The sequence below is a fragment of the Sturnira hondurensis genome, unplaced genomic scaffold (assembly GCF_014824575.4).
Source record: "Sturnira hondurensis isolate 20B ecotype Veracruz unplaced genomic scaffold, ASM1482457v3 Scaffold0001812, whole genome shotgun sequence".
NCBI lineage: Eukaryota > Metazoa > Chordata > Mammalia > Chiroptera > Phyllostomidae > Sturnira > Sturnira hondurensis.
This window is the reverse complement of record NW_028074443.1, coordinates 833,281-977,459: the sequence shown is the minus strand read 5'-3', so window position 1 is coordinate 977,459 and position 144,179 is coordinate 833,281. Positions and strand designations below refer to the sequence as shown.

Genomic DNA, 144,179 nt, shown 5'->3' with positions numbered 1-144,179 from the left:
TATAAGACACTAGAGAAATAAATTAAAGAAGATACAAATAAGTAGGAGCATATACTGTGTTCATGGATAGGAAGAATTAACATAATTAAAATGTCCATACTACCCAAAGCAATCTATAGATTCAATGCAATTCCTATCAAGATACCCATGGCATATTTCTTTTTTAAAAACATTTTATTCATTTATCTTTAGAGGGGAAGGGAAGGAGAGAGGGAGAGAAATATCAATGTATGGTTGCCTCTAGTGTGTCCCCTGCTGGGAACTGGCCTGCAACCCAGGCATGTGCCCTGACTGGGAATCAAACCATGATCCTTTGGTTTGCAGGCTCACGCTCAATCTGCTGAGCTACACCAGCCAGGGCTCAATGGCATATTTCACAAAACTAAAAAAAAAAAAATACAGACATACTTCAGCATTCATCTGCTTAAGATCTTGTCAAACCCAGTACTCATTACATTTTGATGAAGAAAAAAAACTGTTTCAGCACTTGCTCAAGACTCATCACACTTTCTAGAACTTGTATGAGTCATGATGCTGACCCACAAGAGAAAATGCTTCATCACCATCACTCATCACTTGCTCAGCACTCAGTGCTTCTCCCTTACCATAAAGTAGAAGTTGACACATCAGTCTCATGGTAGCTTATGATGAACAGTGCAGAACCTCCACATATTTGTTGTAACTGTCTTGTTCTTTTGTTCATTTTAAGTGCTAATTATGGGTTGCAAAAAGATTAAGAGTGATGCCACTAAGTCTAAAAGGCAATTGATAAGAACCACGATAAAAAAAAAGATATTGTAGTTAAGTGTGAGAGTGGTATAGGTGTGACTGATATCACTTTTAAATTCAAGATGCTGAGATGACAACAGTGAGAAATAAGGAAGTGATTAAGGCAACCAGTGTTGCTAAAGGTGTAAAGTCTGTGAGTAAGCAACATGTGCACGCATTGCATGAAGCTGAAAAATTGTTTTACATCTGAATTACTGAAAAACAGTTAGTGGGTAGTAGCATTTATGAGCAATAATGTGGAAGAAAGCTAGGCAATTGGAGGCTAATTTGTTTAAAAAAAAAGCCTAGAATAAATGGTGAGGTCACTGAAGTGTTTAAAGTCAGTCATGGATGGTTTGATACATTTAAAAAGAGACCTAGCATTCATTGTGTGGTGAGGCATGGAAAGGCAGCCAGTGCCCACAAGGAAGCTGCCAAAAGCTATGTCCCATGTTTAGGGAGTATGTAGAGGCTGAGGTTTTTGTCCCCCAACAAGTGTTTAACTATAATGAGATTGGTGTGTTCTGGAAGAAAATGCCTAACAGAACCTACCTCACTCAAGAGGAGAAGGGGTTGCCAGAGCACAAGCTGATGAAGGACAGTCTCACTCAGTTACTATGTGGGAATGCTAGTGGGGATTGAAAACTTAAGCCCCTACTAGTGTATCACAGTGAAGACCTGTGAGTTTTCAAGAGAGAGAATGTGATATAAAGCAAGTTAGGTGTGATGTGGAGACAGAAAACAGAAGAAACCCCTGAGAAAGCACCTGAAGTTGTCTTGGGAGAGACAATTCACTCTTCCAACAATTAACCCCTATTCTACCTTGTTACCATCCCATTATGCCAGGAACTCCTCTCAGTGAAGGGAAGGTTAAATTTTATTTTATTTTTATGTAATTAATTGATTTTTTATCGATGTCTGTTAGTTTTAATGTTTTGCATTATAAAACAATCTCATTACTTAATATTAGCCCAGTAAAATATGAAAGCTCTTGAGAACTTTCACAAATTATTTCTAATTACATTATTTCTTATGGGAAAAAATGTTTTAGGTACTTGTTGGTTTCAGCGTTCATCACAAGTTCCAGATCAAATTAACAAGTACTGAGGTACAACTGTATTCCAAAAATTTATGGAGAATCACAGAAGACCCCAAATAACCAGAGAAATCTTGAGAAAAAAAGAACAAACTTGGAGGAATCATGCTATCTGATATTAGACTATACTACAGGACCATAGTAAATCAAAACAGCATGGTACTGGCATGAACACAGACATAGATCTATGTAACAGAATAGAGAGCCCAGGAAAAAACCTAAGCCTTTATTGCCAATTAATATTTGACAAAGAAGTCAAGAACAGAACATACAATGCAGAAAAAATCTATTCAATAAATGGTGTTGGGAAAATTGGATAGACATGTACAAAAAAGTGAGATTAGACCACCTTCTTATACTATACATCAGAATAAACTGAAAATGGATTAAAGACTTAAATGTTGGACTCGAAACCATAAAAATCCCAGAAGAAAACATAGGTGATAAAATCTCAGACATTTCTCATAGCAATATTTTTTCTGATATATCTTCTCAGGCAAGGGAAAGAAAAGAAAAATAAACAAATGGGACTACACCAAACTTAAAAGATTTTGCTCAGTAAAGGAAACTATCAACAACAAAATGAAAAGTCAACCTACTGAATGAGAGAACACATTCACCAATGATCCAGCTACATCTGATAATGTGTTAATATAAAAAATGTATAAAGAAATAAAAAAAAACTAAACACAAAAAAGCAATCCAATTAAAAACGGGCAAAGGATATAAATAGTCACTTCTCCAAAGAGGACATACAGATGGCCAATAGACATATGAAAAGCTGCTCAATGTCATTAATTGATAGATAAATGCAAATTAAAACCACAATGAGATATCACCTTACACCTGTCAGAATGGCTATCATCAATAAATCAACAACCACCCTGCTTCTGCACAGCTAATCCTCCATGGAGGGTGGAGGTTGGTGGTCAGTGATCACAGACAGTCCTTGCAGCGGACTGGCCTGGGCAAATCCCTCTCATTGATCTGCTAACAACAACCAAGGCTCAACTAGTAGAGGAAGGCATGCCAACAAGAAGTGGGTGCACCTTGAGTAAGCAGCTTGGATGATAGGGGAGATGTACCACTGGACCCTACAGGACACCTACTACATGAGGCCACACTACCAAGACCTGGAGTAAAAGCAGCTCTACCTAATACATAGAAATAAACACAGGGAGTCTGCCAAAATGAGGAGACAAATGAAAGGAAAGATGACCTGGCCCAAATGAAAGAGACCTGGCCCAAATGAAAGGAAAGATGAAAAAAAGAGCTAAATGAAATGGAGAAAAGCAATCTATCAGATGCAGATTTTAAAACACTGGTTATAAGTATGCTCAAGGAACTTAGTGAGAACCTCAACAGCATAGAAAAACAAAGTTTCCTCTCAATCACATGGCACTGTCCTTGGGAGGAGGAACTATGTGACAAAGTGTCCCAAATTTTCCTACTGGCTTTGATGTGTCTGGTTTTGCACTTGCCTGGGATACAAGAGCTTTTAACTGGTTTCTTGATTTCTCACAAAGAGATGGGTTGAATTGGATCTCCATGGGAGGAAAGTGAGTCTGTGGCTTCTCTTCTGCCATCTTGCTGATGGCACTTGGAGCATGATTCTTTTCAATGACTCCAGGTTCAGAGAAAACCTTGAACTCTGAAATCAGTTTATCTGAATCTGAAGCCTACTTTGCTACTTACCAGTTTATAAACAAGACTTCTCTGTGTCTCGGTGCCCTACTTTGTAAAACAGAGAGATGTCAAGTCACTTCCCAAACAGTTACGCAGAAAGTCCCTGGCAGAGAAATCATCTCTTTTTTTATCCTTCTCCAGAAATGTCTAGAAGGATAAAGGTCAAGACATTAATGACTAGCTAACTCTGAGGTAGTCAAAGTGTGATCTTATGTATGGTTTTATATTTCTTTCTGTATATTTTAATTTTTCTTCAATGACTATAAATTTTTAAGGTCTATGATATTTAGGTTCCTTTTATTTGAAACTTCTGGCCTTACTCAACTCGTGTACTGATTCCCCACAATTACTTTTCCTACATTTTTAAAAATATGGAGACTTGTCCAAACCTGTCTTAATATACTGAAAGAGGCCTTTTCATATTCAATATGTAAGCTAAACAGTAAAGGGCTTGTGGCTTTTTGTTTTGCATAAAAGGTCTCATTCTCATTGATGAGGACAATAGGCAGTTTTATTTTTAGCAGTAAGTAGATTAAGACGACCCATCAATATCTATGTTGTACTGAGTGATGCTATCAAAGGCTATTTGGAAGAGGTCATATTGGAAAGACATTGATTTTAGCCCCAGCACTCAGAGTGTATTGGAACCATGCAACTGGACTGCCTCAAAACGATGAATCCTATTTACTTTTCTGTCCCTGATTCTATCTACTCTATGTTGTACATATTTTTGCATTTATAGAATCCTCATAAGTGAATTGTTCTACAAAGCCAATTTTCTGCTGGGCAGGGTCTTTGTCCAGGTGGGTTTTGCTCTCACATAATTGCTCTTTGTCCCCCCTAATGTGTCTGCTGAACCTTTCTAGTTTACAAAGGTTTCCTTTATCTCATTGCTCCTTGCTGTGAACCAGTGAGGTACTCAGGCCTCATAATGATGCCATTTTAGAAGTGAAGAAAAGTGATTTCACAATAATTCATAATGAAAGTAGTAGGAATGGAATCTAGTTCTTTTATTTCCACAGATTCCAAACTAGTGTTCTTTACTAGTGTCTGTACTGCCTCCCCTACTGTTTACCGTGCCCGTAACTACCGTGTTCATAACTTTCACCCTCACCAAACCAGTCTGGTTGACCAAATCATGAAGGCCCGGTTCATGTTCTACCTGCTCATAACCCTACCCCTGACACTGTGTGGTCTAGTGCAGATTCTGTTTCACCCCTTATGCAAAGCCACCGCCAGCTGGGCAGTGGCGATAGGAAGAAGTAGAGAAAGATTATTTTAACAATAGCTGGAATTTGTATAAAAATAATCACTGTATTAATCCATTGTATCCTTTCTCAAAGGTTATTTTTGAGGTTCAAATCAGACTAGTTTCAGCTGGCTAATTTCCACCTGTCAGGAGAGCTGGCCTTGTAGAGAGAGCGCTGCTATCATTCCTGCCCAGGTGGAGCAAAGGTGGTGACACTCCCAGGCCAGGAAACCTGCCAGTCTGTGAAAGATCTAGAAGTCTCCCAGGTCTCTGTCATGGAGCTATAAAGACAAGGACCTTGTGCAAAATGGTTCAAAGGCAGAGCGTCTTGCTTTCCCTGCTATTGCCCTTGGCCATTTTGATGCCGGATGAAAAATGGAACAATGTGCTCTGAAGTTCTAAGAGTGCTCCCCTTACACATTTTTGTACACTGAACTCAGTTTCAATTAAAATGCTTGGAGTATTGGTGTGATAGTGGTAGCATAACTTTTAATCCCCAATTATGGGAAATGGAAGTTATGAAAACTTTATTTTTCATAAATTAATTTTTTACTTCCCTTGGAAACTGAAGTGATGAGCTTGTTTTTAATATGGAATATAGAGTCATAGTTAAACCTCTGAAAATTATAGTAGTATTGTTATAAAAATACCATTATTTCATATTATATCAAATGATAATAACAATTTACAGCTATTAAACATAAACGTGGCTTTTATTGTTTAGGTCCTTTACATGCAGATTTTAATCCACACAACTATCATCTGTTGTTTATATTATTATTCACCTCTAAAAAATGAGGATTGTTCTCTTGAGAAACGATGTCTCAAATAAGAATGCTCATTATGACAAAGCACTTACATATACAACATGCCACTCACTCTCATAATGTAGACCACATTCCATTGGCCACAGCTTGGTCACATGGCCCCATAAAACTGAGCAAACAGGGAAATGAAGTCTGTGTGTCATGTAGAAAAGGAAACAAGATGTGGATAGCATGATATTGCAACTGCCACAGTGTTGTTCCACAGGCTAAAGAAATAAATAATTTCAATATTTGAGGATGTGGAAAAAGGCAAAAATATTGTGTTCTTATTCATGCTTAAAAATAGTATACCAAAACAAACAAGGAGAGTAAGAGTAAGAAGAAGTTTAAATTAAGCTCATTAATGAACATAAATACAAAATGCTTAAATGAAATATTAACAAACTGAATCCAACAATGTAAAACAAAGGCAATAATACATTATGACAAAGTTGTATTTTTTCTAAGATACAAAGTTTGTTTAAAAGTAGGAAATAAATATGAACAGATTGAATGTAAAATATATAAAATATCATCTTAATATAAGCCCCTCAATGCCTTTCACATACAGTTTAACATCTGTTCATACACAAACATGATAGTTAATAGTAAGTAACCAACCCCCGCCCCTTTTTTCTAGGTTCTGAAAAAGGCTCCCATTATCACTCTTTATTATCAGCATTGTGCTAGAGATCTGAGACAGTTCTATAAGGCAAGCAAAGTAAACAAAAGGTATAAAAATTATGAAAGAAGAAACAAATCTGTCACTAATTACAGATGACACATAGTGAATCTAAAAGAATAAATTGTTAGAAATAAGAGCTTAGCAAATGTGTAGATATGAAATCAATATACAATTATCTGTTGCAGTCTTAGTACAGCAGCACAAAGACTTAAAAGTGAATATTTAAAAATATATTATTTACATTAGTATAAAAACTTAAAGTAACTAGAAATAAATCTAACAATCCATGTCCAAATTCTGTATAGAAAGACTTGCACAATTCTATTCTAATGATTTTATAGAGACAAATAGGTCTATCACATCCGTGGCATGAAAGTCCCAATTTGTGAATGTGTCATTTTCCCTTTAATTGATTGAGAGAGCCAGTGCATTTAATTCTTTTCATGGAATTTGGAAAAATGAATGAAAAATTTTTGACACTAGAGAGGACCCAAACATATTCTTTAAGAGCAAGTTGGGTGAACTGGTCCTACCAGACATGAAGAGTTAGAAGGTTTGGTATGCAACTGTGCAGGGCTATAAAAATTGTCAAATGAACAGAAAATTGACCTCAGTAGAAATTAAATGCCTAAAAGGCACTTGGAATTTCACTGAGACAGTATTATAGATTATTGGAGAAGCCTGGTCTTTTCAATAAATGGAACTGGGAGAGTTGGTTGTGCATAAAAAAATAAAATTTTTTATGGAAAAAATAAAATTGGATCACTGCCATGTAAAAAATTTATACCATGTGACTTTTCATTATACATTTTGAAAAGCAGGTTATAAAAATACAGGGGTGGGCAAAAGTAGGTTAATAATAATAAATAATACAATAATGAGTAAATAAATAATAATACAAGAATAAACTGTGTTTCAAGTGCTCACAACTGTAAACCTACCTTTGCCCACCCATTTACTAGAAAATATAGTAGAATATTTTTATGTCCTTGGGATTTTGTAAAACACAGAGACTGTAAACTATAAAGGTAAGACTAATAAATTTACATTGAAAGTAAGAATTTCTCTTCACCCAAAGATAACATAAAGAAATGGAAAATGCTCCTGGCTGGGTAGCTCTTTTGGTTAGAGCATCATCCGATATGTCAGGTTGCAGGTTTGATCCTCAGTTAGGGCACAAATAAAAATCAACCAATGAATGTATGGACAGGTGGAACAACAAATCAGTCTCACCCCACCACCCCTTTTCCTCTAAAATCGAATAAAATTAAAAATAAGAAACTGAAAATAGAACTTAGTGACATTGTTACAAACACATATAATTGACAGCAAGTTATTAAAACATGAGAAAGAATGAATATAACAGGATTAGAGATAGCCCTTTAGAAAACTAGGCAAAAGGTAGTCAGGCACTTTGCAAAAAAGAAAGTACTAATGACCGATAGACTAAGGGAAAGGTACTCAATTCCATTGGTAATCAGGAAAATGCAAACGAAGACTACTACCATATGCAAATGTCACCTATAGAATTTACAGAATTTAAATGTCTAACAACTTAAATCAAATGAGGCGTAGGATTAGAGTATTCTGAGTAAGGGAATCCACTGAAGAGTTGAAAGCAAGGATGTAATGATACCAAAGTTCTATAAAGCTTCCTCTAAATGCTGCATGGAACCTGGAAAAGAAAATGGTTGACTCTGTCAAATATGGATGAGGATGTGGAGCAAAGAGAATTCTTATTCTTTGCAGTGGTCAGTTGATAGCATCAATTTAGAAAATAGTTTGACATTTGCCAGCATATTGGAAGATATATAGTTCTTATGGCCCTAGAATTCCAATCCTGATCAATATTATAGAGAATTTTTTACTCACTTCTCCCTGAAAACTTACACAAACATTTTTCAGAGCAACTCTGATATACTAGTCTGAAATGCAAACAACCCAAATGTCCATCTACTGTAGATTGGATAAATAAATCATGGTATATAAACATACATTATAATAATGTAGTATGTGGCAAATGAACAAATTACAACGTACACCAACATGGAAGAACATTCTATCAACATAATGTTGAGTGAAAGAAGTAGTTACAGAATATATACAATGTGATTCTATTTTAACAAAGCTCTAAACAGGTAAAGCTATACACTTTCTAGTTTAAATGTGCGTGCATAGAAAGAAAGGAAATAGTTATCACGTAAGTAGGATTATGATTACTTATGTAGGGAAGGAAGGAAATTTCACTGGGAGGGACATACGGAAGTCTTCTAAGATACGAAATGTGTTCTATTACTTAACCAGATCAAAGCTCTAAGGCTGATTATTTTTATACTTGAAATTGTATGTTTTTACATATGCTTCTGTGTATATGATACATATTATAAGAAAAAGGGGGCTTTGTAGATTCAATTTTTTTTGTTGGAATATGCCCAACAATTTTTTTTCATGGTGTGAAATTAAAAAAAATTAATCATGTTACTAAAATCTACTATTATTCTCATTAAAAATTTAAAAGCCATAAAACACATAATGGAAAATATAGAAATGGCCAATATATAAATTGTGAATTATTTTTATTTTATACAAAGTAATTAATATAAGTCCATGTGAATATTTCTGTTACAGTTTTGAAATTATTTGCACCAGAATAAAATACTTTTCTGCTGGTAGTGCTCACAAGAATGCACTTCACAGGGATCTAATAATTAAACATCTGAATGTTACATAGTTAGGGCAGTTAAAACAATGTCTCTCTTCTCCTACCCTGGAAATGCTCAATTTAACTAAACTTTTTTATTTGATATTTGCAATTTATTATTTAAATACCATATAGTGAATGATAGTAAAACAATGCAAACTTTCCTTACATCTGTATAGAATATTATAGTGTACAAATCACTCTCATGAGAGAGTAACAAGTAATATTTCTTTAGAAGCATGCATGATATAAATTCTCACAAGCACCATAGGAGTGATATACTATTATTATTTTGTTTCAGTGTGGAAACATTATGTCTCAATATTATCATTTGGGGGGAAATTAAAATTTAAGTAACTTCTCCACTCAGAGAAGGACAAGTACTGTATGATATCACTTACATTTATTTATACATGAGATCTAAAAGAGACAAACTGGTAGAAACAGTATAGTGGTGGTTACCAGGGCCTGGGGCGGGGGGGCAGGTAAAGGAAATGGAAGATACGGTCAAAGGGAAAAATCCAGCTTTAACATGAACACACTTAGGGATCTGATGTATAGCATGGGGGTTACAGTCAGTAATACTGTTTCACACCCTTCAGTGTTGCTAAGAGAAGAGACCTTCATGTTCTCACTGCCAAAAGGTAATGGTAACTGTGATTGGATGGAGGTGGTAGCTAATGCTGGGACAGTAATCCTTTTGCAATTTATAAAGTATGAAATCAACACAATTTACTTACCCCTGAAACTTACACAATGTCATGTGTCAATTATATCTCAATGAAGCTGGGAGAAAAGAAAATTAAGTAACTTTTTGAAGTTACTTAAGAACCAGGTAGAACATTATTAGAACCTGTATTTGAGGTGATTTCAAACCCTTAGGCTGTTTCAAACCAGACATCCCCCTCCCCCTTTTAAATGACTGCAGGAGTTGAAACCTATTATTTGGGAACTGTCAAAGACTTGTTCACCTCCCATCCCTTTGCACAGTGTTAACTTTTTAAAAAAGAAATAAATGCTTTTGTTTAGTGCACTGGGCTTATCCCAAATCCCACAGAGCCCGTCCCCTCTTGCCTTAGTGATGACATTTCAGTGATGCCCTAAACTCCTGCACATTTTTGGATTGTCCTCTTTTACCAGCTCTTTTTCTCTCAACAGCTATTCTTTATAGTTATTTTCTTAGATAGGTTTTTAAAAAGCCACACTTTATAGGTGGGGAACCTAATTCCCAATGACATTGTGGCTGACCAGAGTATTGAAATTGTTTTATTTCTAAATGCAAAGGTTCTCAAAATATAGGAAAATTCAATCTGAAAATGAAATCTGATCCCCCTGCCCCCACATTAGAATTAATTTATCAGATTCTTTCTCTGCCTGGGAGAAAATAAATAAATGAACTTCACTGCTGTCACAGACATCCTGGTTTTGCTTTCATCTTAATTAGTGGATCTTTTGCCCTCTTTGGAAAAAGAAACTTAACACCATCCTGGAGGAAGGGGTTTTTCCTCCCTAGATTTCCTGATGTGAAACCCATTCCTCTAATGTTTTCCATCATCATAGGGTGTGACCATTCCAAACAACACGTGTTCTCTCACTGCTCCAAGAAACAAAGAAAAAAGAATAACTTTTTCTTAGTTCATTGAAAATGATGACTGTGGTACTGTTAGAGATTTTCTTCAGATAATGGAAACAAAACACTGTTCGATCTGTGAGAGAACTATTACTTTCAGTGTACATGTGAGGTCGGGAATGGGAGGCAAGGCTGGTGAGAAGGGAAAGAGGATTTCGTTGAGAAAAGTAATGGACAAGAGTGAATTCCTGGCATTCTCAAGAATAAAATGGAAAGAGCCTAGCATAATTTTGGCTAAAACATTGAGGTAGTCTTTATTCTTCCAACCTCTAGATCATGATTTCAGCTTTTGTGCTTTATGTAAGACATAAAACTATCGGTGCTGGCACAAAGCTCTTGCCTAGCTGCACAAGTGTAAGGTTTCTCTGTACTCGGGAAACTAAGACGTGCAACCCTCAGTTCGCACGATCAAAGAACTGCTCTCCTATCAGCCTGAGAAAACGCAGGAAAAAATTACTGATAGGTCATTTTCCCAGGGGACTCATTTGAAAACACTTGGCAAACTTACAAAGAAACTGGAAATAGCGCATGAAGGCAAACATGCTAAGCAGGTGCCATTGAGTGTTTTAATATTAACAGTATCTCAGAGAAGATAGCCAAATGACTGTGACTCAAGCTGATTTATCTGCAGTTGATTATTATGAACCAGGTACTGAATTTCAGTTGGAACCAGTGACTTAGTTAGAATAGCTAACACAGATTTACAGGCTGCTGGAACCAAGTATTTCCTTTAAGGGAATGACATTTTCTTGCAATGTGATTAGCACAACTTCCAGAAGTTCATCACAATATGGTAACAATTTTAATCAAGGCAACTTGCCAACTTTATAGGGAAGTGTTTTACTTCATCAAATTTCCCAAAGAAACTTTTAGAGGAAAGAGCTGAGAGCTTTTCAAAAGTTTGTCAGGTCACCATCATCAGTAAAGAAGAAAGGCATTGTTTATTTGAGTCACTGCTGTCTTTAGTAGCCTGCATTCACAGTGAGCTGGCTGATGGGTGCAGATGTTACAAGGCGCACTGTACTGGGAATGCGGACGGATCCTCTGAGTATCCCCTCCCATCTCCCAAATGCACCACTGTTCTAAAGTTGGTGGGTGACCCATTAGCTCTGAGAGTAATATTTTTATTAAATTAAATACATTGTATTAATTTGTTGGCTTTCCAAGCATCCACAAATGTTCTAATTTTGGAATTTGGCCTTTCCCATTTGTATATGTATTAATGTCTGGACTCTCTATTCTGATCCTTTTGTTTATCTGGTTATAGCTGTAGTTCTAACTTATATATTTCCTCTTACTCCTTCAAATTTTCTTAAATTCCTGGTTTCTATATTCTTCCAAATGAATATAAGGTTTACTTGTTACATTCTATGAAAAACTCTGCTGAGGTGTTGATTAATATTGTTTTAAATGTATAGATTAATTGGATTAATTGATTAATAACATCAGTAATATTGTATAGCTTTCCATCACTTTCCTAGGTTCTCTTTTGCTTGCTTTAGTATGTTAAAGAATTTTTATATATATAGACATTACATCTATTAGCTATACTCCTAAGTAGCTCATAAATTTTGATGCAATTTTATATAAAATATATATTTAATTACTTTTTGATGGGTTCTTAGTGCATATAGGAACACTTATACATATACAAACAAGGCCTGTCCAGACAGTACCCAGCCATGTGATATGAAAAATAGAGACATTTATTGAAAAAGATACAAAATATAAGAAACATTGTACATAGGACAATGACTCCTCAGTCCCCTTCAAAGTAGGCACCTTGGGACCTCACACAGTTCTCCCAGTCACCATCAGCTGCCCTGTCATATTTTCCCGAATCTCTTTGATGGACTGAAATCTCTTCCCTTTCAAAGGTGATTTTAGTTTTGGGAAAAGCCAGAAATCACAGGGCCCCAAATGTGGGCTGTAGGGGGCTGAGTCACCTGGGTGATTTGATGTTTCACCAAAAAGCTCTGTATAAGATGTGATGCATGGTCAAGCGTATTGTTGTAATGAAGCTGCTAATCACTAGTTGCCCGTAGCTGTGGCCTTCTGAATCATCCAAATAGCTTCCATGGGGGAATATTCAAGCTAAATGCAAAATCTGACGTAGATTCATTGCTCTACTTGCTCAGTCATTTTGAATGAGAGGGCTCCACAGTACATGTGCTCATTCAATGGCACCTACGGTCCCCACTAACTAGTACAGTGAAGTCATCATTGTTTACCCATTTCAGTCCACTCTTCTTGCCTTCTGGGTTGTATCAATGCCACATGAGCTGTTCTTGTTATATTGACAATGGCTGGACTTTTGCCTGACCACACACACACACTCACATGTATGTGTATACATGTGTATATGTATATGCATACATACACATGGAATGCTAGTATTTACTAAAAGAATGTTTTGGATTGTCTAGGCTGTCTATTATATCACCTGTAAATGAAGGAAATGGGCTTTTTATTTTCAATTTTTGAACCTCTTATTATATTTTACTTTTCTTATTATATTTAGAGTCTATCCATGATTTTTAAAAAAGCGGGAATGCTTATTTTGATCCTGACTTCACAGCAAGTGCTTCTGCCATTTTACAATTAAGAGTAGGAATTAGTATAAAGGACACATGGACAAAAATAAGCAGGGGCTGGAAATGGGAGGGTGGTAGGGAGGACTGGGGGGTGGTGGGCTGGGATGGGAGTAAAAGACAGAAAACTGTACTTGAACAACAATTTTAAAAAAAAGAGTATCAGTTAGAGGTTTTCAGAGTATGGACGGTCTCCTCAATCAGCAAGACTACACCATCTGGGAACCTGTTAGGAATGCAAATTCTTGAGCCCCACACAAAAAGTTCTACTAAGTTAAAAACTGTGAGGGAAAAGAGATCATCCCAGAAACTTGTGTTTTAACACATTCCTTCAGGTGATTCTCATGCAGACTACAGTGTGAGAACCTCTGCTCTGGGTATTTGTCTGTAGTTTCCATCAGGCTAAGATGTCTCATACTGAAATACAACTGAGCTCTTCTCATGAATACATGATACATTTTTGATACATTTTTGAATATTTTGGGGGGACCTAGTATTTTGTTCTCAACCTATCAATATAATGGGTTCTCAAAAAATATCATTGTTGTTATTGGACAATCTCTACTGATTCATGATGTACTGTTGTAGTTGTGAATAGCATTATTTATATTTTAAGAGTTCATATGCACATTGAAAAACTACAAAGACTGTTTTCTGACCTCAAAAGTTGTAACCAGCTTTCTGTTTCAGTGTTGTCTTTGCTTTCATCATAGGATATACCCTAGTTTGGAGTTTTTTATTTGTTTGTTTGTCTTTGGGTCTATTTTGCTCTTTCTCTCTCTCTGTCTCTCTGTCTCTCTCTCTCTCTCTCTCTCTCTTTGCTTCATATGAGCAGCTAGCACTTCTGACATGCCCACCTTTGTCTGGTTGTCCAGTTTCAGCCCGGCACCTCACAGAAAGCCTGCTCGGCAGGTCCCCGTGCTGGAGGAGCGAGCCCGGGTGCCTGTGCTGTGGGGCAGGCCGGCTCTCTTGGTTTTACAGCAGCCTCTGCCCCTCGTGTCCTTATCCTGTTGACTTCACTTCCCCACAGTCCGAACTGGCCTTAGGTTTCTGTGTTTTCAGTGCATCTATTTCTTGATGAGCCACAAAAGTCCTTCTAAGAATGTTCTGGAATCGTGTGTGGCGGAAAGTGGTTGTAGGAAAGGAGGTAAACCTGACTTCAGACACACACTGGCGAAATCACGGTGGGCAGAGCGCTTCACTCTTCACCTGACAGAACATTCTGTCCTCGTCTGTGGCGTGGGATAATGCTACCCACCTTATCCGGTATTATTACATATATGCAAATTAAATGATAAATTAATGGCCAGGCTTTTTTGACTGCTTACTCTGTCCCAGTGTTATGTTTAGAACTTTGCATATATATATAAATATATATATATATATATACTCAACCAATGAGATCATGTGGATGTGGTACCTGGCTCAATGTCTGGCACCCAGTAAATGGTAAATGAAAATGGATTTTAAAAAGTGTTCAGTGAAAAAATAGGCTGTATCTAGGAAATGGATGTGTATTAGTCAATTTAAAAAAGGATTTAAAATAGTTTAAAAATAAATAAGGCGTAGTTCTTGCCTATAGAGCTCCTGGTGTATTTGTTATTGCATGCACTGGGCTTTCTCAAAGCAATGATAAAAGACATTGTAATTCTATACAGATCCTACTGATATTTGCAATTGGTTACCTGTGAAAGGCAAAGCATGCCAATTAACAAAATAAATATTTTGAATTACACTGTGTTCACTTAGAGATAGCATGATTAGATGGTTAAAGCAGGAAATTACCATTTAGGTGATTACAAAGTCTGAGAGAGCAAACAAATTTAGCTGAGTTCCAATTTTCATTTTATTGCAGGGACTGAAGTCACTCTTTCAGAAAAGTGACCTGTGGGCAATCCTTTATAGGAGACAATGGAATCATAGAGAGAAAAGGCGGGCAAGTCCTGAATCACTCACCACAGTGAGCTTGTGGTGAGCCTTAAATTTCTGTCCAAGCCAGACAATCCAGTAAAGTTACTTAAGGATTATGTAACAAAAACTCTGTGTTGATCAGTGGTCAGCCTATCTTTAGCTGAAAGAAGATGAAAGAGCATGTCTGCCAAAGCCTTCACTGTTCCCAAGCAATGCATGGGGTAGTTTACTCAAGGGTATTTGAAAGTACTAGGGTCAGGCTGGTTTCTATAAAAGGTGATCCATTAGGGCTGCATTATGCACATCTAGGAAATAAGGCCTTTTAAACTGAGGACGTCCTAAATGTATGACCTGTGAAAAAATGCTGGGCTCCGAGGACTATGATTCCAAACAGGAGCGATTCAAGCCATTTCAGATGTAAGAGCTTGATTAGTGGTGTTTTCACACTGTTTCTTGAATTTATTTTACATCTGCTTGGTGGCTACAATCTGCTTGCCCTTCGAAGGCTTACTTTTATCATGATCCCTTTGGCTCAGGGCCTTTCAAACTTTAGTTTTACCTTAGAATGTATTATTCAGTCATCCACTCATCCAATCAGTACTTATTGAGCATCCGCTATTGTGCCAGGCACTGTCCTAGGTGGTAAAAGGTACAGCAGGGAATGAAAGAAAAGCAAACCTCTGTGCTCTGGGGCCTCCGGCCTCACCGTTTTCTGCCGTGCTGCAGGGGCCATGCACCTGCGGTCTTCCCTTAATTTCCTCACCTCATTCCTGGTTAACCCCTCTGGAAATCTCAGCTGAAAAGCTGCTTTTTCGGGAAAGCTCTCGATCCCCTCCTTCACACTAGATGAGGCTTCCAGGATATATATTTTCATTACTCATTATATAGTCTTTAAAGCACCTCTTACAATTTCATAATGTATCACTTGTATAAGGAGGCTCCCTAGGCTGTAAGCTCTCTTAGGATTGGCACCCTGGTTTTCCTATTTGCCAACAAATTCCCAAAGTCTAGAACAGTTCCCGGGACAAAGAAAATGCTACAATATAGTCCTATTTTTAAGGAAAATTGGCATCAGGTACACTCATGTCAGGTTGGATTTTGGACATTTTTATGTATCAGCATTTTATTGTATAAAGTCACATCAATTTACTGTCTCGCCCTCCCCTATTCCCTTCAGCCCTTCCAGGTCACTGACTCCAAGGTCCTACAGACGCCTCAGGCCTCATCCTCTGAAGGATGAAGCCCCGAACCCCAACCCTCACACATGCCCATGTTCGTATTCAGCTTCCGTGTTCACATGTATTCCCCATATCACATTTGCACATTGGGTTTGCTTTTTTGCTATGCCATGGGTCCAGAGAAACTAAGAGGATGCCACCGATAAACCTCATGCAGCACTTCGCCAATGACAGTGAAATAACACCGACGATCCGTGCTCCCCAGTGTCTCCCCATCCCACTCAGTACAACATTGAGCCATATTCACCAAGTGTCTGCTCTGTAAAGCCCATTTCACCTCAGTTTCTTTAATCTTAACTAGAACACAATAGTTGTATGTGTCTTTCCATTTCAGCTTTTAACATTCTATTTAATGTGCTACTTTAATACTTGTTTTCAAGACATCAGTTTTACAAAGCTAGAGTCATTCTGATATACAACTTTGCATCCTGTTTTTGTCACATAACTTTGTATCCTTATGGTATTCTCTGTGTCTGAAGCTAGTTTTCCAGAAACCTGAGCCTGGAGCTGTATTCTGGAGTATAATCAAGGGCGCAGGGCAGGGAGGGACAGAGGAAGTAAAGCAGGACAAGGGAGAGCTAATACAAAGATGTGACAGCCAGCTTGCTCCTAATTAGTGCACCGATTACTTCATGTTGGATCCAGCGGATGAGAAACTTCACAAACTGTGTGTGAGGACCTTTCATCCAGGGAGAAAACTTATACAAGGGTTGACAAAAGTAGGTTTACAGTTGCAAGTATGTGAAACAGAGTCTATTCTTATATTGTTAGTTATTTATCAATTATTGTCTTTTTCCATTCAGAACCACCAAAAACCTACTTTTGCCCACCTCCCCATACATTGGCTCCATTCCCTGCCTGCCAATATCTCACAGTATATGAATTCCCCTGAACTTCTGCACTATGTGTACTTAAATAAAAATGGGGTTCAGTGGGGTTTCATTCTGTTTCAAAGCTTGGTGTTAACAGGAAATTTCCAGGCAGAAGAGGAGATGGCACAGTGCAGGTATGAAGATGTGTTTGCATCTATGTAAAGTAGGTCAGAGCACACACACACTTGGTCACCACAGTGGCAGCTGGAACAAGAGACAGTTGTGGCTGAGAGAATCTGAAGCACCTCTTGTGTCTGAGGCAATAAAGCCCTTGCACTACCCAGAATCTCCTAGTACTCTTCCATAGTTTCTTGTCCCTCTATCCCCAGTCATTTTTCCTGTCCAGCCTTTTACCAGCTATGCAAAACTTCTCAGGATTCCTTGTGTATCTGGACCTCAGGCCACTGCTCTCTACAAACAAAGTGGATAATCTAATTTCTGCTCACAGCTCCCCACCACTGTTCCTAAAGGCTCCCTTCTGTGGGGCTTTCCCATGGCAGCAGTCCATTTTTATACTGCATCAACCCATCTGTGAACCAGGCCAAGTTCAGTTCTTCTCTGTGGATTGTAACAAAGAAAAAAAAGCAAAATCTCCATATGACCATATGTGTGAGTTGAAGTCAAGATATCCATGTAACAGAGTTCACTGACATGGAGGTCTGATCATCTGTTGTTCTTCTGGAACTACTGAGGATCACTCCCCAAAATATAATTTGTACGATAAGACAGAACTCAGCTCTGCTATCCTGCATTATCACTCATTGCTGGTAATACTCAGTTCACAATGGGTCATTCCTAAACAACTTTGTCACTTCCGAAGCCACAGGTACTCAGTCGCCACAACAGTCCGGGTACCTGGGAACTGCTTATCGAGCAGAGAGAAGCCTTTGTCCCCAAAGGCATAGTTTCGTTCCATATGTAACTTTAAGCATTTGCAGCTATGTATCTCCCAATGGGACTTGCCGGAAACTCCACACAGCACTCCCATGCACGAAGGAGACCTCCAGCTCCATTGGCCTAGCTGTCTGATGGTCCAAGTGGCAGGGTGGCATGTTCACAGCCTTTATCCATCACAAATTCCTTTTACTCTGAGTGCCATTCAAGGCTAAAGCAGTCTTCCAAGTCTCAGAATACATGGGTTTGAGCACAAGTATAATAGATGCTTCCTTCAAAAGCCAAAGAGTGCCATGTGCTTTGTCTCTTTCCTCTTGGTAAGGTGCAGGGTACAAGCACATACTTTACCTTCGAGGGCCCAGGCTGCCACTAGGTCCAGGAGAAACTCACTAATATGGCAGGCCCTGAGAATTCGTGGATCTTATTTCTAGTCGCTGGACTTCCATATTTTTTATTAGGACATTAGTATATTGGACACTGCCTGCTCACCAAATCAAATCAGTAGGCTATGAGCAAATCAGTGGGTCAGTTGGATGGTCACTTGCGGGGGCAACTTTGCCCACAAAGTACCCCCGTCCACCACAGATGAAAGTGAAGCTACTAAGACATGATCTGCTTGGGGAAGAAAGGTGGCCGATCCCTCAAAGGAGAAGGGCCAAGAGCCCCTTCCTCAAGGGGCTTTTATTGGATTCGTTTACACAAGAATACAGGTAAGGATCAAGCAATAGATAGCATTCAAAGGACTATGAGGGCTTATTCTCAGTCAGGGTCAGATAGCTAAAGAGCCATAAAACTTTGAGAAAGAGACTTCTTTTTTTTAAATTTTTTAAAAGATTTTATTTATTTATCTTTAGAGGGGAAGGGAAGGAGAGGAGAGAAATATCAATGTATGGTTACCTCTTGTGAGTCCCCTGCTGGGAACTGGCCTGCAACCCAGGCATGTGCCCTGACTGGGAATTAAACCAGGATCGTATGGTTCGCAGGCCCGCGCTCAATCCACTGAGCTATGCCAGCCAGGGCGAGGAACAGACTTCTTGCTTGGACCCTTATCATTTAAATGAGCGCATTTTAAACAAAGCAGGTTTCACAGGATTTTACATATTCTTTCTTAGGCCTGATTACCCCAGATCCCGCTCCAGCAGGCAAAGGGGCTGCACCACTTTCCCCATCATTGGTTTTTAGGCTTAAGTGCATTAGAGCCAGGAAGTGCTTCTCCCAGACGAAAATGGGGACTTGAGCTATGTCAGAATAGCGGGGGTGGGGGGGGTGGCAAGGGTCCATCACTCCCTCTTTGTTGCAGGCCTCCCCCCCCCGACCCAAGTTCTTCATGATGGCCTCCCAAGTGATCGTGTCTGGCTTGGGTTGCCCCTCCTATGAGGAGTTGTATCTGCCTCTGACTAACCAACCATGCATTAAGGATAGGGGAGGTTGGTAGCAGAGACAAAGCAGAGCAGTTCCCACAGACACTCACATGTCAACTATGCTCAAAGACCCTGCAGATTATAATATAATAGGAAACAGGACAGTAATACGTCTCTGGGAAGACTCTAAAAGTGTACTGCTATCTCTGTACGAAGCCAAATGATTGCTTCCATCTACAATATCCTGGCCTGAAAGTCTTCTTTCTAGGACCATGTTAGATGTCTCACCTGTTTTCTCTAGAAAGCAGGGCATGGGAGAAAAGCTATGTGCTACTATTTCATTAGGAAGTACAATTCCATAGAGCAGGAACAAGGAAGAAGAGAAGTAAAGCAGGTATAACCAATATAAAATTTTCAGCACAGACGCATGCAAACATTCTTTAAGAATCACAGAATTGTCAATCATGGGGGAGAAAAGGGGACAAATGTATCCACCAACTCCTCTTTTTCCCCAGGTCTATTGCCCTACATGATAATAACTCCCTCATAAGTGTGTGGGTACAAGCAAACTTCATGGGGAACCATGCTTCGGTGTCAACAGGTCTTGGGGTGGAAGGACAGAGGCTGCTTGTTTGATTTGAACCAAACTGTGAACTTGAGCTCATGTGAATCAGTTAGAATTTAGGCAAAGCTGGTCATTGCCACAGAGCCCGAACAGAAAAATGCAAGGTCAGTAGGTGACCAGGATCTGAAGTACCATGTTAAGTAATTTGATGCATTGTGCTACTAAAGACTCTTTAAAACAAACATTTTTCTGACTGTGTAATATTTGCTTTATTGAAATATTCATTTCATTCTTTCATTGATATACCCCAATCTATTGAAACATATTGCAATTGTTAAACAGGTTGTTTCCCTTATACTAATATGTGTCAAGGTAATCAAGCTTGGTGTGAATGCCTTATGAATGAACCCTTTCTTCATACTTCACCCAGGCTTAACTCTCCAGATTTCAGCATCCGGCAGCCTTGTGAGTGTGCTGTTTTCTTGTGATCTTGGTCCACGGCTAAAATGGAAAAACTCGAACTCAATTCAAACTGGATTTTATCTTTCTAAGTGGTATCACTGTCTAATAGGAGAGCAGTGGGGCGTCCCATCTCTCCACAAGGTGCTTGATTTGGAGTTTGTTCTTTCAGTGTCTGTTGAGTTCTTCCTGTGTGGTTGGTGTTGTGTCAGAAGCTGGAGATACAGGAATAAATGAGAGGTGACCATGCACCCCGAAGAGCTCCTACTCCAGAAACCAGTTGCCACAAGTATCAATAGTCTTTGAAAAACCACTCCTCAGCATTTCCATTTGTATAATAATTTGCACATGAGAAAAACAAAGCAGTTTATTTGCAACTGAAGTAGTGGTCTAGACCATAACAAGGATTCTAGTTCTAAAATATTCAGGTCAGGTAGGAAGGTAATACAGTTTTTGTGGCAGAATGTTTTTAAGAATTTAGGAAGCTTGGATTCAATGTGATCTCCCCACAGTAATAATAACCTCATAGAAGGAAGATAAAATGTTATCATCCAAACCTCTCATTTCACCATTTCACTGGGAATTAATGATCCATGCCAGTATAGAGCTCAGTCCGTTTTCATCTATGTTGTCCTGGAATGAGGTTGTTGGCTTTGGGGAAAATTAGCTTCCTTATGTAGGACGTTAACATTTTCAAACATTGCCCTTCATGTGAAGCTAAGAATCCTCTGAGCTGAAAAATCAGTATTGCATCCCTCAGTGGTTACAGTGAAAAAATTTAGGTTAAAAGACATGGGTAAGATGTGACCTGAATAAGGTATCCTAATTGGAGTTTGCATGACTGCCAAATCACGTGTTAAACACTGTTCATTTTATGACTTAGGATCTTGATACGTTCCGGCACAGTGTAAATACTAGTTATAATAATCATAGTAACAAATGAGCTCTCTTTAGTGGATACTGTGCCTAAAATAATCACAATCTCTATTCCAAAACCCTGACAGGGTCTCAGAGGAATTACTGGAGTCTGTGTGTTTAGAAAGTTACACACTTTAATTGTACTTTCTTCCCTGAAGTGAATAAAACCGTAACATTTTGTAAAATGGGACAGAGTAAAGGGAGAAGCAGCTAACCTGACATTGGTGATGGGACTTCTTCAAGTGATAAAGCAAGATTCTCACTTCTTTCTCTTCTCCTCTTCCCTCCCCTCCCCTTCCCTTCCTGTCTCCAATTTCCTTCCTCTCTGCCACTCTCTTCCCCCTCTCCCCCCCTTTATTCTTCCTTCCCTTCCTCCCTCCTTTTTCCCCTCTCCCTTCCCTCCCTCCGTCTCTCCCTTATTCTTTCTTTTTCAAGCATCATAGCACTGTGATTCCCCCCTCATTAGTAGCATTTCAGAGATCTGTGACTTTCAGGTTTTGTTTCACTGGCTTTCATTCCCTATCTTCTAAATGCTGTTAACAAAAAAAGAGAATACTTTGCTGAGAAACGTATTATAATTTTGGAATCATAGCAAAGAAGATGATTTTCTCAAATTTATCTTGTTACTCATATAAGAATTTTAGTCCCATCAAAATACATTTGCTCTGTCAGATATGCTCCAGTATTTTTATAAAAATAAGAAATATATAAAAATCAGAAAAAAAGGGTGAAGAGAACAATCTTCTGAATTTCCACTTTCTGTAGCATGTGCCTTGTCAGGATCTCTTGCCACTAATTAAATTCGTCTGTGACTTTCTTCTCTGTAAGTCTTCGTTTTTCTTTACTGCCCAAATACCTCCTTCTCTTTTCGGTCTCATAAGGAAATCCTCTGAAGCTTCACGTCAGATAATCTGGGACGGACGGGGCTGTATGTTCTCCCTCCAGGTTGCTTTGTGAGAAAGCTCTGCTGAAAAAGCCTTCTGTTTGCTTTTAAAACAGTGGCACCTGTCCAACAACATGTCCGATTTGTCAGGAAGGCCTGACTGAGGCCCTTCACTGTCAAACGCCAGTGAAATCATTGACCTGAAGGGGAAATGGATCGTTATTAAGAGGAATGAATTGCACATTGTTTCTGCCTAATACTCACACAGCTTCTTCCTTGGAACATACATTCCTAGCATTTGCTTCAAACTGCCTACCTGCCTAGTGAGCTTCTGCGTGAGAACTGAAGCGGCAGCCTCCTTGTGGATACTGCGTGACCCGAGGGGACTGAATCCAGAGTAGACTGGAAAGCCTTTTGTGTTTTCTCTTAGAGGGAGTTAGTACTGCCCAGGACGTCTCTTTAGGCTCATAGGCCTCTTCTCAAGTTCTAGGCCTGAATTCGAATTTAGGCTAAAGGTAGGACTAACAGTGCAGATTTGTGTTTGAAGAAACAAAAAGGCTGGTTTTGGACTAGACAGCTTGTCAAGTAGACGTATTTAAACCGTTTTCCACTCCATCTACAGGGTCTGCTTTCCAGCAGTTGGGTTTGCTTTGACACCTTGGAATCACCAGCATTTCATATGCAATGGGATTGGGGGAACTTCTTCCCCTTTCTCCCAAATTGAGAATAGAGACCAAGAAATAGTACAAGTGTTTGTAACTTTAACTTCAAAACTCACATGCACGGGGCATACTTATTCTCCTGTGTGCACTTTGAAGCAGGGAAAGCCCGTTTCTGCAGAGAGGTATACATAAAGAAAAACAAGTTGGGAGAATCCCACTAAGGTCCCGACGTCTTTCCTGTCCTCTTAGGACCTGCTTGAATTCCATTTTTTTTCTTTTTCTCTGCTTCAGCTGGCTTGAGTAACTGCCCGTTATCCACAGTTAAAAAGAGTCTTGACAAATACATAAGCAAAGCCAGGTACTCTTTTATATTCCCATTTAGAAATTGATTTACAATTTTGCACAGAAAACAGCCAGCAGGAAAATGTTATACTTTAATAATACGCAGCACATGAAACAATTATTTAGAGCTGACAAATCTCTTGAAAGGCCACTGGCTCATGCAGCAGTCAGGTAATGAGAGAACAGAGGAATATCAAAAAGCTAAAGTTTCTGAGGAGCACACATCAATAGCAGCATCACAGGGAACCACTCAGGAAGAGTTAGGTCAGAGCAAATATTTACACAGAAGAAAATCCAGTGATGCAGTGTTATTATAATCATTATTTATAAAAGCCTGTATCACTGCAAATCACAGTCTCTGGAGGGATAATTTATAATGAAGGTTATTTTAATTGCTTTGTTCCACCCTTTCTTATGATTGTTTTCTTGGGAAAACATTGTGTAAAACACAGAGTATCTGAAAGCAAAATACTCTTCATTCTTTTTTAAATCAAGAAATTATTTAGCTAAACTATAAATACCCAAGACTTTAAAAAAAAAACCAACAACTCCTCCTATTCCTTCTTCTTCTTTTTCAAAGGCTTTTTATTCTTTAGGGAAATGTGTGTCTATGAGTCCTCACAACTAATGAATAGAACATGATAGGCCGTTAGAAATGACTCACATTTTCCTCATTTCTTGTCAAGGAGTTAAACTGCAGTTGTATATTTCAAAAATAAGTTTAGGCAAGCATGATTTCATTTTCCTAAAAAATGAAAATAGAATTATTTTTTATTTAAAAAAATATACTTGTAATGGCAATGTATATGTATTCAGTTTTTCATCATTTGTAGTAGTGATATGATTATTTCTAGCATAAAAATAACAAAGATACAATAACATTAATTTTCCACGTATGTAGCAGTTAATTTTCATCCTCGTTGTTACATGTTGAAGAACAAAAATCATTTCTATTGTTAAAGTTGGAAATGGAGATGCAAGTAAATTATTGAACTTGTCCACTCTTCTTACAATAAGGCTTCTTTTTGAGGAGGAGGCACTAGGCACAAATTCACCACAGGGCAAACCTAGGTACCCAGGGGTGTCGAACTGATGAGTGCAGACTAACATAAGGCAACCTCTATTGAACACTGAATTCCTAGTGTGATAGGGGTGTTCCCATAGGCCGGGGGCCATGGGGGAAACGTGTAAGCACTCCAAGGTTTTCTCTGGCTTAGGGGCTAGTGAAACAACTGTGTACAGGAACCAAAGCAGAACTTTCATTTTGAAGATTAGGATAAATGAGAGTTGGTGGATTTATAACTCAGTGGTGTTGGAGAGTGGATTATCAAAGTACGTTCAGTCCTGGAAGGAGAAAGTTGCCAACATTGTTCCAGTCCTGCCTGTTCTGCATCCCAGTCGTTCAGGGTGTTGGGATGATACTTATTTTGCAGGTGGGGCATAGGGAGAGCGAAAGAATGATCCAGGTCTGCATTATTATTATTATCATCATCATCACATCATCACCCAGTCAGGTAACATTCCATTGCCTTCCTCCTAATGCTGTACCCAGTTCGCTTAGTGTTCAGGAGCCTCTTTTGCCTATAATGTTCCAGCTTAATTTCTCTTTATTCTCCTTCACATACCTATTGGTGCAACCAAACATCTATTTTGTTTTCCTAAATCTTTCCTTTTGGCCATGTAGTTTCATGTCTTTGGAAATTCCTTCCACTCTCTCTTTTATTAATTCTATTTATTATTCTAGTTGTAGTTCAATTTCTATTTCTGCTAATTCTCCAGAGCTATGAAAAAATAGGTATTCTCACTTACTTTTACAAACACTTATTATTGTAAAGCATATCCTTTTAGATATGAAAGTAAAGAAAACAGTTAATATAAAAATAATCATCTACAGAACTACTGCCCAGGTAAAGAAACAGGACCCTGTCAACATCCTAGAAGCTCTTTGCGTGATTTAGCTCCTTGATTGTAGTCTTTTTATTTTTCATTGGAGAGAGTCACTATCTTGACCTTGTAATAATCATGTTCTTCCTTTTATTATGTTAATTTATTTGGACTTTCACTGCCTATACATACCTCTCTAAGTAACATTGTTGTTTAATTTTATATAATTGCATCTTATTTTATGTTTTGTACCTTTGCTCAACATATTATTGAGTTCCATCTGTTTTATTGCTTGTAGCTATAGTTCATTTACATTTGATGCATTACATTGTCTAAGTATCATACAGTATATTCTCATTGTACTGTTGTGGACATTTGAGCTTTTTCCAGTTTAGGGCTGTTATGAATGTTTCAATGTAGTGTCCTGGGTGAGTTTTTAATGATCAAACTATTAATTAATTTATGAGCTTATATCTGTCTCCTACTTAAAATGTTGTTATTAAAATAATTTCAATTGTAATGTGATATTCTAGCTTATATTTGTAGTAAATATACCTAATTGTTACTTTATTTTAGGGCTTTTGGTTATTCAAATTTCTATTAAAATAACACTATGATTAATACCTCTAGGAATATATTTTTCTTCCTACATTAGGTTATTTCTACAAAAAAATGAGTGGAATTCTTACTTATTGGAATTCTCAAGGAAAAGGTTATGATTGATATTCAAAGATTGTTAACTTAAAGGAGACAAATGACTTGCAAAAGTTATATGCATATCTATTGATTGCTCATCTTCAGAAGAAAATTGTTTTTGGAAGGGCACCCTGATATATTAGTTAACTTTAGGATCAAATGACATTCACGTTATAACCATGTGTTCTCTATTTGTAAGTCAGGAAAGAAATAATCCTTTTTTCTTTTCCTTGGTTGTTAGGGACTGCCTAATTCTCTATCTCTGATCAAAATTTTGGCAGGTTGTACTCAGTATTTTATCACAATCAACTTTTTGATTAAAAGTAAGAACATTAGAGTGATTATAAATGGCAGTCAACAATAATTTAATCACCTGAGAGAGAAAGAAATACATTAGCATAAACATGATGGCAATTGTCCTTCAAACAATGAAATTTGCTTTATTCCACTTATATTTCCAAACCAAAATTTTTGCTAAAGATTGGTGCAACTCACATATTGCACATAAAGAAAGAGAACACATGTTTTTAAATAATGTTAGGGCAGAGTCATTTTTCCCTTTTTACCAGCTGATTGCATTCTCCCCAAATCCGTCTGCCTATTTCCAGCATCACGTCCTGGGCTTCCCAGGCTGACCGTGACTGTACTTCTTACTTGCTTCCCTCAGTGGCTGGTCCTCTGGTTAGAGATATGTGAAAATAAAAGATGACAAATGGCACTGCTTGTTCTCCACATTAAACAGTTGCAAGTGTCATGAGTCTGTGCAATTGTGATAGTTGTGGAAAGGAGCAATGAGACAATGATTATAAAACAAAGTGCCAAGTTGACTCCTAATAAGGCAAACTGGTAAGTTCAACAGTTCTGCTTTTAAGTGTTCTGTAGGACCCTCACAGAAGGAGCCCATTTGTCTCTTTTAGCGCTTCCCAGTTAAAACGTGCCCTGCTTTCTAGATCAGTCTGTAACTTTGTCCCTTGCTTGTTAAAACAAAGAGACAAGAGCATGTGGGTTTGTGTACGTGTATCTCAGTACTTTATAATAAGACTAGTTTAGATTTCATCCTTTTAAAATGTTAAATGGTGCTTTATGTGTACATTGACTATAATATTCTATATACTACCTTTTTAGACTCATAAACTGATGTTAAAGCACAAGTTCCACATTCTTAGCTTTATTCTTCTTGAGAGGTTTTTTTTTCTGATGAATGAGTCATCGAATCTCATGGCTGGCGGTCTTTGCTTCTCAGACAACTGGCCTGGCTCTTTCTCTAATGAATGTAGCTTGCTTGTTTTAGCGGCGCGGGCGGAGGCGGGGGGGGGGGGGGTGGCTGGAGCTCCTGACAAGTAAAGGGCTTGGGGCCACCGTATGGTTTCTAGGCTGTTGTCAAAGCAGGATTTATTATTTTGACATTAATCACATCCCAGTTACAGACTATGAGTGATTTGTTTAATTTTCCATTCTCTTCTCCAGGCAACACCTGATTCTCTTCTGGCTTTTCAGTCTTTTTCATAAAATAAAGCTCACTGGAGAACAAGATTTAAAGGGATTGGGAAGGAAGTAAGGATATTACATACAGGGGTGGGCAAAAGTAGGTCTACAGTTGTGATGAACATGTCAAAGAGCTCATTCTTGTATTATTACTTATTAATTATTGTATTATTTTTTTATTACAACTATACACCTACTTTTGCTTACCCCTGTATATTTAAAGCCACTTAATGGTTGAGAAAACAGACCAGAGTTGCATGTTAAATATAGAATAGCTCTTAGATTACTCAAGTATTGTCTTTAATATTGTCCATAAATTGTTATCAGTGATATTTTTGGCTAAGGCTTGCATAATCCTCTTTTTTCATTACCTAAGCCAATCTTGAATTGTGTGGATGATGAGACTTTAAAATTGTTTTATTATTTTTTAATATATTTTGTTGATTATGCCATTACATTTGCCCTATTTCCCAGGGAGCCTCCTATATCCAGGGAGCCTCTCCTGGCACCTCGACCCCAAAAGTCATTCCAGTTGGTGCTTTCAGGCTCTAATTCCCATCGCTGGGGCCCTAGCCTGAGCGGTCTGTCTCACTGCTCACTCCTTTGCTTGGTTTATCTACACACAAATGTGTGACCATAGTCAGCCAGCCACCTTGCACCCTCACTGGGTCTTCCCATTGCCACCCTGTGCCTGGGATCTGCCAACCTCTGTCTGTGCTCCTGGGTAGGTCCCGCTGATCTTTCCTGCCCGACCCTACTCCACCGCTGACTCCGCCCCTCTTATCGGTCTGGCTAAATGGTTCGTTGTTGTCGGACTTCCATACAGTTCAGTTTTCTGCGTTTTGGCTGCATTTTTGTTGCTAAAACTTTGTTGTCTTTAGACTTGGTTGTGCAAGGAGGCACAGTGTTTCCACCTACGCCTCCATCTTGGCTGGAAGTCTGTTTTACTATTTTATTGTTGTTTCTATATCTCAAGTTCTTTTTTTTTAAATTCCCACTTCTCAGCTTTTTTTTTAAGATTTGTATTTATTTATCTTTAGAGGGGAAGGGAAGGAGAGAAGGAGAGACATATCAATGTATGGTTGCCTCTCGTGGGTCCCCTGCTGGGAACTGGCCTGCAACCCAGGCATGTGCCCTGACTGGGAATCGAACTGTGATTGTGTGGTTCACATGCCCGAGCTCAATCCACTGAGCTACACCAGCCAGGGATCTATATCTCAAGTTCTTAATGGCCATGGACCCTCATTAGGTGATAATGCTTTTCACAATCGTGTCTCAGAAAACCTGTTTCACCTCATTTCCTGTCATTTGTATCTCAGTATGGTACCTAAACATATTGAGTGCCTCCCATATCACTAAAATTGACATTATCCTGCTCAGATTCATTCTGACAAGCCTTGTCACCCATTCCTAATTATGCAAGAATAAATGCTTTATCCCTCTTTTGTAATCACGTTAATTTCTGAGGTCATCTCCCAACTAGATGTTATCTCTAATATTTTTAACTATGTTGTTAATCTCATTCCACAAGTTTCCAGGCTTGCTGATGATGTAGGACATGTGATATAATTAGCACAGCATGTTTAGTCATCTGTCCTTTCTTCTATTGCTGAAATACTATGCTGTGTTAAAGAGTGTCTGGCATTTCAGGGTAGGTGTTGAAAATTATGAAATAAATGAATGGCTGAAAGTCAATAGAAGTGCAGCTCTAACTGCACAGGTAACAGTATTCACAGTATAGGTCTAGACAGTTTAAAAAGAAGTAGCACATTTGTTTGCCTGTTTTCAATTATGTAACTCTTTAAAATCCAATAAGTAAATAGTGTGGATTCGATTTGGACCCTTGGTATAGCTAGCTCTAAACCGCAGCTGATTCCATCAAGTGTTAAAAGGGAATGAAGTGGCCTTGTTTAAGGAGATTAAAATGAATCTTTAGGCATAACCTTCGAAGGAAGCACTAAATCTGTTCCATTCCATTCTGATGAATCAGATTGTACAGAATGCATTCAATGCCAGAAGTCAGCACGCAAAGCTTAGATTTTATTACCACTATGTCAGGATGTACATCAAGGAGGTTCCTACATCTTTTTATGCCAAACCCTCTCCATTTCTTGGGGCACAGGAGGAGCACAGGGATGCTGACTCCAGAAGTCTGTGGTTTTCTCCATATCACACTCGGAACAGAGACAAATAAAAACATAAACATCTGGCATTCAGATCATCAAAAATAAGAAGAGATTGCTACCTCATGAGCAATTGTGCTCCCCCCTTTGTCAATTAAATATAATTTTAAACCCACTTGAATTATCTATAAAGGAATAATTAAGATGAAAGCTACTTTCAGAGCATAATTGTAGTGAAATTTTAAAAGCACACCCAAGTCTTTGTAAGGTGGTGGTTCCCTTTTCTGTGTCACAGACCTCACTGAGACTCCGCAAGAAGCACCTGTCTGTCCCCTGGCCATAATGTATATACACACAATGTTGTGCCAGTTAAAATATTCATGAGTTTACTGCCCTCTGTGCCAATATATGAGCCCTCTGTGAATCTCATATTAGGACTGTGGCCTAGATGGCACCTGGCAATGGGGTTGGAGAGAGATGGTTGCCCCAACCCTCTCGCACACACAGCAATTCTAAATGCAGATTAATATTAATACATCAATGAATATTAAATGCAACCATGTAAAAGCATTACAAGTAGCTTATCATCATACAGAAACTGGAAGGGAGTATACCCTTAACATTTGAAACTGTAAATTATATCTAAAAAATAAGCAGTAGATATTTTTTTCTTTAAAAATAAAAAAATGATCTCAGGTCTGAAGCATCAGTCCCTGTGGTTGGGAAAACAAATTCCCATGACACCCTGCCCTGGAAACCCTGCAGTTAGGCTGCCAGATTACTAAATGTAGGGCACACATCATCGGTGCTGCTGGAGGCAGATTGGGCATGCAATAGAACCAATGTTATTTAAGCCCCAATATCATTCATAATTGGCTTTGGCTCTAAAGATGTCTAGCTTTAGGGAAGGCTGTACCTCCAAAACTCTAATTTACAAAACAATCAGATGAAGAGGTGGTACTTCTCTTTTTAGAACCCTGACAGTACAAAATATACATTTCTCTGCATATAGTTATTTAAACATCCATTTCTTTTTAATGTCTAAACTATGACTCAATTTTATCTGCCTTGCTGCAGTAATCCACTAGTGGGAAGGTGAATCATATATAATTTTAGTTTCTCAGATTTTCATCCAGCCAGCAGTGTGAGCAGGATAGGCTGTTGAAGGTACTGCACTGCTTTGGGGGACAGTGATGAACCGGCACACAGATGCTACATTTGTGTTAGTGATGGTCATGATGAACCGGCACACAGATGCTACATTTGTGTTAGTGATGGTCATGTCTAGCTAGTGGTGCAGGCGATATTGCAGTAGTGTTATATCTTGGATGGCAGCACAATATCATGTCAAGGACAAAGAGGTCTTTCATGCTAAACTGAGCTGATACCATTCACAGCTCTGTGATCTTGGTTGCCCATTGCTATACTACCCCTGCCCCCTGATAATTTCTTTATCTGCATAATGAAGCAATGATACCTTCATGGTAAATGCATGCCAATAGTTAAATTACAAGTATAATATACCTCAGATGGTTTGTAATGCCTAATTAGTATTCAACAATGGTAACTATTAAAATTGTTACTACTATTTTATTTATATAGGATGGAAGTTAAAACTGGTACAGGCATAAGGAGAAAGCTCAGAAAAAAATGTTAGTGGCAGTGTGCTGTAACAAGCCTGCAGTTCCCGCGAGCCAATACTACCCGTCCTCCAGATAATATGTTTTATGTATTCACAACCTATTTCTTAAAAATTGTGTTTCCTTTTGGAGGAAAACCATGTTTATGTATTATTTATTTTCAGAGCTACATGCTAAAATTTATTCTCAGAAAAGGTTAGTAAGGACAATATTAATCTCACTTTTAAAATTTCTACCCATTTGTGGAATGGCTATTTTCTTTTTGAGGGCCTGTTTGGAGCCTACTGTTGATGTCGTAAGTCCAAAACTATCCTGAGAAAGTCATAAGGTCACGTTTAGTTTTATTTTTAAAATGAATAGTTTCTTGCTAATAAATGACAATTTATTCTCAGGCTCACTATTGATAGATAGATTCAGTGTGTTAGGGATATACTTCTTTCTTGCTTACTTAAGAAAACATGGATTATAAAGCAATAACTATTAAGTATAAAAATTACAGATTTACTTAGGATATAGATTTCACTGTTTTTTTTTAATTGAAGTGTAATTGACATACAACATTATACTAGTTTCACGTATACAATATAATGATTTGATATTTGTATACATTGTATGGTGATCACCATAAGTTCTGTTTCAATTTTAGGTCAAATATATTACCTAACTTTGGGGCTTCTGTAAATTTTCTTCCAATGAACTCTAGTTGCTATATGAATAGTTTTTCCCATTTTTCCTTTCTAGTCCCTCTACAAGAAAGGGTTAAAATATCTTAGCTTGTCACATGAAGCTCATTGGAATATGATACTAATCCATTTTACCAAATTTATCGTCAGCTAGTCTACAATATTCCCACCCCATCGATCCATGTATTAGCAACCCTAGAATTTGAGTATATTATTATTTTTAGAATTAATACCACATCTCTAACAAATGAGAACTTTTGCAATATTTTCATTTCTTTACACCCATTCTTTACTACTGCAATGATCTTTTCATGTATTATTTTTTCTCGGAACATCTAATGTTATTCTTATGCCCTTTAATATTCTTACAGCCTCGTTATTTGATTTCAGCCTTAGGTAAGTGTGTGTGTGGTATGCCACTGAAGTTCCAAGCAAGCACAGCCCTTCCACAGATAACAACAATAAGTGGATACAAACTTTTAAAAATAATGTAAAGCACTGGAGAGAAAATAAAAAAAAACAGGCAGATTTTAGAGCTAATGTGGAAGAAGGAAATAGCATATGGAGATTTTTGCCAGTTCATGACTCCTGGACTAAAAGCAGGCTGAAGTAGATTATTTATGATACAGCTTAAAGCCTTAAAAGAACATGAATGCTTTTATTGCCAAACAACTAGGATACAGACTTCAAGAAAACCGAAGTCTCTAAAACGTGAGGGAGGACCCTAGAAAGGTGAGAGTTGGAAATCTAACGCCCTAAGTGCTTTGGGAAACTGTCCAAGTCTTTGCAGCTATTCCTTTGGCGTTCAGAGTTATGAAGGATAATATGTTTACAGTGAATAAAAAGCTAAGATATATTAGCAGAGACAAAGAGTGTATGATAAAGAACCAAATGGAAATTTCAGAATTGTGATTTCAGAGCTCTAGAAAGGAGCAGGAAAACCTTTACTTTGTCATCTGTATTTTTTACTTTTTTTTAAAATTTTATTTATTTATCTTTAGAGATGAAAGGAAGGAGAGAAAGAGAGAAATATCAATGTATGGTTGCCTCCCATGAGTCCCCTGCTGGGAACTGGCCTGCAACCCAGGCGTGTGCCCTGACTGGGAATCGAACTCTGATCATGTAGTTCGCAGGCCCGCACTCAATCCACTGAGCTACACCAGCCAGGGCTTTTTGCTTTTTATTATAGAAAATTTTAAAACTATACAAAAGGTAAAAAGTATTTAATGAGCACCCATATACAAATTTAAAAAAAACATTAAATAATTTTTTGTGTATTCTTTGCCAGAGTATTTTTAAACTGTAATCATTATGTCATTTTCATATAGTCATCCATAAATGCTATAGTATGTATCTCTGATAAGAAATTTTAAAACTATCTATGATATCTGTGTTGACACCTATAAGAGTTACCATTAATTATTTGATATTATCTGATATCAATGACATATTCAAATTTCCTTTTCCAAAGAAAGCTTTTCCAGTTGGTATGTTTCCTTTAGTTTGACTACAAGGTCCATGTTGTATTGGGCTGTTATTTGTCTCATATTTTTTTTGACCATTTTCCCTTCTTCCCTTGTTTGCAGAAACCTGGTTTTTGTCCTATAGAATATACATACTTTGGTTTTGGTTGATTGCATTTTCACGTGTCTTAACTTGCTTTTTTATCCCTCATATATATCCTATAATGTGGCAGTTATATCTACATGTTTGATTAGTGGTTCCTGCTTTTATAGGTGCTAAAATTTAGATAATACTACTCATTTCCAATTGCAAACCTTCATTAGGTTCATAGTGTCTGGTTTCCCCAATTTTGTCCATTTCTTTTAAACTAGACTTTCATTAGCCTTTCTTGACATATGTCTCTTTTATTGACATCAACAACTGCACTTGTGAAGTCTTTCCCTAATCCTCATCTACTTTCAGAAAAAGCACCTCTTTCTACTCTTTTGCCGTATCACTTTCATACCTAACTTCCAACCAAATTTTGCATGCCACCTTGACCTACTCAGCTAACCTTAAATCCAATCTCAAATACAGATGCATCTGGAGAAGCACAGAAATCCTTCTAAAAACAACACTGTAGAGTAACCTTTATTTTCACCAGATGATTTTGACACCCCAGGAGGGGAATTCCACCACCTGGAACCGAAGTACACTTCCTAACAGTCTGACCTAGTTTCTTCTTTTTTAGCAATCAGTGATCCACTCCTTGTACCAGCTTCTTTGTCTCTCGATCTTTCTCCACGACTCTCTGTTGCACTGCAATTTGACTACTTTTTCTAAGGTCTCCCTTCCATCATTGTCACCAATCTTTAACCTTATCAATTCTTAAAGATTTTCCCAGGTGCTTGTATCACAAAGCTAGTAAATGCCTCTTTGGGCTCCCCATTTTTGCAGCTACTGACACTTTTCTTAGAAAAACAGTAACTATATAATCAGGCTTTGCTGACAAATGCTACTTCTTAGAAGGTGAAAAAAGACAAATATCTGTTTTTATTGTGATTTCTCCCACATTCATTGTAGCACTTACACTTCATTATTGTTTTTTTTTCTGTGACTGTGAACTACTTAAAATCAAACTGTGCTTTTTTGCTTTTTAACTTTATCTCCAACACAACAGCCTCCTCATTTAGAGCACATCATAAATGTGTCTGCTGAATAAATGACCACTTGAAAGGTTATATTTGTCTTTGTAAAATTTTCTCATCCTCCTACATTACCTCACTATTTTCAAACATGTAAGTATAGATCTAAAATAGAGTAGTAGAAAAATCTGTGTTTTGTCAGAAATCCATGATAGTGTAATGTTTTAATTCATATAACCACACATAGCTGGCTCCCTACATTTCTTCAATCTCTCTATCAACATATTTTCTCTCCACAAATTCCAGGAATTCTGTTATGGTATGAGATTTTTACTTGTTTTGTGAAAATTTGATTTAGGTTAAGGTAATTCAAGCCTTAACTAGAAGCTAAAATGGCAGTTAACTTGGTAAGTTAAAAGAAAAAAATGCATAAACAGCTGTACCTAGACCCTCTCAGTCGCATGCTGTTTCAGGCAGAGCCATGTTACTCAGGGTTTAATTACGAAACCAAGCAGAGCCGCACACGAATAATGTGCACACCAGAAAGGTTACTGTGTCAGTCCGGGAAATGAAAAGCATTATTACAAAATCAAATTATACAAAATCAAGTTATAAACTTGTTTTGAAACAACACTAAGAGGCTTTATGGAAAATGACTAGTTAGTGGGATATTTTGTGATATTAATCATATAAGGCTAACTTATTGAGTCTAATGTATTTGGCACTAAGTTAACCAGATTCAATCATTCTAAGTGCTGGTAGGAAAATAGTTCTTAGGACTGATAGCTTTTGACAAGTTTTTTTTTTTTTTTAGGTATTTTCATGGCTAGATATCAGGTTTTCTTCTGTGATTATCTCTGAGCATGAAACCAAAACAAATCAACTTCAGGTTTCAATAATAGCTGGTTACCATATCTATTTTTCTGGAACCATGGCATTTTCAAGGTAATTTTACTTTATAGTATATTTCATTGCAAAGTGTTTCAAATGGATCATAAATACATATCACAACCACCAAACAATCAATAACAAATACTTTATGTTAGAGCTTACCTACAGCACTGCTCTCTGTGGGGTACTGCAGAACCACGTCACAAGTAAAGTGGGAAGTATGTTCCCTAACACTTGTAGGGGATTTGGCAGTCAAATAATGCTGTCTGATTGACTCCCCAGACAGCATTCAAAGGTACACTTCAATTTAATGCACAGGGAAACGGTTTTGCAGATGGCCAGATACCTCGCAAGAGGAATCTTAAATTGAAACTTAGAACATTTGACTATGAGAAGTCTAAAGAACTTCTCAGTAACGCATAGGAACCTCACACTTATTGTAAGGTAAAGTTGATACTTCCCATAATAAACAGCATAAAACTTAATTCATGAAATCTAATCTGTAAAAATAATATCAAACAATGCACAGTATGTGAAAATGCTTTATGAACTATAAAACAATAGAGATACATGTCTATGTGTGAACCGGTGGTCACAGTATCAACATGTCAAGTACAATACAAGTCTTCACAGTTAAGTGTCTTTTTAAAAATATAATACATTTATTTTTTCTTTTTAACCTTTAATATAGGAAATAATCTACTTAACCATAAGGAAAATATCAATAAAAATGGGAAAAGACAGTCTAGTCATAGAAGAAAAGTGAATGGACAATAAGTATGAACAGATGCAACCTCACTAAATATTAAGGAAGCAGAATGAAAAATAATTTTTAAACTAAACCCAAAAGTTAAAATGTAATATAACATTTACAGTTGGTAAATGTGCTGGAAAATGGACTCTACCAGGCTGAGTAATTGGTACGACCCAGTAGAAGGGTAACTCGGCAAGTGTTTTAATGCTATCTTTAATTTAGATATGTAACTGCAGTCTTAGAGTATTCATAATACACATGGGAAAGCGCAATGATGCATATGATACGTTTCAATAGGCACATATTTCTGGACCAGGTTGCAGTCATTCATAAACAGTATGAATGTTTGTCATGTTACATATTTTAGAAACATTTTTATTTTACTGTGTAAACTTCATAGTTTTTATTATAGTTAATAGTTTTATTAACAGTATCAGTTTCAGTGTGTGTAGTACAGTTTAGTTAACATTCCGTATTGGTAGATATTTAGGTTATTTCTACCTCACTCATTTAATGTCACTACAGTCACCCTTGTACTTAATGATTTTCTCCTCCCTTGGAATTATTTTCTGTCGTTTTTGCTCTCAAAACTTTTGAATTTAGATAGTTTCAAGTTGTAAAGAATAGTGTACATTTAATTGGACAGCAGCATGAGTCTTGCCTGTGCAGGTCTTGCGAGCTGCCTAACGTTTGGGAGAGTGGACAAGAGTTCCCCTCTCCCTAGTTTGAGTCCAAGCCTCTTCTCCTGGTTTCCTTTGTCAGGTTGCACCCTCTTACCTTTGTATTCTGATTTATTCTCTAATGTGGTCTCTTTCTGACTAGCTCCTTGGCCTCTGGACCTTGGCTGTTGAGCATGATTTGTAGCTTTGCAACTTTTCATCATGGGGTTTACTATTGACTTTTATTGTTTATTGATATTTATTTATTTAAATGAGGGAGGGAGGGAGAGAGAAGGAGAAACATATGTGCCTTGACCGGGGACCGAACCCACAACCTTGGCATTATCAGGACGCTCTAACCAAATGAGCTACCTGACCAGGGCCTGACCTTCATTATTAAAAAAAAAATCTTTAGGAAGGATTTATTATCTTAAATCTTTATGATATTTCTAATCTTTTTGCTTTTCCCATTGGGAAGGAAGTCTGCTTTTACATTGCAAAGCTGATACAGGGCTGATGAGGCTTTTGAATGCTATGGTAAAAAAATTATTCTGCAATAGAAAACTCTTAAATGGAGTATGCTTTAGTACAGAAGTATAGAATAACTATGACTAAGAGGACTTTTACATCAAAAATATGTTTTATACTTATTTATTCAAAATGAATTTTATGAGAAATAGGAAATAGGGTACACTTTCATGATTAGGAACACAAGCCTCTCTGAGAATGTGCATTTATTTGCATTACTAAAAAAAGTAATCATAGGATTTATTTAAAAGTAAATGGTTTAACCTAAAGCTAAGTAATTTCCGGTAATACCTAAGTAATACCAAAGTAAAACTAAGTAATCACAGTGACCCCAACAATTAATTATTCCGATTTCCCTGTAGAACTCTTAAGATACAATCTTGTGGTGAAAACTACGTATTTTCTGTTTTTCACTTCCCAGTTCCTGAGTAAAAAAGCCTTGAAACTGAATTCTTAAGGCCTTCAAAGCCTGTAAGTTCCTACATTCCTCATCAAACATAAGAACCTGAAATGGAAAGAAAAAAAAGAAAGACTTTTTTTACAGTGATTATTTTTGTTTTTCCAAAACAGCATTCAGTGGACCCAACATGCCTTACTTTGCAAGTTCTTTGAGGGACTTGGGGTTTCAAAATTTCTAATTAGTCATTTTAGAGTCCTGAGATTTCAGCCATTTTCATATGTGTGCTAGTCTTCCCGAGTATGAAGTTATTTGCCTTGCGCCTCTCACTAACTCAAGTGGGAGCCCTGTCATCAATTTAATGAGGACTTTCACCCTAACTGCTGGCAAACATTTAAACCTGGAACCATGCCAGTGAAAATCCACAAGAATTTTAATGTTCCAATGTTCTATGGGTGGTAAAAATTTGGAGGAAAGGTAGAGTTGTGGTAGATGTTTAGTAGGTCATTTGGTGATTTTTTACTGAATTAAAATGATCTAGGCCCTGTCTGGTGTAGCTCAGTGGATTGAGCACAGGCCTGCAAACCAGAGGATCGAGGTTCGATTCCCAGTCGGGGCACATGCCTGGGTTGCAGGTCGGTTCCCTGCAGGCCAACTCCCAGCAGGGGACGTATGAAAGGCAACCATACATTAATGTTTCTCTTCCTCTCTCCTTCTCCTCTAAAGATAAATAAATAAATAAAATATTTTAAAAAATAAATAAAATTATCTCTCTGATAAATAGTATGTATATGTGATTGCAAATGATATCACCAACCATTATTTTCTCACCTATTATGTTTTCACTGATTGATTTGATGAACCTAGTAGAAAAAGTAGACCAGGTGTGGTACATTTTAAACTGTATTCTTACTTATCTTGGCTTTGCTTATTATTCTGCAATAAATCTACCAAAGTAAGTCATTATGTACCTGGTATTGTATCTGTAAAAAGAAGGTGATAGATGAATATTTCACTTCCATTTTTTAAACATACTGAAATTCTTCAAGTGAAATTTGAGACAGCAAATTAACAATGTTTTAGAAAGTCTGGGTGTCTAAAGAATTTTCTATGCATCTTGGTTCGTTTCTAGGAATTAAGTCTGAGAAGACAGAATCTGAGTTTAGCATCTTCTCATCATTTTGAAGACTTGACTATTACTGCAAAGCATGTACTGTAAAGGCAAAAACTTGTTTTGCTTAAAAATAATCCCTAGATTTATTAACTGTCTAATGATGACTCTGAGGACAGAAGAAAAACAACTGTATTTAGTTTGTGTAATTCACTGCAGGCACTGTGTGTTAGTCCAAAAACACGAGTTCCACTTTTAATGACTGTTTTTGCTGGAGTTTTACAACTGCCATAGGAAATGTGGATGTCAGAAGCCCAAAGTATTCTGAGTTCAGGAATGGTTTATATAAACAGCTCAGAGTCAGCAAAAAGTTTTCCAGAAACCCTTGTCAGCTTTCTGCATATAGCCTATTGGCCAATATTTTGTCCTATAGCCATGGCTAGCTACAAGGGTGGCTAAAAATGCGACAGCTTAACTTCTGTAGCCTCTGAAGAGAAAGTTGTCAACAGAGAAGTCATTTGGAAATGACGGTTGTACAACAGTATACGTACCTCAGTTATATTCCCTGAGGTACGTATATGATGGGCTGGTCTGAATGTCTTCCTCCTTAGATATAAACGGATCTTTTTACTTAATTATTTATTATAATGACAGTGACACAGTGTATTAAGTGTTTCCATGAGTAAGGTAGTAAGGTAAGGTAGTAAGTAAATACTACCTTCCAGACAGTAAGGTAGTATTTCAAGTACTTTCCAAGTATTCATTAATTTCTCTATCAATTCCACGAGGCAGGTTTCATTATGCCCATTTTACCAATGAGAAAACTGAGACACTTCTCTGTTCATACATCTACTTGTTACAGAACATAAACACTCTGAAACAAGTGCCTTTGACACACTTTATACCCGCCTTTAATGGGGTAAATGACTTTCCCGTATCACTCCTTCAGTGTCTTTCTTTTTCCTTTTCATACTTATATTTTAAATGGAATTTATTATTTTGGCTCGTTGTAACAAATGTTGATCAGATCATTTTCTGAAACATAATTTAAAAAGACAGCCTAGCTGCACTGTCTATCATATGGTACAAGTTGCCTCAAATTCCTCATTTTTTGGTAAAGCGATGGATTATTTTACATGTTCTCTAACAGACCTACAAGAGGACCTAACACCATATAATCTCTGAATTAGAAAAAAAAAAATCAGGCCTTTGTCCTGGCAGGTGTGGATCAGTTCCTAGGAGTGTCCTCCATCCACCAGAAGGTTATGGATTAGATTCCTGGTCAGGGCACATACCCAGGTTGTGAGTTTGATCCCTGGGTGGGGCACATATGGGAGGCAACCGATCCATGTTTCTCACATCAATGTCTCTCTCTCTCTCTCTAAAATCATTAAAGAATTCTTTTAAGAATCACATTTTTGAGGGCCCAGAAGGATGATTACCTCAGTCCACTTTATATGAAAGATAAAATTTTCAGATTGACAGCCATCCCTAATATGTTTGCAAAGAATCTTCAATAGAAAATGTAGAGATAATGCTTGAGAGGAAGGGAAGGCCAGGGGACAAGAGGCTGGAATGTACCAGTGATGAAGGAATCAGAGATCTTGTGACTTCTGACATATATTCCTTTGCATAAGAAGAAAAAATGCAAAGTTGATAGCTAAAACTGTATTTGACGTATAGGTGGTCTTGGCTGATATAAAAATAATTGTAGTAAATTATTCTGAGAATAGTCTAAAAACATCAAGCATGCGGCATTTCCCCTCCTGGTACACCATCCCTCCTTAGTCAGAAACGCAGTGAGCCCTGACGACCCCTCCTCCCACACTGGACAAACGGGCTCTGTGTGGGATGTGGATGACCTGAAAGATGGCAGCTCTGGGGAGTGTTTGGAATTTCACTCTAAATACAGGTGGATGTGAGCTGATCCCAGCATTGGCACTCGTTTGGCTTGACCAAACCTCTGGTTAAACATGCTACACAGTCCAGAATGACAGGTGAGAAGATTTGAAAGAATGTGTATTTAGTGGGAGTGCTCTGCTAAACATTTAAACAGCAATCACTGTGATTACATAGAAATGGTGAGAGACTGGCGCACCAGTCAACAAAATCCAAATAGAAACTATAGATCCTGTTGTGCGAGGAATTAAAACCCTGTAACAATCCAATTCTGTCTATTTCCTTCTCTGTCCTATCATATCATACTTCTATCGTATTTCTGTACTTTTCCTGAGATGTCCTTCTGCTTTGCAAAACTGGATTTAAATCTTCCAGGCTTAAATGACATTTGACCAGACCAAAGAAATGTTGTCTATAAATATAACTAACGGCATGCAAATAAATATTCTTTTGAAACATCTCAAGCTAAGACACTTGGAGTTAAGCATAATGTTTTTGTGCTACAATCTGCATGTTGTGAGAAGTTTTGGAGTCTATAAAGCTCAAGTTAAAATCTTAGATCTGACCACTACTGTCCGAATGAATTTGAGTAACTTATTTAGAGATTTACCTCGGATAGAGAGAGCATGGACTTGCTAACGTGCATGAGGTTATCAGTCTGCCCCAGAAGAATAATGTTCCGTGTGACAGTTTATGGTATTCAGTGGCTGGTATTAACCAAGGAAATAGTATTTTTGCTAATTTTTGTATTTATACTGATTCTGTTCAATAAATCCATCTTCTTGGAACAGGCAACAAATGACAAACTCTGAACTACCAATTTATTAGCATTACCTTAATAGTTCTCTTGGAAATGGCCTAGGATTAAAACACAATTTAATGGTGATGAGTAAGGTTTATGCAGAAATAATTTTATTATGCTGTGCCTTTGTTAATAATGAAATGATGAGTAAAATAAACTTCCCTAATATATGCCTTTGATATTTCCCAGTGATACAATTTAGTGATTTTTAGGTTAATTCACGATCTCTTTCCACATTGGACCATGCTTCTTATTCAGCATTTATCATACTGTTTCATAATTGCCTTTGTTTATTTTTCTTTAGGTTATTGTCTCCATATGGGCGAGAAACATATCTTTTCAACATAACTCCAAATATTTTAGAACAACTTTTATTTTTATCTGTGGTTTACATGGCACTGAAAATAAAGAGAAAAGGAGTCTGTGTTATTGGCTACAGAGACATTTTATTTAAACTGATAATTAGAAGCATTTTATAATATCTCTTTTTGACAGTACAGAAAATGTATTTGAAGCTTAACAGGTCTTCAAACCAATAGCCATCCAATAATAAACACTTCAAGCTATGGTAACTCTTGTGTTATGAATCATTGAAGAAACAAGCTAATGAAAATTATTGTATGGAAATTAAAATACCTAGTTTTTATAATGGGTGCTCTCCCACTTAACTGCTGTGCTGAGGAGAGTACAGGACACATGGCTGATTTGCCCCAGTGACATGCTTCGGCTCCCCTGCTGAGCGAGTGCTTCTCAGGAAGATGTGCTTTCAGGGCTTCCTCCCAGAGTTGCAGCTGATAGTGGTGTCACTTTAGCTGTTAGGAGCCCAGGAATAGTTATAGAATTCATCATATTTATTCATGAAGCCAGAAGGAATGGGAGTTTGTTTCCACAGCAGTTATCTAAAACATTACTTATGAACATCGTGGGCAGTTGTCCAAGTCTGAGTATCACCTTTCTCTTACAATTTAGCCTAGAGCACCATCTTGTTCAGGTATCTTCTTTGGCAGTAAAAAAGCAGACAATAAAGCAGAGAAAGACATCAGGAGAGGCACTGTATTTGTAAGATAACATAAGGTAACATATTCACAGGTTTTGAAGATTAAGGTGTAGGCATCTTTGGGGTATCAGTACACCGCATATGAAAGTTCTCTCTCTGAACCCCTACAATGCATTGCCACCTCATATGCAAATTACAGTCACCCAATTCCAAGATTCCCAAATGTCTCAACTCAATAAATAATCAACTTCTAAGTCTGAAATCTCATTGAAATCTCATCTTCTCAAAAGTCCTACACATCTTCATCTAGATTATCTAAATCAAGTATGGGTGAAGCTCTGGGTCTAATCCCTTCTGAGGTATAATTCCTCTTAATGTGCAAACCAGGGAAACTCAAGAAACAAGTTATTTGCTCCACAATGATGGGACAGGCATGAGATACCAATTATAGCTGTTTCAATTCAAAAATGGAGGATGGGAAGGGGGAAATAAAGTTCAACCGTCCCGAGCAACTTTAAAATGCAGCTGAGACATCAACATTAGGTTTAAAAGCGTGGGACTAATTCTCTGTGGTTTTCAGCTCTCTCTGGACGTATGACTCTTCCCTCTGATGTTGAGGACCCGCCCTGGTAGTCACCTTCCTTTCTTTCATCAGGAGCGGCCTTTATTTGCAGCTGCACAGTTTTACAGCCTGTCTCCTGACTCTGGGATTTTGGGGGGTTCTGTAGCCATTTTTCATGTCCACCTCTCTATCGTTTCCAGTCCAAGCTGACAATGTCTCTGCTAGTATAGAATTATCAAGACCCTTATGAGTCTCCTGTGTATGTCACAGGAATTCATGCCATGAGACAAGAAGCTCCTCTGCAGGCCTTTCATGGGTAGTCATATCTTTATTTTTGTGTTCTGCGATGTGGCTGAGGGGATCCATGAATCACCTGCCTAATCTCTTCAAAAAGACTTCTCTGTGACTGAATACTGTGACCTTCTGAGACATTAGAAAAAAAGTTGTCCAGCCACACTCATGACTTTCCATCCAGAACACTTTTTCTTGACATTGATTGCCTGAATGTTAGCAATCTGGATAGTCAAGAATATTCCATTTTATCAAGTCTTGCTTCTTTTCAGTTACGTTCTTCCCTCTTGCTTATATCTCTCCTCTTGCATTTTACTATAAGAAGCAGGAAGAAACCAAGTCAAATCTTTAAGCCGTTTGCTTGGGAACCTCCTCAGAAAAAAATGCAAGTTCATCAGTTATAAATTATGCCTTTCATATAACTGTAGGACACAGTTCTGCAAAACTTTCCGCTGCTATATGACAGGCCTTCTTTTTCTTCCAGTTTCCAATATCTTTTTTGTTTCCTTCTGAGCCCTTATCAGCAGTATTTTTACTCATCTTTCTAGTAGTCATCAGCTTATAATGATTTAAGTATTCTCCGAGACCGTATAGATTTTCTCTACTGTGCTTCTCACTTCCTTTTGACTCTTAATTAGCAGAGCCATTAAAATCCATATTTCTTTTTTTTAAAGATTTTATTTATTTATCTTTAGAGGGGAAGAGAAGGAGAGAGGGAAAGAAACATTAATGTATGGTTGCCTCTCATGTGTCCCCTTCTGGGAACTGACCTGCAACCCAGGCATGTGCCCCGACTGGGAATCAAACTGCGATCCTCTGGTTCACAGGCCTGTGCTCAATCCACTGAGCTACACCAGCCAGGGCAAAGTCCATATTTCTAATGATAGTTTGTTCAAAGCGATTTAGGCTTTTTGTATCATGCTCCTCAAAATTCATTTACTATTTATCTTTTACACCATTCCTCTTCCACATTCCACCATTCCAGCCACTTCGACATTGTTAGGTATTTGTTACAACAACTTCCTACTTCCAGTTTCCAAGATCTCTATTAGTTTATTATTGCTGCATTAACAAATTACTATAAGCTTAGTGGCTGAAAACAACACTAATTCATTATCTAACAATTCTGGAGGTCAGAAGTTCAAAATGGGTCTCACTCAACTAAAATTGGGTGTCAATAGGGCTCTAAGGGATATCTATGTCTTTGCCTATTTTAGCTTCTAGAAGGTTCTTGCATTTTTTGACTCATGACTCTTCTATTCTCACAGTTAGAATTATAACACATTCACACCTAACACTACTGCCTCTCATACAGAGCCTTATAATTACATTGGGTCCACTTGGATAAGTCAGGGTCATCTTCCCATCTCAAGATCCTTGACTTAATCATATCAGCAAAGTTCCTTTTGCCATGTAAAACATTCACATATTTCAGGAATTAGGATATGGATATCATTAGGGAGGTGGAACATTATTTTCCTACCAGAGAAATATAGTATACATAGGTTCTTTTTTTTTGTCTTTCATGCTGAGCTCTTTATTTACTTATTTTTATTTAATTCTTGTTCAAGTACAGTTTTCTGTCTTATATTCCCAGCCCTGGCCCCCCAGTGCTCCCCACCTCCCTCCCATTTCCGCCCCCCACCTTAGTTATTGTCCATGTGTCCTTTATACTTGTTCATGTGAGTCCATCCCCTTTTCTCCTATGATTTTCTCCCCTCTCCCCTCTGGACCCTGTCAGCCTGTTCCGTATTTCAGTGTCTTTGGTCATATTTTGCTTGCTTATTTTTTTTGTTGTTTAGATTCCTGTTAACAGTGATATCATATGGTATTTGTCTTTCACCACCTGGCTTATTTCGCTCAGCATAATGCTTTCCAGTTCCATCCATGATGTTGCAAAAGGTAAAAGCTCCTTTTTTCTTTCTGCTGCATAGAATTCCATTGTGTATATGTACCATAGTTTTTTGATCCAGTGATTTACCGATAGGCATCTAGGTTGCTTCCAACTCTTGGCTATTGTAAATTGTGCTGCTATGAACATCGGGGTGCATAAGTTCTTTTGGATTGGTGCTTCAGGGTTCTTAGGATATAATCCTAACAGTGGAATTGCTGGGTCAAAAGTCACGTTCATTTTTAGTTTTCTTAGAAAATTCCATACTGTTTTCCATAATGGGTGTACCAGTCTGCAATCCCACCAACAGTGAACTAGGGTCCTCTTTTCCTCACAACCTCTCCAGCACTTGTTGTTTGTTTCTTTGTTTATGATAGGCATTCTGACTGGTGTAAAGTGGTATCTCATTGTGGTTTTAATTTGCATCTCTCTGATAGCTAGCGATATCCAGCATCTTTTCATGTGTCTCTGGATCCTCTGTATGTCCTCCTTGGAGAAGTGTCTGTTCAAGTCCTTTGACCATTTTTTAATTGGGTTGCTCATCTTCTTTGAGTGGAGTCCAGTGAGTTCTTTGTATATTTTGGAGATTAAACCTTTGTCTGAGGTGTCATTGGAAAATATGTTTTCCCAAACTGTTGCTTCTCTTTTTACTGTTTTCCTTAGCCAAACAGAAGCTTTTAATTTTGATGAGATCCCATTTGTTTATTCTTTCCTTTATGTCCCTTGCTCTAGGGGATGTATCAGTAAAAATCTTGCTGCGTGGAATATCTGAGATTTTCCTGCCAATGCTCTCCTCTAGGGCTTTAATGGTTTCACGGCGTATATTTACAAAGTGGAGTTTACACCTTCCTTGTTTTTACATCACCAGAACCTAGCACAGTCATTGCCTGGTACCTAGAAGGCACTCAGTAAATATTTATTAATCATTTTAGTAAAAATAACATGTATTGGGCATTTTCTATGTGACAGAGACTCTTCTAAGAGATATAGCAGTGAAAAACACATATTTCTTATTCTCACAGACTTTACATTCTAGTGTGGGGAAGCAGAATGTATACACACAAAATATTATTAGGTGATTATATGAAGAAAAATCATCCAGGGTAAATATAGAATATGTCAGGGGTACAATGTAAGAAATCCTCTCAACCAGGTACCATTTGATTGGAGACTAAAAAGAACTAGGGAATCAAGTCATAAATATTCTGGGAAAGAACATTTCAGAACGAGAAATTTCTAAGTGCAGAGATTCTGAGGTAGGAGCCTGCAGGGGTTTTGAGATTTTTAAGGACTAGTGAGAAGGCAAATGAGGTTCACAATGTGGGGGGGATGGAATAAGACAAAGTCAGACAGGTACAAAGGTGGCAGACTGCATAGTATTTTGTCGTCTGTGGTAAAAAGTTGGATTGTACTCAGGGAAATGGAAGTACATTACAGGGATGGAACAGGCTGGCAAAAATCTGACTTGTATTTTTTTAAATTGTTGTTCAAGTACAGTTTTCTATTTTTTACTCCCATCCCAGCCCACCCCCCTCAGCCCTCCCCACCTCCCTCCCATTTCCACTCTGCCTAGTGTTTGTCCATGTGTGCTTTATAATTGTTTCTGTAAACTCTTCCTCTTTTCCCCTGAAATTCCCTCCCCTCCTGTCCCTGTCAGCCTGTTCTCTATTTCAGTGTCTTTGGTTATATCTTGCTTGTGTTTTTTGTTTTGTTGTTTTTTTTAAAACAACATTATTGTGGTTGCTATGTCAAATACTGCCTGCAGGAAGGTAAGGGTAGAAACAAGGAGCCAAGACATGGCTATTGCAGTGGTCCAAGGGACAGATGAGGCTGACTTGGATCAGACTGCTAGCATTGAGAATGTGAGAATTTGTGGCTCATTCTGGATATGTATCTAAAGTAGAGAGTCCATGTGATTTCCAAGGCAGACTGCATGTGGTATGAAAGAGAGCAGTTAAAAATGATTTCAAGAATTTGGGTTGAGCATTTGATGAGGGGAGGTACCATTTACTGAACTGGGAAAGATTATAGAACATGAACAAATTTCCAGTTTGGATAGGTTTACATTGAGATGCTTGACAAACATTAAGTAGAGGTGCTGTAGAGTCAGACATGGGAGACATGGGAGACTTGAGTTCAGGGGAGAGACTGAGGCTAGAGACACACTTGTAGGAATCCGAGCACCCAGGTGACATTCAACACTGCGAAGCTGCATGAAATCCCAGGAGGAGGCATTTTAGCAGAGAAGTGGCGCCGGCACTGGGCAAAGAGGCACTGTTGTGTTTGTAGGGCAGGGGTCTTAAGAGAAACTGGCACAGAGTGTGCTAAGAAGCAGGCAGTGGGGAATGAGGGGATCCAAGAGAGTGAGGTCCAGGAATCCAAATGAAGACACTTTTTTAAGAAAGGGGCCATCGGCCCTGGCTAGGTAGTTCAGCTGGTTAGAGTATTGTCTGGATATACCAAGGTTGCAGGTTCAATCCTCGGTCAGGGCACATACAAACATCAACCAGTAATGCATAAATAAGTAGAATAGTAAATCAATGTTTCTCTCTCTCTTTCCCTTCCTCTCTCTCTCAAATCAATCAATAAAAAAGATTTAGAAAAATAATGGAGTGACCAAATGTGTTAGCTTTTGCTCTTCTGCTGAAATGTCAGTAAGATGAGTACCTCAAAATAACCATTTGTTTTGACATCATGGAGGTGATTTTGTTTCGATGGAGTTGGAGATAGAAAGGTATAATCGAAGTTATTCATGGAACTCCAAGGGCCTTTATAATCCACCAGGCAGAAAAGAATCCTTACTGCATTTCTAAATGTTGAGGAAATGCTTAAAACTTACTTGAGGAATTTGTGCTGACTGGTAGTATAAACACTGGAATTTATTTGAAGTGTAGTCATGACTTCTAATTTAGTCATCTAGAGTTTTTTTTTTTTTTGCAAAACCCTCAGAATGTACTAGCTTTAAATTGTCTAAATTCCTTACCTTCAATTATCTCTCTCCCATAAGGCAGAGGAGTCTATAAAAATGGAGAGATTGATGTAACTGAGGAAAATTCCATTCCTCTGGGAGAACTCAACTCAAGTCCATGTGGAATAATTTGAAATGCACTTTTGTGTTAACATTTTTACCCCATTTCCTTATGGTGCTGACAGAGATCAAATATCAAATGCTTCAGGTCAGAGATTAGTTATGGGGTTCTTTAGTTGAAAATACATTTATTCTCTTGAGATCAATGAATATGTTGGTAATTAACTAGTGTTGTTTAACTGCACATTTCCCTCCTTTTAGTAAAATCAGCTATGAAGACAGTGTTGGCTTGTATGTGATTACAAATATCTAAATCACAGACTCTCTATTTGGTATCTTTTGAAAAAATAGGCATAACTGTAAAGCACATAAAATACTGAAACCCATGGAGCTAAAAAAATTCTCCTTAAATATTCTGCCAAAGTTCCCTATAGATTCTTTAAAATTTAATGTATAAATGAAAACTGTTCCACACACTTTTCTCTTAGTATATTCCTATGCTTTTTCATTTCCTTTCTACAGATGAAAGGTATAGAGGACATGGGGTGGACAAATAACAGAGGAAGCTGATGGGGAAAAGGGAGGATGTATAAGGAATGTGCAGGATTGAATTTATAATGTGAAACTGCGATCCGAGGACAGAAATCAATTTCTCCATGCCTGGCTTGATCTGAGCAAGTGCTGCATTTTGCAGGGATTAGAATTTGCCCTTGATGCTTCATGTACTCTTGTTCGCTGCCTGCTTCCTTCTTATTAGGGATATTCTCCTTGCAATGGGGCAGATATAAGGTTACACATTTCATTACTCTGTGTTTGAAATTTATCACTCTTGGTTGTAAGAATGTTTTCTTGGCTGGGTCATGAGTGCTCTTGGATTTTAATCTAGTAAACTATTTGTGCTAAAAAAATTGCTTGGCTTAGTTTCAGATTAAAACCAAACAAAATAGTCAACCAACAAGCCTCTATTAAGTTGAATGGAAAAGAAAGCAGATAGAGTAGAAATAGATGAGGATCAGTTAGCATATGGCCAACTCCCTGATTTCCCTATAGACACAAAACTGACTCTGGACTTCTGATTTCAAGAAAGGGTTTAGAAACCTCAGTATTGGGAAATGTATGTCCCACTGATTGGAAGGAGGAGGGTTGGTCCCATTTTTCTTTTTGTCATGGGCTTCTATTTGCTTTCTCACCCATACTTAATTATTTAACTTCAATAGGTACCAAAAAGGCTAGAGTGTTATTGTTAGGAGTAAGGTATACCCAAGTTCACATCCCAGCTCTGACACTTCCTGAGTGATTTGACCCAGTAATCTACATTTCCTCATAGAAGGAAAATCCCTTGATTATGAAATTGTTGTAATGAGCATTCTATCAGGAAGTTTATGGGAAAGGACCAGTGTAAAATATAGAGCCTATAGATTTTAATTGAAAAGTGAATATTATATATCCTGGAAACAAACATGGTTTACTACAAAAATATAATTCAGCATCTCCATAGATTCACTTACTAGGAATAATCAAGGTAAAAGAAATATTGAGAATTAATAATATCACATCAAAACTAAATGTTTATCACAAGTTATATTTTCATGTTATTTCAGAAAACTAATAAGAGATCATTGATCCATTCCAGGATGAAATGATACCATATTACACTTCATCAGTAAATTGTGATTTCGCTTTTCACACTATATATCTATCCACCCATCCATTCATTGCATTATATAAGTTTTCACCTATCCTACTAGGATTGCAAGTGCTGACTGGTATGGCTCAGTTCCCACAAGGCAAAGGGTCTCCAACTGGGGCACATGGGAGAAGCAGCCGATTGATGTTTCTCTCTTGTGTTGATGTTTCTTTCCCCCTCTTCCTCCCTCCCTTCCTCTCGCTGGAAATAAATAGAATCTTTTAAGAAAAGAATTGAACATGCACCTAAGTAAATTACAACAAAATCTCAAAACACAATTAAAGTCAAGACACCTTAACCTCTAATCACCATCATAGATGCTCTTAATTATCTCTGAAATTTGGGAGGTCAAATATTATCACAAAACATAGTCTACAGTTTCAGTTAGAATCACTGATGAAAAAATGCTGATCATACTATATAAACACAAAGGTGAACTGACTGCATGTAGTTGGGGCTTTCAAATGATTGCCTTAAGAAGTGTATGACTAAGAGTATTGTTGATTTTTATACTAGGAGGTTGGGGACTAGAAATAATGCGTAACTTGGTCCCGAGCATTGTAGACTGTTCAGTCTACTGCACAATAATAAACACCATTATCTTCAAAGACAATAACACTTTGAGTGATTTAAGAACACAAGCAACAGAATTAGCTGTTATCAGACTTTGGTTTATTGTAAAATTTAGCAAAGTGTTTGAAGTAATCCCTGACCCCTTGCTCTGAAAACAAAAGCAAAAACATAATTATTGCTTATTCTTCCCCCCTACTTTTTTGTGCCACTGTAAAAGAAGGGAGAAAAATCACTGTAATAAATAAAAATAGAAATGTAAGAGAGAAAGATAAATCAGTCCAGATGAGAAATATTAGGAGCAACAGAAATATTATCAAGCAGTTTCAAAATATGCTTCTTTTTTAAAGGTTGTCATGTAAAAAAAGTCACACCAAAAATATAGCAGCAGAGAAGAAAGATAAATACTAGTTAATTGCACACCAATCCCATGCAAAAAAACTGGGTCATTAGCCAAAGCAGTAGTATTCAGAATCCAATTTGGGATGCTTGTGCAGTGCTTGGGAGTCATCTATTACGGAGCTGTCACTGAACTGGTCCAAGTCTGACGGGGTCTGATGGCCTGGAACATCATCTGCCAAAGTGTCCAGATAGCTCCCCACAGAGATGCCATCCAGCCCATCGCTGCCGTCATGCAGGCTGTTGTAGCTGCCCTGGAAGGAGGTGCTCTGACTCTCCAACAGACTGCACAGGCTGCCGCTGAGACTGCTGCCTCGGCTCGTGATGGTGGCTTTCTCTTCGATCATCCACTTGATGGACTCAATGCTCTCATTGATAATGAGCAACTGGCGCATGAGCCTGACGTCTGTGGCTCTGAGATTAACCTACAGAGAAGAGGGAGAGGAAAAGACATTCCAGTTAGTCTACATTCCTGAAAGACCCAACATTCAATTGGGTTCAGTCTTATTCGGTGCATAATTTTAAACTCATAGACTGAAGTCACTTGATCTCCGGATGTTTTGAAAACTGCTGACCAATGGTAGGAGTCGTAGAGAACTCACTTCCTGCCAGATGCAGCAGGATCCAAAAGGAACAAAACTCCCACTGAATCCCTGAGCAAGATGCCTGGAAATGTCATATTGAATGTCAGGTTCTCAGCTAAAAAATGTATTCTCTCTCCGGCCTGATTAGTCATTTATCCAAGTTTACTTGGGAATATGTATGTGGATGCTGAGAGGTAAGGAGAAGAGAAACGTCTAGAATTCAGGAATCATATCACCCATCTAGAAGCTTCTATTATAATGTGCCAGCATTGCTATAAAAGCTCAACGCTCATTAGAGCAACTTTGTACCACAGGTATTATTATTTTCATCCCCAGTTTACAGATGAAGAAACAGAAAAGAGTTAAGAGTACAGAAAAGGTCTCTTTCCTTGTGGCTATATTGACATAATAGTGCTGAATTTATGTCTAAGAGGAACGAAATTGCTGTAATATTCCCGAATCCACAAGAGCACCAATATGCTAGGCTGATCTACCTCACAAGGAGAAGTGTGCAGATATTTTCTGTAGATCTGATTATTTGCTTCAGATATATCAGGGACAGCCCCAGTGAAAACTGGGATATGAGATTCTGAGAAGGTTCCAAAACTCCCCTAGGTGCCTTCTAGGTGTATATTTCTTCTGATAGATTACTGTCTTCAAAGCCACAAAGCAGAATATCTTTCTAGGCCCTACACTTTAGTGGGAACATTTCCTGACATCAAAGGTGTGGCGTTTCTGGGGAAGGCGGAAAAGGGAGGCTGCACGAACACTCAGGGTGCCCTTCATCATCGCTGGAGTTGGAGAGACAGGGCTCCTCTAGACTTCAGTGCTTGGACTGGGAGGCAGGGGCAGGTCTGGCCACTGGCCCTCCAAGTCACATTTGTATGGTTTAAAATGGATTCCTATCCTGGCCTTTCAGTTGAAGTCTTTCTTTGACCCCTGAGGCTAGGTTTTGCTAATTCTCTCTCTAAGATCCATGGCTAATTCAGATTTGTGGGTTTCTAGAATTATCAAAGGCACTCAATCATGAGTGATTCAAGCCATAAAGGGATAAAGGAGCCTATTGTCTTCAAGTATATGCATTCATTCTTGTAAAAATATTTCCTGGTTAGGAGTTAATTGATAACTGAAGGAAAACTTTGGATTTAGTGAATGTGATGAACAAACTTTAGGAGAGATGAAATTTCTGCCAATGACTTCAAAGGAGATTATACGTTGGAATATATATGCATAAATACATAGTGCACACAGTACCATTTGAAACCTTTAATTTTGTAAGGGTATTCAATAAAGTGACTTGGTGATTTCATTATGTTCTCTGGAGAAAAGCAGTGAAAGTAAATTCTCTGGAAGGTAACCAGTGAAAATCATTTCTGGATGAGACATCCACTAAAAGAAGGATGTAAACTTAGTCAGTCTTGAGATGTTTTTCTACTTGTGGTGTCATTTCAGTGACCTTGCAGTGACCTGTTGGGGAAGGAGGCTTTCTGGAAGTTTATGTTCAACTTCACCCGTACACCCCACGAGCCATCAAGATCTGTAATGCAACAAATATCTGCAAACCAGCAACAATTTGCCCAGGTCCACTGAAGGTCCTCTAGAAAACCAGTAGGAGCCAAAGTCTTCCAAAAATTTTCAGCATCTGTAGCTGATAAAGCTCACTGTGCCCACTGCAGGCACGGCTCCTTCCATATAAATGTGACCATTTCCCTAGAGATCCCCAAATGAATCACAGCTGTATTTGTCCCCGTTTCCACCCTGTCCCATGGAAATATTCTGGCACAGGCTCAGCTCTGGGTGTGTTCCCTGTTGTTCCCCTCACTTGAAATATTTTACTCTCTTCCTCTCTAACTCCTCTCCATTCTTGAAGTACTTCTTCCATCCAGCCTGCTTGCTGGCTCCAGCCTCCTTTGCAGTCCTTTTAGTTTGGATCTCAGGGTATCGCTTAAGTTTGCACTGTCTTACATTGCTACCTATTATTGTGTCATCAACTGAATTTGGAGTTTCTTTTAGAAAGGAGTCATGTCTTCTTTGTCTTCTTTCTCTTCTTCCATCTCTTCATGTCTGTCCTAAGCACTGATTGACTTTGATTTTTTAGAAATAGTCATCATTTCAGGATGATGACTATTCTGAAAACTTTAGCTCTTAAGAATTTCTCAGCAATTTTTACCTGAGTCACACAGTGGCTGTATCAAATACAATATTTATTTATTTATTTATTTATTTATTTATCTTTAGAGGGGGAAGGGAAGGATAGAGGGAGAGAAATATCAATGTATGGTTGCCTCTCGTGCATCCCTTGTTGGGAACTGGCCTGCAACCCAGGCATGTGCCCTGACTGGGAATCCAACCATGATCCCTTGGTACACAGGTCCATGCTCAATCCACTGAGCTACACCAGCCAGGGCCAAACACACTTTTAAAAAATTTTATTGTACAATATTGCCCTGCATGGTGTGGCTCAGTTGGTTGGGCATCATCCTGCAAAGCGAAAGGTCACCGGTTCGATTTCCGCTCAGGGCACATGCCTGGGTTACGGATTTGGTCCCCACTGGGGCACATGCAGGAGATAACTAATAGATGTTTCTGTCCCTTTCTCCCTCCCTTCCCTTCTCTAAAAAAAATATATTGCACAATATGAATAAGAGGGGAGTAGACTATGAAGTAACAAAAGCTTCCTTTGACCGTGAATGATTTATTTAAAGAAAAAAATTCTTTTCTTCTGAAAGCAAACATTCACAGGCCATTGAACCACTGTTGGAGAGAAAACTGACGACAGTTGGAACATGTTGATCTGGCTGATAATGATTACAGAGTTACTGTGTCTAATTCTCTGTCCTCCGTCCTCCGTCCTCCGGGTGGTGGGAGAGTAAACAGCTTCCCCTGTGGGAGCACTGGGCCAGCCGGTTCACACGCTGCCTGGCCATTTCCTGGAGCTCCAGGCTGCTTGCTCCACACTCACTCACTGCTTTCTCCTAGGACTAAGGTGTGGTTATGCCACTACTGATGAACCTTGAAAGTATAAGCAATCCACCATGGGACTAAAGCACAATGTCACTTCTGTCTCCAGTAGCTGCCCCACCTTTACTCAATATTATTCATGTCAGTCTTTATAAAGTCTGGCCATTGATTAAGAAGGCAGTAGACTTAAAAAAAAAAAGAGGGTAGACTCGCTCTGTTGGCGGGGAACTGTGCTGTTCTTTCCCTGTGGCTTTACTTCTTATGGTCTGCGTTTGTGTCCCCACTTCAGAGAGGGGGCATGATGTCCAATTCCCACGCCATATTTATAGTGTTGCTCCCTTCATAATATTTATGACTAGTTGCCATCATTCTTCTTACAATCTGTTTACTGATTTTTTGTCGCCCCCATCGGCATGTATGCGTCCAGAGTGCTCAGGACTTAGTGTATCCTCTTCACCACTCTGTGCCCAGGCCCTGCAAGAGTGCTTGGCACATAGTAGGTGCTTGATTAGTACTTATTCAAGGCTAACTAATTGCTTCAGGTTGAGCCATCTGTCAGGAATGCTCCTCCTCGGGTTTTGCTGTGGGCCGCTGAAATGCGACTTGAGAGGAAGGAAGGAGAATTTCCGGACAGAGCACTCGGGTATTGAAGCACTCCCAGCATCCTGTTCCACTCCTATTCATTCACAGCATTCAAACCCTGAGACCCTGTGCAAAATTCCTATTTTTAATACACAGATTAAGAGATAGTATCTCTGAAAGGAAGTGGACTTTAAGGTGTGAATCACACTCCAAACATCGCTGTGTTTGTTCTGAGGTGATAACCTAGCACAGCACAGGTGTTCTGTAAACACTTGGTGAAATAAGTTAAACAAAGGAAATAAACAAACAGGTAGGATATTTACAAAAAAAAAATGGTTTGCACTAATTGATCCAAGGAAATGTGGATGTCCTTTCCTCTTCTCCTGTTCACTCTCTCCCACTCGGGCCCTTACAGTTATTGCAATGTGGTCCATCTTCATACTTGTCTCTCAGGCTTCAGGGCTGTAGCATAACAGGTCTTTGCACTCTAGACTGAATAAATGCTGAAATTCCATTTCATTTTTTTACAGTTGGGTATGAACTTTCAAGTTCTATGTTAGAACTTGAAATGAGGGGTCTAGAAAGAGCAAATATTCTTGATAATATACTTTTCTACATCTATGTTTTCTTCCAGACTGTCATTTTAATACTGAGAAAATACAAGATTATGAACTGGCTCAATGGAATCAAAGAGAGAGAATGCAGTCAAAGTTTCAATTAATCAGAGAACTGACACACAAGTCAACTTGTTTTGTGGTGGCATGTGAGGAGCGTGGTGCAGGGCTCTGGACTGCCACTGCCTCTGTCCACCTCTGCGACCAAAGTGGGGGGCACATAGGGTCTGAAAACAAATTCATGCTGTTTTATGTGAGCTGCAGCAGATTCAGAGGGCATGGTAAAGCAGTCTTATTGCCACCCAACAGTGAAGACTTAGTCGGCTGAGGAACCCAGCCATCATTTTTTGTCAGCTTTTGGTGCTAAGGTGTTATTTGATAAGCAGAACCTGCAGATCAGATCACCTCAGTATTTCCTTCCATTCTGACACTGTCTCTGATTCTTTGGCCATTCCCGTGGCCATTTGATTACTAAATAGTTTTCTGAGAACATTTTGCAAGTTAGAGAGGAAACAAGTTGTATCAATTTTGCTGCTCGGTGTTTCCAGCAAAAGATTTAGCTGATACTCAGGGCTCCAGCCAGAAGTTTGAGCTCTATGTGAATGTTAATCACCTGTGGAAATTGTAATTTTAGCTCTCACCATTTGGGTTTAAATAATAATCCTACTGTGTTCTGCCCCAAGATAAACATATATATCCTCTGTAATACGCCTATACATTAACTGGTATATGCACATGAACTGCAGAATTGTATTTTCAAATAAGGATATTATTCACTCTATCTTGTCATACCACAGGCTTGGATAGCACTGTGTTCTTATATCTCTTTCAAAGCTCCCCTCACTATCTTTATCCTTTTATTTATGAGACTTGACTAATGAGATAAAAGCAAGCCATCTTAGTTATCCATTCTTACTGCAAAATCCACGACATCCATGACCTAAGTCTCAAACGTCCAGCAAGCTGTAAAATGGGGGAGAAGGGAAAAAGACTACTTTGCAAGCCAGTCCATAATAATGTGCAAGCGGAAAGGAAAACAGATTAGATTTGCCTTTTAATGGGATGTTCTAATCCTGGTTTCAAATGAGAGGCAACCAATCAACATCTCTTTTCAACTATGTAATTGGTGGAAGCTTTCTTCTCTAGCCCTATTTGTTTCTAAATATACAGAAAAATCAAAGGCATCTGCATATACTAAGTTAAGGAGCTGTTTTGAAGATGCCTGGAGTATTGTTTTTCCAGCAGTTCATCCCAGTTCAAGTGCGTGTTCACTCTGCCGAACCTTACCGTGTCCAAATTTGCTTTCTCTGAATTGACCACATCCTCAATTTGATCATCACAGACGATTTTCTGCCTACCCATCCTTAACATTTCCGGCAGCCTTAGAAATAGCTTTACTTATAAAGCACTTCTCTCTCTCCTCAGAGGATCCATAAGGATATTATATCCTCTGTGCTGTCTCAGGAAGCACTGTACATTTCCGCCTACTGCCTTTGGTCTGGAATGCTTCAGGAGAGAAGCCTTGTACAAGTCAGTGCTCTTCCACCAAAGCTTTCCTCCACTTTCTCAGCCAGTGCAAAATGTATCGCGAAATTTGTTTCTAACTGGGCAATAAAGGATTCCATATTTATATCAGTCAGCTTTCATTTGTGCTGTTTATATGTGGAACTGAACAAATAACAAAAACAGGTCACTCTTTTCCCAAACCCTTATAGAAGAATAATTTCCCCAAAGATTAAATTATGTACATAAAAAGCTCAGCTGACTGATAAAAGCTCAGCTGATGGATGTTATTTTGATACATCAGAAAGGTGCATCTGGTTTATTTGAAAGGCACTTACATGACTTCCCCGAATTAGAAACATAAATTCCTGCCCCCAGTCCTACTCATGAGCCCTGCAGAGTTCTGCTGATGAGCCCCCTGACTGTCAAAGTAACAGAGGGAGATTTTCAGTCTCATCCCGTCAGGTTTTACGTCTAACTGATACTTAGATGCCTGTGAAGTCAATTCCCTTTCCATGTCCTACCTAATATAGTGAAATTGTTTCCCCAAGTGCTTTCAAGTAGGTACATGCAAAGTGGAATCACCTGCGCTGAAGTTCATTTGGAATAATGTAACAGACACCCCGCCTTTGTCCCAGAGAAGTTCACACACACAGACTAGTCAAGAAGTGTTTCCACTAATTTGTTATAACAATTGATGTTTTTTCTGCACTGGCATTTTTCTAATTTAACTTACGATAGTCCTTTTACATGGAAGACAAGCTTACGGTAATGTGCTCCGCTGTAATACGCAGTAGTTGTGCTTGCTCTGGGGAAATGGAGGCTACAAGGCCGTGTGCAGGGAAATGCTTACCAGCTGGCTCCCTGGGAACCTACACACACACACCAGAAATGGCCCTGATATAAAAGATGTGTAGCATATACTTCACAAATAATACCGAAACATACAGTACCTACCTTTAATTGCAAATTGCAGATAATTCATTGGTTCTCAGACAATGAAATGCTTGTGTTCATTTTTGTTAAAGTGAATGATAAGTGCCGCAGTTCAACCACAGTTCAACGAATAAAACTGGTTCCAATCCACTGACTCTCTTTTCAGTAATTTTCTGTCATTAAATCTGATGTGTGATCTGCTAAACTGTTTTTCACCCTCGTACAAGTGATATTTGTTAAACTGAAACCTGTTTCACCTGCAGCACTAATTACGATGTCCAAGCTCTGCTGGTTGGTCAGTGGTGTGAGCAACTGTGTGAAACTGGGTAATAGTTTTGAATACATGAAGACTATTTCCCTTTGTGTGTGTGCTACTGATAGAGTAATAGCGGAAGACACAACCCCCTTTAAGCTTAATCTGCAGTATTAACATTTTCCCCACCACTGTTTTGTGACATAAAATGAAAGGTAAGTTCTGTTTTTTTAGTGTTTTCTAATTGTTGTGCTGTAAATATGCCTACTGTGGTCAAGTTCAAGCTACCAATGGGGTGTAACTAAACATAGGTCTGGGCCCTGGCTGGTGTAGCTCAGTGGATTGAGCACAGGCCTGCGAACCAGAGGATCGCGGTTCGATTCCCAGTCAGGGCACATGCCTGGGTTGCAGGCCAGTTCCCTGCAGGCCAACTCCCAGCAGGGGCACACCAAAGTCAACCAGGGGACACACCAAAGGCAACCATACATCGATGTTTCTCTCCCCCTCTCCTTTCTCCTCTAAAGATAAATAAAATCTTTTTAAAAAAGAATAAAACAATTACATTTAAAAAATAATAAACATAGGTCTGGTAAGAGATTTTCAGTAGCACAGCATTCAGCAGTATTTTTACCCTATCGAAACAATGTGTTTTGAATAACCTCAATGTGGTAAAATGATTACCAAGGGATGAATTTTAGTATTGATTACTTTAGTTTTCATACAACTTATGAAGTTGTATGTTTATATAAATGAAAAAAAAGATTGTAAAGGTGACTGTGATTAAAATCTAGTTCATAAAACAGAAAATTTAACAAATAGCTCACACAGGCCAGTAGGAGTGAGCTCTAATCCACCACTGAAGGTGCTGGGTAAAGGCTTTCCCTAATCTACTGCACTTTTCATAAGTATATTAAAGATTTTTCATTTTCCCACTTAGGGCATTTATTTTCCTATGCAGGAATAAAAGCCTGATGTAATTCTATCTTCTAACTACAATTTGAGGAAAACGTAAAGGATTCATACCAATGTTTGTATTTTTTATGGAAAGATTTCAAATACTGAGATAATAAATGTACTTAGAAAAGGAACAATCTAGATTTGAAACTAACTTAAGTAGTTGTGTTTTTATGTGATAATTTTTGATGGCTAGATTTCTAAATATGCTACACACTTCTCTAGATAAATAGAACCAAGCAGAATCAAGTATAAACAGCATTTCTAAGGCATAGTTACTCAGCAGTGCACTTAAGGGTTGTTGAAAGAATAAGATCATAGTCCCCCCCTTTTTTTATAGCTCCACACATCCCTACCCACTCAAATGCTTAATCTTCTCCCTTTTCAGTAATTTTTTAGTGTTCCGATTAGGTTTCTATCAGTCATCATGCCCCCTTTTCTCTCCCTCAGTCTCCCGGTTCTATTTCTTTTTCTTTTAAGATTTTATTTATTTGTCTTTAGAGAGGAAGGAAAGGAGAGAAAGAGAGAAATATCAATGTATGGTTGCTTCCTGTGAGTCCCCTGCTGGGAACTGGCCTGCAACCCAGGCATGTGGCCTGACTGGGAATCCAACTGAGATCGTGTGGTTCGCAGGCCCGCGCTCAATCCACTGAGCTACGCCAGCCAGGCCTCCCAGTTCTATTTCTCATCTGCTATCTGCAGCCCAGTAGTACTTCAATAGGGCAGAACTGAGTTGCAAAAAAACTGATCTTTGCACTTCTTGGAAATGAACATATACTAATGAGTTAAATTAGGTGAGGAAGCATCCTCCCCAACAGAATAAAGCACATGGGCTCCCTCGATCAGTGCTTCTCAGCATTTAATCCACACACAGATCACTTTGGAATCTTGCTCAAATTCAGATGCTTTCAGTAGTCTCATGCTGCACTTCTAACAAGTTCCTAGCTAGTGCCCGTGGAGATGGGCAACCTCTACAATGTCTCCCAAGAATCCCCTCTCTCCTGGTTTCTGCATCTTTGTGTAGTTCCTTGCCCTTGCTTGTGACCTGATCTATCCACTTGTTCCTATGGAACAGAATAAGGAGAAGTGGTGGGACATCGCTCCTGAAAAAAGTAATGAAAGCGCTATGGTTTCTGTCTGGGGCACATTACTTGATCTGGTGAGAGCCATCTGCCAGGCTGTGAAGCGTTCTGTTGTGCGATCTACATGATAAGGAACTAATGTCTCTGGACAGCGGCTAGTAAGCAGCTAGGCCTGCCAACGGCTACTGGCTGCGTGGGTGAGCTTGGAGGCAGATCCTCCCTAATTCCAGCCTTGAGGTGACGGCCGCCCCAACTGGCAAGATGATGAGAGACTTTTGCTAGGAGACTCTGCGCCAGAGCCACTCAGTTAATTGGTGCCCAAACTCTGACTCACAGAAGCTGTGAGATAACACGTTTCTTGTTTACCTTGCTAAGTTTTAGAGTGTTTATTATGCAGCATGAGTGATGAATACACCAATGAATGCTCTTGGTAAATGGGCCACACTGAGTAGCAAGGGCCTAGAGATCTTTTTACTCGTGGATCATTTGGGGTGATAGATGACGGACTACTCTCTTGATGAAATCTTACTCCACTGATACATTAGCATATAGTTTGAAAAAAGTGAAAAACAGAATAAATAGGTAAATATTTATTGATGAAGACAAAAATATTCATGGGCAGTCCAGGTCTTCATTGAGGGGGGCACTCGCATCTCCCACAGGACAGCCGTTTTTCTACCTAAGAAAAGGTGGTTTTTTACCTTGAAGGAGAAATGACAGGCTTGGATATAGCACAGATTTTGGAATGATTGGACTGAAAATTTAAAATAGCAATGATTAATATGCCAAGGGAACTAATGAAAAAATAGACTGCATGCAAGAACAGGTGGGTAAAGAAAACAGAAAGTTGAAAATTCAAAGATTCAGAATGCAATACTATAAATCAAAAACACTGTAATGTAAATGGAGAATGCCTTTGATGGATATAGCAACAGGCTGGACAGAACCAAAGAGAAAATCAATGAGTTTGAAGATTTTTAAATACTTTGTCTTTTTAATGAAGTCCTTAGCAGAGCCTAAGAGAATCAGCAAAGCATTATTTAATTATCTATGGGATTGCCTTTATGGGACCTGCTACTTACTGTGAATTTGGCCAGACTTAAAAAGTTATACTCTGGTTTATAGATCTATGTCTAGGAGACCTGAAAATGACTTCTGTCTAGCTAAGAAATAATCTCAAAGGTTATGGTTTTCTTGTCCTTCTGGACATTAAACACTTTGTCTCTCACTTAACAAAATGATTTCATGTGTCTTTTTGAGAAAATACATCAACCTTTCCTCCAGTTCCCTTTTGAACCAGCTACATCATGATGGGAAAGTTATTCCTGGGGTGATCTGACCATAAATTCCTGACCAGGCAGTCACATGGGTAGTCAAGCCTTAGGCATATAGGATCTTTAGTAAAAGGTTTATCTTTGCCTTAAGCAAGCTCCCTCTATTATTTCTGTGCATTTAGGTTAACCACACCTTTGAAGTGAGCATAACTACTCTGTAGAGAGCATGGTCTTGTTAACTATCCTGTAATCTAATCCGCACTTTGCCTGGGGAGAATAATTTTCCTTTGTTCCCTCCAGAACTTCAAATGATAAGAGAGATTGCAAAACTGCAATTCCCCAGAGCATTTGAGATCTTGCTTCCCAGCAATTGTCATCTTTTTTTGGCTCAAATTAACTGTAATAAAAATTCTCTACAGGCTTGGACATTTTTTTGTGTCCACACCATCTTGCTGGTTCTGTCATTAAAGGAGCTAAATAAATCTGCGACTTGTACTCTCTCTGTTTGTATAAGAGTCATGTTTTCATCTTTTCAAAAAGTACCCTTTGCTCACCTTCTAGAACTAGTTAAACTGAGTTGCCCAGGAAGAGGCTTCTGGAATGAATGAATCACTAGTCACAATAGAATTGAACCTTTTCTGACTGTCAGTTTTCTTGGGATTTGGTTCCTTTTGTCCTGATTTGTTTAGTTTCTGTTGTTTCAGATTCTTGGCCAACAACAAATACGTTAGTGGGTCTGTACTGCTTGTCTACTGGTGTGCTCAGATCCACGTGGAAAATATTCTGTGCCCACTGATCAGGTGGGTGGCCCTTTGGGAATGTGTGTTCTGTGTTTTCCAGTGCCCTGTGCCCGAGGAGGTAGGGCTGGAGTTCCAAGTCCGGTTGATGGTTGAGCATTTGAGAAACACCTTTTACTGCTTATGATAAAAAAATGAAGTATTTTTTTTTACTTTTAGAGCATATCACTACATTAGATTATACAGTCTACTTTTAGAGTATATATCAATACATTATAAAGTCTCATAATTTTCTAATTATAGAAGCTAATACATACTTGCAAAAATTAATATTTTCCAGAATTTCAAGAAAAAAACTGAACTCTAATACACTGGATGTACTGACATTTTTAAGAAAAAACAACAAAAAATATTCCTTACAGACAATGCTAGCTCAGAAGCACTTCTGTGGAAAAATGAAAAGGAATCTTTAGAGAGGACTTGGTTTCATAAATTTAGGTTATAAATAGGTTAAACCTTTTTCTTGTTTTCTTCAGTGTAAAGAATATGCATAATTTAATTTAATTTTTGAGATTGGTTTTATTTTCTTATAAAGAGACTAGTTAATATTAACTTGCTAATGTGTTTTTTAAGATTTTACTAACTTATTTTTAGAGAGAGGGGAAGGGAGGGAGAGAGGGAACATCAGTGTGTGGTTGCCTCTCACACACACCCTGCTGGGAACCTGGCCCACAACTGGGGCATGTGCCCTGACTGGGAATCTAACCAGTGACCTTTTGGTTCTCAGGCTGGTACTCAATCCACTAAGCCATGCCAGCCAGAGCTAACTTCCTGAATGTCTTATACTAGTTTACTGATAAGCTATGTGTCTCCTCTGTATTATGTAAGAACAAGAAAGTATACAATTATGTATTCTGCTATATGTTAAATTATTATTCTTAGTCTTTTTAATTCAGCTGTAATTATTTTATTTATTGTATCAGCTTAAATAGAATTTGCAAGATACTTATGAATTTAGAACTTAGACTAACATCAAGTTAATAAAAATTATGAATATCTGTATAATTACTAAGGAAGATAGAATATTGAAACACTGGTCACCAATTGTCATTGATATCTTTGCTTTTTATTTTAATAGTAATAAAGTATATCTTTGGGTTGTTTTAATGAACATATTGATTTTGCCATCTACAAAGGTGTGAAAAGTATGTTTTTGGCTGTGGAGATCTTTTAATGCAGCATGTAATCTTTGCTGGACTTCTAAAAGGCTGGTTTATGACACTGATTCTAATTTCTCTCTGAAATATTAGTAAATTTGATTAAAAATTATGGCTTGTCTGGGTAGTTGAGACTACATTGGGAATAATCATGAGAAAGAACTCTAACCAAAATATGGTTTTGTATATCAGAGAGGAGAGTATTTTTGCTCTTAATCAAAATTGTTCCAGAATGTGGCCCTGGCTGGTGGCCCAGGCTCAGTGGACTGAGCATTGGCCTGTGAACCAAAGGGTCACTGGTTCGATTCCCAGTCAGGGCACATGCCTGGGTTGTGGGCCAGATCCCCAGTGGGGGGTGCATGAGAGGCAATCACACATGGATATTTCTCTCCCTCTCTTTCTCCTTCCCTTCCCCTCTCTCTAAAAATAAATAAAATATTTTTAAAAATTTGTTTCAGAATGTGAAAGGAGATAGTAAAGGATAGAACTTAACTTGATATAGAAAACTAGATACAAAAAATATTATTTGCCTTGAATTATAATGTCTACAAGGAATAATTCTGAAAATAATAAAATGTATAGACATGTTAGTAAAATTTTCTGTTTAGATGAACTTATTGGGAGATAAATTTTCATTGTGCATGTGAATAAATTACTGCTACATATATTAATGCAAAACTAGAACTATTTTTTTGCCCTCTGTTGGAATGAAAAATTGGTTTAAAAGAATTTATTTTGCTCAATTTGCTCTTAAGTAGATATAATAAAAGGTTATTCTTTTTGTTGTCTGCCCAGATAGCAGAGATTCCTTATCAAACGTGAAAGTTTCCTGCTCTGTGCTGACCTGGACTTGTCCTGTCTTAAAAAAAAAATAAAAGAAAAAGAAAAAAAAGGAGGGGGTGGTTACTTAAAATTATATTGAACTCTTATTCCAAACTGTAATCATTCATTGTTTCCAAACACATATGAAAGTGTTTTAATCAAATAATGAAATCTATTCAAGTAATACTTAAACCCTTTTAATTTGCCCTTCCCAAGACAAAGCCCTAAATTTAGGTCAAAAAATTTTAAGATATCTTTTACTCCAAAACCATTCTTTGAGGTGTCTTTCATGGACCCCTGGGAGAATGCCTTAGAAGAAGATAGTCATGGCAGTCTTAGTAAATGACTGGGCATGCCTGTGTTCCAATAAAAGTATTTACAAAAATAGGCAAGCTGGATTTAGGCATTAGGTTGCTGTGGGGTACCAGTCTTACAGGTTTTTTGTTGTTGTTTTTTTAAGACACTTCCTAGGGAATTAAACTCAGTATATCTTTCCTAAGAGACTATTTGCCCTCTGCTCCTCTATTTCTTCCTTTACCCACCTTTTCCAACCTGATAGTTCACGGCATTGAAAATTAAATAGCCCCAGCTGGTGTGACTCAGTGAGCTGGGCGTTTTCCCACAGACTGAAAGGTCACCAGTCTGAGTCCCAGTCAGGGGCCTGGGTTGCAGGCCAGGTGTGTGGTTGGGAGCCTGTGAGAGGCAACTGATCAGTGTTTCTCACCCTTTCTCTCTTTCCTGCTCTCTAAAAATAAATAAATAGCATCTTAAAAAAAGAATGAAATCTTTAGCATATACTTGAGTTATTGGTGTGAGTCGTGTTTTTGACATTTTTTAAAATTTACTTTGATGAAATCAAATAGTAGAGCCACAGACAGAAATCTGTTAGACCTGGCACGAGTACGTCGGGGCCCAGAACAGTAGAGATAGTGCAGATGGTGTACTGTAAAGGAACTTACAAATGTTGTAACAAAATTTTCTGTTCAGTTTCTGTCACCAATACATTAACTGCTTTTTATCTTTATTTAGTCACTTCTTATCTTCTATGTATTGCATAAGAGAACATTTGATACTCTAAACGTAACATTCCAAATAAGTTGTCTTTTCAGTGTGAACCAAGGTAAATTCTATGAGGAAGGAGTGGGTTTGTTGGTTATTTCCAATTGGTTTATCTCTTTGATTATTTGTGATTCAGCATATACCAAGTATTGCAATGATTCCGTGCTCATTATCTTACTGCGCTATTCACATTTTATTTCCTACAAATAGTTTAATGATATCTTTGGCACTTGCAGATTATCAAAGACTAAATTTATATCCACTATCTTCTAGTCTTTTAGAAATTAAAGTGCTTAAAATATCCCTTTGCACGATACTGTTTTAAAAAATTGTTTATTTTAATGAGATTAATTATAGTCATTAAAATAACATTGCATAAATATTATATTCATTTTTCCAATATAGTATTCTCCTAGAATTTTACTCTAATTAATGTAGATTATTTTACTTGGATATGTGAGTTTTTTCTCCTATGAACGTGATGTAATTTGTCATGTTTATATCTATATTGACCCATTTCTAACAGAAATAATATGCAAAGAAATTTAAAACAGAGGTGATGGCTGATTTATTTACTCACACAAATGATGCCCTGCAACCCAACTGATGCCTTGCATACCAACTGATGCTCTGTGTATCAGCTGATGTAGTTAGTGAGAATAGAAAGGAAAAAAAAAATTGGTTCTCATCTTGGTTTCATTAACAACTTAACCTATGAATTGCAACAAATTACTCAACCTAACTGTTTTCCTTTGTTAGATGAGAATATTGGAAGCCATCTTTAAAATTCCTTCAAGCCCTAAAATGTCTTGATTCTTGGGTATAGCTCATTAACAGTATATGATCAGCATAGAATTTATAAAGAGAGAGAGAGGAGAAGGTTTATCTATGTGCCTGATAGTTGGAATGATAGAGTTTGATTCTGAGAGATGACTGACTACATTGGTAGAAAGAGATTACACAGGGACAAGGGGATTTTTCAAGATAGAAAATTTTTAAAGATATGGGAGAAACAAACACAGGGGTGACAGTTGAAAGATAAATGTCAAAGAAGGGGTAAGCATAAACAACTCTAGTGTAGTGGGTCCATCCTGTCCACTAACCCTAGTTTTTAACTTGGGACATGGCAAACCAGTGGGGGAATGGCGGAGAGAGGAAAACCAGGAACATATGTTTATGGTGGTGCAGCAGAGAATCAGGATGCGTTCGTTTTCTTTGGGAAAAGAAGGTATAACAGTTTAGTAATTTTTAAAAAAGATGCATTTGGATAGAGAGAGGTGGGTATGGGTGGCCTATACTTAGAAAGCTGCAATAATTTGAGCCTGCAGGGAGGAAGATAAGCAAAGACCTGGAGATGTAAAAGTTCATTTCATACTCAGGAAGTAGTAAGCCAGCCAGAGGGCTCAAGATCTAGAATGTGCTAGGGAGGTAATCTGGGGGCATATCATGTTTGCAGTGTTGAGCAAGGAGAACTCTGAGACATGATTTTACGATTCTTTCCATAGAACAGCTCACCGCATTGTTTTAAACAGAAGCTCTTGATCAGAACACTATTACACTGCTGTGATCTGGGTTGCTGACTTGGAGCTGACCTCAAAAAAGAATAAGGGGGTTTCATTAGCATCTGAGCCTGTTCTTTAGTTTGGGCAAAGACTTATTTGTTGTAACAACAGCTGAATTAAAGAAAGAGGTAAACTGACTGTATAGGAAAGTTAGATGGGGACTATGGCTTAGATTGACATCAAGCTGTCTTTACTGTGTCCATCTCTTTCTGGAATGGATGCTGACTCTTCCAGGATGAGTCTTAGGATTCTCAGTTAGGATGCTGACTAATTTTGCTAAACTTTGAGTGACTCTGAACTCCAGAATCCAAAGTGACAGATTCACTGGTAGGGAGAATTTGCTGAGAATTCAAAGAGTTTATTTGTATACGTGAAGCAAGGATGTTTACCATTTTTCAATCAGAGGCAAAGTGGGGTGAAGTACTTTTCAAGTATATGACATACAAAGGCAGAGGTCTTGACTCCAAATTCTTATTGTGATCTCCCATTTCCTGCCCAATATGGAGTCTTATTGTTCTTCAAATTCTCATGACAAATATGTTCTTTCTTTTAGATTTTGATTTGTTCTCCTAATTTGGGGACATACTTAAGTTTCACTGGAGTCTATGTATTTTTCCTGCTTTAAAAAAATGGACACAAAGGAAGTTTGTTACTTGCCTTTCAAATGCAATAACATTAATTGTTCCTAACCTAATGGCTAAACACATTTGTTTTAATCGAGTCCATGTATAAAGGACCCATGGACAAAGCCAAAGGGAGGTAGGATTGAGGGTGGGAGGTGGGGGGAAAGTGGAGACAACTGTACTTAAACAACAATAAATTTTTTTTAATGTTCTTAAAGCAGAGTTTCCTTTTTAAGTTGTATTCTTAATAGCAGTTTAATGAAGACAATATAGTATATATATTTTTAATGATGAATGATTTGAGAATCCCACATTTCCCTTTAGGAGAAAAAAGATGGTTCAGTACTCCATGATAAGGAACAGGACACAGATTCCTAAGAAGTAGTTCTAGGTGCTCCTAAGTCACTTTACTATGAGCAAGTTTCTGAACAGCTTTCACCATCTTTAATATACTTAACCACCAATAAAATAGTATCCCGATGCCACTTCAGAGAGATGCAGCTGGGTTCTTTTAGTCATAGCTTGTGATGATTATTTATAGTTGTAACTGGTTAGTTAGAGATGGTCTTGAATGAAAGATGCTATGTAGAACTGCAATATGGTTATTATAATGAGATCACCTTCTCAGTTTATGCCATGCATTAGAAAAATATTTTTGTACCAACAATAAGAATTACATAATTATCATTCTATAAAAGATCTAAAGATTTTCAGTTGCTTTTATACCATAGGTATCACCATTAACTTTATGCCTAGTCAAAAATAAAATAAGAGGTACAATTTTCTGTGTGAGCTTGTCAAGAAAGACTACCATCCAGACACTATTTCTTTTCCATTGTGAAAATTACAAAAAGATATTGGACATTAAGATGATCTTAAGAGATTCTTGGTCACACAGCAGTTATGCCACTATAATCATAATATAGTTTAATTTCTATATCATAATGTAATTTAATGTAATCATATGGAGTTTACCTAACTGCTTTCCCTAAAATCAACTAAGGAACAATATATATATATTTGTTTTATTTTATATTTTTCCTTTTTGACTCAGTATGTTTGGCCATTTCTTTGCTATATTCTTATGAAGTTCAAAATAAAAACAGTGTAGGAAAATTATATTCTAGAGGAATTGGAACCCTAGGAAAAAAATATGGGTTTGGATATTTAAAGACCAGGGATAAAATGCAATTCTTACCCTAATTACTCCTTAAATTTTAATGTTACTTAATAATTTGCTTGCATCAATTTTATAATCCATAAAATGGATTACTCAATGAATATGGTTGGTGGCACTGTATGAGATAATGTGCAGATGCAGTGTGAGCCTTTCCCAGTGGTGCTCAGTAAAATTTAGTTACTTCTTGAAGTTTATACTGGTAAGCACCTATGTTAGAAAAGAAAAAAAATCCCAATTCAACAACCTAACTTTATATATACCTCAAGGCACTAGAAGAGACAAACAAAATAAATCCAAGGTTTACAGAAAGCAGTAAGTATTTAAAATATTTCAATAGAAATAAATAAAATAGAGAATAGGAAAAAGATCAATGGAACAGTTGATTTTTTAAAAGAATCAACAAAATTGACCAACCCTAAGCTAGACTAAGACAAAAAGAGAAAACAACACAAACCAGAAGTGAAAGAGGAGACATTACAACTGATACCACGGAAATAACACGAATGACAATAGGCTGCAGTGAACAATTATATGCTAACTAATTAGATAACTCAGATGAAGTGGATACATTCTAGAAATAAAACTTTTGAATGCTGAATCATAAAGAATAAAATACCTAGACAGACCTAAGATGGTATTTAGGACAGGCTACCCCGACAAATGTTACCTTGGCATATTAAATATTTTAAGCTGAAGGAATTTGAGAAAACAGCAGAAGCAAACTGCTAGAGCTAAAAGATCCATAGTTAATCATTGAATCAGGCTACCACATTCTATGAGAAAAGTAGACTAAAAACTGATGACTTGCCCAAATTGTATTATTGCTTAATGATAGAAAAAGGACTGACACTTTGGCCTTTTGATTCCAATCCATTGATATTTCCACAATGCTGAAGAATTGAGAAATATAACACTATGGTCCGATCAGTGTGGTGTCAGCCTTTAATATTTTGTCAACCTTCTGATAACAGTTTTGGATTGGTTAAAAATGAATCATCTTATTAAAAAGAAACAATTCTACAACTTGGATTAAACAAGTACTGACCTGTGTAAGTATTCATTAACAATTCTAGTGGCAAAAGTAGGCTAAGAGGTGTTCATATAAATAATACAACAGTTAATAAATAATAATACAAGAATAAACACTGCATTGTGTTTCATGTACTCACAAATATAAACCTACTTTTGCCTACCTTATATGATATCACATTTACTTTGTTAAAAATTCAACACATTTTACAATCAAGGATCACTCCTCCCAATTGGCTGTTAAAGAAATGGAGTTACAGAGGTATTACAATTATCTGAAAGGTATACACCTACTCAAAAAAGGTAGCTGGGAATAAAAATACATTGTTATTTCTATTCTTGTCCTCTAGTCCCTCCTTACATCTGAGAATCATTGCTGCCAGATTAAACAGTTTGTGAATAGCTGCTCTCTGGCAGTAAAGATTAGCCTCAATTCAACATTAATTTATCACGTCGATCTTTGAAGGATCGCAAATGAGAATGATACAAACAGATGCCTGGCGTATGGCAACAGACTGGTCACCACATTTAAAAAAGAACTAGTGGGAACAGGATGGTTCACTTTTCTCAATTCTTATCACATAAGGTGAAAAGGATGGAGAAGAAAACAACGCAGGCAGACTTAACTGCGTCCTAATTTTCCTACAGCTTGTAAGTGTCTTATTAAAATATAAGATTTGCTGGCATGTTCCAGGGCATAGGTGTGCAGAAAAATCCACACTAGGAAGAATCAAGGTAGGAATCTACAGTGCCGACTGGCAAAATACGGCTGCTGGTGGCAAGAATTGTTGGGGAAGATACTGCATGAAGAATTCTTCAGGACATATCCAGATATTCAGCTTCATAACAATAGTAAGTTTTTTACTACTTTGCTCAGATGATGCCTTATCCTACATTACACTGAAAGTTTCATCTTTGAAGTGTTTAAAATTTTATTATAGTTACACATGCCTTTTACTATAAATAAAAATGAGAATGGTTTTTACAATAAACCTTTGACTCAATACCCTTAAAACATTAGAGAGCTACCCTAAGATGGGATGCTTGCCCAATGAACTAGCATCCAAATTACTATTCATTTTTTAAGGAATATTCTATTATCTATTTAGAATTCATTCCATGAATATAATTCATAAACTCAGATGATAAAAGAAACAAAGTATTTGTACTCATACACTTTGTACTAACGAATAGCTGGGCTTTACTGGATATAACCGTTTGCCATATAAATAGCAAAGACGATGCCAGATCACGTTTTCCCTTGGCTGTGAATCTTCTAAATAAGGCTCTACCTGGGTTGGTTTAATCTCTCTCTATCAAAGAAAATATATGATTCTTATTCCAATAAAATCCTTAAAGCTGTTCTGAAGTTAAAACTCAAAAGTTTATCCTAAATTATAATATAGAAAAAGAAGACACAGTTACCTCAATGAAAGCTCAAACTTTCATTAGAATTTGAGGTTATTTTTTATTAATTAAAATCTTGGTAGATACAGCTTAAAAAATATAAGCAGAATTATATTTAGGTTCCTCTGGAAGCAGTAAAATAGCCTATTTTCTTTCCCCACTATCTGTCTCCTGATTCAGAAATGTAATTTCTGCCATAATCTACAACTTGGAATTGGTCTCTCCTAACATCCTCTTTTATAAACTAATCAGTGTGATTGTCAAGATCAATCTTCAGTAATAGCAATCACATCTTTCTAGGCTGGTTTTGCAATGATCGGAATTCACTGCTCAGGAAGTAGCATAAAGAGGGCCTGGAGGTGGTATGTTGAAGTATAATTCTCCTAAGTAAAGCCCTCACTCGGGTTGAGGGCAGCTAGAGGAAGGACCCTGGTAGCAATGCATTTTAGTGATAGTAGAGCTATTTGCTGCTTTAATTTTTTATTGTTTTTGTAATCCCACACAGACAATTTTAACTAATCCAGGTGACAGCAAAGAATTCCAGCAACATTAATAATAGAATACCTAGCACTAGTTCCAGGCACTATGACAAATACTTTGTATATACTTGCATTTTTCACCTAATCTCCACAAAAACTCTAATGTTAGATATTATCTTTAAATTGCAACTTGGAAAGGATCTACAACTGCCAATATCACACAACTACCAAGCGATGGGGCCGGGATTCAGACCTGGCTCTATCTGCTTCTGACCCGCTGGGTGCACCCTGTGCAAGGGCTCAGAAAACACAGCATTCATGAACCCCCTTAACAAAAACCTTCTAGAATACTCAGTCTGACAAAAAAGAAATCAAGAATTAGAAAATTGTGTTATATATAGAATGACATTTATTCCCTCAGCCTAGGAATTGTTAAGGAAATTACCTAAAATGTTGTATCATCACAACAAAAATATAAGAAACAAGTTAAATATCCAGTATTAGAAAAATGCAGGTAAAATGTCTCAGCACACCTGTTACTTTGTAAGGAGCAGAGCCTTAGGTATTTGCCAGGGCAAGGCAACTGTTGTCACTGGGTTTCCCACTATAAGTGGGGAAGGGGTCCGGGAGGAAACAACTGCGCTTGGTTGGCTCTCAGGGGCTTTTGTTCATTTCCCCCACTACCCACAAGCAAATTGGACCTTTCTAGTACTGATTTCCAGGTGGGTGGGTTTATGTACGTCCTAGGACCCTTTGGGTCTCTCCAATGAACTCTCCTATGATGCTGGCAGTTTCTCCTGCCACTGCAAACCCCACAGATTTTTTCAGTCAGAGGTTTTGGGGCTTTATTTCCCTATACTGGTACCTTGGGTTGTGCAGTTTGTCTCCCTCCCCAGTTGTTCCTCCTGGTTTATCCTCATGCAAATGTGGAATCTTGGTCCTCTAGCCACGGCCTTGGTACATGTCCTCTTTGCCCCAGAGGACTATCCCTGCCTCTCCTACCAGTCAAATGAATATTTCTTCTTAAACTCCTTGGTTGTTGGACTTCCATATAGTTTGATTTTGTGGCAGTTCCAATTCTTTTCTGTTTTTAAATTTGTTGTTGTCCTTTTGGTTGTGTGAGGAGGCAAAGTATATCTACCTATGTCAACACCTTGGCCAGAACTCCCAGGCACACCAACACAAAAAAAAATATGGCCCAAATGAAAGAACAGATCAAAACTCCAAAAATAGAACTAAGCAATGAAGAGATAGCCAACCTATCAGACACATAGTTCAAAACACTGGTAATCAGGATGCTCACAGAAATGGTTGAGTATTGTTGCAAAGTAGAGGAAAAAGTGAAGGCTATGTAAAGTGAAATAAAGAAAGATATACAGGGAACCAACAATGAAAGGAAGAAAAATAAGACTCAAATCAATTATTTGGAGCAGAAGGAAGAAATAAACATTCAACTAAAACAGAATGAAGAAACAAGAGTTCAAAAAAAAATAAGGAGAGCTTAGGAACCTCTGGGACAACTTTAAACATCTCAACATCCAAATCATAGGGGTGCCAGAAGGAGAAGAGGGAGAGCAAGAAATTGAAAGCTTATTTGAAAAAATAATGAAGTAGAACTGCCCCAATCTGGCAAAGAAAATAGACTTCTAAGAAGTCGAGGAAGCTCAGAGAGTCCCAAAGGAGTTAAACTCAAGGAAGCACACACCAAGATATATCATAATTATATTACCCAATATGAAAGGTAAGGAGAGAATCTTAAGAGCAGCAAGAGAAAAGGAGACAGTTACCTACAAAGGAGTTCCCACAAGACTCTCAGCGGATTTCTCAGAAGAAACTTTGCAGGCAAGAAGGGGCTGGAAAAAATATTCAAAGTCATGAAAGGCAAGGACCTACATCCAAGATTACTCTATCCAGCAGAGCTATCATTTAGAATGGAAGGGTAGATGAAGTGCTTCCCAGATAAGGTGAAATTAAAGTTGTTCATCATCACCAAGTCCTCATTATATGAAATGTTAAAGGTACTTATCTAAGAAAAGCAAGATGATCAAAACTATTAACAATAAAATGACAACAAAATCACAACTATGAAAAACTGAAACAAAAAAACCCAAAACCAAAATCAAACTAAGCAAATAACTAGAGCAGGAACAGAATCACAGAAATGGAGATCACATGGAGGGTTATCAGCTGGGAGGGGCGGGGGGAGAATGGGGAAAGGTACAGGGAATAAGAAGCATAATTGGTAGGTACAAAATAAACAGGGGAAGGTTAAGAATAGTATGGGTAATGGAGAAGACAAAGAAGTTATATGCACAACCCATGACATGAACTAAGGGGTCAGGGGAAATGTTGGTGGACAGGTGTGGCAGGAAAGAGAGGAATAAATGGGAGAAAAACAATGAGACAACTGTAATGGCCTAATCAATAAAAAAATATATATATATATGTATGTATTTAAAATGTACATTAAATGGAATATCACTCAGGCAATAGCAATTAGGTTTAGGAAAATCACATACGAAAAAGTTTATGATACTATGTCAAGCAAAAACATAGAAACATAGGCTGTACAAAAAATAACATATAAGTTACATATTATAATTTCAATAATGCAAAGGGAAAATTACAGAAGAAAAATAATTAAATACAATAAGACAAATTATATAATAATAGTTTTAAGTATTGTGATAATTATTTTTATATACCCTTATATGTATATACTATCTAAAATATCAGATATGTCTATTACATTTTAATCAGTAAAAAACTTTATGAAAACATAAATCACATAATCATAAACATGGACATTTATATAAATAACTAGTTATTTAATGTCAATTGAATAATTAAAACATTAATTTTTTATTTAGAAAACAGTGTACTAATAAAAGCAACTTAGATTAATTGAAGGTATATTGTATAATTACAAAATGTATGTGATTATGAAATTAAATATGATAGGAAGAAAACCATTTTTGCAATATTTATGTCCTGTACAAGTATAAGTTCTCTCTTTCCTTGTTCCCAAAATATTTTTGTCATTTTTTACTTTATTGCATAGTTTCATTCCTTAGTAATCAACAGTGTGTTTTTTGTTTATGAGTGTTTCAAAAGTACAGCATACTTTAAGGATTCCATAATAGAAAACACATGGAAACTGTTTAGTTCTCAAGAAGAAAAATTTTAAGTACAAAATAAAGTATTCAAAAATATAACTCAGCTTTCATTACATAACTTCCCTAAAATAACAACTAGAAATGGTCCGTATTGACTGTCCATCCACACTCCAGCTTCTTAGCTCAGAATTCTCTATTAATTGTGCTTGTTTCATTTTGTCTGTCTTATATTCATTAACTCCAACATACCTTCCCACCTAACTCAATCATTCCCATTTTAAATTCTGAGGTAACCAGTGCTTATTCTACCCCCAAATTTGCTCAGGCTGTTAGCTTTACCTATGTTCACCCTCCTGTCTAATTACTTTTTGAAGGTCACTTCAAGATACCTTTAGTAATTTATTTATCCCATACTGAGCTATTGTACCCTGCTAAATTTATAAAGATAAAATATACTGGACCTGGTTCTAGCAGTGAAAGAACTTATAGTCTAGAGTGATATGAAAAGTAAAAAAATAAGAAGACAAAGCCAAAATATATAGTGTCATTGGTGGTATGACTGAAAGAATAAAAAGTCCAAGTGAACTAGATGAGGTGTGAGGTACAGCGGTGGTAAAGGAAGAAATATCCAGGCAAGAGGTACAACATGAATGAATGTCAAGAAATAAAAGTATACATGGAGCACGTGAGGAACTGAGTAGGGCTGAACTTGTACATGAAGATGTAAATGACCAGGTCTTAGGCATAGTATTAAGTGGTTATGATGTAATTTGTTTCTTATAAAAATTCTATTTTATTATAGATCATGGGCCTTTGGAATTAGAACAGAAAGCTTTAATACCATGGGGTTAAATATTGCTAATATTTTAGTAGTAACCTCATTGACTGGCAAGTAACCAGAAATCCACATCTTCAATTTCATTTGCATTTCTTCTGGGGCCTTACAGAGGAGTGGGATAGAGGTCCATGCTTAAAGATGTGTTGTATCCACTCAATTAACTATTATAGTAGCATTTCTAGCAGCAGAGGTGGGGAACAGGGTGGGCATTTATATAGTTAAATGGTGTGCAACTGAGAGTTTCTATCTGTCTTCAAGGCCCTATAAGGGGTGAGGATTTGGGAATATGTATGTTTACCATAGATATGCATCAGTGTTTAATTGGAATATCCAAGTTTTTTATGAAAAATTAATTTCATGTATAAAGTCAAGAGATGGCAAATAGATTCTTGTCAGATTAATTTCCAAGTATGTGAGTCACTCAGCATATACTTATTTTATTTGTTCTCAGAAGAGTTAGCAAAAACGAGCAGCTTTCAAAGTCTGCTTACAAAAAGGCACAGGGTTATTTTCATGTAGAAGATAATTTTTTCAAGTAATTTGATACTATTGTCACAAAATTAACTCAATGACATAAAAAAAAAAAAAACAGTGAAAGTGTAGTTCTCCTTAAAGAATTTTGGGAGAAATCCAAATGGAATGAATTTGTTTTAAGACTTTCGGCAAACAAAAGTAACTGAACACTTCATATTACGGAGTTGCTGAGCATCGCCAGTCATGATCTGGACTTTTGGAAAGTGTAAGTGCAAATTCCTTTCCTCTGTTTATGTTGGCCGGTCCATAGAACCCAAGACAACCAACTGGAAAGTGGAAAATCCTGGCCTTGTCTGTATCTACTGTAAATCACTACCTATCTGCATTCCCCACTCAGCAATGTGAGCATTTGATAGTGCTCCTATGAGACTTAGTGGTTAGTGGTTTTGAATAGAACAGTGTTACAGAATCTAACAATAACCACTGCAACGCACTTGCTTATCAATAAGGTAAGATGGCTGTGCTGTGTGATTATTTGAAAGGACCAACACAGAACTCATTTATAATGAGTTCAGCTTTGTTATTAATTTTTTGACTGCTAATGATCATATTCAGAACTCATTTCATTTATTAATTAAATCAAAAGATTCAAGCAATTCCATTTTGTGCTGGCACTGGGCTTCAAAGCATGTTGATTTCCCTTGTCTAATGTTAAGCTATGGTTCAATAAAAAGATTAATTTCTCTATCATGACTGATAGAGAAAAAGTGCTTCTGTCTTTTTAGTTGCTGTTTAAAATTATAGTATCCTACAATAATGTAATAATGATAGTAAAGGTGTAGTATACATCAATATAAAACATGACGACCATTCAGATCTTCTCAAAATTCCTGACCTTGTCGTGTATGAATCCACATAAGATTTCAACTTAAATAGCAAAGAAGTAGGACAATTGCTTCACTAAATAAATCTTCCATCTTCTATGAAATTAATCTTTTAATCCAACTTATAAATGTAAATTGTAACATGGTTAGAAAGGACAGCAACTTAAAATTACTGCCACTGAATATAACTGAATATATCCAAAAATGCTTATTTTCACATAAATGATGTCTATCAGTTTAAATGTACTCCAAAGTATAGATCACGATTGTTGTTCACAATCGTGGACAACACATATGTAAACTAATAAAAGTCAACTTGATTAAGTGATAATCCAAAGATATTATACCAATACAAACATCTAAGAAAATAGTTTTATTTTACACGAAATGTACTGGTGTAGAGGATACAGATTTCCTTTCCTTATGGCACACGATTACCTTGAAGCAGGACACACATTTGTAGACACGTGTGTGGTAATTTATATAATGTCCCTGGCTACCGAAGGATGGTGATTGGAGGGAGGGGAGCTGACAAAAATGGGGGGAAATTTCAAGATCCATTTGTCCTTGTTTATATTTGGTTCCTATTAAAACAACATGTACTCTGAGTTCATCATGATGAGTACAAAGTCTACCAAAATAATCCTTGTTATATTCTAGCCTACTTTTCCCCCCTGACAAAAACGCACATACAAAGAAGACATAAATCTTTTATACTGATTTTCTTCTTATATACTTATTCTGGCATTCCAAAACTAATTTTTAAGAACTCCCAAATAAGGGATAATTGAAACAAATATTACATCACAAAGTTTAAACACAACAATTTAAAGGATGAATGAATAAACTCAAAGTTAAGAAGTAGAATATAAGCCCTGATCAGTGTGGTTCAGTTGGTTGGCCATCATTTCACAAAGCGAAAGATCTCCTTCCTGGTCAGGGCATGTGCCTGGGTTGCAGGCTGGTCCCTGGTTGGGATGCACGCCAGAGGCAACCAGTAGATGATTCTCTCACATGCTGACATTTCTCTATCTTTCTTTCTCTTTCTTTTCCTCTCTTTCTAAAAGTAAATAAAATCTTTTGAAAAGGAAGTAAAATTTAAAATTAAAATTTAATTCTACTTTATCAGAGTTGTCAGGGCCATAGTTCCTGGCAAATTATGAACATAGCCAATTAAAGGAAAAACAAGTAAATGTTTTTGAAGAGTTAATTCAACACATGGACTTTACTATTAAACATCCTCAAAAGGAGTTTAGCACATGGCGATAGTGATAGTCTAGCTCAATTCATTACTTACTTGGCCAAGTAACAGTTATTAGGCAGAAGCTGTCATTAATAGTCACATTTATTGGGCAAATAGTATATTCTAGAAAATATATGCTATAAACATTGCACTGAACACATGTAGCAAATTTATATTCACTGTCTAAGCACTATAACACCATTAACTCCAGGAGTGAGGAAAGAAGATAGTGTACGTGAAAATGCTTGGTAAACTATGGTACGTAGTGCAAAATAATGACCCACAGGAAAAGTCTTTTCTTAGACAAAAATGCTAAAAAATTCGTTCCATTTCCTGTGATCTTTCTTCTCACTTAATAAAATTAGCTCTTCAAATCCTTGTTGCCATACCACTTAAAGAATAGAAGACAATAGTGTTATTACTATATCCAGCTTTGAAAATATATGTCCTGAATACTACCTATGGTGCAAAATCTTTCAGCTTCTATTTCATATTTTCATATGTATCATAAGCTTTGGCTAAAAAGGTGATTTTGTGAGAACAGAATTTCTGACGTTAAATCAATAGGAAGGTGAGAAATTGAGGGCATTTTCTGATTGCCCATAGTATGCTGGTCTGATTGAAGGGAGGCTACCTGCGGTACTCTTTTGAAAGATATTCTTAGGAAAGGTCTGAACTCAGCAGGAAAAAGGATGCAAGTCATTAATTATGGCTGTAATTATGCAAGAGGGAGGAAGGACATCTATGCCCTATAACTTCTTGTTTATGAGAAATGCTCACTGATGTATTTAGAAGTAAAGTGATACCATATCTGTGCCCCCCTTTTTTCAGAGTACATTTATCAAAGCTTGAAACAGTGAACCAAATGAAGGCCTTAAGGCAGAAGAACAAACAGGAGAGCGACTAGGTGGTGCTGTGCTTTGGCTCCCTAGAAATGTCATAGGAAAGGAGTAAGCCAAGGCAGGCCTGCTGTTAGCTCACTGGGAAGCCAGAGACAAGAGGGGCTTACAGACAGGTTCAGGGGTTGTTAGTCTAGGACGATCTGTTGCTGACCCTTGCTCCCCTGGCTGCAAGTCTCCTGGGGACCCCCTAGAGTTTTGGAGAGAAAAGTAAAGATGCGTGTCTGAGAGGGAAGAAAGGCTTGGTTGTGTTTCAGAGACAGCCCACCTGTCTGCCACTCTTCAAGTCAAAGAATCTTTAAGGAAATTGTGTCTGTGTGTGCACATGTGCATATGCACAGACAGAGAGAGACAGACAGAGGAAGGGGAGAGAGAATGAGAAGGTCAATGTAAATTGTTAACGGGTGGAAGAATCTGGATAAGGGTTATATAGTGATTTTTGGTTCTGTTTTTGCAGCTTCTGTGTAAAGTCTAACATTATTTTTAAATAAAACATTTTTTAAAATGCCTGTAACGTATTTGGAACCCCTGCTGTGGATGACATAAATAAAAAAAGAGCAAGGTTAAAAACAGCAGACGCCCATGAGTGTAGCTTTTGGAAGGTGGTTAAACTAATGACTTTGGGAGAATGAGTATTTAAAAAGTTCACATAGGGACACAGCCCAGAAGGAAGGCCATCCAGTTGCTGGTTTCGTAGCAATACTGTGATATTTGGCAGCCATTTTTCACCTTTTCACACTAGTTTCAAATTAAAAACAGAAAAACAGCTTGATTCCTTGAAACTCCTTTCAATTCTGCAATCTTTATTGAACTCTCAGGAAACATACCTTTTTTCACTTTGTCCACCCAGCGTATCCATCTAGATAGTGAAAATGGGATGCTCATTGAAGTTTGCTGAACTGCCTCAAACATCTAAGCTACAGTGTGTCCAAACTGCATTGCACTCATGGGTCCCCAACTCTGCATTGAGGACTGTGCCAAGAATAGTCTGAGAATTAATGTCCTTGATGATCAATGCTGCCCAGTTACTAAATTAGGCTGCCAAAATGAACGATTATTTATATTCAACCCAAACCACATAGATTGTACTGTATATCAATATGCATACTACTCATTGCTCTCAATAATGTCTTTTTTTTTCAGTTCTGTCTTTTCACTCTGAAACTTCAAAATCTCATTCCAGAGCAGGAAAAAAGGATGGCAAAAACTAGAATGTGCACTTTCTCAGTGTACTTATCAGAGATAAAAAATGACTCATTTTTGTGTTCTGCAGTATCCTTGAGAACAGTGATTGTTGAGACCAACAACATCAAGGATAGAGTAGGCCCCGCAACCAGGAAGGAATCCCGCTGGTTTACTTCAAAAAAAGAAGAAAAGTGATCTCTTTCTCTCTCTCTGGGCATGCTAACAGATATTTGAAAGATGTTTTAGTTTTTCTTCAACCAAAACCCTAAGATGCAGGTAATAGAGTTTGGCTGACGGGAAGTAGAGGAGGAACTGGGATTCTATGTTCCAGCCCAACGAGGATACCTTGCTAATGCACTCCAAACCCCCAAAATTAGAAGCAGGACTAGGTGTACTTTAATTTATGTGTGAAATGCTGAGTCTCTAAATAATTGGCTGGGCATTATGGAAATATAAGCATTGATGAGTCATAGCCTCTGCCCTCAAGGAGATTATAGTGAGATAGAAAAAGGTAGTGAGTGGTATTAGTAACCAAGTTGAAATATGCAGTCTAAAAGTTGGCATAATAGGAAGGTGACAAATGAGGTCACCTACAGAGAATTTTGTCAGACTCTCACCCTGTGGAAATATTTAGCTCCAGAGACTTATAAATGCATTTTAACTAATAATGTGTTTTTCTGCAGAAAGATTTTTTTTCAATGAACAATATTCAGTTGACCATTAAATCATTAAGTTTTCTCTTTTTTAAAGATTTTGTCTTTATTGATTCCTAGACAGAGGGGAAGGGAGAAAGAGAGAGAGAGAGAAAGCAGAAAGCAGTGTGTGGTTACCTCTCACATGCCCCATACTGGGGATCTGTCCCACAACCCAGGCATGTGCCCTGACTGAGAATAGAACCAGTGTCCTTTTGCTTTGCAGGCCAGCACTCGATCCAATGGAGCCACACCAGCCATGGCTAAATCATTATGTTGTGTAGTGTGACTAAAATCACTGATCTGGTGATTAAGTTATACTTGATAATTCAATATGTATTCTTTCTTTGCAATATAATTTTATCATAACCTTTTGAAATAGTAAAATATTATTTACCTGATTTCTGTTTCTGATATTTTGTTGGTATACAAAAATGCCTTCAATTTCTGAATATTGACTTTGTATCCTGCTGTTTGCCAAACTCACTTATTATGTTGAGTAGTTTTTTGGTGGAGTCTCTAGGGTTTTCTATGTGCACTATCATGTCAACAATGACAGCTTTACTTCCTCAATCTGTATGCCTTCTATTTCTTCTTCTTGTCTGATTGCTGTGGCTAGGACTTTCAATACTATGTGGAATATAACATACTATGGGAAAATATATTTGCTAATGATATCTCAGACAAGGGTTTGATTTCCAAACCATATAAAGAACTCATACAACTCCACATCAGGAAGATAGACAATCCAATTAAAAAAATGGGCAAAGGATGTGAACAGATACTTACTTCTCCAAGGAGGACATACATAGGACCCAGAGACATATGAAAGGATGCCCAGCATCACTAGCCATCAGAGAGATGCAAATTAAAACTGCAATGAGGTACCACTTCATACCAGTCAGAATGGCCATGATAAACAAATCAACAACAAACAATAAGTGCTGGTGAGGTTGTGGAGAAAAGGGAACCCTAGTACATTGTTGGTGAGAAGTTAGGCTGGTACAGCCACGTGGAAAACAGTATGGAATTTCCTCAGAAAACTAAAAATGAAAATGCCTTTTGATCCAGCAATTCCACTGCTGGGATTATACCCTAAGAACCCTGAGACATTATTTCAAAAGAATGTATGTACGCTGATGTTCATAGAAGCACAATTTACAATAGACAATTGCTGGAAGCAGCTGAGGTGCCAGTCAGTAAATGAGTGGATCAAAAAACTGTGGTACATTTACACAATGGAATTCTATGCAGCAGAAAGAAAGACGTAGCTCCTAACCTTTTTGACAGCATGGATGGAACTGGAGAGCATTATACTAAGTAAGATAAGCCAGATGTGAAAGACAAATACCATATGATCATACCTATAAATGGAACCTAATCAACAAAACAAACGAGCAAGTAAAATACAACCAGGGATGTTGAAATAAAGAACATACTGACAGTAACCAGAAGGGACGGGGTTGGGAACTAACGATGGAAAGAAGGGAAAGGGTCATTAAGGAACACATATAAAGGACCCATGGACAAGGCCAAATGGGGGTAGGATTGAGGGTGGGAAGTGTAGGTGGGTGGAGTGGGGGAAAGTTGTGGTGGGAAAATGAAGACAACTGTATTCAAACAGTAATCAATCAATCAATCAATTAATAGTAAAATATTAGAAAACAGGTTCAGATTCTTGCCCATGAAATCCTATTTGATTATTTCTTACCCTTTTCTGAATTCTGAACAGTGACGTAATTTTCTCTATAAAAATTAGTATAAACATACTAATAAACATCTGTATAAACATCCATTTGAATTCTAGTATTTCCTTCTCACTTATTTCTGGTGAGAAGTATGAGGTTCATATGAAGACTGCTTTGTAAATATCTCTGAGATTAGTTGTCAATGTCACTGCCTTCCTATGGTGAACTTCTCCACGTTTAGCATCAGACACTGTAACTAAAATCCTGAAGGGTCAGTTATTTTTAATTCACCTTATTCTGCAGAGAGGACATTCCCAAGTTGAAGTGGCCAGTTCTTACTCGGGCACTAGGCATTTCAGGTGTCACTTCTGTGCAGGGACGCTCAAGGCTAAATTTAGCTACTCTGATATAGTATGTGCAGGATAAGAAGTTATTGTACATGTAGCCATGCCCCTTCTCATATGAAATAGAATAAAAGGATGAAAGAGAAAAATGGGTAGTAGGGACAATTCTAATCTCATCTTTTACTATAAGCATTAAAGAGCGAAGCCATTAATCAAATGGGAAGGACAGAGAAACTAATGCTTAAGAGCTCTTACTGTTTAGCCGGCAGAACCCCAGCTATTTCACACACATTAAACTCATTATGTGCTTAAAGACACTTAGCTGGCAAAAGGCAGGGCTGTAATTCCTTCATTTCAGCTCTACCAGGTGCTAAAGCACATATTCTTTTATTTTTTATTGGTATTTTTAAAATTCTACCTGTGATTTTTTTTATCAAAATACAATATATACTAGGTATTGAGAAATTAGATAAAACAAGAGTTCAACAGAAAAACAAAATGTAAGCCCTGGCTGGTGTAGCTCAGTGGATAGAGCACGGGCCTGTGAAGCAAAGGGTCACTGGTTCAATTCCCAGTCAGGGCACACACCTGGGTTGCAGGCCAGGTCCTCAGTAGGGGGAGTGTGAGAGGTAACCACACACTGATGTTTCTCTCCCACTCTTTCTCCTTCCCTTCCCCTCTCTAAAAATAAATAAATAAAAATATTTTTTTAAAGAGAAAAACAAAATGTATCACTGATAACCCCACCATCCGATGATACCACTACTGTGAATATTATAGGATATTTTATTTCCAGCCTTTTGCTCTAATCATATTATATCTGCAACTATTTTCTCTCTTCCATAAATAATTTTACAACATAATTTAATAGCTAAACAAATTTCTAGCATACATATATAAGGAATTTACCTAACATTATTAGGCATTTCGATTATTTCCATTTTTCAATCATGCATAATACCAAAGGAAACAGATTATATTTTTTGTACAAATTCATCATTATTTCTTTAGGGTAAGCACATTTCTATATTTATCCTGAGTACTCCTGGCACCAGAAATGCTACATGAAAGGGTATTTTTTTCTTTGTTAAACATAGTGTGAAGTTGATCTCGAAAGGTGCCTTAAACACGCACACTTCCGGCCGCAGTGCAGCAGATCGCTCATTTCTCTCCGCCCTCGCCGGGACATGGCATTGCCCTTCTTTTCTCATTTTGCAAGAAAGGCAGGGAAGTCTTTTATTTCAGTCATGCACACATAAACCCAGGTGGAACTTATTGAGCTTTCACTGTATTTTATACTCGAGAGCTTCTATTTTAAGTTATAAATCCATCGCTTGTAGACACACATGCTAGAGCATTGTTTTCCCCATGCTGAATGATTCTAGACTTTGTCTTTTGATGAACAACTGGAATTTCCAGTTAATAAATACAACGCACAGAGGTGTCTGAAAATGGAATATTCTGTTTTGCGAGCCAGTGAAGTATCCCATTACCGAATAAGTTCAAGCAAAAAAAAAAAAAAAAGGACAAATAGCTGACTAGGATGCTCGCGGGTATAGATGATCTCTATTGTTTCTTCTTCCCTGAAGGTTCCAAATGATGCTATCTTCTTGTTCTAGAGATTATTGACTCTGTATGTTTTCCTTATCAGTTAGAATATTTTTATACAAGAATAGTGATTCTCTCTGACTGATGTGCTTTCTCAGTAATCTATCTAAAGTGGCAACACTGTAAATTGTGCTTTGGAGCAGTATTAGTATCAGTATAATCAACACCAGAGTGTTTGCTCATCTAGAAAATTAGCTGAAACCTGAGCTCCTGATAGTCTCAATTTGAAAATTATACATGTGTGTACATCCACAAATGTATGTCTATAATTATAATTATAGCTAAAGCATATAAGAAACGGTAGGTATGTTTTCATATGCTCAGAAAATTTCTAGAATACATAAAAATATTACTCTTAGTCATTGTCTCTAAGGAGTAGAAACTGGGTAAAGGGATGTGGGGAACTTTTATTTTTCACTTAAATCCTTTAATATTGTTTGCATGTTTCAATAACTGCATGTATCATTTTAATAATAATTTTAAGATTTTATAAAACTTAAAAAAACCCTGAACACAAAGTTACATTCACACCAATGAAAAGCCAGTAGTAGGTATTTAAAATTAAATTGTCAGCAAAGAGTCTATAGATCTCTTGATTGAGCAGCCTTAAAAGTTGGACTTTATCAACATTAGGAGAGAATTTTCTTCTTAATTTTGGTCTCAAGCTTTGGTTGGTTGGCATCAAAACAACAAATCAATGTAGACAAGTATAATGTTTTTTACAAAACAAAAACAAAAACAGGGAAACTGTCAGAATAATAAATTACCTAGTTGTGACAGACATATCTCACCACTTAGGATATGGTCTTAAAATCTTTTAATGAGTATAATGAGGTAGGTATTACTATAGCAACAATTTTACCTTCTCCCCAAATTTATGGTATATTGAAAACTTAAATCCTAATTTAAAATATAGAGAAAAAAATCCATAATTTTAATTACAAACAAACAATCCTAATCATTTTAGTTTACGTAAAAAAGAAACCACAGCATCCACCAAATATTTTTTAAAACTTAAAAATTATTCAAGGAAAACAATGTGATGCTGATAGTAGAAGGGGAGATTCATGGGAGTGTAGTGTGGCCCCTAGAACTTAGAAAATCTGAAATCAATCCTAAAACATTGGAGGATTGAGAACTCACCAAAGACAGTCCAATATGCCTGACTCTAACTGATGGGGTTAACATTTTGAAGAACAAAGATGTGTCAGTTAGAATATTGGCTTCATGGCAAAGGACATGCTGGCAGACCCAACCAAGACAGTTATCTTGGCAGCTGCCCTGAAGTTGCCGAAAGAAGGGCTGGGTTCGGTGGTGCCAGGACATAACCCAATTCTAGCTTACTCTCGCCCTAACTCCTGGCTTTGCCAGCTTCTGGCTTTCCATGACATGGGCCTTCAGAGAGAAGGCTTATTAGTAATGTAGTTGTCGTTTTATACATCACTTCCTTGTAATAATCATGCTGAAGGCTATTAGTTCTTCAACTGAAGAGTCAAAAGTTCTGATTTCGTGTGATCTCTTGGAACAGAGCCTGTTTTTTTTGCAATGAGCATTCCAAAGTCTGAACACATGTAAGATCGACTGAGTCATGAAGACTGAGGTTGCACGAAATTCTCGAGCGGCCATTCTGCCTTCTCCGTGTGGCGCGGGTCACCTCCCCTTTGGATCCAACTTTTAGGGGTTTTATTACCATTGGTATCACCTGGAAAAACTCAACAAAAAGGTTATGTGCGAAAGGTATATGAATAAGGAGAGGCATGTTTTAATGTGAAGACTTAGCTATTATTTCTTCAATGGAAGAATGAAATGTTTGAAGTCAGAAATCTATATATGGAATTTACTTTCTAAAACATTTGAATAATAACCTACAATAAAAAGTGAAGTAATTACTTTTTACTTAAATTAGTAACCCTTTGAGGTTTACATAAGAGAAGTGACAAAATAAGATAAAAATTAACTAGATAAACATTTCTTAAGCTCGTTCAGGAATCTGTTTATATTTCCTAACACCTCAAAGTACATACATCAGAAGTGGGTGAGGGTGAGAATGAAATGACATACTCTATAAAAACTGTTCACAGTAGTCATTGGTATTTTCTTATCATCCAATAAATGTCAGATAATATAATAAAATTTATCATGTAGAACAAAGAAACTGAAATCTTAATACATCAAAATTACATAAATGTATATATCTACATCTACGTATCTATCTTTCTATCTATCTATCTGCAGGCAAAGACATAGAAAAAGACCAGAGAGGACTCACACCAGATTGTCAGCAGTGCTTTCCTTTGGGGTCTAGAGTAATACGGGGGAGATAGAGTACCGGGACTGGGTGAAGTAGAACTTTTGTTTTTCTTTTCACAATAGCCTGTATTTCTAGAAGTCTTATAGTGAAAAAACCTATCTTAAGTTTTTTAAAAGGAAATCTTTTCTTTAAAGAAATACCAAAAGATCCATTGGTAGATGTGTGTAAAACTGTTCATTCACAATAAATGGGCACATTTCATGGTACTTAGATATAGTATGATTTCTGAGTAATTTGGACCTACCCCATGGCCAGGCTCACAGAGATTCTGGTTCGAATAAATGGCTGAGAAACCACTTACAGTGATTTACTCAAGGTACTTAACTCCTGTGAACCAGTTATCTCATCTATAAAGTGAGCATAATTATAGCTACATATAAACATCCAGCACACATCCCCTTTTTAGAAAGATAAATTATTAGGTTTTATTTTGAAGACTCAGACTCTGCCATTTTTGAAGTACAAGTTTGAACATATAATCTTTTTATCTTGTAAATTCTATAAACACAGTTTACATTGAGCACAATTTGGACCAGTGTGTTAAGCACACATCTGGGAAGTCATGCAACGGGTCAGCATTCCCAGTTTCTAATTCTTTTGGTGAGTGTTCTAAGATTCAAGCTTTATCCTGAACAGAGTCTCTCAGGGAACTAAAATGGCACCAATGGTAAGCTTTAAAACTGTAAGTCATGAGTGCATTTTAGCTCTGCTACAAAACTGTGAGCTTTGAACTGGTCGGGGCAGAGAATTTATCACTAGCAGCTCTTGTAAATTCAAACTATTTATGAAGGTCTTGGTGATAGTGGCAAAAACAAAGAAAGGGCACAATCGCTGGNTAGATATAGTATGATTTCTGAGTAATTTGGACCTACCCCATGGCCAGGCTCACAGAGATTCTGGTTTGAATAAATGGCTGAGAAACCACTTACAGTGATTTACTCAAGGTACTTAACTCCTGTGAACCAGTTATCTCATCTATAAAGTGAGCATAATTACAGCTACATATAAACATCCAGCACACATCCCCTTTTTAGAAAGATAAATTATTAGGTTTTATTTTGAAGACTCAGACTCTGCCATTTTTGAAGTACAAGTTTGAACATATAATCTTTTTATCTTGTAAATTCTATAAACACAGTTTACATTGAGCACAATTTGGACCAGTGTGTTAAGCACACATCTGGGAAGTCATGCAACGGGTCAGCATTCCCAGTTTCTAATTCTTTTTGTGAGTGTTCTAAGATTCAAGCTTTATCCTGAACAGAGTCTCTCAGGGAACTAAAATGGTACCAATGGTAAGCTTTAAAAATGTAAGTCATGAGTGCATTTTAGCTCTGCTACAAAACTGTGAGCTTTGAACTGGTTAGGGCAGAGAATTTATCACTAGCAGCTCTTGTAAAGTCAAACTATTTATGAAGGTCTTGGTGATAGTGGCAAAAAAAGAGAAAGGGCACAATCGCTGGGAACCAGGTGCCTTCTTTTTTTAAATTTACTTAATTATTTTTCAAGTACAGTTTTCTGTCTGTTACTCCCAACCCATCCCACCTCCCCCCCCCTGTGCTCCCCCCTCCCATTTCCACCCTTCTCAGTTGTTGTCCATGTATCCTTTATGTATGTTCTTTTAAATCCCTCCCCTATTTCCCCTAAAATATCCTCCCCTCTCCCCTCTGGTCACTTTCAGCCTGTTCTCTATTTCTGTGTCTTTGGTTATATTTTGCTTGCTTGTTTGTTTTGTTGTTTAGCTTCCTGTTAAAGGTGAGATCATATGGTATTTGTCCTTCAACACCTGGTGACTTCTACATGTGTTCATCCAAACCTTAAGTGTTCCTGAGACAGATACTTGGCTTTAGTTCTTACTCCTCCTGGGAGAGCTTATGGTTAACAAACATACAGTTTAAATTATTTGATATTCTGAAATTCTGGAAGAAGAACAGAGACACACATTTAATCCTGGGTGTCCACACGAGCATGGCGGCACTCTCAAGCATGAAATGTAATTCCACATTCATAGTTAAAAGCTCAGATTCTGACCTCAGTCTAGCTCATCACCTTACTATCTTAAACATTAACAATAAACCTCAGTACTGTATGTACAAGATAGTTGCAAATATTATGTTTAGTTAACTCTACGGTTTCAGTGAGATAAAATGTTTAATAAAATGAAACATGAAATGTTTAACACAGTGCCTTGCACATAGAAAGATCTCATTATAAGTAACCAACTTATAATGAGTACCAATCTCAATTCCTCCAACTGCCTGGGCGACTAGAAATTAGGTTCTTTAATCTATCCTATTATACTTCGCTTGCAATGACGCTGGCAAAAGGCTCAGCATATTTTTTTGCTTTTGTATAGAAATGTGGTCTCTATAGAAGATCAAATAACATGGTAGTTGCTATGATCATCAGTTTGATAGAAGAGGTGCCTATACTTTGATCAGTTGCAAACCACATTACCCAATAGGTCCACTTGTGTAAGATCAACAGAACAGCCAAGTAATCGACCTAATAACTATTAACTGTCATCATCCTCACTGTTGAATGCCCATGTAATAGCTGGTTTTCTTATATCGTTTCATTGAATTTTGACGGTGCCTTAATAGAGATGCCTTTATCCCTGTGTGAACAAGAAAGTTGAGTTCCAGAATGGCTATAGAACTTGCTCAATTCCACATGCCGGTGTGTGAAAGAGCCCAGACTAGAATGAGGGACACTGAGAACTGGACAGGCCCTGCCCCCAGGGAAGAAGGACTAAAAGTCTCCACAGGGATAGGGTGTTGGGCTTTGACAGCCTGCTGAGCCCTGTTAGTTTGTGTCCTGACTTGCTCTGGACGTGACTGGAATCCCAGCTTGTCTGATTCCAAAGCCTGGGAAGTTTCCACCAAACCAGAGGCCCACCATTGGAGTAGTGAATAAACATCCTTCAAAGAAGAACAAAAAAACATGTCCTTCAAAGAAACAAACAATCACAGATTCTCAGGGACTCCCAAAACTGCACACATAAATCCCAGTTTCAGAAGTAGCATCTTAAAAACTAAAGTGTTGGTATGTGAAAGGTTTTTAATCATGAGTCATCATTATAAAATGGTAAAGTGTGTTTTTTATGTTATCACTGAAGAGAACATAATCGATGTTAAAATATGAATAAAATGTGGTCTCTCAAGGTCAGGGCAGTTTATTTATATAACTTGAATAAAAATGGAAGGTACTTCTTTTTTGTCAGAATATGTTCCTCAAGTGGGTACCAGTCATTCAACATACATTCCTAGGGACAGGGCTGGACTCGTCAGTTTTTGAAATGCCTCTGTTTTCAAGTTATGTCTAAATCCTTTAAATTCTGTGCATGTAACATTACTATCTTTCTCTGCACTGTTCTCAGTTTTGAGCCAGTGTGTAAGGAAACATGTTTCAACAAGATTTATTTATTACATTAAGGAAGTATAATAACACTCTCTGCACAAAATGACAGAAGAAACTACTGTTAGGAATCAGATTTCCTCATCTCCTTTATGTCTTTATCCCTAATATTAATCAAGCCTTTAATCTGCATAGTTATTAGCACTTTTAATTCCCTGTACAAGGCATGTCTGCCGTGAGAAATTTCCAGAGCTTCATCTGTTAGTCTCAACATTCATGTCTGGTCTCCACTGTGGCATCACCACACCTGCTGACGTATTTGTTTGTAATTTTTCTTTGGCCAAATTGCAGCACCAGTTTATCTTCCCAGCTATCTTGTGAACTCACGGAGGAGGGTTCCTTCTATTTAACAGCTTCTCAATTATATACCTAAGGGTTTTCCTTAAGTTTATGTCCAACTTAAAAATAACTAAATCTCGTAGCCTACTTTGAAGTGTATCTGAAGCAACTGTGAAGTTCCTTTAATGAAATTATCTATTTGTGAGGGAATACAAAATTATTTTTCTTTTTATTATAAGTAAGCTATCTAACATGGGCAAACATATTAAAAAGACCAGTAAAAGAAGGCATTGATACCATTTTGATTTATGTTCCAGTATCACTGAACACTTCATGTGTTCACATCTATGTGTTTTTGTGTCTAGCACTGGGTATTGCCTAGAAAACTTTATTAAAGCAAGAGCTGGTGCACTGGGTGAGGTATGTGAATGCTCTAACAGTAGTGACATATAAATAATTCATTTGAGATTGTATATACCTTAGTAGTAGTAGCTATTTAAGTAATTGCCAAAAATATGGAAATCAGGATACAATGTTTTCAAATTAGTTTTTATAATGACACTGCATTAATCATCCTGGCATAATGAAGAATTGACTAAAATCCAGAATACGGCATCCATGGGTAGTGTGTACTTCATTAAAAACTACACTCTGATTTTGTAAATGGTAATTTACAGGCAAATGTGGAAGAGTGCATTAAACTTCTTCTAGTGCCAGTTTCCAATTCTTTAGTAATTGCCTTTATAAACTTATGTATTTCTAATTTCTTTCAGAATAAGTTAATGAAAATAATTTTCACTCTCAAACTAGGGGTATTACCTGGACATATTGAGATAACTATAAAACCCTTTGAACATATTGTAAAAGTACAATATAAAATTTATCACTAAGAAGTAGAATGCAGGTTTTGACAGAGATTATTGATATTATTGGAAAAATATGTTGGATATTATAAGATATTCTAAAACTGAGAGTTAATACTATTTGATAAGTAATGCTTAAAGTCTTACTCTTAAAATTTTGCAAAAGAAGTCTTTGTGTGGACTGTGGGATGAAAACTTCAACAAGACAGAACGTTTGATGACTGACTCCTTAAAGTATGCATTTTGTTTTATATACCCAAGGTCTTGAGGCATGCCTGGTACAGAGGAGGCACTCAATAAATAGTTGTTTTTTTACTGAATGAACGCCTATCTGAAACAACCCCTGACATGTATCCTGAGAGATTCTTTTTGTTGCTCCCTTAGTACTTTAGGGGACAAGGAGATATCACAGATTTATAAAACTATACTTACTTTGAAGGGAAATCATTGGGATGCATACGGGATTGAGTAAAAGCCACAGTGTATGGATTCAGATAATTTGATGTTGTGATTCTGTTCACTAATTAGCTGTGTGACCTCATTTGTAAAATGTCAAAGAAAATAATTCCTCTTCCCCAGTATTGCCTTAGGCTCCAGTGATATGACAGACACTAAAACTCTCTGTGAACTGAGAAGTAGAGAACATATATCACTGGGCAGACTTTGTACAAGACGTCTGAAATCTACTTCCAATTACATTATATATTTCCTACATGCACCTCTTTATTTGCTTATTGTATTGTCAAATTTCCATATCTCTAAATTCAAAATAAAAGTACTTTACACATTGGGACGATTTGCTCTTTCCCCAAAGCATCCTGATAGTTACCTTTAATTGGCCTATTTACCAACTATATTCCTGAAAATTTTCTTTTCCATCATTTTCCTTCCTACAGCCTTTATTAATAAGAGTTTTGACATTAAGGAATTTGACCTCAAAAAGTTTCTCTCCACCTCTTCAATTTCTTTCAAATTTCTTTCACTACATGAACATTTCACAGACCTCTAAGTGCATGGATTATAACATTGGCAGACAAGAGTTAAAGAAATTATTCATAAAAGCATGAAAGGAGATAAGAGAGACAAAGATAAAGTCATGTGTATGTAAAAATCCCTAAGTGCTGAGACTACTTTTTCAATTCTATGTTGTACTGTGTCAGTGGTATATGCATCCATTCTAATAGAAAAAGAAAGAAGGCTGATTTCTGGAAGTATCTAGAAAGCCATGTGCGTGGTTAAGGTGTTTCTTAGGAAGGAGATCTGAGGACAAGACCAAAGCCTGGTAATTCTAGGCTATCCGCAAGAAAAATCTTTGAACAACTCGAAACAATGAGCATGCAATATGGGGTCATGCATAATACCACCAAGGTTAACCCAGTGCTCATGGTGGAGGGTACACAAGAACATAAAATCATGATTAAGAGGTCACAGCTCAACTGTGAGACTTTTTACATGGAGACGCTAGTGAGAGATAACAAGAACTGCGTTTGTGTGGTGTTTATAACAAAACTGCCAAGTCTACATCACAACAGATCTGTTGCTTTGCAGTTATACTGAAGCTGGGGTTTTCAGCACCCACAGAGTTATGTTAAGATGAGGAGAAACTCTCTCACTGGCAAGTGAATGTCCCTATTGTCAGTCCTTTTCTCTAAACTCTCACAGCCAATGCTATCATTTGCTCAATGGAGATCTTTACTGATGTACAAAGTTGAACACGAAACATCTGTTCTGGCATGAGTTTCCTAAGTGCACAGATACTGATGCTTCACATAGAAAATATAAAGAATAGTCAATTTGGCAATCTGCCTCTGCTGTTACTGTTTCTATTTGCTTTTTAAAATGTATTTATTAATATACCATCATCATTATACACAGCAAGGTCTAGTTGGGGGAAGTAGATTTGTATTAACTCTATGAGACATTTTCATTTAGAAAAATAGATATATCTAGAAAGTGCTGAAGAGGAACAGAATACGTGACCCCTATATATGCCACTTTGGAATGTAGATTATTTTGACCTTATGACCAGCAGGCTCAACAAAAATTTTTACCTAACTGCCCAAAAGAATTTAGATCGGAGGACTGGTTCAGAGACAGTTATTCCAGACATAACTTTTATCTGAATTACATCTCATCATAAGGTAGGCAAACACATAATCACAAAACATCTGCTCGTCCTACTGTCCTTTGAATTACCTCTCTCCCCTTTGAAGCCCTCAGTCCTATTCGATTACTTTTCTTTTTATTTAATCTTTATTGTATTTTTTCCATTACACACTGGCCCCTTAGACCTCCCACCCCTCAGCAATTACCACACTGTTGTCCACATCCATGAGCCCTTCCCCATTGCTTTTCTCAGGATGGCAAATAAGCCTCAACTGCCTACATTGCCCACATGTCTCACATTCTAATGGGGCTACCGTACATATGAAATTACATTTGTTTTTCTCCTGTCTTATGTAGACTTGATTGTTAGGCCAGCCAACGAACCAAGAAGATCAGAAGAAAATTTTCCTCTTCAGTAGTGTCTTTAGTTGATAATAACCAGATTTTTTAACCCTACAGAGTTCTAGAACACACTTGAGTTGATATACTACAAATAATAAATGGCAAATGAGCACAAGAAATTTGAGAGCCCTAAATAAACAGGAGCCTTGACTTTTTCATGTTGTATTTTCATCAGCCCATTAATTACCAGGTATAATAAATGCTTAATAAAAACATACTGAATAATTGGTATGTATAACCTACGTATCTGGCTAGTGAAACATACAAAATCATTTGCATTACATTGATGTATGAATATACACACACAGATATATTTTCACACACACATCTATATATTTTTTAAACATCTGGGCATTCCAAGTAGGAAGAAAACCAATACTTGAGATGTAAAAGCCATAGACTGACTTCAAAGATCTTCAGTGAGGTTTTCTTTCCCTTCTCCTTTTTTTAAAATTTATGTAAATTCTTGTTCAAGTACAGTTTTCTGACTTTTACTTCCATCCCAGCCCACCTCTCTACTGCTCCCCATGTCCCTCCCATTTCCACCCCCCTTAGTTTTTGTCCATGTGTCCTTTATACTTGTTCCTGTAAACCCTTCCCCTTTTCTCCTGAAATTCCTTCCTTTCTTCCCTCTGGTCACTGTCAGCCTGTTCTCTATTTCAGTGTCTTTGGTTATATTTTGCTTGCTTGTTTGTTTTGCTGTTTAGATTCCTGTTAAAGGTGAGGTCATAAGGTATTTGTCTTTCACTGCCTGCCTTATTTCACTCAGCATAATGCTTTCCAGTTTCATTTATGCTGTTGCAAAGGGTAGGAGCTCCTTCTTTCTTTCTGCTGCATAGAATTCCATTGTGTAAATGTACCATAGTTTTTTAATCCATTCATTTACTGATGGGCACCAAGGTTGTTTCCAGCACTTGACTATTATAAATCCTGCTGCTTTGAACATTGGGGTGCATAGATTCTTTTGGATTCGTGTTTCAGAGTTCTTAGGATATAATCCTAGCAGTGGAATTGCTGGTTCAAAGGGCAGGTCCAGTTTTAGTTTTCTGAGAAAATTCCGTACTGTTTTCCATTGTGGCTGTACCAGTCTGCAATCCCACCAACAGTGAACTAGGATCCCCTTTTCTCCACATCCTCTCCAACACTTGTTGTTTGTTGGTTTGTTTTTGATAGCCATTCTGACTAGTGTAAAGTGCTATCTCATTGTGGTTTTAAAGGCCACTGTAATCAAAACAGCCTGGTACTGGAATAAAAACAGGCACATGAACCAGTGGAACAGAACAGAAAGCCCAGAAATAAACCCAACTCTCTATAGTCAATCAATATTTGACAAAGGGGCAGCAACATAAAATGGAGTAAAAACAGCCTCTTCAACAAACGGTGTTAGGCAAACTAGACAGCTATGTGCAAAAAAATGAAACTCGAGCACCAACTTATACCATATACAAAATAAATTCAAGGTGGATAAAATATTTAAATATAAGTCATGACACCATTAAAGTCCTAGAGGAGAACATAGGGAAGACAATCTCAGGTATTTCATGCAGCAACATTTTTACTGATATGTCCCCTAGAGCAAGGGACATAAAGGAAAGAATAAACAAATGGGATCTCATCAAAATAAAAAGCTTCTGCATGGTTAAGGAAAACAGTATTAAAAAGAGAACCAACTGTATGGGAAAACATATTTGTCAATGATACCTCAGACAAGGGTTTAATCTCCAAAATATACACAGAACTTACATGACTCCACTCTAAGAAGACAAGCAACCCAATTAAAAAATGGGCAAAGCACTTGAACAGACACTTTTCCAAGGAGGACACACAGAGGATCCAGGGACACATGAAAAGATGCTCAATATCGCTAGCTATCACAGAGGTTTTTAGAATAATACCCTAGCAGGAGTGTCCAACCTTTTGGACTCTCTGGGGCACACTGGAAGAAGAGTTGTCTTGGGCCACACATTAAATACACAAACACTAATGAAAACTGATGAGCAAAAAAGAAAAAGGTTTTAAGTAAACATGATTTTGGGTCGGGTGCATTCATAGCCATCCTGGACTGCATGCAGCTGGCCTGTGGGTTGGACACCCCTGCTAGAGCCTTCATGTGGATAGTGTGGTGAAAATTCTTAACATAGGACATGATCTTGAAAACTGGATCTTTGCACTAATATGTTTGACAATTACTTTATTTTTTCTTTTATGGAAAATCAATCTTTTCTATTGTGGGGTAGTGCTTTCTGTGTTTTTTTTTAAGATTTTATTTATTTATTTACTTTTAGAGGGGAAGGGGAGAGGGAGAGAAACATCAATGTATGGTTGCCTTTTGTACGTCCCCTGCTGGCAGTTGGCCTGCAGGAACCCGGCCTGCAACCCAGGCATGTGCCCTGACTGGGAATTGAACCACGATCCTCTGGTTCGCAGGCCTGTGCTCAATCCACTGAGCTACACCAGCCAGGGCCCAATTACTTTATGCTGTGAAATTTGTTCCCTCCTGAGTGTTCCAACTACAGAGAGGATGGAAAACACCTCCTTACTATTTTTTAATGCAAAGCTCCAGTACACAGCATCATTTAGGTAGAAAAATCCTTTTCACCATGCTTTGAGAAGACCCCTATTTCAACTTTCCTCCTCTCTTAGCTAGTAGAAAATACTTGTGTATTTGTAGTCATTTTCTTCAAAAGATTCAGGTAGGAATCATTCCCTCCCACCAGTTGATTGTACAAATGAACTGAAGTCCGCAGAGAAGTGACTTGCATAAGAGCTTATGGCAAGTAACTATATGTAAGCACACCTGGAGGATGTAATATTCTGACTCCTTATGAGTCCCATCCTCCCCTTCATAGGCTAACATTTGCAAACAGCACAGAAAACAATTGCAGAATGAGGGCTGAGTGGGAAGGGCAGGAAGTGGTAATTAGCAAATCCCTGGGCCTGGGGATCACCTGCTCTCTTGGATCAAAACAGTGCAACACGCTATTTGTAAGAACATCAAGGAAGAGTGGGTCGTTGTTTTTCCAGAACCAGCTGTGGAGAATCAGCTCTGGCCTTTGAACAGCTGCTGCACCAAAGGGCGGAGGCCATAGAGGTGGAAGAAAAGTGAGCAAGGCAGGCTGCAGGCACCCCGCCACCACCTCTCGGTAAACCAGGAAGTGTTTTTGCATTAAGTGCAAGGCTTGAGCAACCTTTTCAACTGAAAGTGTGAATGGCTCATAGCAGCCCCCAGATGTGTGTAGAAACTGCAAATCCTCAGGGGACTGGTGCCCAGGAGGCTGTGGGCTAGACCCTAAGTGGTCAGAGCCTGGGAGTGCCCAGTCCGCTCTATCAGAAAGTACACAGAACACAGAAGGCTCTGCTATCTTAGCGAACCGTGAAGGGACAAAGTCCGGGGTAAACAAGACTCTCTGCTGCCCCTGCATGCTCTTCTACCCCTGATTTCCCACACTCCGAGCACCTTCACCTGGCAGCGTAATCCACCCTGTCTCCCAGGCCCCATTATCCAATCGCTGCAGCATGACCCGAGCTCACACTCCCACCACTGGCGCACCTCACTCACCATCTCTTTCCTGAGGAGGTGAAGCTTGGTTTCCAGCCTCTCCAAGGCGGTGGAGTGGCTACGTCTTCGTGGGGAGCTTGAGGTTGGGGAAGATGACGAGGAGGACGACAAGGAGGGAGGGAAGCTGCTGCTGCTGCTATCGCTACTGCAGCCACCGCCACTGCCGCTGCTCCCCCCGCAGGGGTCCCTGTCTTTTTCCTGGGGAACCAGCTCCTCCCCACGGAGCGAGCGCACTAGGCTCTCCGGTACTTTGCGTCCCAGCTTCAGCTCGATGTCTCTGAGGTCTGGCAGCGCCCCGTCTTCCATGACTTTTCAAGAACTATGATAATGGTAGTAAAACGTTGCAGATGAGAGGCAGCAGCGGCCTCCAAGTCTGCCGTGAGGCCAGCAGACCCCTCCTGCTGCACAAGTCTCTATCCTCGGCTCATCTAGTGCGCCATCCACTCCATAACCGCCTTTGCTGTATCAGCCCTGCAGTCTGCACAGGACTCCGCAGGTCCCAGGCGCCGTTCCCTGGTCGCTGTAACTCCTCTCTCACCGAGATTATAGAGACCAATTCATACTCATCCTTTTTGGTTACTCCACTGCAAAGTTGAGTTAATTGGTCTTGCAGAGAGGGAGAGCATGCAAGTACCACAAACCAAAAGAAAATAGAGGAAAATGAAGTCTGTTTTAGCTTTATGGGGGGAAAATCACATTATAAAACTGTCCGTCACATCCCCGCGCCATTCACTGACTGCCCATCTGGTACCATGCGACACGATAATGATGTGGCCATGCTCCAGCGTCGTTTCATTTTCCAGCCATAAATCTCCAAGCTTTCGAAGTATCGTTAGAAATAATCTCTGGTCTGGGATGGAGGAGGATGGTCGGGTGCATGGACGCACAAAAAGCAGATAGTTTAGCAGGAGCTTACCGGCGTTCTCCATGCAGCAGAAATACCAGTCTTGCCATTTAGGCTGTTTGATCCCAGTCGTTGTGTTCTGGCGAGTCTCCGAAACTTTAAACTCTGCTGGCAGGTGGACCAAACCAGGGCCAACCCCTGTACCGTATATCATAGGCAAGAAGAGCAACAAATTTCCCCACCCCCTGCTACTAGTGGTAGTTTCAGAGTCCTATTTTAGTTGGGAGTTTCTAATACGTGTATTAGATTTTCAGTTTTTCTGGCGGAATTGCCTGGCACCTACAACAATGAACAAATATTAGAAGGAGATAAATTAGTTCAAATGTAGTGTGTCATTCCTCACCCCACCTCCCATATTCCTACGACAAAAATCTAGCTTTAGAATCCTTTCCTAATAATTTTATACTAATCAAAAGTGACTAGCAAGAATGTACAACCAAAATTAATGGTTTTACCAAGTGTAACACTGTGTTATTAGAAGCAGAAGTGAAGAACTGAATAGCCAGAATAATGTATGTGACTATGGATGAAAGCAGTGGATTTAAAAATGGGGAACTCGTTGAAATATTGTACTTTAATTTTGGAGGGAAAATATCAAGTGTGAGTAGTTTAAAACTTCTCTTTGATAACTTATCTATATTTTTCAACCAGTTAAAAGCATGCAATCTATTGATGTGAGATACTAGTTCTACCAAGTGAGTTGTTATGAACTATAATGGATCATAGGCTTGATTCAACATTGAATTTGTGCTAATAATCTTTAAATAGAGGACACTGTTTTCTACAGACTAAACCCTAATTTGGGGGTTCCATTGGAATGTTTTGAAATATGTCCTCTCTGTTTCTGGGACAAATAAGTATTTGTGTTCTTGGTCCTTCCAACCCTCCATTCCCAGAGACATCACTCAGGTTTTGTAGACATTTGTATGTTCATAGGCAGATGCATCTCAAAAGTTTGTTTTTAGCATAACCTCATCTACAAAGTCTAAGGATAGAAAACAGGCCTTCTGAATGAAATATTTCATGTCGGGGAGAGAGTTGAAGTTTTCTTGTCAATATATCAAATATTTGTATGTTTTTTCTCACTCAAAAAAGAAAGAAAGAAAATTGTTGTAAATTAAGTGGCCCATTTTAAACTTGGAACGATCATTTATGGAATCAAAGAGAGCAAGACTAAGTCTCAACTAACTGATAAAACTATATGCTTTTTACTTGGAAAACCAAAGCTCAGTGGGTAAGAATTGCACTGTGGCACGTAATTATGGAAGGCTTGCATCTCAGTCACGAAGGGTTTTTTTGTTTGTTTTTTAACTATAAAGCCCTTACAAATTTTAGTGTAAAGCTGGCTGAGTAGAGTAGCTTATAAAGGCAATATGTACCTTGAACCTCAGCAATAAATCTTTATTTTCAAATTACGATCTATCTCATCTACAAAAAAGGAGTATGTCCTTTACTGTGAGTCACAGATGGTGAAATTAGTATTTAATACTGATCACTCAAAATAGAAAACTATTTTTTTGCTTTTTAAGTGTCTGCAAACTCCTCCAAAATAAAAAATATGAGCTATATTGAAAGTAATACTTTGTGCCGGTACAATATAAAACAAATGTTCAGACTTTTAAAATTTTTCAGTTTAATGCTTTATGACATTTTAGTTTAAAATGGAGATATTTTGAGTGCTGGAATGCTAACTTCCAAGACATATTGGAATCACAAAACTCTTATCAGGCCTCTAATCGATTGTGTTAACTCTGTTATTACGACTTTATGTGGGCTCATCTCAGGACATGCCTTATCCAAAATGTTAAAAAGTAAGGATCTTTTAACCTTCAAGTCTTGAGAGCACTTTTTGTTTCCTTTTAAGATTCTTCTATGACTTTAAAAAATGTGTGAGGGGTTTAACCCACTGCTGTTAGCCTGGTATGTTAATTCTGTACATCTTGACTTGGGGCATGACTTGACAACAACTTGGTCCAGGGTGGAGAGTTAGGATCAGAGGGAGAGGGGTCACCCGTGAGATGAAGAGTGTGCAGAGAGAGAACTGAGAAAGAAATGAGGAAAGACTCCTCACAGCAACCATTTTCTATTTTGCAGGACCCTCCGTCTTAGAAGCACTCCTTTCCTGCTTTAGTCTTTTTGTCCATCTCCAACCACCTCTTATTTCTTTAATTAAGAGCATCTGCCAGCAACAACCTAAGCTCAGGGTATTTCTCCAAGGCTGATACATTGAAAAAATAAAATGATGAAAGTAGTTATATTTGTGTTTGTGGTATGTGTGTGTGTGTGTTTGTATCTATTTAGACCCAGACTACCTTACATATGCTTCCTTTTCTGACCACCTAATGTATAAACTGGGTTTGCCTTTTTTTTTTCTATTTAGACTAAGGAATCTAGGAATGGGTATTAACTATGGAGAATTTTAAGAAACTGAGTTTCTTTCCCAGTCGCATTGTGTTTATAGAGAAGGAAAGGGAGATTCTTATTTATCATTTATTTAAAAAATAGCTATGGCTAATTTAATAAGAACACTGTTGGACTCAAATGATAGGTTTTAAAAGAATATCTCTGTCCCAAAACAGAGTGATGTGGCTCATGCTTCATACCTCCCACACTTAAAGCACTTCCGGGTGTGAGACCTAGAGCAAAGGTAGACTCAGCAAGACGTTGTGTAATGTGAGTAGAGCCACTCCTTAATCTGCTGGCATTGTGGTTAAAAGAAAAAAGACCTGCCATCTTCTCTCAGCCACAGAGTGAAAGTTTGCAGAATTTCCAGTTCTTGCTGGCACCAGGTTCAAGGACTAGGGCACGTTCTCTAACCTGAGACTCCATTGCCCACGGTGCAGGGTAATATCAGGCAGCTTACAGCCTCATATTACTGTTAAGAATTTTGAGAAGTAACTATTTATGGGTATCAGCTTTTTTAGATCTTTGTTTTAAATGTGTAGAGGTGCTGTTTTCTATAAACATTTTTGTTTAGCTGATGACATACTTAACAAGGAAGATGTCATAGCAAAACTAAAGATCCTATCCATACATTGTAGAATTATATGAATACATCTGCTAAAACTACAAAGACTTCACCCTGCCTATTTATAAAGTGATTTCATGCACCTATAATTTGTAGCTGGGTCTGTTTTACAGCATAAAATCATCTAGTTTATTACCCACTTGAATAACTTGTACATGTGTATGCCATCCATCATCACTACATCTATCTATCTATCTATCTATCGTCTATCGTCTATCAGAAATGTCTCTTTTAAGGAGCACAGATCCTTTAAACAGTACTCCAATTGGAATCTAATTAATGTTTATTATCAGAGCTCCCTGGGAGATTTCCTAGACAATACCAAAAGTAGGTCACCAGCATCTAAGTCAGCCTTATCCCCTCTTCACAATCCCTGTCAAATCTCTCTGCCTTCATCGTTTAATCGAATCCTTTATTTGTTTTTACCTGTTTTGCTGAGCTAGAAAGTCCTGCCACAACGTGCAAAGCAGGGCCCAGAAAAGAGACCTCTTCAATGAAGCTACCCTGGGTTTGTTCTTCTGTTGCCATTCCAGTCTGGCTTATAGAATAGGCTTATGGGTTGTATTTCAAAGGCATATTTACAACTATCTCTCTGAAAATATGAAAAATAACTGTTTTGTAGCTTTTGACAGTTTTCATGGTGTAAATATTCCACTGTGGTTGATTTCAAGCTATGGAGGCAGACCTGAAGGCTTAAAACCACAGGGAAGAAATAGATAACAGGCTTTTATTCCTAATCAGGAAAAATATATTAAAAATGACAGGCTAGTTTACCCTTTATTCATAATCACCTATGATTAGATAAAAACAGCTGTAGGCTTTCTTTTTTAAAAAGTATGCTTTTATGGGCTAGAAATCTTTGATCACAGAAACATTCTCATCCTGCAATCCAGTGGGATGGTCATGGACATAATTCATGTAACCCACCTTGATGTCTTTTACCAAACACCTTGACTATTTCTAAGATTGAATATGAGGTGAGTTCTAACAATAGATAGTATAAATATGAAAATAAACATAAAAGGCCTAAAGAAATATCCTATTTCCATGTCCTAGCTTAGAGAGAGTTTTATGAATTTGATTTGAAAAAAACTTGACAGATTTAATTTGAAATATTTATATTATACAACCTGGAAGCTAAGCATTCATTAGAACTAGATGCTCAGTGAGGGTGGAGAAAAACCATGAACACTCATGGAGAGGATGGTGTCTAAGAAGATGAGAGAGACCTGTGATCTTCCACAAAGGTTTTGACCTGTAAACGTGGCACATGCCACAGAACTCCCACTTCAGTGTCATGGCGTCATGCTCAATGCCCATTTCTGGCAATGTCTTCTGAATATCTCAGTTCTTCTCCATAGTTGAGCTTCTAGACTCTCATTATCCTTGGTGCTATAGTTGTGAGAGAAAAGGTAAAAGTGCCTTTCAGTAGTCTTGAGAATAAGAAAATAAGGAATAAAAGTTTATATGCACGTTTTTAATTTTAAAAACATCACAAAGATTCTATGTAAAGACACACGTGAATAAGTTAGCATTATTTAGGAGTTAAAATTCAAAAACTCCCCATATTAGAATTTCAGATCTTAGTTTTATGAGTTAGGACCATTACAGGTAAAATTTGGCCTTTTTAAGCTATTAAATAGCCTTGCTATGTGGGGCAGGGAGGAGAGACGAGGAGAGAGAGAGAGGGAGGTGGGGAGGGAGAAAGAAGAGAGAAAAGGGAAGAGAGGAAGAGCATATAGATGTCATTTTCTTTCAGAAGTAGGTATGAGTCAATGCAAATATTTTTGTCACCATAATGAGACATTTTGAGTGTATGCACCTTATATAAAAGATAAATATTGTAATTGTGTCCTCAAAATATTAAGGCAGATAGTTACTGGTTATTTTACTCATTTGATGAATCAGTGAGAAGATTTTTTGAAGGAGAAAAACACTTTTAAATTGGAGCAGCACAAAGTACAATGATAAAGTCGGTGGAACTGAAAAAGTGCTGGCTACAGGCAGAGCTGTTATATATCAAACACTATTTTTTGATAGACTCTTTGCATGTTTTGTGTCATTTAATCCTCACAACAAGCCAGAGAAACACATTAATTAATAAACAAATTAACCCTGCTCTCCTAAGATGAATGTGAAGTTCCAGGAGGTAAAACTACTAGCCCAGTGTTCATTGGCCTCCTTGAGTAACAAAGCTGGGATTTGTCCCAAGTTACAGCTTACTCTCAAACTCATGTCGTTTCCATGGCTTACTGATGGGCATTAATTAGTCCTCCTCCAGAACTGTTAAGATGTTCTACTGCTGAACGTGTATTTTTAAGAAGCTAGCACGAAGTCACTGCTTCTGATGTTTGGGGGGAATTCATATTCTAAGTGAGGTAGTGATAAACATTGAAATAGGTTTAAAAATAAGTGCATTCACGGAGGATCTATTTATAATGAATTATTTAGGGACATTATGGTATTCTGCAAGGCTGTTCCCATGCTCCACCTCTGCTTCCCTGTGTATTATCACTTCCTCCTCTAGCACAGGGCCGGTATTTGAGACTACACATAGCACTTGGTGGAACCCAGGTCTGTTTAGATGTGGGAATTAAGCTTTTGGTTTACAAAGTGATGGCCCTAAAAGAAATGAAAGAGTTGTGGGAGAAAACCAGTCATAAACGGGTGGTGTATGAAAGTTTGTGCAATAATCAGGGCTAGACAGAAGGGTGTAAGACCTTTTGACCAGGGAAATTTCTCCTTGCCAGTCTGATGTGGAAAATGCCAACAGCATGGCAAAGTCACCCTGCCACTGCAGAAGATAAAAGGTGGTAAGAGTGCAACTGCTTTACCTCTTTCTTTTCATCTTCCCATACTCAATCCATGTGTTAATTGTTGTGATAGCTCACGCTCCATTCCATAGTAACCTTTGGTTTATAATCTTAGACTCTACTTCAATAGGTCAAACACTTCAACGTTTGTTTTAAGAACACTGCTAAAGTCTATTTAAACTTTATTATGCTCTACCGAAACCACTTCATATCTGGATTGAGTTTTGTGGGTCAATGCTGATTCTTAGGTGGTCAATTAAAATGATGAGATTGTAAATATCTGTGGTGCCTGTCACAGCACGAGCTATGGTCTCAGAAAGAAACAGAGAGAGGGAGGGAGGAAAGAGAACAAGTGTGGGAGAGAGAGTGACAGAGCTCTCCTGACAGGTAAAAACCTAACAGTTTCATGCAGGCAGGCATGGTTGCTGTTGCTATAATAGCAACCAATCTCATTTGACAGCTATATAGAAATTTGGAGCAGAAATACCACTCATTCTTATTCTCTCTCTCAGTTTTGTGCTAGAGATGGTTTAGGGGAGTAATGGGATTCTGACAGGACAGTTTTGATTACTTGTAAGTAGGTTGTTACAACTCCTTTGCAAGAAAAACAAGACAGAAAGCAAAGCATTTATTTATTTTCTTGTTTCCTTACCAACTTACCTAAAATTTAAAAGTCCCTGAGTTGTGACTATATCTGGTGTGAATTAAATATAATGCTGGTGAACATGTAAATTGGGAACGTTTTTAGAGGGTCAAATTTTAAGGTCAGCATAGCATGAGATTCAGCAATTTATTTTCTAGGATTTCATATCTCTAAAAAGGTAATCAGCAATATGTAGAGAGACTTATTTATAAATATGTTCAATACAAATCCAAAAGAAAAACAACCAAGCAAGCAAGAGTAGCTATATAAATATTTGGCAATAAGGAATTAGTTAAATAAAGTATGTATAGCTCTACCTTGAATGACTCTCCAAACAATGAAAAGAAAATGATAGAAAAATACTTAAGAGCATGAGAAATTATCAATATGTTATTAAATTTTTTTATAAAGGCTAAAATAATGCTGGTGTCAGCAACATGTTCAGATATATATATATATATACATGTTCATATACATATGAACATGTTCATACACATATACATGGATGTATATAATACCTAAATTCATATTAAATATATACATATATATTTGTGCATATGTATATAGAAGAGTGAAGAAGCTATCACTTTGATTCTGGTGAGATTATGGGAGGGTTTAATCTTTGTGCTTCTCTTTTTATTAGCTTTAATTATGAAAAGAACTCAGAACATTGCTCAGGAAATATATTTTTAGTGCTTTCCATTTTATTCTTAAATGTTTATATATACCTTTTATAACAGGTGGGTTTTCTTTAACCCCAAATAAAGAAATTTAGAGAAATATATTTGAAGGGGAATTCTGGGTGTTTTAATAAGTACAAATATAATTTACCTAATAACTCTGTACCTTAAGTACAAGGACTTTTCTAAATAGCCTTTACTAATGTAACTATGAAAACCCTAATGCTATACAGTGCCAGTAATACCATTGTTCTCTAGCAACCTCATGGAAAATTTGTGTTCTGCCTCTCCCACGTGGAAGGAGGCTGCCTACTCTGGCACAGTATATGATTTTGGAATAACTCCTTCAAGTAGGGAGCAAAGGGTAACTCTAGAAACTGGGCAGGGTTGTTGCCTGACACAATATGGACTTAAAGAGGCCAAGGCAGATTCCACACAACATAAAATAATGAGTTCTCTATACTTTTAATAAATGATCCAGCAAGATGATCTTCCCCACAGCACTACCACGGAACTTTTTCCTTTTAAAAAAATACTTTTCAATTTTAAGTAACTGGAAAGGAATTAAATCCATGAATGTTCAGGAACCTTTCAGCCTTATTTGTGTTATGTCATGCTGGGTGACAAATAGTTGGGTAGGAGGGATTGAGATACAAGGTAATATTATGGAAGAGGATCAAAGCCCAAACTAGAGGGTAGGGAGAGTTACAGGAGTCCCTGGATGTGAGTACCTATGGCCCTGTGGGAGGTAGAGCCGGCTGAGAGATGATGAGTCATCAACTATAACAGCAGGTACTACGCAGCTTTTCTTCTGGCCAGCCCTGCATGTACCTGTCTTACACATTAAAAGTTTGCACAAGTCTCTGGTCAATAAATGTGTAAATATCAGTCTGTGTGAAGAATTTCTCAACTCACAAAATTGCATTCGGTCCTAATTCAATGAACTGTCCTCATTTATTAATATTCATTTTCTAAGCCTAATATAACTTAAATTGAATTATTTTTGGTTCCTGTATGAGAACTGTAGTAATCTATAACAAATAAACCACAGAGTGTAATCATTTCTTCAACATGCTGTCAATTTCAGACAGATTTTTTCAGACATTTGAGTCAGGTTCATTGAAAGGATGGTTTAGTTGATATATAACCTGGCATTACCTCATTCCATATTGTGTGTGAATAGGGATTATAAAGAAAGATTTGCTAGTTTGCTGGAATGTAGCCTCTGTTTTGTAGAACTTAAATTTCCTGGTGTAATAAAATATCTTCGCTTTGTACTATGGTACCATTCCTTCTTAGATAAGTGTACTTTGTTTAAAATAGTGTATAAAGTTCAAACCATATTTGACTAGGAAGGCTTGTAATGTACATTATTTAAACAAGCATTTTTATATAGCTATAGAAATATGACAAAAGAAGACACAAAAAGGAATTAAATGAAGTCATATTTCACTATTTTAATCAATTCTTGCACGGCCAACACCCAGGCTCTTTCTTCCCATAAACTTCTCTCCCCAGGGAAGCTTTCCAATGAGTTTTCCATTAACATTTGTTTCCAATTTCATTCAGAATTATATTTTAGTTTGTTGGGCTCCTATTTCAATAAGAGAAATAATACATGAAATTTTCAAATTATAAGTGTTAACTTTAAGAATTTCCCCTGTTTCCTTTTACCACTGTTCTTATCAACTTTCCCTGTCGCTTTTCTTCCTCATTCTGTCATTTGTATCTCATTTCTCCTTTGCCTGTCCCTGCTGCTCTCTTGTCTCATCTCTTCGTTTCCCTAGTCCCCCTTGTCCTCATCCTTCATTTTCCTTCTCTTCTGCCACCTACCTTCCTCCTTCCCCTTTCCTGTCTTCCTCTCCTTCTCCCCTCTCCTTCTTTGTCTCCTCCTCTTATTCCTCTCCTTCTTCCTCTTCCTCTCCCTCTTCCTCCCTCCCTCCCTTCTCTCTCTCTTTTCTGTTTTTATATTCAGAGGCTAGAAATTAGTGCTGTCCTCCTGCTGATTAAACTAGACTTTACAGTGTTTCCTTTTAATAATGCTAACTAGCATTTATTGACTACTTACTTTGTATTTCATCATATCCTCCCAGTTTCCCAGCTCTAGAAGGTAGGTTCTCTTATTGTAACATTGTAACATGGCATGTAACATTGCATGGCTTAGCTAATTTAGCAGTTTTCCTGGGGCCACAAACCTAAGAGATGTTTTATCTCAAGATGAACGCTCTTTGGTCTGAGTTCAGAGTCTGTGCTCTTCGTCATTATTGAGTGCTTTCTCCCCCTTTAAACAAAATTCCTCCACTCAAGATGACCTGTGATCAGGTCCCTTCCCTCTACTTACATGGTTCTAGCTCCTTGCAGATCTGCTATAATTTAGAAAGCTATGTGTCCTTCTCACCCAGCATCACTTTCTTGCTCTTCTACATATTCAGCATCTTTGTTCTTGTGTTTGCTGAAGTTTGTAGGACAGATCAGTTATATGGATAGGGGAAGTCTTGTTCTTAGTTTATAGTTAGGAAAATAGCGGCACTCGGTTGAAAGAAGAAAGGTCAGCCAATCATAGGTTTTTTTCCAGAAATTCTGTATTCTTGTTAGTTTTTTCATTTTCCATCTCTTTGAAAGTAAATATGGGACAGTAACATCCTATAAGGGCCTAGAAAGAGCAGAAAAATCACCTTTATATGGGGCAAGAATATATAACTTTGCCCCTGATCTTTGATATACAAAATAGTTAAAGATTCGACAATTGTTACTTCACAATAACAGTTCTGACAGTCACCATCTTATTTTATCCTCCTAGCATGGTAATTATAGCGGGGATTTTTGTGCCCTTTAATATTTTAGGAAGCATAAATGCCAAGATATATTAAGCGACTCAATAAAAATACAAATTCAGCATCTAAGTACCTTCTTCATGCTTTACACAGATCTAGAGACTGCTTATTTTGTCTTAAGGCATTTTATCTGCCCTTTGATTCTAAATGATAGCTTTGCTGGGTAGAGCAATTTAAGCTGTAGGTCCTCACTGCTCATCACTTTGAATACTTCTGGTCAATCCCTTCTAGGCTCCAAAGCTTCTTTTCAGAAATCAGTTGACAGTCTTAGGGGAATTACCCTGTAGGTAACTAACTTCTTTTCTATCGCTACTTTTAAGATTCTCTCTTTATCTTTAACCTTTGATTATGATGTGTCTTGCAGTGGGCCTTTTTGCATCCATCTTGTTTGGAACTTTCTCTGCTTCCAGGACGTGTATGTCTATTTCCTTCACCAAATTAGGGAAGTTTTCTTTTATTTTTTCAAATAGGTTTCCAATTTCTTTCTCTTTTTCTTTTCCTTCTGGCACCCCTATGATGCGAATGTTGGAATGTCTAAAGTTGTCCTAGAGGCTTCTTACTCTACCCTCAATTTTGGGGGTTCTTTTTACTTCTCGCTGTACCGAATGTCTTTTCTTCCTTACATTTTAAATCATTGATTTGATTCTTGGCTTCATCCACTCCATTGTTGATTCCCCATAGATTGTTCTTTTTTTCAATTAGTATATCCTTTATTTCTGTCTGCATCTTTTTTATGCTGTTGAAGTACCTGCTGAGTTCCTTGAGCATCCTTATAACCAGTGTGTTGAACTCTGCATCAGATTGCATATATACATTTTGTTTAGATATTTTTCTGGAGTCATTTGGGTCATGTTTCTTTGTCTCCTCATTTTGGCAGTATCTCTGTGTTTGTTTCTATTAGGTAGAGGTGCTCTGACTCTATGTCTCAGTAGCATGACCTAATGTACTAGGTGTCCTGTAGTGTCCAGTGGCATAGCCCTCCTTACCTTCCAAGCTGTGTACTCACAGTGCACCCTTCCTGTGGATTGAGTATACCCTCCTCTTGTGAATGAGTCTTCATTGCTGTCAGCAGGTCAGTGGGACAGATTTACCCAGGCTAGACAGCTGGTAGGACAGGCTATAACCCCTGGCCAGCAACCACCTCCCTCCATGCCTTGTGAAGGTGGTTGTGTGGTGTTTTGACATGATCTGTAACTATACCCTGAGTATGCAGGCTCTGGGGTTTCCTGGGTGGTGCATCCCAAGGTCAACCTCCACTTTGTTCTGTCTGGGGCCTGTTGGCATAAGCTATAATGCAATCTGCAGATGGCTGCTTATTGTGTTGGGCCTGGAGCCATTCAGGGAGGGGTATGGGGACTGGGCTCAGCTGCTGCTTATTTGAGGGGATTTATTAAAATCTGAAGCCTGCACCTAACCCAGCCATTCATATGGGAAGACCACTGTTACCAGCTTTCATGGGCCCATAATGGGATGGCATGAAGCCTTATGAAATTATCAGGGTGGGGTTTACCATGTGAGCCAGGTGGAAGGAGGTTCAGATCTGGTGCCTCAGCACTGTGTCTCTGTGTCAGGGAGAGCTCAGAAAAAAAAGGTACAATGGCCACTGTCTGCAGTTCTGTCTGGAAAGGAACTGTCCCCCAGCACTCGCCCTGATGCCAGACACATTAGCTCCTCCTTATATGCCACTGGTGCCCTTCATGCTGCTGCCCCAGTGCTGGAGCCCAGAGGGAATGTGTCTGAGTTAAGTCCATAAGTGATGCAAGGCCCTTTAAGAGGAGAGGTCTGAGAATCCTGTAGTTTCTTCTATCAACCCAAACCCCACTGGTTTTTACAGCCAGAAGTTATGGGGACTTATCTTCCTGGAACTAGAGCCCTGGGCTGGGTGGTATGGTGTGGGGCTGGGATCCCTCACTCTTGAGATATCCCTTCATTTTATATCCACCACACATGGGTTTTGGGACCAGCCCATTCCACATCTCCAGGTCTCCATGTCTTTGTCCCTCCATCCCTCCTACCAGTCTGGATGAATGTGGTTGATTTAATACCTTAGTAGTTGTTGGACTTCCATACAGCTCCATTTTTTGGATGGTTCTGAGTGATGGTTGTTTTATAGTTTAGTTGTAATTTTCCTGTGGTTTTGCAAGGAGGTGAGTTGTGTTTACCTATGTCTCCATATTGACCGGAAGTCCTCAATGTTTATGTTCTTAAATAAGAACTTTAAAATATATGAGGCAAAACAGATAGAATTGAAGAAATAGACAAATCCACAATATGGCCATGAAGACTTTAGTACTTCCCTCTTAGTATTTGAAGAAACAAGTTAACAGTAAGTTAGTTAGCATAAAGAACTGAACAACATTATTGGCCAGTTAGGTCCACTTAGTATATGTAGGACACTCCATCTAACAACAGTATAATGTCCATATCTTTGGTATATTCATCAATCATCAAGATAGAGCATATCCTTAAACACACCTTAAACAAACATCATAAAACAAACCTTAACAAAACAAAAAAATTGAATTTTCAAAAAACTTGAATTATTAATTACAGAACACTATTTGGAAAATCCACAAATATAAATATTCATATGAATAATCATGAGATGAAAGATGAAGCCTCAGGGAATTTAGAAAATAATTTTTCCCTGAACTAAATTATAAATGCAGTATATGAAAACTCATGGATGAAACTGTATCAGTGCTCTGAAGGAGATTTATATCATTAAATGCTTATATTAGAAAAGAAGAAATTCTCAGATCAACAATTTAAGTTTCTGCCTTAAGAAATTAGAAATTAGAGAACAATATTAACTGAAAGGAATCAGAAAGAATTGACTTTGTAAGGTCATAATAATAAAGGTAAGGTCAGAAATAAATAGAAATCTAGAAAAAATAAAGAAACAAATTAATGAAATTAAAAGCTCTTCCTTAAAAAGATCAATAAAATTGTTAATCCTCTAGGTGGAGTGATCAAGTAAAAAGAAGAAAAAACAAAAATCATCCCTGTTAACAGAGAAAAAGGATACATCATTACAGACATTAAAATGTTCTTAAGGAAATGCCAAGAACGACTCTATGCACAGACATTTAACCCACAGGTGAAGTGGATCAATTCTTTGAAAGCCACCAAAGAAGAAGTAGATAATAGGCCTATGACTACTAGAGAGATTGAGTTCGTAGTTCAATTTTTCCAGAAAAGGTATCTCCAGTCTTAAATGGTTTCATGGGTGAATTCTACCAAACTTTTGAAGAAGGAATACCATCGATTCTACACAATATTTTCCAATAAATTAAATAAGAGAGAATACTTTCACACTCATTTTATGAGGGCAATATTACCTTGATGCCAGAAGATATATAAGGAAAGAAAATGAGACACCAATTTACCTCATGAAGATAGCCACAAAAACCATTAGCAAAATGTTAGCAACTCAAATCTAGCCACATGTAAAATAATATATAATGACCAAGTGATATTTTCTCTGGAATGTAAGTTTATTTGAAGACTTGAAAAACAATTAATGTAATACGCCATATTAATAGGCAAAAAAAGATAAATCACGTGTTTGTAACTTTAACAGGTATTTATGAAAAAAGCTCTAAAGAAACCAGGAAAAGAAGGGAACTTACTTAAACTGAAGAAAGGCACCTATTAAAAAAAAACTTTAGTTAACATCATACTTAATGATGGAAGACAAAATTATTTTTCACTATGATTTTGAACAAGGCAGGTGGCTACTCTCCCCATGCCTGTTTAGCATTTTATTTAGAAGTTTTAGTCAGTGCATTGGGGAAAGAAAAATAAAATTAAACATAATCTACATTGGAAAGAAAATCAATATTGCCCCTGTTTTCAGATATGATGATCTATGTAGAAAATTCCAAAGAATCCCCAATAAAGCTCCTGGAACTAAAAGTTGAGTTTAATAAATTCTTATTATATAATTTCAACATACAAACATCCATCCTACTTCTATATATTATCAATGAATAATTAACCATTTTAATTAAAAGTATCTTTTATGATAGCTCCAAATAGGAAATTATCTAAGTATAATGACAACAAAATATGCAAAGTCTGTATGCCAAAATCTATAGAACTTGGATTTAAAACAAACAATACCATTTTATTCTTTCACAGGCTGGCACTCAATTCACTGAGCCACACCAGCTGGGCTAAACAAGACCATGTAAAATAAATCGAGAGACTTAACCCATATCATGGATTGAAATAATCAGTATAGTTAAGATACCAATTCTTCCCATATTGATGTATAGATTTAACACAATAAAAATCCAAATACCAACATTATTTTTTGCACATTTAGGTAAGTGAATTTTAACATTTACATGAAAAGAACTAGAGTGAGCAAAACAATAGTGTAAAAGAAGAATATCTGATTTTAAAATGTATTATAAAGCTATTAGGACAATATAATATTAACCACACTAATGAAGATGCTGTAATATTGGAAAGGGATAGATACATAGATTGATGGCATAGAAGAGAGTCCAAAAATATGCCCAACATGGTCAATTTATTCTTTACAAAGGTGCAAAAGCAATTCAATGGAAAAAGAATAGTCTTTTCATTAAATGGTATTGAAACAATTTGGAATCCATTTGCCAAAAAAGTAAACCAATGAAAAATACCCTTGTGACCTTTGCCTTACACCATATAAAATTTAGTCCAAATTATGTATAGATGTGTCTTTAAAATGTAGAATTTAAAATCTTTTAAAAGAAAATCTAGAAGAAAATTGTTGTGACCTTCAGTTAATTAAAGTTTTGTTGCTATGACACCAAAAGCATGACCCATAAAATGAAAAGAAATCTTGGAAAATTAGACTTCATCAATCTTTTAAAAATTCTTTATTCTATAAAAGTCCTTTAAAGATAGTAATAGATAACTATAGACTGGGAAAATAATTATAAATTACATATTTGACAAAGGTCTTATATTTAGGAAATATATTTTAAAACATCCCAAATCTTAAAATAATAAGAAAAGAATCAACATAATTTTGAAAAAGGGTCAACAATCTAAACAGATGCTTTACTGAAGAAGATATATGGATGGCAAATAGCACATGAGAAAATATTCAATTTCATTAGCTATTAGGGGAATGCAAAATACACAGACTACTACATACCCATTATAATATCTTTCCATAGTAGTTGTTTAGCTCATTTATTTTAATATAGAGATAAGAATACTGCTGATCTTAGTGTTATGCTTGTCTAGTAAAGTACACTGAATTTTAGAGTAATGTTTTGGACCTCTGAGGCTATATCAAAAAACTTTGCATCTTCTTTTTGGGCCTTTTGGAATACTTACACTTGTAATTCTTTTTTTCTGGGAGAAGCCAGCTGCCATATAAGTTGTAAGGTTACTTTGATTCTACCATGTGTGGCTAGAGAGAAATGGTGAGCAGCCCCCAGAAGTTAGAGTTATCCTAGCCCAGACATTGGACACGTGAGTGAGGGGGTTATTTTAACATACACCAGCCCAACAGACTCTACGTAAGAAAGAACCGAGACTCCAGGCCTGTGTTCAAAATCAAGCTGTCCCAATCGTCTCTAGCTCTTCTAACCACACACCCACCTGAAACCTCAGATATATGTAGCCCTATTATTTTATGATTTATTTGATGGAGAGTTTGAGGTTCCTTTTTTAAAAAGTTTTAAGCAAATATTTATTGAGCAATAATTACATGCTAGGTACTGTGCTATTTTATATTACCATTTCCATTAATCCATAAACCCTATAAAATAGTTACTATCATCATTGTGTTATGATTTTATAAATGAGCAACTGTGATACAGATAGAATATATGTTTTCTCCAAGATGATTTATTTGGTAGATTGATTACTGTTGCCAAACACTGTATTCCAAATTCCCTCTTCAGTGAAGTTTATGCATTTCTGCTCTGAGGATCTCAGGAGAGGCCATTAGTAGTGTCGTTGACATTCCCAGGAAGAAGCTTCAATACTTAGGGCAATGTATGGTTTGCCATGTGTCTTTTGCCTTCATCTCAATGATTGACAGTATTGCAAACACAGGCTGCTCCACTGGATTGATTCCAGAGTGATGGCAATGTGAAATAGGGTTGTGGCTGACTCACAATGAGTCTCATAATGTGAGTGAGACCACTGTGATTTTGAGATCACTATTACTGCAGCAAAACCCAGCCTATCCTCACTGATACTTTCACACAGCTCATAGATAACAGAGTTGGGACTTCATCTACGTACCAGTTTGCTTTCTTTTTAGAATCTTAAATAGCATGCTAAAAAAAAACCCTAATTTGAAAACCAATAGGCTATACACAATATACTTCTTTGAGAAGGTGTTCCTCACATGTCCAACTACAATCATTATTTCAATCTTTGTATATAAGAAAGCTTTAGAATAGACACTATGTAAAATTACAAATGTTTGTTCTTTCATGGGAGTTGTTTTTCTCCATGCTATTTAATAGAAAGATGGATAAAGTTTCCAAAGTGAATGATCAGGATGTAAGATCTTGTAAATATAAATATAAATAAACCTATGAATAAGGTAAAAGAAATTTAAAATTTAAATTACATCAGAAAATTTGAATTCTTTCATCCAACAAATCTGTCATTGCGTTTATTGTTTTAAGTTCCTGGGTTGCAAAGAATGGTAGACTTAGATTTACGTTTTCCAGAAGCTCATGTTCAGGGTGCAGGATGGGGAGGAGGGACAAATAGAGGGTGAATAATTAGAGGAATATGGGTAAGTGATATAATACATTTAGGACCCATGTGCCATGGGAGAATCTAGGGGGAAGTATTTAACATTTATGAGGAGGTCCAGAAAAGCTTCCTCTGATAGGAACAGTTCCTCAGACCTCAGGATAAGGGATATTTTGGGCACCGATAATGTAACCTGCAGATTTCTGGAAGTGAGAAAAGCCTGGACTTTTCTGGGAATACGTATTTCAAAGGGCAGAGTGTCTGTCAGAGAGTAGTAGGCAGTGAGCCCCAAACCACAGCTAGTGGGCAGCGCTAAGGGAAGTGCCACGTGAATCAAAGCTAACGCATCAGGCCCTGGGTCTCGGAGTCATCCGACTGTGTGAATTTGCTGTCTTCTTCTGTGTAGTAAAAGCCTTTGTCTCTGAGAAGGAAAGAACAACTTGTACCAGAATCAACTGCTCTGTTAGGACCAGCTTTTGCTGGAGAAGATGAGGTGGGTTTTACATTGATAACACAACATTAAAAGTGCTTGTTTTACAGTTTTTTTCAAAAATGCTATTTTAAAGGAGTACAATTCAAAGTAATCAATATATAATTGGAAGGTGATCGCTTGCTTGGGGAAGGGAAAGTTTTTTCAACAAATGGTACTAAATAACTGGATATCCATATTTAAAGAAAAGAACCTTGATTTTTGTCTTACTCTACAACCCCAAATAAATAAAAAATGAAGCATATACCTGTGATCCTATAACTCAAACTATAGGGCCTTTGGAGGGAAACATGGAGGAATCTTTTTGATTCAGTGGTAAACAAAGGCTGCTTGTGTCACAGGAAAGCAATAACCACAAAAGAAAAAAAAGATAAATTAGACTCCTGGAAATTTAAAGCTTCTCATTATTAGCAGGCTCCATTAAGAAAATAATAGTCACAGACTAGGAAAAATATTTGCAAGGCACATATCTGACAAAGGACTGACATCAAAGATGTGTGAAGTGCTCTTACAACTCAGTAATAAGAACACAAACAATCCAATTAAATACGCAAAATATTTAGGCAGATATTTCAGATGAAATCGGGCATGTTCAGGGTGGTATGGCCGTAGACTGGGCAGATATTTCTTAGAAATGAATTATAGGAATGGTAATAAACACAACAAAAGTGATCCACATCATTAGTCATCGGGTTAAATTCAAATTAAAACCACAACTAAATATCATTATACACTCACTGAGATATCTAGAATCTTAAAAATGGATAAACCAAATGTTGGTAAAATTGTGGAGCAACATCAACTCTACTGGTTGGGATATAAAATGGTACAAGTAATTTTGGAAAAGTTCTGGAAATTACTTGTAAATCTAAACATACACCTACATTTTGACCCTGCAGTTTCAATAGTGGGTATTTTACCCAAGAGAATAAAAATGTATTTCCACAGACAGACTTCTTTAAGAAAGTTCATAGCATTTTTATTCATAAAAGTAGAAACTGGAATAGTTCAAGTATCTATCAGTGAGAGAATGGGTAAACAAACCATGGTAGAGCCATACAATGGAATACTATTCATCAGTAAAAAGGAATGAAATACTGTTATACACAAAAACATGGATCATTTCAAAAACATATTGAGTTAAAAAACAGACATAAGAATATATACTGTATTAATTTCTTTCATTTTTAAGGTTGATTATTTATTTATTTATTTAGAAGGGAAAGAATGGAGGAAGAGAAAGAAAGAAATGTTAGTGAGAGAGACATAGATCTGTTGCCTCTGACACGCCCCCAGCTGGGGACCTAGCCTGCAACCCAGGCATGTGCCTTCACTGGGAAGCAAGCCAGCCAACTTTCAGTGCACAGGTTGGTGCTCAATCCCCCTGAGCCACAGCAGCTATGACTGAATTTATTTCTATTAAATTCTAGAATGGCCCTGGCTGGTGTAGCTCAGTGGATTGAGTGCGGGCCTGCAAACCACAGGATCTCGGTTTGATTCCCAGTCAGGGCACATGCCTGGGTTGCAGGCCAGTTCCCAGTGGGGGATTCATGAGAGGCAACCATACATTAATATTTCTCTGCTTCTCTCTTTCCCTTCCCCTCTAAATATAAATAAATAAAATCTTTAAAAAATTATAGAATGCAAAAAAAATATCAGAATAGTGGTTGCTTCTTGTGAGGTGGAAGTCAAGATTGAGTGGGAAGGACTTAGGAAAATATTTATTGGATAATGGTAATCTTTAGTTTTGGTGGGTCTGGGTTACACAGCTATATAATTTGTTGAAATTCAGTACTGTATACTGAAGAATTGTGCATTATATATGTAATCTTTTTATCATGTGAAAAAGCTAAACAAATATTAGCTTTGTTTAATGATATACATGCTGAAGTTTGCATGGTGGGAAGTGTACTGTTCATAATTTACTTTGAAATGCACCAAAAATTAAGATGAAGTAATAGCTGAATAAAAAGATGGATAAATGGAAAGATACAGTATAAAGCAACTTTTTAAAAATATTACTGATAGGATCTGGGCGGTGGTGTATATACAACTGTTTACTATATATTTTTTCAATTTTGATCTATATTGAAAAATTTCATAATAATGTAGAAAATGTTAATGTCTCTAATTTTTCCAGCATATGCTAGGTTTAGAATAATAATTCAGTTTCGCATTTTTAAGGCAGACAACCCTAGAGCAATATCCACCCACTTACCCTTCCTTCCATTAAAGCAGAAATGAAGTCACAGGGTGGGTGGATATTGTTATGACCCGTTAATAAGTAGTCTCTTGCCACTCCCATTCTGGAACACTGTTTCAGAGCTGAGGACTAGCAGTTGTCAAAACACAAGTCCCCACCGTAACATCGGCTATCAGTGGAAAGAGGGTTTTCATTAAGAGGCTGGTACATCCAAGTTAATAGAAATCTTACAGATCTATTAGGATGCTTTTAACCTGAAAAAAAGTATTACACTTAAATTCCCATAGTTTTTCCTCTTTACTCTCTTGTTTCCCAAGTAATAAGTTGTGTGAACAATTTATTAGCAAACTGTCAAGTATAATTCATGTGTTTTTTCCCCACTCCACTAATTTCCTCATTCACAAACTTCCATATCTCAGAAGGATTAGCAGCTACCTAGTAACACAAGCCAGAAAACTGGGACTAAGTCCTGGCTGCCCAGTTTCTCTTACTCTAAGTATTAAACCCATCATCAAATCTTGTTAATTCCAGATGTTCTCACATTCTTCCATTTCTTCTGTCTTCGCTGTCTTCACCTTTGCTTCAGACTATCATCTTTTACTTGGACGACTGCACGAGTCTCTTTAGTTGTCTTTCATTTTCTCTTTCTCCCCATTCCCATCCACTACCCATGTAGCAGCAAAAGTGATTTTTCTCGATGTCGCTGCATGATGGCACTACCTTGCTTAAAACTTCTGCACTTCTCCTGTACTTTGTTTGAATCCACACTCTGATAAACACTAAGAATCTGCCTTGCAGCACTCAGCTCTGCTCTCTAAGTCATGCATCCCACTGGACCCACAGCAAGCAGAACATGCTGTCCTCTGTTTGGGGCCTTTCATAGGCTGTGCCCCCCTGTCTTCCAAATTCTCTTCCTCCAGTTCTGTGCGTCTAGTTCTTTCTATTTTTTTAAGTTTCAGCATCAAATGTCATCTCCTAAGAAAGACTTCCCTGACCATTCTGCTTAAGTGGTTCCCAAGTGTTGATATCTGTTTTAGATGAATAAGACATAGCTTCTATTTAGGGATGCTCAGCTTTATCTTTTCATATTCTATTCTGGTAGTTTCCCAAATATTTTTGGAGATATTTTTGTAGTTATTGCAAGGGATCCAAGAAGCTTTATATAAGCTGTGAAATGCTTTTACATTGAATCAGTTTTATTTTATATTCATAGCTGCTATTTTTCAGTAGTATGTAGATGTTGCTATGAGTAGTAAAATAAAAATTTATTTAAGTGTATTTCTGAATTTCTATTACAATTTAATGTTGTTTTAATCAATCTAAAAAGCAAAGTAAAACCAAAATAAAAAGTAATCATGGAGTTTTCTTTAACAAATGAGCTTTTCGTCTGTAAAATGTTATGAACTACTGCTCCATATCACTACAGATAAATTACAATTAAATTAATTCATTCTTACAATGTATTTTACATTTTCTTACTAAGTTGGTTAAAATTTTGTATGCTTAGTACTAGAATGTTAGAAATTACAGAAATCCTTGAGGTACTTCGTTTTAATTCCTTTATATTATAGAAGAGGAAAAAGTGGGTTAAATTTTAAAAATATTTATCCACCCTGACTAGTGTGGCTCAGTGGGTTGGGTGTCATCTGGCAAAGCAAAAGGTCACTGGTTCTATTCCCGTCTAGGTGGCGAGTTATGTCCCAGTCAGGGTGTGGGTGCATACAGGATATGACCATTTGATATTTCTCTCACATCAAAGTATCTCTTCCTCTCTTTCTCCCTCCCTTCCCTGCTCTGTAAAAGTAAATAAAGAAACACATAATAAAACAAACAAACAAACAACTAAATATTTTAAGCAAGTATTTTTCCAATCACACAAATAGTAGGAAAGTAGAATGAACAGACTGGAGGTGTCTTCAGGGTGCCTTGCATCTCCCTCAACTTCCTTTTGGCACACTGCTCTCTCAGAGGTGGGGCCAGAGACCAGATCCCTCAGCCAAGTGTCAAATGAGTTGTTCAGTCCATTCATTGTCTTTTTCATTCCCACCTGCCCCTGCTTTCTAAATTATTTGGGCTACAATCTCAGTGTATCAAGTGTTTGTGTTTTACTGGTTGTTGAAGAAATATTTGAACAGCTGCATGTTAACATGAAAACGACCACACGAGAAGAATGGTTGCTAAGCAAAGGTAGTTTAACTGTCTGCAAATACTCAAGTAATTGTACCGAGCGCTATAAAACATGCACAGAGTTGTGTACCACCACTAAGGCATCCTTTCTGCTCACATTTTTCTCATGGCCTCCCTGAGCAGCATAAAACTGGTTCCTTGATGCCAATGGCAACAAACTTAAAATTTGACTTGTAATAAACCTTGGTTCCCAGATGTTCTTATTGGCTATACTGTTACCCAACTGATTTAATGATAGCAGTGCACATTAAATGTTTTCAGAATTTTTTTTTTTTGCTACAGTCAAATTGAAGTCAGTTTTAAATAAGAGCATAAAAATTCTAAAGCTCAGATGGACCAGTATTCAATATGCTGGGCATACATGTACTAGGAAGATATGGGTTCTACTGAGTTAAAGAGTTTCTACATAAATCCACAGAAGGCAGTACAAACCCTCTCCATTTAAATTTATTTTCAGACCAAGTTAATCTCCTAAGGACTACTAGATACCACAGTTAGATAACTAGTGTATCTTTGGGCTGTAATATTATTATTCCACCTTTTTCTCTGTCATTGTCAAGTGAATACTTATGAGATTTACTTCAGAACCTTGCAGAATGTAGATTTCTGGGCACTGTCCTCAGAGACTGGGATTCAGTAGATATTGGTTGAAGTCAATACTTTATGTTTTTAGCGAGCTCCAATCAGGGGATTTTGAAGCCGCTGTTGGTGGGCCACACTTGGAGGAAACGTTGTCAGCCCAGCAGTAGCATTCGCGTGGCACACAGACTTTTCTTGTCTGTGCATGTGCGAGGCCCGTGTGGCCAGAGTCAGGGCACTGCCCTGGGAGAAGCACCGCCTTCCAGTCATTTGGTTAAGGAAATTCTCCCCATGTTAGCAATAACTTAAAAAAGACCTATGCCAGTCCTGAAGTAAAAGCATTCTCCTCTTCACAGATTTTTGTGAGATGAACCACAAAGCTATTTTGCACGACAAGAAGATAATATTATCCCAAATTTGGTTCATGATATTTCTGATTCAGCCCATACCTAAAAATGAGGCACAACCTCATTTTTCAATAAAGTAAATATTCAAGGGTACTTTTCAACATTATTTTTAAAGTATTGGTACCATTGTGTAAAGGTTCTAAACAGGATGATAGAGCCTGACCTGGCCTGCAACACAGGCTTGTACCCTGAGTGGGAATCGAACCAGCGATCTTTTGCTTTGCAGGACCAAGCCAATCCACTGAGCCATACCAGTCAGCACTGAGAAAAAACTTTTTCAGAGATAGTTCATACTCCTTCAGTCAGTATGTCCATACTCCTAATGGACAAAGGACAGCTCTCCCTTTTGTATTTTCTCAGTTAATCTTACAGACGCCATACTTTCTGCTCACATAACTACTTGTGTTACACTCATATAATTGGGTTGTAGTCATTTGCAAATTCTGTTCAGATGCAATACTTGAGTTTCATGACAAAATAAAAGTCTACAATAGGAGTCTTTTCTTAAACTTAGGAAAATCATTTAGTAAATTAATTCATAGATTTTTCTTTTAAAAATATTTTATTGCACTTTGTTTCCATTCCCATAGTCCCTTTATACCTCCTTCCCCCTGCAACTACAAGTTTTTTGAGATCCTTAGTGTCTGCCACCATTATCCATTGTGAGGTTGCAACTGGGGGATACAAAATTTTGCTACCCCAAATATGTTTTGGGGGTTATTAATTTCAGGCTGGTTATTAAGAGACAAAAGACTTTGAAAGGAATTTTCACCATCCCCACCCTTACCTGCCTCAAGACAGTTAGATCGAAAAACCTGCTTAAGAGAAGGGAGCCTTACCTTAGCATCATAACATAAACGAAACGAGGCCCACCCTGAGAAATCCTGCACAGCCTGTTTGTTGAGTTTCCTTTCGTGTCCCATTGTCTTTGGGTGGCTCAGAAAGAGTGTATTTACCAAGTTTGTTCTTTGCCATTTATCTGGAAACCCCAGATACCTGCCGGCCCCCCTCCATTTCCTTTGTTCGTAATGGTGTATAATCCTTAACTGCCCAAAGCATCTTCAGATCTCGTATTCTCATGTCATCCCCACGTGTACGTCTGTAATAGATTTTGGACATTTTTTTCTGTTTATCTGGCTCATGTTAATTTTATTATCAGCCCAGCTAGAAGAATTTAGAAGGCTGGAAGTAAGTTTTTTTTATGCCTCCTCACAACTCATTTAGAATAAAACAATGTATTTGTTTAAACATATATAACTGTTCTGTGAAGTATTGCTAAAATATCCGTGACTTCCAGGCACTCGGCCACTCGAACGAGTGAACTATTGCTGTAATTGTAAGAATGGGCCTGAATCACAATGTGGTGCCTTGACACGAAAGTGCTGGGGGCTCACCTTCAAAACAGGGCCACTGGTGGGCAGCCACCTGGTGGGAATGGCTTATTCAGATGGGAAAATAGATGTGAGAAGGAAAGCTCTAGGGGGTGTTGAAAGGGGAATCTCCAATCCTCAGTCTTAACCTTGGAGGTGTCAGGGTGTCTGGCTGGGTACACCTTAGGAGGCGTCTAATTTCGTTCCTTTAACGAGGAGTCTGGGAGGTCAGATCAGCTGCTCTGGTTTTAGGGTTCTAGGACTGCTCAGAGCTTGTCCCGGCATGCGGATGTGCAGATGTGCAGATGTGCTTGTACATCAAGTCAAAGTTCACCCCCATAATTAGACCGCCTCCCGACAGATTGCCACAGATCCAGAATTGCCTCACAGCCACCATGCATACGTAAAACCATTTGAATTATCTCATTTTAATACAGCAGAATAAATATAGAAGGGAAAAGTTATTCTTTTTTTCAAAAACAACCCCTTAGTATTTCATCAAAACAACCTGACCATTTATACATAGTTTCTGATCGTTCTTATATTGATGGATTACAAATGACTCACCGTGGTGCTTACAGTTGTTTTTGAAGCATGACTTATTTATTGAAAAGTTAAATAGATAATAAATGAAATGGCACAGGGAAAGAGGTGATTAAGCATTAAACTCATGATTAAATGTGCATGTTTGGGGATATGATTTAAAAAATTGGGCAATTGACTTGAATAACCTTACATTTTCCATCCTTGTTTTATTGCCTTTGTTGCCTACAGTTATTGTATATAAAGAATTTCAAGTTCCCTTTAGAGCAGATGGAACGGGGAAGGTGGAACAATGGTCTTTGTTCCATTGCCCATGTGTAGTGCTGTTGAATGTGCATGTGTTTCGCAGAGAGCATTATATCCTGTTGCTCCTGTTCCCCCGTGCCAAATGCTGCTGCTTTTGAAATTAAAATCGCTTCTCCATAACCACCCTCAGGAAATCCCCCAAAAGTATTTTTGTGACTTCCTGCATCCCGAGTGCAATTTTACTTAGGCTCTCTTGAGAAAGGAAGAGTCCTTAGTACCTCTTATCCTGTCCTGACCCAGATAGGTTTGCTGCTTGTTGTCCCATAAAAGGACCTCGTGAACACATAGTAACCTATGTGTTACTTTAGCTGTGGTTAAACATGTAGCTAGAAATGATGATACCGAGCACACACACGCACACAGGTTCGTTAAGTCTGCCGCCAGAGGAAAGACGTCTCTCAATGCCAGAGATTCATGAAAAGGAAAGGAAAGGTTTATTTAAAGCAATCAGACTTAAAGTAGTGACCCAATGTCCCCATTAAAATATCAAAGTCCTTTTGGGTACCCACAGATGACCACAGTACTTCCTCCTCCCCCTGCCCTAATTTGGGGTACTGTAACTCAGGAAAAGCAGCACACGCCCATGTTTCAGGCCGCTGGTACCATCAGCTGTGTTGCTGTCCAGGTAGGATCTCCAGTTAATCCAAAGCCATGTGGCACCCTGTCATGACCTACTGGCAAGAGTTCTTTCCCCCTTCTTCCAGGCAAAGTCTCTCCTGCTTCCCAGGCCACTCAGCCAAAGGGAGCACCCCAAAGCCACATGGTCCTCTTTTACCAGAGTTGCAGGGGTCTGCACTCTGGCCAAAACCACAAGGTTCTTTCCTCCACCAGAGCTACACGGGGGCGGGGGGGGGGGGGGGNCGGGGTGGGGGGGGTCACCACTCTGTCCAAGCTGAGTGGTGGTTCTCTCCTAAAGCTGAATGGTGATTCTCTTTACCCCGCAGTGTGGGGACCACCAGCTGCAGGGGTCCCCACTCTGGCCAATAGCATGTGGCTCTCCTCTCTGCCACAGCCATGTGGTCCTTTCTCTCTCACATGGCTGTGAGGGTCCCCACTCTGGCAAAGCCGAGTGGCTCTCCTGATGCCTGCCTAGTCTCGGTTTAAACCCTCTGCGCCAATCTTCCTCTGAAGCCTTATTTATGACTCCTCCCACAATAGGCTACTCTTGCCAGCACTCCCATATCCTCCCAGCTTTATTGGGCTGCCATAGTGAGTCTGGGCAGGAGGCCCCATGCTGTGGAGCCAATCATCTCCAAGCTCTCACGCAGGCATTGTAACTCGGGGGACCTACTTCCAGTTACAGCAAGTCTTGGGTGGAAGTCACTTCCATTCCCCTGGCTCAGAGCAGGGCCACAGCTATTTAACATATCTATGCAACCAGTTAAAGGTTATAGATATGTTAAATGACCATGCCAGAGGTTATTTGCAAAGCTGTTGCTTGCTGTACAAAACAGCTCTCAGTGGCCCTCCCCCCACCCCCTCTCTACTTGTCCCTCCCCCAACTCCCACCTGTGGGGAGGAAGGGGTGAGGACATCTTGATATTTCTTGGATACCTTGAGTTCTGGAGCTCATTCCAAATCCCTTTTTGGGGACCCCCTCTTGGCTGCACCCAGTTACAATAGGCGTTCATCTACTTTATTTTCACAGCCACTGAGCTTTTCATGTACCTGCACTTAAGCCTACTTGTAAACTGACCAAACATGTCCATTTTTTTTAAAGAACACTCAAAGATGCTCAGAATAGATTAGCCAAAACAATGTTATCTTAAATATCAAAACTACTGTAGTGATACACTTGCAAAATTTTTGTCCTAGGGTCTAAGGAAATAAACTTCATTCTGATAGCGTGAGGCCAGAAAATTTCCACTGGGCTTTCACCGTAATCAGGGAAGGGTCCTGTGAAGTCATGGTGCTCATGACAATGGCTGGATTACTCTTGCCTCAGCCTGGCTGTAACTTTCTGAACACAGGAAGAATTGTGGGTGTCTATCACCGAGAGCAAGTTTTTGAAAAGGAGCTGGGTGGAGAGCACAGGAGGCTATGGACCCTATCCTGTGTGTATGTGTGTGTGTGGGGGGGGGGCGGGGTGCATGTGCTGTTTAAGGGTCACCAGAAAGGAAGAAAAAAAAATCACTGCACATTGGGTATATTCTCGGCACTCTGCTTGGTGTATGGTCTTAACGAATTTACCTCAACGATACTGTGAGGTGTATATATTTTTATTTTATTACCTCCGTTTTATGGGTTAAGAAAATGAGACTCAAAGAGGGAATTACCTTGCCTAACATCACCCAGCCAATAAGTGACGTCTGCTATTTTAGTCTTTCTCTGTCAGGGTAAGGTAGTTCCTTCTTGGGAAATAAATGGTGCAGGGTACGGAGGCCTGAAGGAATGTGGTATTGTTTAGAATACACTAAATAATTCAGTGCCTGACTAAAAATAGAAAGGACAAGTTACAAGATACAAGGAAGAAAAGGTAGATAAAGATTAGCTCCAAGTGGCTTTGCACCAACTGAAAATTATGGCTTTGGCTCTAGTTTTCCTCAAACCCCATGAATATTCAGGGAGAACTTGCCCCAAACACATCAGCATGCAAGCAATTGGCAAATCTTACAGTTTCTTCTGCTTTCCCCGTGTGGCCTATTGCCATCTATGGGTCCTCCTCTGCAATGTTACAACGTCCTGTCTGGACAGGTAGAACAGCTTTCTATCCATCTCTCTCTCCACTGTCATTTATTTTCAGTTCTTCCTCAATAACACTGCAGGTTTAATATTCTAAAGCATGTGCTGCTCTTTGATATCCTAAATATCCCCCAAAAGAGAACTAGTTAAAAAAAAATAGTTCCAAATACAATGGAACAGTGAGTAGGAATTGAAGAGGACCTTAGAAAAAAGATATAATGACCTAGAAGGATGTCCATGAGAATTTTGTGTACAAATGGTTTTAAAACACAGTGTACATGTGGTAATTAATTTTCGTTTTGTAGGGAGGAGGAAACTTACCTCTCAAGGTCTTTTCTGCTAGTCTAATAATCAAATAGACATGAGACAGATTAACAAGAGAAAATGACCAAAGTTAATTACATACATATGTATGGGAACCCCACATGCTTGAGAGTCAGGAACACCACGAAGATGAAAAGGGAATGTAGTAAGGGCCATGTGAGCTTCTGGGCTGAGGATGCAGCGAGGTACCCTGAGGCTTCAGAAGGTAATTGCAGGGAGGGTACATGCTCAGTAACCTGTAGTTTTCTCCGCTTACGCATAGATAGGTTATCTCTGATAACCTCTTAATATGGGCAAGGCCCATAATTAACATTTTTCTGGATAGTTACCGGAAGCAAAAATTTCTCTCCAGCCTCCAGGGTCTAGGTTGCCTTTAGTTCCAAATAATGGGCATACCACTGAGGTACATTTAGAGGTGGCTCCTTCTGAATACCTCCTCTGAAACTTATTTGGAAGTTTCACATCCCAGAAGCTGAGTCGATACATTGTTTTATAGCACAGTCTTAAGAAAATATAGCTCAGTTAAACAGTGTGTCTCATTTTAGAAGGTAGTGATGTTACCAAACAAGGGTCCGAGGGAGGGGCAATACTTGGCCCACCCAGGGATGCCAAAAACTGCTACAGAAAACAGGGGCCCCTCCCAAGGACGATACACTAATATCTATTGGGCTCTTCTGTCCGCCGCCAATTGGAAAGACATCTCTCAATGCCAGAGATTTGTGAAAAGGAAACAAAATGTTTATCTAATGCTATTCAGGCCTAATGCCTTCCTTAAAATATTAAAGTCTTTAAGGGTATACACCTACACACACACACACACACAGCACTCCCTTCTCCCACTGGACCAACTCCGGGTACTGTAAATCAGGAAAAGAGTACACGTCCGTTTTTCAGGTCGCTGGCGCGTGAGCTGTGTCGGCTGTCCAGGCAGGATCTCCAATTAATCCAAAGTCATGCGGCACCTTCCACTGGCAAGAGTTCTTTGTACCAAGTTCCAGTCAAAGTCTCTCCTGGTTTCCAGGCCACTCAGCCAAAGGGAGCACGCCAAAGCTGCGTGGGCCTCTTCTACCAAAGCCGCACTCCACCAAAAGCGCGCGTCTTTCTTCTTCACCTGGCCGCAGGGATCTCCACTCTGGCAAAGCTGCGTGGTTTTCTCTTTCACCTGGCCAAGAGGGGGTCTGCACTCTGCTGAAACCGCGTGGCTCTCCCTCCTAATGGCTACAGGGGTCTACATCTTTCCAAAACAGCATGGCTCTCCCCCTCACCTGGCCAAGAGGGGGTTCCTCACTCTCCTAAAGCCACATGGCTCTCGCCACATGGCTCTCTCGCAGGCACTCTGTCTCAGAGAAGCAGCTCCAGTTCCAGCCTGGGTAGCCGCCACTCACTTCTCCCTGGCCCAAAACTTGGCCACAGCTCTTTAACATATCTATGAAACCATTTAAAGGTTATAGATATGTTAAATGACCATTCCAGAGGCTAGCTGCAAAACTGTTGCTATGCAAAACAGCTCTCAATGGCCCTGCTCCATTCTTCCCTTCCCCCAACTGACACCTGGGGGGGGGGGGGGTCAGGACATCCTAATATTTCCTCCAATATTCCTGTACACTTTGAGTTCTGGACACCATTCTAAATCTTTTCTGGGCCCCCCCTTGGCTGCACCCTGTATCAGTGATACCAGCGGGCTCCCAAGCCGGTGGTGCAAGCAGTAAGGTATTTAACAAGAGGCAGGCTGTAATGTGGGTTTCTGAGTTCAGAAGTCAGGTGATCAAGATTTCTTGAAGCATCTTCAGATGGAGTGTAGCCAGGCAGAGACAATCTGATAGATTCCCCTGGTCTCTGTGATCTACAATTTGAATGTTTCTGGTGATCTTTCTCTTTCCTTTCTTTCCCTTTCTTTCTCTTTCTTTCTTTCCCTTTCTTTCTTTCTTTCTTTCTTTCTTTCTTTCTTTCTTTCTTTCTTTCTTTCTTTCTTTCTTTTTCTCTTTCTTTCTCTCTCTCTCTCTTTTTTTACTTTTTTATTGGCTTTTTGGGGGTGACACTGGTTAATAAAATTATATATGTATATAGGTTTCAGGTATACAATTCTACAGTATAATACATTGTCTGTATATTGTGTGTTCACCAGCCCAAGTCAGGACTCCTGTGCTGTTTCTGCAATAGGCGTGGAGATTAGAGAATGTCCTTATGTAAGCTGCTGTGGTGATTTCTCTGAAGTTTATACCAAGTGGTCCACTTTTACCTTGCATGGCCTAGGGGAAAGGGCAGTTTTAGTTTGCAGTGATTCCACATCAAACGATAGAAAAAAATGATAATATTACGTTGGAGAGGCAATATTGGAGAAAAGTAGAAGAATTTGGGATTCAGTTCAGTTTACAAGTAGAAAAAAAAAGAAATAAAAAGTCAACAGACAATGAATAGCACTAAAATCTAACATCCACAAAGGTGTATTTTAGTTTCCATTGAAACTCATTTTTTCTTTCTAAAATAACCCTCATTTTTATCAAAGACAGTGAAATTAAGACTTGATTTATTTGCAAAATAAATCTGGTTTCAATAAACTTGGCCTGTTTCTTTGAATAAGTCCAGCAAGAATAGTAATTAATCACATAGGCTCTTTTAAATCTGCTTTGCTGGACTTTTTCTTTAGAAATCTTCAGACTGAATTTAATAAGGCCCCTCGAGGCCAAAAATCCCAGGTGAGTACTTGATATCAGGAGTGTCCTGAAATACCTGCAGACTGGGTGAGATCCTCTCTTCTTGAGGCCACGCCCACCCCTCTGGCAAATATCTTTGGGTCCCTGCACCTGCAAGGAAGTAACCTTCCTTATTCAACTGGTAAGGTTGTGACAGAACAGAGTTCCAAGGGGGGCAGGATTTGGCCCACCCAGGACGCCAAAAACTGTTACGGAACAGATACACCGGGCCCGGACTCCAGAGGATGGTATACTAATACCGTCCAGACCTTCTACTGGGCCTGATCATCTGTCGCTGATTGGAAAGACATCTCTCCATGCTAGAGATTTGTGAGAAAGAAAGGAAATGTTTATTAATGCTATACAGACCTAACTGAGTAATCTGATGTCTTCATTAAATTCCAAAGTCCTTTAGGATATCCACCTATGCACACAGCGCTCCCTTCTCCCCCTGTCCTAATTCAGGGTGCCGTAACTCAGGAAAAGAGCACATGGCCATGTTTCCAGGCCGCTGGCACCTTCAGCTGTGTCATTGTCCAGGCAGGGTCTCCAATTAATCCAAAGTCATGTGGCACCTTCTCAGGGTCTATTGGCAAGAGTTCTTTGTACCCATTTTTCCAGGCAAAGTCTCTCCTGCTTCCCAGGCTATGTGGCCAAAAGGGAGCACCCCAAAGCCACATGGGCCTCTTCTACCAAAGCTGCAGGGGTACACATTCCACCAAAAGTAGGTGGCTTTCTTCTTCACCTGGCTGCAGGGGTCCCCATTCTGGCAAAGCCACGTGGTTCTCCTTCACCTGGCCAAGAGGGGATCCTCAGTCTGCTAAAACCACGTGGCTCTCCCCTCTGCTAAAGCTACATGGTGATTCTCTCTCACATGGCTTTGGGATTCCCCATTCTGGCCAAAAGCGCATGGTTCTCCCCAGAATGGCTGCCATGTCTGGGTTTAAATCCCTGCACCAATCTTCCTCTGTACCCCTATTTCTGACTCCTCCCACAGTCAGTTACACCTGCCAGTATTTCTATACTATTGCAAGTTTACTGGGCTGCCATCGTGAGTCTGGGCAGGCTTGGCCCCATGTCCTAGAGCCAATCTTCTCCAAGCTCCCACACAGGTGCTATAAAGGGGGACCTGCCCCCATTTACATCTTGGGGGGAAGTGACTTCATCCCCCTGGCTCCAAGCCTGGCCACAGCCATTTAACATATCCAAGTGACCCGCCAAAGGCTATAGATATGTTAAATGACCATGCCATGGATTAGCTGCAAGGCCATGGCTGTGCAAAACAGCCCTGCATGTTCCTGCTCCATGTGTCCCTTCCCCCAACTCACACCTGTGGGGGAAAGGGGTGAGGACATCTTATATGTCTCTCCAATATTCCTATACACCCTGAGTTCTGGACACCATTCCAAATACCTTTATAGGGCCCCCCTCTTGGCTGCACCCTGTGTCTTCAAGGTTGCTGAGGAATCTATAAGCAAAGTATCAGGTAGATATTTCCAAAGGTTTTATTGGCTTCCATAAGTCAATCCTAATTTATTAAAGCTGTCTGGTCACATCTGAGTCTATAATATTCCAGCCAAAACCTTGATAAATAACCAGTTTACAGTTGTGTCCTATTAGTAGGAATGCAGATTTTCATTGAAATTATGCCAATAATAATAATATTGTCATAAAATAATTGGAATGTAAAAGTTCCAAATTCTGGAAGGATCAGTTAGGGAGAAAAAGATACATGTTTTCACTTCTGTTAACCAAAACATAGTTTACCAAGTTATTCTAAGTCATAGCTAGCTTAAGGAAAAAAAAAAAAAAAACTCTCGTATTTGGAAAACAAACACAAAAAAAAACTAGCAATTTTCAAACAAATGTCATAAAATTTTAATCATTCCATCAGAACATTCAATTCTTGTAATCTGGACTTGTGCTGCTTGAATACAGTTTTTCCATTTGTTCCCACAGACTTGCCTGATGATTCCAGGTGATGAAGACAGTGATAATTCCGAGATGTTTGTAAGGCTGTTTGTCAAGGTCGTATACTTTGTTCAGTGAATTCTCATTCCAAGGAATCCAGGAAATGTTTTCCTTTCCACCCCTTGACCATTTACCTTTCTTGAGTAAAAGGCCTTGGGGCCCCTTGAGGTGTCAAGCCAAAGGTTCCTGTAGCGTTGCCTCTTAAAGCCTTTGTTTTAATTTTTTTTTTAAGTAACCATCTACAGGTGTCTACCCTGCTGGAACAAGTCCTGTAGCTCTACTGTTTTCCCTTTGTTTCACCCTTAGCAATGTTTAAAAATAGGTGTCTCATTCTGTGTATTTGATTGGGAAGCCCTTGTTTTTAGGTGTGCTTTTAAATGATCTAATTGGAACATTTCTCATAATTGCCTGGTGATTCCAGGTTATAATTTTTTTGAAGCTGGCAGCAGCTTGCTAGGACCTTCCCTGTATGCAAGTGGAGTGCAGCTCACATATCTGCTGGCTGTATTTTATTTTTTATTTTATTTTTATTATTTTTAAAAGGTTTTATTTATTTATCTTTAGAGGGGAAGGGAAGGAGAGAGGGAGAGAAATGTCAATGTATGGTAGCCTCTCGAGCGTCCCCTGCTGGGAACTGGCCTGCAACCCAGGCATGTACCCTGACTGGGAATCGAACCTCGATTCTTTGATTCAAAGGCCTGCGCTCAATCCACTGAGTTGCACCAGCCAGGGCCCTGCTGGCTATATTTTAGAGCTCTCAACCTGACAGTTACCAAGCTGAGTTCTTAGGACATAAAAATTTTAGGTTGTCTTTTAGTACAATTTTGTTATTTTTCTCCTTTTTCATCTTATGTGTCAGACAGTTGTATTTCCAACTGCATTTTCCATTTGTTACACTATCTGCAAATGGCTGAAGGTAAATAGGAATGGGTCTAAGTGGACATTGATTTTTATTCTAATTTCTGTCCCTCCATCTTATTAAGGGGATCTTAATGACTAACCACTATAACAATATGAGAGATCTCGAAAATTTCTTTCTTTCTTTCTTTTCAATTTAGAGGTTTTTCCCATTCAAAAGATATATCATCTGGCCTTGGTGAGTAGGATCTTAATAGGGACTCAAACTAATCTGTCTTCTATGGCTTAAACAAGAACACACACACACACAAAATAGAGAAAACAAAGACCTTTGTTGCACAAATAGTAAGGATGTGTGGCTCCTGTTTCCCATAAGACTGAGAGACGCCTCCAGCCACAAACCTGCTGCTCTGTGACACCAGGCAGGCACTACTGGAATGAGATTTTTCCAGTGTTAAGAAGCAACGAAGGTTGAGACAACAAAAGCCCGCCATGGGTTGGGCTTCCTTATGAAAAATTCCCCTGGGAGTTGCATGACTGGGCAAAATAGGACCAATAAGCTTTTTATGGTTCAACCAAGGCTTGAAACCCTGATTTTCCTGGGTGGTTGATTTTCCAACCCTGGTACATCTGGTACGTGCCCCTTCCATATGTATGGTGGGAACCAGAGAAAACATTCTTGCTGGCCATAAAGGCAAAGCTCCCAGGACAGATCACTAGATAAAAGGAGAAACACCATACAGAGAGAGTAGAGAAAAAGACAGAATTAACAAAACTCGTGGGTATTCATACCAAATAATCAAGGGTTGCTAAGTTCTAGGAACCATTTTCAAAAATGTTTTTTCATGCTAACCTAAATTTAGAAAAGAAAAAAAGGACTCCCACCACTTTGCTTTCCCCAGACTGTGTAGGTAGAGATCTGGGAGCCTGACTTGGCAAAATTTCTTATCTTTGCTGGCATGTGCTAACTGTTGGGGAGGAAGAGAGTTTCACTTACCCTCAAAGTCCTTTTGCTTTGTCCAGTAATCAAATGGACATGAGACAGATTAACAAGAGAAAATGAGCAGAGTTAATTACATACCGATACCTCACATACCAAGAAGGGAAAGTGAGGTATATATGACATGAAGCTAAGGATAAAATAAGGCAACTTGGGCCTTCAGAAGGTAACTGCAGAGAGAACAACTATTCAGTAATTATTACTTTGTCATTTCTGGTGATGACTCTTATCATGGGCCAGACCCCAATTTAAATTCTTGTAGTTGGGTAAGGAGAGGATGAGGCAGGCTTTTCTCTTGAGCCTGTAGGGTCTCAGTTGATTTTTTTTTTAAACCCTCACTTGAGGACATGCTTTTCTTCCATTGATTTTAAGAAAGAGAAAAAAAGAAAGAAAGAAAAAGAGATCGAGAGAGAGGAAGAGATCAGTTTCTTCCTGTTCGTGCCTTGATCAGGACTGGGACCTGCAACCTAGGTATGTGCCCTGACTGGGAAATTGAACCTGCAAACTTCCTGTGCAGAGAATAATGCTCCAACCAACTGAGACACTCGGCCAGGGCTCATTTGATTTTTTATCAAAATAATACATATACCACTGAGGTACATCTTGGGGTACCTCGTTCCAAACCTTACACTTTCATGATAACAATTAGTTTAGATTGGATGGCAGCTGCCTTTTTAGAGTGTTTATGCTTCCTGAAGTTTTCTATTCACTCACAATATATTATCTCCTGGCTCCTACAGTCATTTGACTCCTACCATAGCTTGGTGGGCCTCCTAGCACAGGGAGGGTATTTCAGTGCATGTTTAGTACACACTGCTTTGCATGGTTTCTTTTCGTATGTAAGTTTTCTATTTGTCTCCTTGTGTCGAGGCCCATGCCTTACACATTTTTGCAAACTCTTAGTGCCTTATGTGTAGTAGGTTTGTAACACATTACTTGTTGAATGAATTGAAGCAATGATCAGATAAGTGAAACCATTGTCACATCCTATAAATTATTTACTTGAGTGTTTTTTTAAAATAATTGCTTTGATTAGTCAACTAAAGAAACACATTAGAAAAAACACATTTATGGACAAACAAGAAAATCACACCATGGATCACAATTACTGACCAGGTCCCATATCATTCTCGAATTTCAAAAAAGTGGTTAATATTTAAAGGCAATATATGAGATCTGGCCTCACATTGTGCTAGCAAACATTACCTGCTTACAAAGAAGTTTGATGAATTCACTTTTGTCCATTCCCTGGCAGAAATGTCCTCTACCACCTGTCAAACCAGACAGGGACAGAAATGCTGACAGCTTCAGGATAGAGCCGTCACTTTTCCCAAATGCTATTGATGTCAAGCTGTGATGGTAACAGACTCTTAACAGTGGTCAGTATTAACTTCTATATTTAATTTTATGTAGCAGACTATCATGTTAGATTTCCTTACACCACCTCTTATAGTTATAATTGCTGTAAGTTGGGGGAGAGAATCATGTTTTCTGTGAATGCTCATATCTGCTGGAAGCTAGTTTAGAATTTAAAACACCGTCTTCAAGTTTCTTCCACATTGAACTTATTGACGTGTGGAATGAAAAGGAAGGAGGGTCTAGATGTACCAATAAGAGCTGTGCAGTTGGGGTTGCCATTCCCACAGGGGTTCCTTTTGACAATCGGTAACCTGGCTGCAGCGTGGCAATATGAAATGGGAAAGGGAGGGCACCCAGCACGGAGCTGTGGCGTTGATGACTCAGTCTTGTCTTGGTCTCATAGTCCGATCTTTGGGGATGTGTGATTTGGAGACACAGGTCTTCAGGCTCTGCTGTTTGATGTTACATGGCCATGCCGAGCTTCATTTTACCTACGAATTGTGAGTCAATATCTTCAAAATATGAACATCACAACATGTGTGGCAGGATTGAAAACCATGGCATTGCTGTATTCCAAACAGCCTGACCCTGGCCCTCCAGGTTTCAGAGACCGGGTGCTCCCTCACCTTCACCCCTCAAGCCTGTGCTCCCTCACCTTCACCCTTCAAACCTGTATAAGGAGAAGGAATCCGATAACGTCACTCCTATTTACTGCAAATAACTGAGAAGAATTCTAGAGTCACCTGCCCTTGTACTTGTTTACCAGCAGTCACAAGGTTTTAAGTCAAAAGAATGAATCTTCTACTGTGGCATTTTAGGAATTAACTCCTGGCTGAGAGAGGAGATTCTCACTGCCCAGGTATTCACTTCCCTGTGCTTCTGGGTTCCAGCCCTGGAAGTGGTGGGCAGTCTGTTTGCTTAGACCAGCCAACACCCAAATGCTCACTGGTGACTCGCAAGTAACGCTAAAACAGGACAATTTTCTAGGTAATCACGCTTTTATTTTAAAGATACCAGTTTTTCTCTGTTTCTCCTATAGCTGCACAATATTAAGTGATCTCTATTTAAGAAGAGCAGAACTCCCAAATAAAACTTCTACTTAAGAAAGGCAGAACTCCCCAATAAAATATTATCACTAACAACGACATTGTTATCAAACACTTTTTATCCAAATGGGGGAAGCGGCAGCATGAGAATCCAGGTTGCATTTGTCATAAAAATACACAGATCAGGTAAAAGGGTTTGCTTCTTTGAACAGAAAGAACACCTTCTTACTACAGATGAGAGTGGTCACAAAATATGCATTAAGTCCAAATTTTAAGCCCCACTGAAAGATCTAAATATAAATGTTTGAACCTGGAACCATTAGTGGGATCAACATTCTAAATTGAAATGTGAGGTTGGAGCTATGTTTTGGGACTAACAGCTATCGCTTTGAATGAATAATTTGCCATATAAAGACTTTACCACTGTTGCTCCGCTATTACCAATAAACTAATAAGCTCATTTGTAAATCAGATCCACCTAACAAACAAATGAGGCAGGGATTATGACAACGTGCCCCACCTTGTAGCTGAGAAAAACGAAGCTTGGGTGATTTGTCACACATCAGAAAAGTGGCGGAAAGAGATTCCAGCCCCAGCAGTCTGTTGAAATTTAATTCTGTGAACTTGTTAAATGAATTAAATGAGGGGGCTTGATGTTTGGCAGTCTGTCCTATAAACAAACGAAAATCTGTGCCTATAAATGCCTCAAGGTTATGAAATCAAAACACTAAGGACTACCAGTCACAAACAGCCAAATAATTTCCATAATTTACTTCCCTCGTTTCTTTGTTTAAGTCTTTCCCCTGGTTCCTGCTGGCTTAGTGCTCCTAACATTTTCTGGTTTGGCGCTTCCTGGTTCCAATTCATTCTTGCTCACATCGCCTCTTCAGATTTTTAATATGCTTCAGTTTATCTTTTAACAAACATTAAGGGCAGATGAAATTTGTAAGTTTTCTGATTCATCTAACTTCCTCTCATAATCACGGTTACGTTCTCAGCTTCTTCACTATGCCTGGTACTTTAAATGTATTATAGATCACATAATATGTAGCCTTTCCATGAGAATTGAAAGATAATCATTACTATCCCGTTTTTATACGTGAAACCATGGATCTTAGAGGGTTATATCTGTACCCAGCCAGGGGCTCTGCATGTAAGTACCTCAGTCTTTCCACCCTGTCTTTCCAGTTTGAACCAGTTTGAATGATCTGAATAGGGGAAATTCACTGTCATCTCTACTCCTGAAAACCTGTAAGTGATAATACTGCAAATGAAAAGTTACCAGGTCCCTCCTATTTACAAATATTGACTATAATAACAGCCCAGTAATGTAATATTTTTCTACTCTGCTTCTGTAAAGATCCAAAAGGAAATACCAAAATTAATTGTCCATATCTTGCATTAGTATAAATGGGAAGCAGTGAAAATTCCACTCTATACGGTAACATACTTGTGCGTGTGTGTATACATACACTAAACACCTTCCTTGCACTTCTTCCTACATTCTGTGGGCTCCATTGAAAATAAAATAGTGCCATCTGGTGGAAGCTAAGTATATAAGTGTCTCCTTTAGGTTTACTCAATCTTGTTCAATTTGATAAATAATCTATTTGCTTCAATCCTGTGCTAGGCAATCATCAAGTTACATGGTCACAAAAATAAGTAATACATAGTTTCTTCCCTCAAAGAACAGCAGTACCATGAGGCCACTAGTGTGTAAAGGCCAAGAATATGCCTCCTGCACGTTGTAGTGTGGCTGAGGACTTGCGCCCTGGAGGAGGGGTATGATTTCGCTGGGCTTTCCGGAGAGGCTGCCTTGGCTGAATAACTTTGCCTGAGCAGACTCCTCAGAAATCAGGTGCAGTGTACCAGAGATAACATCATGAGCAACTGCACAGCAGTAAGAAAAAGCATTGTGGTTTGTTGTTGTTTTTTTTTCCAGAAAAAGCAGGCAGTTGGTAGTCACACAGTTTAAAGTTTGGAATGAGGAAGATGTCAGGATGGGTGGGGTAGGACAAAATGGCAACTGAACTACAACCCGGAAAAGATGGCTGAGTCAAACCAGAGAGCCGAAAGGGCGGGCTTTGCCAAAACGGATATCCACATAGCAACCTGAGCCCGAGGAGGACCACCAATGATATATTGCTGCTTTGTTCAAAGGGGACCAATCCCCAGCTTCCAGGAAGAGAGCCAACCAAAATAACCCCTCTCCCCTCCCCACCCCATTCCCAGCTTGGGCGCACAAACCCCAGTAAAGCTCTATACTGCCTAACTTTGTGGCCAATTGGCATTTCTTCCTCCGAGGAGCCTAAGAGAACCTTTCAGGAGAGACTAAAGATGAGCTGGCAAAGCTGTCCTAGGCTGGCCACGGAAGGCACAAGTGCCATTCTAAGGATACTACACTTTATGACTTTTAAGTGGGGCAGGGAGAGAGTTAAAATTTAGAGATCAGTCTGGTGGGAAAGAGGAAGATCAGTTGGAGAGGCGGAAGGAGCGTAGTTGATCAAGCTTCCGGTCCTATTAGTGAGGGAGAGGCAGGGCAGAGGGAAGCTAGAAGAAAGCTCTGTGTACTGGACTCACACTCACAAAGGGCCTCAAGTACAGATTTCTGATATCTTCTGCAAACGAGATGATGCTTGCAGAGTCAGCTAAACGTTGACAAGTTTGAAAGTATACAATATCAAACAATTTTAAACATGTGTTTCTACATTAGTATTTCTTGTGATATGTCTGAATTGATACCTCAATTTTCTCATGCATTGTACGCTATTACTTACACTGAGAACATGATTCAGCCTGAATTTTTAATGCATACTTTATGGTTTGGGGCTGATTCAGCTTTTCCCCCTTTTCCTGAAGTGTTACTATACTGAGGTTTCACAAAATGCAAATATCTAAGGTCTTTCTTAAGTTCTGGAGAAATCCAATTAGGCAGTGGTGAAGGATTAGAAAAAGAGGAAAATTGAAAAACATTTTGGAGGACAAATGAACAGAGATGGTATGGATGAATTATAAAGATGGGGTAGCCAACTGGCAGATGAAGGAGAAAAGAGGAATTCAAATAACTCCCAAATTTCTGCCTCAGTGACTCACAGATGGTGGCACTTTGAACAGAGCATAAAGGATGATGAAGCAGTTTTATGTAGGAAAATGAAATAATTCCATTTTGGATGTAAAGAATTTGAAGTTCTTGAGAGCAAATCAAGTGAAATTGCCTAGCCCACAGTTAAGTGCATGAAACCAAAGCTCATAGCCGTGGCTAAGGGTAAATACAGAGTCTTGGGAATTTTCAGCCCAGAGAGGTCCTTGAAACTGCTAGAATAGGGTGCAAACCCCAGGAGGATGCTTAATCGACAAAGGACAATGGGCTGAGAGTGCCCCCTTGTGACTCTATGTTGGAAAGATAGTTTTACAAGGGGATGTGGGTTACTTTTCTAGAGAAAAGCCGTAGCACATAAAGCTGTCTTGATTACACACATGAGCTTTTAAAGAAAGAGAAAACTACGATTGAGGAGCAGAATTTGACCATTTATACTAAATGGTTAAACCAAAATGTTTATCATGGTAGTTGTTTGAGGAGAAACATAGCAGAAAGCAAGGATTCTTTATGGAGAGGATGGGAGATAATTGGAGAGCAGGAAATTTCATGGAAGATTTATGAGGATATAGCAGAATTCCTCCGTCAGTTTTACAGTCTTGATTTAGTATCTTCTATCATTGCCAGAAGAAAGGCTAAGGATAAACTTTTCATGACAGTTTAATGAAGAAAAATGAAGAGTTTGGAAGTGGCTTCATTTTTCTCTGTTGATAGTAACTGAGCCAATTTCTCAAAATGGGCACACAAAGAAAGTATTTCTGGTTGGCTGGGAAGTGGCCCCCGAATATACCCAGGTCCTAATCCTCGGTGAATTGGGCAAGGTGAATGTTATCTTAATGACAAAATGGTTTTCGCAGGCCTGATTAAATTAAGGATCTCGAGATGGAGAGATTGTCCTAGATTCCCTGGATGGGCCCTAAATGCAATCACAAGTGTCCTCAAAGGAAGGCCAGGGGAGATTTCAGGAACAGGAGAGGAGGAGGCCCTGGGATGGGGCAGAATCAGAGAGGTTCAACCCTGCTGGCTTTGGGGAGGGGGAAAGTGGCCAGGAGCCAAAGAATGCAAGGAAAGAAGCCCTGGAGAAGCTAGGCAAGGTCCGGAAAAGGGTTCTCCCCAGAGCCTGCTGAGGGAGCACAGCCTTGCCTTGGCTGCAGCCCAGTGAAACCAGTTGGGTACATCTGCATCCAGAGCTGTAGGGGAATAAAATCTGTATTGTTTTAAGCCAGCAAGTTCGTGGTATTTTGTTATACTGGCAAGCAGGAAACTAAAACAGTATTTTAATGTTATAAAATAATTGTTCTAGAGATCTCCCAAAATATTCTTTAAAAAGAAACAAATCTCGTATTTAAGAAAAATTTTTTAAAAAATAGGCCCTGGCTGGTGTAGCTCAGTGGATTGAGCTCGGGCCTGTGAACCACACAATCGCGGTTCCATTCCCAGTCAGGGCACATGCCTGGGTTGCAGGCCAGTTCCCAGCAGGGGACTCATGAGAGGCAACCATACATTGATATTTCTCTCTCTCTCTCCTTCCCTTCCTCTCTAAAGATAAATAAATAAAATCTTTAAATTTTTTTTTTAAATAATGATTTGACAAAATGTAACAATATAAACATTTCCAAATCTATTTGCTGGAGAAATTTGATAAATGAACTTTAACCTTCTACTATGAGAGTGACGCGTAGATCAATAGAGTTGGCCATATACTATGATAACAAGTTAAGTAGACTAAAATTTGGTGGGCAGAATAGGCTAATAATTTTTCAGTCATTTGAACTGAGAAATTAATAATAAGTATATATTCATGTATTTAGTAGGGAGGATCACTTCCACTGTGAAATTCAGTTTCTTTTTTCTTTTAAGTTTCTTTCTCCTTAGATCTGAGATGGACCACTTTATATTTTTACATAATGAAAGAAATTGTCTGTGAAATCATTAGAACCCTATTTCTGAATTTTCCAGTAATTTCTTCCAGACCCTTATAGATCTATAATTCAGATTATCTAGATTTTTCCCTCAATTTTAAAAATTGTATTTTATTTTTCATGCGATTACAGTTGTCCTCACTTGTTCTCGTTTGCTCACCTCCACGGGTCATGCGTATCTGTTCTTTGGCTAATCCCCTCACCTTCTTTCATCTAGTCCCCGCCTCCCCTCTGACAGCTGTCAGTCTGTTCCATGTAACTGTGCTTCTGTTTCTGTTTTGTTCTTTACTTTATTTTGTTCATTAGATTCCACATATAAGTGAGATCATATGGTATTTGTCTTTCTCTGACTGGCTTATTTCACTTAGCAGAATGCTCTCCAAGTCCATCCACGCTGTCGCAAAAGAAGAGTTCCTTCTTTCTTCTGTGTAGTATCCATTGTGTAAATGTATCACAGTTTTTTTAATCCACTCATCTACTGATGGGCACTTAGGTTGTTTCCAGATATTGGCTATTATAAATAACACTGCTATGAACATAGGGGTGTCTATATTTTTTTTGTATCAGTATTTTGGGATTCTTAGGATATATTCCCAGAAGTGGCATTACTGGGTCAATCCATAATTTTCTCCCTCCTCAGATGACAGTAATGTCAGTGATGTAAGACACGAAGTGCTCTGGGTGTTCAGAGGAATAGAGGTTTTACTGGCTCTGTAGTGTGAGCTCTGGAAGGGATTACAAAGATTCTGTTTTATTGATTGCTCTGTATGATTCTCTGCCTGATACAGAACTCCAGCCTTTGGGGGGGGCACTAAATATTATAGCAGTAGATAGTCAGACACATGTATACATGAACTCTCCATACATCTTATCATTTAAGAATTGGACAGAAAAGTTCACAAAAACATCAGGGTTATTTATACCACCAAAGTTCTAGATTAACAACAAGTTTCTATGTCTCAGGAATATACTAAAAATTATATGTCAAGGTATTTGCTTAGAGAAATCAATTACGATTAATGAAATAGATGAATGCATATATGCATTCTTTTTTTTTTTTTTTGCTTTTTCAATTTTCTGAGGGTTTGACATTTTTCAAAGTAAACTGTGGAGAAAAGTTAAGAGGTAGGGTGTAATGAATTTCTGAAATGCACCTAAACTACAGGTGAAGAAATGTCATGGTTACTTTTCTGGTAATCATGGGAGGCAACCAGATGATAAATGTACTACCAAGGAAACTTACTTTGAAGAGAGGAAGGAGAAATATTCTCTGTGGCTGATGGAATGGGGATTCCAGTGTTTCAATGCAGTACACATTGTGATACATATCAACTCTACACTCATTCAAAATTTTATACGCTGTTGTATTGCTTTTTAAATTCCATGTTAGTCTAATTGAACAAACCTACACTGTGAATGATAAAGACATTGGTCAAAACTCCATGCCAATGGGCATGTGGGATTGAAGCCAATTATTTTAATGGATATCGATAGTTATACAAGATAAATATTTAAATATTAATCTACCTATAGGATAACATGAATTACAACATACAGCAATGAATGATAGAGTCTTTTTTAAAAGATTTTATTTATTCATCTTTTAGAGAGGAAGGGAAGGAGAGAAGGAGAGAAGTATCAATGTATGGTTGCCTCTCGTGAGTCCCCTGCTGGGAACTGGCCTGCAACCCAGGCATGTGCCCTGACTGGGAATCGAACCGCAATTGTGTGGTTCTCAGGCCCGCACTCAATCCACTGAGCTACGCCAGCCAAGGAAATAATAGAGTCTTATAATGCCAAAAAAGGTATGGGAAAGCAATGTGTGTTTGCAGAAATGTGTCATACTTTTGTTCTTCTAGCATATAATCCATTCTGTCGTCTGTAGATAAGCATTCACAGCGGCAAATTTAGCTCAGTTTTCAAGGAAAAATGTCTTTCAAATGTATTAATAGTATGGACTTGCGATAAACATATTTACGGTGCTCTCACAGGTTTCAGGAAGGCTAAGGTTTCTAAATCCTGGGACTATACTGACATCTAGAGGAAATCGTGTTAAGTATCACTTATTTCCAGTGGTTTTCACAATCTGGGGCAGATAGATTTCTCATGGTTGGGCTTATTTATAATGCTTTATTTTTTTCCTTTGTTTATAAGCAAATTTTAAATTTAGTTTCTATAGAAAGTATCTCACAATAGAAGGCGTACATAATATAGAGAATAGAGAAGCGCTAAGAAATTTCGTCCATTAATGAAATAAAAATCATACCAATACTAAACTACATCCTTGTGCTTTAGTAATGCATTGTTGTAGATTCCATAATTGTTTTGTGAGTTTATTCATTTGAATATAATTTTTAAAATTCAAATCAACTTTTTCAAGTATGTATTATGCAGTATCTTTGAAAGAAAAAAGTTGATAATGGCACAAAATTATAGTATTATACATGTATGCCTAACAGATTAGGACTTACTATTCCACGTCTACCCATGCTTTATGAATTTATTTATGTATTTTAAATAAAAATTGGGTCATGAGCTAAGGAAATGCATTTTTTCTTAATTTTGAAAACTAGATATGCATAGTCTGATGGCATCTTAAATATATGTTCTTTAAGAGTTAGAACAGAAACATCACAGTCACTGAACAGGCCCTATAAAACATATTGAGAAGAATTTTAGTCTTTCCATGGTAAAGGGACATAAACATAATGCGAGTATGGGAGAGATCTATTCTGAGATTGCCTCACAAAGCTGTGGAAGCACAAAGGAGGCAGACGGTGAAGGCACAAATGAGGCTTCTGAAAGAAAATGTTGCCAAACCCAGGAGCTCCCATAGCTATTTGCATAAGTGCTAGCAAAGTTCCTCAGCCGATCTGGTCCTGCACCCCAGACGCGAAAAAGCAGATGAGGCAGCAGATGACCATTTACACTGCCAGGGTGTGTGAACCAGCGAACATCGCTCACATTACTCACTAAGTAATGAGGAGGGGCATTAGCTATGTTCCACAATTCAGATGGGCCTGCCAGTTGGCCCCTGGGCTTCATTCTGTGTGATCCATGCACAGCAGAGACACTCAGGAGGCAATGCAAATGCATCAACAGACAGCACAGAGGTCCCAGCAGCAGCAGGCAAGGTACTGCCTATGCAACAGGGCGTGATGACAGATAATTAGCTGTGACATGCCCCTCAGTGGCAGTGGGATGAGAGCGTTCAGTTGGAAACCAGTGTGCAACATAGCTTCATGAGCTACAAGATGTAACTTTGGAGCATAAATTTCTTTTGCCAAACCATTTTTTAAGGGAGGTTGTTAGACAAGAGTTAAGTTTTCATATGATTCTAGGAGTGAAAGTTAAATTTTTAAGCACTTGCCCTAGTCTAGGCATTGTGGGATATACTTGCCGCAAACTGTTATTTTTAATATTCTCAAAGTCCTTATAGTGTAAGAACTGCCTTTATGTGATGGCTAAGAAAATGGAAGTTTAAAGTAGTAATGCAACTTTCTCGACGAAGCATTGCCAATAATAGAAGGGACATGGAGCCAACCTAGGGCTGTTCGATTCCAACTTGGTCCCATAACGCTGCCTATCATAAGCAGATGTTGATTTTTTTTTAAAGAAATTTTGATAGACAGCCCTTCCCCCCATTTTTCCTTCTACTTTTTGGGTTTACTTGGCTTTATTTAATTTGAGCCAAATAAATTTTTCTTGTATTTTTGATATTTTTCTATTATACTATTTTAATTTCTTCTTCAAAGTGTTGAGTTGGTTACTTAAAAAAATTAAAGGACTCTATTGGAACAATTGGAACAATTTAATATGGACTATATATTAGGAAATGATATTGTACCCATGTTAAGTTTCTAGAAGTT

At 38.1% G+C, this 144,179-nt stretch overlaps 1 protein-coding gene across 1 annotated transcript; it reads right to left on the bottom strand.

The window, feature by feature from the left end:
• Positions 1 to 50,563: 50,563 nt before the first annotated feature.
• Positions 50,564 to 98,659, bottom strand: LURAP1L (leucine rich adaptor protein 1 like). Its single transcript, XM_037031203.1, has 2 exons — positions 97,649 to 98,659; positions 50,564 to 51,307 (listed from the first exon to the last, which is right to left on the bottom strand). Exons 1-2 carry the CDS (start codon positions 97,952 to 97,954, stop codon positions 50,933 to 50,935), a joined length of 681 nt encoding a protein of 226 aa, XP_036887098.1. The 5' UTR covers positions 97,955 to 98,659; the 3' UTR covers positions 50,564 to 50,932.
• Between the last annotated feature and the right edge of the window lie 45,520 nt (positions 98,660 to 144,179).

Coding starts and splice junctions, on each gene's coding strand:
- LURAP1L (XM_037031203.1), bottom strand. CDS start 97,954: ATGGAAGACGGGGCGCTGCCAGACCTCAGAGACATCGAGCTGAAGCTG. Junction 51,308..97,648: donor ACCTCCTCAGGAAAGAGATG/GTGAGTGAGGTG, acceptor TCTTCTCTGTAG/GTTAATCTCAGAGCCACAGA.